The sequence below is a fragment of the Phocoena sinus genome, chromosome 8 (genome assembly GCF_008692025.1).
Source record: "Phocoena sinus isolate mPhoSin1 chromosome 8, mPhoSin1.pri, whole genome shotgun sequence".
In the NCBI taxonomy this organism is placed as follows: domain Eukaryota; kingdom Metazoa; phylum Chordata; class Mammalia; order Artiodactyla; family Phocoenidae; genus Phocoena; species Phocoena sinus.
Window position 1 is genome coordinate 98232527 of NC_045770.1, and position 136912 is coordinate 98369438.

Sequence of the window (136912 nt, forward strand, 5' to 3'; positions counted from 1 at the left end):
GTGCAGCAGGCTGCCCAGCATGTAGAGCGTCTTCACCAGGTGGTAGGGCGTCCAGCACAGGGCAAAGGTCAACACCAGCACCACGATGATGCTCAGGAGCCGGCGCCGCTTCCGCAGGCCCTCGATGCGCTCCTTGCGGAAGTGGCCGGCGATGGTCTGGGCGATGAAGAAATAGCAGGTGAGCATGACGACGAAGGGCACCACGAAGCCCACGGCGGTGGACGAGACGCCCAGGCCCACCTCCCAGGCCCACTCGGAGCTCGGGCCGGCCACCATGGAGTAGTCCATGAAGCACTGCACCCTTGTGCTGTTCTCCACGTGGAGGATGGCGCCGGTGGAGCGGAACACCATGACCGGCACGGCCAGGAGGGCGGCCAGCGCCCACAGGACGGCCGTGGCCGCGGCCCCGCTCACCCGCAGCCTCAACCGAGCGTTGGCCACGGGCCTCACGATGGCCAGGTAGCGGTCGAAGCTGAGGCCGGTGAGACAGAAGACGCTGGCGTACATGTTGACGAAGATGAGATAGCTGCTGAGCTTGCAGGCGAACGCCCCGAAGGGCCAGTCGTAGTCCCGGTACGTGTAGGTGGCCCACAGCGGCAGGGTCACCACGAAAGTCAGGTCGGCCACCGCCAGGCTGGCGATGAAGATGTCAGCTGAGCGCCTCTTCTCGCGGCTGCTCCGAAACAGTGTCCAGAGCACCAGGCCGTTGCCCGTGGTGCCCAGCAGGAACACCAGCATGTAGATGGCAGGGATGAGGGCCCCCGAGGACTTCCAGTCCGCGTACTCACACTCAGACTGGTTGTCCACCCCGTAGTAGTTGTCGAAATCGCCACCTTCCTCCATGCTGGGGAGCCAAGTCGGGCACGGGGTCCCGGGGGTACCAGCTCCGTGGCTGTATCGCGCCAACTCAGCAAGTGCCCTCAGCTGCTGGCTGGAGCCTCGGAGGGCAGGCGGGAAGGGCTGGAGGTGTCCAGAGCCCTTCCTAGCAGCAGATGGAGCTGCCTCTGGCTCCTCTGGACCCTGAAGGATGCCTCCCTCCTGCAGGCTTCCCTCCACCCGCTGCTGCCCTGCCCCAGCCTCAGCTCAGACACTTCCTCGCGCCCTCCTGAGTCTCTGTCTCCTCCTTGGCTGTCCCTCCCTCCTCCCACCTCCAGACCAGCCCCTCACTTGTGAGTCTTAGGATCTTGAAGTTACAGCCCACTTTTTTTTTTTTTTTTTTTTCCTTCTTGTCCCTGGGCAAGTGGACCAGATTGACCCCTGCAGTGCTGGGCAGAATGTTATCTGTGGTTTGCAGCCTGCTCTCCTCCTGGCCCAGTTTCTCTCCCTCCAGTTTCCTCTGATGTTTGGAGAAGCCCTCCTCAGTCCTCTGCACCCTCCTGTTCTCACCCCCTCCCAGGCCCTCTAAATGGGGCAAATTATGCAGATTGAAACCCAGCCTGAGCTGGAGCCAGGGAGGGTAGGGGGCGAGGAGGGTGTGAGATTTCGCAGGATGGTCTCAGCCTCTGGCATGCCCTCCTGGTAGGCCGGTCTGTCTCCTCCGTCCTCCACCCTCCCCTCCCCTCCCGCCCTCCCAGCCCCACCCCGAGCAGAGAGCAGACTTCCCTCGATCCTTCCTCTCACACCCTCCTCCTTTACACCTCGGCTTTGACCCTCTCTCTGTGGGGATGTTTGTGGTCTACAGACCCAGTTATAGAGGGATTTGATTACAATTCATAAGCTGTTAGCAGACTGCAGTTTTCAGATGGCACAGGAAGTTTTAGAGGGTCAAGGAGAGAGTCACAGAAGAAAGAAACCTCAGACTAAAGTATCTCTAATCAAGCCATTAAATCTATGGCTTGAAACTGAGGGGGGAAACTGAGGCTGAACAAGGTAAATGTCTTTCCCGAGTTCACAGGATAAATTTTGTTTTGCTTTTGTTGTTTGCTTTTCTTCTTCTCCAAGCACCTAATTCAGTGCCTGGCAGGTAGTAGGTGGTCACTAAATGGTTGTTGAATGAATAAGTAAGTGGATGGATGAATTAGGGAGTGAGTGAAAAGAGGAGTCCATATATAGAAGAATGGGTGTTTGAATTACTATGCAGTGAAAACACGGATACATTTCGGTCCCTGAGTTCTTACTGCCGTACACAGACCAGGCAGGGCATGTGGGGGTCAGGAAGTCATAATTGAAGAAAGAGGCAGAAAAAGGGGTAGCCATTTAGTAGATGCTGTGGGCACAATCCCATAGAAACTGGCTTTGCCCTGTCCGTTGGCCTCTCCAGGACCTCTGGGCAGGAAAGAGAGAATGAGGCACAAGATAAGATTAAAAATATGGAGAAGGCCATCTAAAGTTGGGCAAGAGTGAGATGAAGCAAAATCCGGAGATGAGTCTCGGCCACATTCAAAGCAAAAGGCTTACAGAATTAGAATCTGTTATCTCAAGAAGAGTTAGTCAGAAAAATCTTCTCCAGAGGTCTTATGACAGGGACCCCAAACTCAAATACTCACAAGGACCAGGCTAAGAATGTATCTGGGTAAAACAAGCAGTCTGAGACAACAGGGAGTGGTGGAGGCTGGCAAGAGGGGCAAGCACACTCTATCAGGAGGAAGACTCCTGGACTCCAATATCCGCCTGCCACACAGAAATGTGGAAGCTACCATGACCATGCCTTCTGATTTTTCTACATAATTTCAAATTCTAGATTTTATGAGAAATTTCCAGATTTGTAAATTTGGGGAATTCATTCCATTTTTTAAAAATAAGAGGGCAGGACAAGTAGAACATGTCCCCAGGCCCCCAGTTGGTGCTCTTTGAACGGGAGCTTACCCAGAACAGAAGGAGGCGGAAAAACAGGAAGGATAGGCCAGGAGGAAGAAACATAAAATGCAAAGCTAGGGAAATGAAAACAAGCACGGCCAAAGCCTCAGAGGGTAATGGGGAGATGCAAGAAAGGAGAGGCAGAGAAGGATAAGGAAGGTCCTGAGGATCTCGGATGACCTTTCCCGAAAGGCAACGTGCAGATGTGAACTGTTGGTGTTTCTCATGAGGATTAATTATTGAGTGCTTACTACATGCTAGACATTCTTCTAAACATTTTCTATTTTATATGTCTTCATGATCTCTTTTAATCAGCAGAAACACTTTAGAAAGTAGGTACCCTCATTCAAATCAATTTACAGATAAGGAAACTGAGGTACAGGGAGGTGAAGTGACGTGGCCAAGGTCAGATCAGAATTTGAACCAAGGCTGTCTTGAGTCTATGAACTAAACCACTACGTTCCCAAAGAAAAAACTCCAACCCATTTTAAATTGGGGGATTTGCCATCTGTAGAGAGTATAAAAATGTAGGATGGTGCTAGGATACCTGTGGTTTACTTTGAAATAAGCTCTCTTGGGTGAAATTAAAAATAGATTGACTAAAGTATGTTCAAGATACTCCCCACTCTTGATTAAACAGAGTATAAGACACTGCCAGGCAAGAGTCAGTGCACCTTAGCCTGATCTAGAAACTGCCCTGTGACCAGCTATTCCCAAAGAGGATTTCCAGTCGCCTGAGGCCACGTAGAAAGTTAACAGGACCAGCCTCTGGAATCGTGGCAGTCTGCAACATGGTGGTCCGGGCACCCAATAGGACCCAGAGCTGGGGCTTCCTTGATCTCACAATACACAGGGTAGGAATTGCTTGGGGCCTGCTTGCTCCTGTACGTTTGTCTAACAGAAGACTGTGCAGGTGGCAGAGGGGCTGTCATTATGACCTGACAGCAGGCTTGGGTGAAAATGGTTAACCTTCCACCATGTTAGACTTCTGCAGTGATTACCTTGACCTATCAAAAGGGACCTAGGTGTCGAGCAGGAATCAGCTCAGGTCAGGTCACAAGAGATGGCCCTTCCAAGATAAAGGCCAAATGGAAGGAGGCTCAAGAGAGAGGGGATATGGGGATATATGTATACATATAGCTGATTCACTTTGTTGTACAGCAGAAACTAACACAACATTGTAAAGCAATTATACTCCAATAAAGATATTAAAAAAAGAATAAAAAGAAAATGCAAAATAAATAAAATGACCAAAAAAAAAAAAAATGCAAGACCCTCAGTGAATCCAGAGCTTCTCTGGTTTTCTCAGAAAGATGTGGGCACTTGTGCCCTTTGCAGTTAGGAACACAGAAGGAGGTGGGCAAGAGTGTCCCCCAAATCGGCCAGCTGTTCCTGGCTTCTCCCACTTGAATTCCGAGCCAGACAGGAGCCCAGAGACCCTGTTGGGAGAGGAGACGAATCCATCTCTTTAATCCTCTGGCCTCCAGGCTCTCTGACTCAGAGAAGCAGTTAATCTCACCAGAAGAACCAGAGTCACTGAGATGGGAGGGAATAGAGAGCCAGGGCTGGGAGGGGGTCATTGACTGGGGCCAGAGAGAGTGGGGTGCTGATAAGATCTGGCCCCCAGCCGAGAACCAGCTGGAACCGGACGGCCTGAGCGCCCTACCATGGCAGCCTTAACAGGGTAGGATCGGCCAGCCCTGCTCCCTCACCCTGCCTGACACCCAAGGCGCCTGGTCACCCAAAACAGAAGATGAAAGTTTACTCAGTGGGCCGAGTAGCTGAAGGCTGACCTCACGTGCCCCCAGGGCTCAGAAGTTAGCCCTCTCCAGACAGAGAGTACCTGGGCAGAGCCTGCTTTTCATTTCGGTCCCCCCTGAACTTGGCACTGGTATATATCTGCTGAGTTAGAACCAAAGGAATGCGCTCAGGGAAAGGATAGAAAAGGTTGGGTCTTCACCGCAGCGCTGCTCTCCTGCACTAACAAGGGCACCTTTTTGCTGAACTGAGCCAGAAGAACCTACCGTGAGCCATCTGGCAAAGCAGCATCAAGGCCAGACCCTTGGCCACTGTCCTCACACGCCCCACTGGGGTTGGCCGGAGCCGGAGAGGCCGAGCAGGTTTCCCCGGGGACTTGCCCCTCTCCTGGGTGATTTCTTTGGGAAACTGTGATGAGCCTGGCAGCCCAGCGCCCCAGACCTGCTGTGGGCCCTTTGAGGGGCGCCCAGACTGCTGGGGTGGGGCTGGGGGGGGGGTCCAGTGACTCCACAGCCCTCGCCCACCCCACCTCCAGGGTTGTCCCTGGCCTAGAAGGCAGAGAGTGGCTTGGCCCTGCACCCGGGCCGTGTGCGACTGCGCACACTTGCGGCTGGGGTGGAGCTGTGCGCGCCCGGGGTGCGCCTGCGCGCTGAGCGCGGCATTCGAGCACGTAGTGTGTGGTGGGGTCAGGGACCTGCATCAGCAGCCTCCTCGAGGTCAGGAAAGGCGGTTAATGGACTCTCTCTGAGGGCTTGGGATGAGGGGAAAGGCTGAACCTCGCCCAGACCTGGCCCCAAGCCTGGGTGCAGGACATCAAAGCGGAGCCTTGCTTTTCTCTGCCCCTCACTGACTTCTCACCTCCTCCCCCAGCTGCCCGCTGCAGCCCCCTCACTTCACAGGTCTGCTTTGAACTCAGCTTCGGAACTCACCCAGGGCACCAGGGCCCTGTTCTCCCCTTCCCAAGGGGCAGCAGCTGTGTCCCTCACAGCTGGTGGTGTCATCTGAGGAGAAGGGGAGGGCAGGCGAGGGAAGCAGGCGGGGTGCCCAGCCCACTCCCTTTCCTCCAGCCACACTCCCTTCCCCATCCCAGTTTATCTGACCAAAAGCAAATGGGCAGCTGCCTTCTGACCATTAAAGCAGAGCCCCCTTGGCAGCCCCTTCTCCCCTGGCCATTTGGTGCTCCTTCAGACTCCCAGGCCAGTCTCCGGAACTCCTGGATCTCCTGAGCTCTGGGGACAGCAAATGCAGGAAAACCCACCGACCTGGGAGCCAGGAAATACGAGTCCCAATTTCATCTTGATCACGAATTCATTCACTCAACAAATACTTACTGAGCAGCTACTATAGTGTGAACAATTCAGACCGTGTCTCCGATCTCCCGCACGTACATCCTAGAGGCCGGAACGAGACAAAATAGATGCGCAGTAAGGAAATACAACGAAATCTATGGATAACGACAGAGAAAATACGCGGAAAGGGGATGGTTTTTGACAGGGTAGACCACGGGAGTGCAGGGCTTGGGAGTCGCTGACATTCTAGCTGAAACCTGAATGACTAGCTTGCTGAGTGACCCTAGACAAGGCGCTTGCCCTCCCTGAGCCTCAGTTTCCCTGTTGGTACATGAGCACATGGAACCAGCCAGAGCGAGCTTTCTGTGACTCTGGAAATTGTGGTAGTGGCTCCCAGAGGTGTTTGAAGAAGTGGATTTCCTGCTAAAAAGGCCAAAAGAGAGAGGCAGACTGAGTCGGTGGAAGTCAGTGATGGGCAGGGTCAGATCAGAATCCGTTCTCCCCGTCATGGCACCAAAACCCATCTAATGTTTTTTTTTTTGTTGTTAGACTGTGAGTAAGAGGCGTCTGGAAACCTTTCCTTATCTCCTCATCCACCCCTCTCACGCCTTCACCCACCATTACCCACACCACCACCCCCTACGTAGCATGGCACCCTGTACACAGTGGGCATCTAATAAATACACAGGGACCATTTGGCTGCAGCCAGAAGGACCAGCATTTCTATAACTTCAGAAGCCCTATGAAGTCAGGGCTTTCTCTAAGACCACCCGGATGGAGGGCTAGTTTCCCATGACTTGGAAGAGAAAGGACTCCCTAGATTGCATTGAGGCCGTTGATTCCCAAGCTGAGGTGATGGGCCTTAAGAGGAGAGTAATGGGGGAGAGGAAGTAGCACAGGGCCAGCATCAGCATTTCATAAAACCTTTTGGAAATGACACCTTCCCCGCCTCCCCCTTAGGGAGATAACCCTCTCTACATGTCACGCTTGGATTTTCACACCTCGAAGTGGTGATTCTGGTGCCTACGTGCTGGTCAGGATGCTTTGATGAATAAAAGCTAGAAAGATGAATCCATCGTTATTTAATAAACGGAGTGCGCTAGGTAGACAGAATCCTCCCAAATGCTAACTCACTTGTGGGCGAAGGACAGGAAAGCAGGTAAAGTGGCCTTTGCCGGTGAAAAAGCTTTGCAGTCACTCATCTGTTCCATATACTTGACTTTGCCGGTGAGACCCGTGGAGGGAAAGGGAATTCCTCCAGGTGTCCCCACGGGATCAAGCACGCTGTCCCCTGTGCCACTCTGTCTTCCCCTCGCAGCCCTAAAGGTTGCATCCAGAGGAAGGCTTTCTTCCTTGGAGGCTGAGAAGAGGGCTGGCAGGAGGCAGGAGGACAGGAAACAGCGCAGAGGCCGGAAAGAGGTCAGGAAGAGGCGGACGGGACCCGACCCCCCACTCACACCCAGCTCTATCAGCCTTCAGGAGAGCAACAGGGTGTTTCCAAAAATATTTACAGTGCGTCTAAATTAACGAAGTACTGTATCAGTGCTGACAATGGGAGGATGTGGGGCGGAGCCCTCCAGGGGAGAAGACCAACGCAATCAGCCCAGAGGCTGCACAGGGGCCACTGAGCTTCGGGAAGACCAGCCTGGCACCAATAACCGAGGAAGTCGAGCCCCTCACCCTGGGGCCAGAGCAGGAGACAGCGCTGCCCATCCAGGCTGCCTGGAGTCCACGCTGCCCAGGCACAGGGAGACATCCTAGATTCTCAGGATTGCAAAGAGCATCATTAGCCTGCCCCCCTGCCCCAATCCAGTGCAGAAATCGCCTCGACAGCACCCCGGTCCGAGGGCCATCATTCAGGGGCCTCTCGAATACCTCTGTTAACCAGACACCCACTCCTGCCGCCGGCAGCCCATTCCCAGTCCAATCTGGGGCATCACTGCTCATTCAACAATGTTACCTTCAGTAGAGCAGAGTGGTTCCGAGCATAGCACAGCCGCTCACCAGTCACATTGCCACGGGTGAGCAGCCCAATCATTTCAAGGCTTGGTTTTCCCATCTGTACAATGGGAGTCACTATAGTATCTACCTTACGGGGTTGATACGAGGTTCAACAGGAGAGTAGAGGTAAAATACCCAACTTGGAGGGAATGCCACGGAGGCAGAAAGACACGGGCAAAAGTGCAGAGATGCGAGAGAAAGAGCTTCAAATGTCATGGGGCTAAAGTTAAATAAGGCTTGGAAAGCCAACCACCATTTTGTTGCCATTAAAGTGTCACCAGAGAGCTGGACCTGCACCGTCTGGTACATTACCCACTCACCACAGTAGCTATCAAGCACTTGAAAAGTGACCAGGGTGAATGGAGATGAGCTGCAGGTATAAAATATACGATGGGCTTCGACGTACGAAGAAAAGAATATAAGAGATCACGTTAGTAAGTTTTTATATTGATTACATATCAAATTATAATATTTTGGATATATGGAGGTAAATAAAATATTAAAAAGGAATTTTAATAATTTTATTTAAAGGCATTTTGTTTCCTTTTTTAATGTGACTACTAAAAAAATTAAAAGTACACGTGTATTTTGTGCAGAACTTTTTGCGAATATCTCTGATTTTCTTCAGAGGAAAATTCTTTTGCATGATATCACCATGTTAAGAGAATGAACATTTGTAAGTTCTGTAACGCGCCTCCAGGAGTCTGGGTCAGTTTACACTCCTAACACTAGTATTTGAAAGTGCTTACTCCACTGCACCCAGAGTAACATAAGATCTGACCATTAGTCTCCCAATTTAATAGCAAACAATCTCATCTCATCATTAATTTTTGTCTATTTGATTAATGATGCTTTGATTAAGGTTGAACTTCCGTGCACATGTTCATTAGCATCTATATTTCTTTTGTGATTAGCTTGTTCATGTCCTTTGTCCACTTTTATTTTAGAATGTTTACACTTTACATGGTGACATATGAAAGCATCTATATGTAAAGGATAAAAACTCTTGTCATGTGTATTTCAAATATTCTTCCCAATTTTAAAAAAAAATAGGTTTTTTCAATTATAAAAGCAATAATGTTCATGATGCAAAGTTTAGAAACTATGAAAAGTAGAGAGACATAAGTAAAAGTCATAATAATAAAAAAAAAAACTATACTTCAATTAAAGAAAAAGTACACGTGTAGTTCCCAATATATTCCTATGGGGCAGCGCTGAGCTAAAGGATCAGATCTAAGCTTTAAGACCTTCACTCCGGAGCCATCTTGGAATGGGCAGGCTCATTAGGAAACAGCTGTCTAAACCAAACAGCTGTCTAAACTAAGGAGAGAGCTCAGATTTTTTTGGTCCCAAGGTAGAATCAGGAGGGATGTGATTTCTCTTGTCCTTACATGAGAGCTCCACGTAAATACAGTAATAAATAAATACAGTATACAAATAAAGTAATAAGTAAAGCTTATCACATCCTGAGAGGTAAAGTTTATCAGGCATTTTCCCAATGTAATTCCACAAAAAATTTTAATTCATAAAAATTTTATAAGGTATTAGAAAAAAAAACTTATGGTTACCAAAGGGGAAAGGTGGGGGTGAGGGATGAATTAGGAGGTTGGGATTAATACATACACATTACTATATATAAAATAGATAATCAACAAGGACCTACTGTATAGCAAGGAACGCTACTCAATACTCTGTGGTGACTTATATGGGAGAAGCATCTGAAAAAGAATAGATACACGTATATGTATAACAGATTCATTTGCTGTATACCTGAAACTAACAGAACATTAAAAATCAACTATACTCCAATATAAAATAAAAATGTTTTAAATAACATAAAATATATAGTTCTAGTAATTAGATTAGACTAATTAGACTCTGATTAGAATAAATCAGAGTCATGAAACAAAAATATTACAGGTGGAAGAAATAAAAGGAGATTAAAAAGTAAAAACAAAGAAATGTATAAGATAATTTACATTATGATTCCCATTTTACAGATTAGTAAAGCAAGGTTCAGAGAGCCACATCACTAGCTGAGGAGAACGCAGCTTCTGTGGAACAGAGGGAGGATTTGAACTCTCAGCTTAGACTCCAGAAGCCTGAACGCTCTATAGCCAGGATATACTCTCTCGATGCAGGACTCTGCTTCTGCACCCAAATAGTGCCTGCTTGTCATTCACTGAAGGGGGATGCCAGAGGAATCTCCTACACGGAGCCAGCTTTCTCCTGCACTGCAGCGTTAGCTCAATTGCAAGCAGCCTGTCTGCACCGTGAGGTTGAATTAAAAAAAAAAATTCACCTAGGGCTGTCATCCAGGGCTCACAAGAATTCACAGGACTATAATAGCAAAATGATCATTTGCAAGACCAACATGCTTTGCGATGATTTAAAAAGTAAACTCTGAAGGCAAAAAGCCCGGTTTCAAGTCCTGGCTCTGCTACTGTACCTCTCCAAGCCTGGATTTCATGAACTATAAAAGGCAGGTAATAACAGACAACAGCGGTCAGAATTCTGAGATACAAGAGATAAAAAGACTCAGGTCTGTGCCAGGCACAGAGCAATTGCTCAGTAAACATTGCCTTTACAATGATCTCACTTAATCCTCACAATAACCTTATGGGATAGGGAGGGTCCTTTATGTGAAATAGGAATGATAACATTCCCAGTTGGCAGATGCAGAAATTGAGGCACACACTGAGCTCTCAGGAGGACTTGGTGGCCTTGGGTCAGAGGTGGGAGCCCAGAGGCATCACAGGCAAATGTAAAGAAAACTGCATTTCAGGGCCTAAGACTACAGTTTCACTTGGTGATGGTCCGAATTGTGTTCTGGTGACTCAGGAAGAAAAAGAGAAAGAAATTGAGGCACAAAGAAATTTGTCCACTTTCCTAAATTTCCAAGTATAGGAAGTAGGATTCAAACCTTGGATGGCTGTTTCCAGGGTCTGCAGTCTTTTCTGGGGGGGCAGGGGTGGTTGCAGTCTTAATCACCATGGTATACAGGTTGTGAAGTCATATTTTTTGAACAATTTGTGAAGTCATTTTTTTTTCTTGCCCTTTTTTAATGACATTTCCTTAGTTTCTTGAGCTAGGAAAGCTGCCTGATCTACCTGCCCAATGCTTGGATAGCATCCAGTGGGATAGTCAACCACTTGCTGTGAGCACAGAGGGGTGGCTGTCTCTGGATGCCACAGGGATCGGCTGATGTCACCCATCAGCTCCAGGGCTCCAATGGTACCACAGGTATGCAATGGCAACTACCTCTGCCAAGAAGGCACGAGGCAGGTGCTACAGCATCTCCCACCTTTGTGACAACTGAGGCCCAGGAGTGGTTGGGGAGATGGAAATAAGCACCGGACACGGGTGTCCCTGCCAGACAGGAGCGCAGAGCGGCCTCCTGAGGTCTATCCTGGGCCTGGCTGTTAGTTGCAATGCTTCTAACTGCTGGGCGATGCTGCCCTCTGGTGGTCATGATCTGGTACTCCGCCTTGACCTTCCTCTGAGCCCGATTCCCAGCACTGGCTTTCCGGCCTTGCCTTGGTTTCAGAGACGCCACAAGCTGAGCCCCTGGGTTGCGGGGGCTCAGGTAAGGCAGACCTCTCCTTCCCCTAGGCTCCCACGGCATCTGGAATTGCCATCCCCAGAATCTTCCAGTTCTGGGGCTGTGCTAGGAATCCTTAGCAAAGAGGACTTACAGTCAAATCGGCTGAAGATTCTGGGGCTGAGCAAGTCTTAGAAACCAGCTCTGGCCCCCGGTACCCTGGAGAATCAAGCACTAGGCCCCTACACCCAGCTCAGTGTTTTAAGCTATGTATTCTCTCCTGAAATGTGATTACATTGCACTGCAATTATCCAGTATCATATTATGACACTGATATAGGAAAAGAAATGTTCTTGTCATTTTCTCTTTGGATGGTACAGGAGTGAAACACAGAGACATTGAATCATCCTCAATATTATTCATGACTCTCCATCAAGCATGTCACTCTGTAAAGATACACATGAAAGGGGAAAATGTAACTCTGTTTTATTAAAGAAAATTATGGACTAGAAAGAGACTAAGGAATCTGTTAGAATAAATAAACTGACAATTGATTAGAGAAAGGGTGACAGTCAAATCCCTGGAGGCAAGACTCGCATTGCTGAGCACCTAGCGCCACCTTGTGGTTGCTTTCAGGATAGCAATCCCAGCCTCCACTCTGCCTGCTTCGTCCACCGTTTAAGACATACTGAGAATTTCTTATCAGAACAGTTTATCTCCATCAAATTTGTACTGAAACCTCTCCTATTACACCCACTTATCGTAGCATGAAAAAAAGTGGGAATACAGTTGAATGGGCCCAAACAATAAGTGCGAGTCTAGAAATATTCTTCATTCAACCCCTCTTAGCTATTCCAGTCTTAGCCACATAGAAATTTAACTAATCACATCTCTTAAAATATGTGCATGCCTTTTTTCCTCTTTCTCTCTCTGGAAATATACCCTATTTCTCAGGCACCAGCCACTCAGATAAGAAGTGATCTTCAGCACAGACAGGTGTAGGGACAGAGCCAGTAAGTGGCTGAGCCAGGCTGGAGCTCCAGGCGCCTGTGACTCTCACCTTAACGAAGGTTTACTGCATTTTTCCTCTGTATGTGCTAAGCTCACTGGTGAGTCAGAACACTGCCTAGGCCTCTACCTTCAAAAGACTGAGAGCCTTGTGGGGAAGACAAACATCTACTAACGACGTAAACAAGCAAAGCTGCAACTGTAGAAAGTCTTACAAGGAGAGTTCCTTTCCCACAGCCAGAGTTTTAGAGGCTGGCTCTTAGAGGCTTTAAGTACTGAAAAGATTATGACCTCTTCCATAATCAATTTAGAATAAAAACAAGCAGAATCAAAAGATAAGTGTAGGGGAATTCCCTGGTGGTCCAGTGGTTAGGACTCCACATTTTCACTGCCGAGGGCGCAGGTTCAATCCCTGGTTGGGGAGCTAAGATCCCACAAACCCGTGGCACAGCCAAAAAAAAAATGTAAGTGTAGTGAAATTTCAAAAAGTCTTGTCTTTCCCATGATGACTTCTTTGAAATTAGCATCTTACGAAAAATTAAGAGTGACCGTGTTTCACTAACGCCTGAAATACAAAATACATACTTAGTCTGCTTCTTGGGGAATCCAGGACTGGATACATATACAATAGGAGTTTGTCCCAGTCAGGAAAATCAAGAAAGACTTTCCTGAGAAAAGGTAACTGCTCTGAGAGCTTCAAGGTGAGAAGGCGGATAAGAGAAAAGGATGGCAAGCACTGGGCAGAGCATGTGCAAAGGTCCTGTGGCAGCCCGGAGCTTCAGAAAGCCGAGGCCAAAAGTAGGCAGGTGAGGCTGGAACAGAGGACAATGAAGGGCCAGGCCACACTGGCTTTGTGGGCCACCTTGAGGTGTTTCATCTTCATCCTCCAAGCAATGGAAAGCTGTCGAAGGGTTTACATTAGCAGGGCATGGTGACAAGATCCAGTTGGTGTTACAGAAAAGCCACTCAGGCTGTATGTGGGAAATGGATATGAAGGAGGACAAGAGTTCAATTAGGAGACGTTTGTCCCCACGGAAGATGATAGAGGCTCTGATTAAGAGCGTGGTGGTCCAAATGGAGAGAAGCGAATAGATTACGGAGATATTGGGGATCAGATGCAGGTCTAAGGACAAGGGAGCTGTCAGGGTGCCTCTTAGGTTTCTCACTTGCTGGAACTAAATGAATAGGGGTGTCATTCACGGAAACAGGGTGTGGCAGAAAGTGGTAAGAGAACCCCAGTGTCTATTTTCTCCTTCCTTTAGTGATTGCATCGAGTCCTCGAATGGGCCAGTTCAGATCTCCTCGGGCTCCACTCCCTTTTGCTCCAGCTCTACCAAGGGCTCCAATGGACCCGCAGGCACAGCCGGATGGAGGGTTCCTCACCACTGGCCCGACCACACCTCCTCGCCTCCCACGCTGGGGCTTCCTGTTGATACGGCTGGTGCCCGTGTCCTTGCAGGCAGTCAGAAAAACAAAAGGGTTAGCACCCCAGGGGACCAAATTTGACCACTGGGAGACAGAAGCCAGTGGAAAAATTCTTCCTGCCTTCTCTCCCAGAGGGCTGGTCCTCAGGGGAAGTTTACATAACTTGGAGTAGTTGTCCTACAGATGGACCAATTCATAATATGCATCCTCCTTCCTGCCTCACGCCTCTTGTGACTTACTCCTATTCCCTGGCACTTTATTCCATAATAAAATAAGAGCACATAGGTCCCCTGCCTCAGACCCTTCTCCTGGGAGGACCCAGTCTAGGCAGTAGTATAACCTCCCATATTTTAACTGGGAACACAGCTGCACTAGACACGGGGTGCCCAGCCCTCCCACTACAGCTCACTCCCTACCCGCAACTTCATGATGAGTCCACAGGATGTGAGTAGAAGTGACGTGTTTTTTCTGGGTCAGATCTTTTAAAAAAGGAATTGCTTACTCTTCACTTTCTTTCTTTCCCCCCCCCGCTTCCCTTGGGCTGGAACATGGCATCAGGCAGGTGAGCCAGCTTTGACCATGTGGCTGAAGACAACATCTGCAGAAGGGACAGAGCGACTGGACACTGTGTGGAGGGGGGGCTGGACCACCCATCTGCCTCTCTGTCTCACATCTTAGCCTGTCCCATAACCCACATATAGGGAAGAGTGGAACAAGAATGGGTTTGGGCAAAACCCATGAGTCCAGCTTTAGACATTCTGTATTTGAGTAGCCTTCAAGAAATCCAAATGAAATGGCAATCAATCAGTTGGACATGAGTCTGGAATGGAGAGGGAAGGTCTGGACTGCAAATGTAAGTTTGTAAATCATCTCCCTCTCATGGGTGGCTGGTAATTAAAGTCTAAATGTGTCCAAGGTATAGTGAGAAGAGAAGGGAACCTGTGGCAGGCAGCTTCCAAGATGGCCAGTATAATCCCCACTTCCCGGTATTTATACCCTGGGCAACGCCTCTTGAATGTGAGCTGGACCTACTGACTTGCTTCTAAAACCTAAAACAAAACTGGCTTCCATGTTGGGTGCCCTTTCTCTCAATCGCTTGCTCTGTGGGACGTCCACCAAGCTGCCCTATGGATAGACCCAGGTGGCAAGGACCCAAGGAGGCCACTGACCAACAGCCAATGAGAGACTGAAGCCCTCAGTCCAACATCCTGTGAGGAAAGAATCCTTCCGATAACCACGTGGCAGAGATTGAGAGCAGATTCTACAGTCTTGGTCGAGTTTTCAGGTGATGATTCAGCCCCAGCCAACATCTTAACTGCGGCTTTATGAGACTCTAACCCAGAGACACCTAGCTATGCGAGAGCCAGATTCCTGGCCCAGAGAAACAGATAATAAAGGCTTGTTGTTCTAAGCTGCTAAGTCTGAGGGTCATTTGTTTCTCAGCGATGGATAACTAAGGTGGGGCCCATGCCAGAGCCTTGAGGATCCCTCTCTTTTAATGGCTGGCAGAGGGGAACAAGCCTGCAAGAGGCAGTCCAGGTGGGTGTCCGGTCACAGCATCCAGGAGCAGAGAGGGAACAGCCAGCAACAGTGGGATGCTGCTGACAGGTCAAATAAAGGAGAGAGGAATACCTGAAGGACATTGAGATGTGGAAATCACTGCTGACCTTAGACTATAAGCTGCTCTTTCAGGACAGCTGGGCCTGGAACACCTGTTTAAGGTCATTGAGGAGAACGTCGGAAAGGAGGAAATACAGAACTTTCACTAGAACTTTGACAGTGAAAGCAAAAGAAATAGAGCAGCAGTTGGAGCAGGATAGAATTTTTTTCTTTAGTGGCAAAGACTCGAGCTTGTTTAAAACCAGTGGGCACTTCCCTGATGGCAGGATGAGGAATTCCACCTGCTCCCCAGGAAACAAGTATAACTAATGAAAATTATTAAACCCAACCATTTAAAGTCTCTGGAAATTGCCCTAAGGGAGGACAGCAAATGAAGAAACAATTATGCAAGAACTAAATCTCAGTAAGGACAGCAAGAGTCTATGGAACTTGAACCGTAACACACTCCTTCCCTCCACATCTCAACAAGACAATGAAAGCTGTAATCTGAGAAGGTGTGGTTGAGAAAACGGACCTTCCTATCCCCTAAGTTCCCAGTAAAGGGGTAAAGTATTTCACTGGGAAAAGGCAAACCACAGTCATTTCTCACTCCCCCGAACTCCAAGTTGCAGAGGCTAAACTCCTGGCAAAGGTGACCAAAATATCAGGGGCTCACTTGCTCCACCTGGTCCACACTTATAGATCAGAGGCTCAATCCCAGGCACTGCAGGCCAAGAATATGGGGGTCCTGATTGCCCTCATCCAAGTTCATGTCAAGAGAGGCAAGCTGGGGGCTTCCCTGGTGGTGCAATGGTTGGGAGGTCCGTCTGCCGATGCAGGGGATGCGGGTTTGTGCCCCGGTTTCGGGAAGATCCCACATGCCGCGGAGCTGCTGGGCCCGTGAGCCATGGGCCGCTGAGTCTGTGCGTCCGGAGCCTGTGCTCCGCAGCAGGAGAGGCCACAGACAGTGAGAGGCCCACGTACCACAAAAAAAAAAAAAAAAAAAAAAGAGAGAGAGGCAAGCTGAGAAGACTTGAGGCCACCCTCTTCATTCAGTGCCCTGCTCATAAATCAGGGGTGTCCACTCTGAAAAAGTGGACCACTGTCCCTGCCCCCAGCTCTGGAGAAGCGGTTCAGAGATTTCACCCAGGAGGAAAGGCAGTTAGGAAGAATGGAGAGCTCCATAAAGACAGACAGGACTGACATATATATCAATGGATTAGAGTACACAGCCTCCACAAATAAACCCTCACATTAATGGTGAACTGATTTTTGGCAAGCATGACAAGGACAATTCATGGGGAAAGAAAAATCGTTTCAACAAATGGTGCTAAGACAACTGGATAGCTACATGCGAAAGAATGATGTTGAATCCCTATCGTATGCCATATAGAAAAATCAACTCACAATGGACCAACACCTGAATCTAAGAGCTAAAACTCTAACACTGTTCATAGAGAACATAGGTGTGGATCTCATGACCTTGATTAGGCAACAGTTTCTTATATGACACCAAAAGCACAAGCTATAACAGCAACAAAAAAAATGGATAAATTGAACTCCATCAAAATTAAAAACTTCCGTGCTGCAAAAAAAAAACACCATCAAGAAAGTGAACCCATAGAGGAGGGTGCTTCAAGATGGTGAAGGAGTAAGCTGTGGAGATCACCTTCCTACCACAAAAACATCAGAAAATACATCTACATGTGGAACAACTCCTACAGAGCACATACTGAACACTGGCAGAAGACCTCAGACTTCCCAAAAGGCAAGAAACTCCCCACATACCTGGGTAGGGCAAAAGAAAAAAGAAAAAACAGAGACAAAAGAATAGGGATGGGACCTGCCCCTCTGGGAGGGAGGTGTGAAGGAGGAAAGGTTTCCACACACTAGGAAACCCCTTCATGGGCGGAGACTTCGGGTGGCGGAGGGGGGAGCTTCAAAGCCGCGGAGGGGAGCACAGCCACAGGGGTGCGGAGGTCAAGGCGGAGATTTCCCGCACAGAGGTTCAGGGCCGAACGGCACTCACCAGTCTGAGAGGCTTGTCTGCTCACCCACTGGGGCGGGCAGGGCTGGGGGCTGAGGCTCGGGCTTCGGGCTTCGGTCGGACCCCAGGGAGAGGACTGGGGTTGGCCTGCAGGGGGCTAGTGCACCACGGCTAGCCAGGAGGGAGTCCAGGGAAAAGTCTGGACCTGCCGAAGAGGCAAGAGACCATCGTTTCCTGGTGCGCGAGGAGAGGGGATTCAGAGCACTGCTTAAAGGAGCTCCAAAGACGGGCGCGAGCCGCGGCTAAAAGCGCGGACCCCAGAGACGGGCATGAGACGCTAAGGCTGCTGCTGCCGCCACCAAGAAGCCTGTGTGTGAGCACAGGTCACTCTCCACACCTCCCCTCCCGGGAGCCTGTGCAGCCCGCCACTGCCAGGGTCCCGGGATCCAGGGACAACTTCCCCGGGAGCACGCTCGGCGCGCCTCAGGGTGGTGCAACGTCATGCCGGCCTCTGCCGCTGCAGGCCCGCCCCGAACTCCGTGCCCCTCCCTCCTCCCCGGCCTGAGTGAGGCAGAGCCCCCGAATCACCGGCTCCTTTAACCCCGTCCTGTCTGAGCAAAGAACAGACGCCCTCCGGTGACCTACATGCAGAGGCGGGGCCAAATCCAAAGCTGAGCCCCGGGAGCTGTGAGAACAAAGAAGAGAAAGGGAAATTTCTCCCAGCAGCCTCGGGAGCAGCGGATTAAAGCGCCGCAATCAACTTGATGTACCTGCATCTGTGGAATACCTGAACAGACAACGAATCCTCCCAAATTGAGGAGGTGGACTTTGGGAGCAACTGTAGACTTAGGATTTGCTGTATATGACTGACTTGTTTCTAATTTTTATGTTTACCTTACTATAGTTTTTAGCACTTGATGTCATTGTTTATTGTGATATCATAGATTTGTTTATTGGTTTGGTTTCTCTCTTCGTTTCATTACTTTTTTTTACTTTTTTAATTTTAATAATTTTTAAATTTTAATTATTCTTTTTCTTTCTTTCTTTTTTTCTCCCTCTTCTTCTGAGCTGTGTGGCTGACAGTGCTCCGGCCGGGTGTCAGGCCTGAGCCTCTGAGGTCAGAGAGCCAAATTCAGGACATTGGACCACCAGAGACCTCCAGCCCCACGTAATATCAATCAGCAAGAGCTCACCCAGAGATCTCCGTCTCAGTGCTAAGACCCAGCTCCACTAAGTGGCCAGCAAGCTCCATTGCTGGACACCCCATGCCAAACAAATAGCAAGACAGGAACACAACCCCACCCATTAGCACAGAGGCTGCCTAAAATCATAATAAGGCCACAGACACTCCAAAACACACCACCAGACGTGGTCCTGCCCACCAGAAAGACAAGATCCAGCCCCACCCACTAGAACACAAGCACCACTCCCCTCTACCAAGAAGCCTACACAAGCCCCTGAACCAACATTACCCACTGGGGGCCGACACCAAAAACAACGGGAACTACGAACCTGTAGCCTGCGAAAAAGAGACCCCAAACACAGGAAGTTAAACAAAATGAGAAGACAGAGAAATACACAGCAGATGAAGGAGCAAGGTAAAAACCCACCAGACCAAACAAATGAAGAGGAAATAGGCAGTCTACCTGAAAAAGAATCACAGTAATGATAGTAAAGGTGATCCAAGATCTTGAAATAGAAAGGAGAAAATACAAGAAACGTTTAACAACGACCTAGAAGAACTAAAGAGCAAACAAACAATGATGAACAACACAATAAATGACATTAAAAATTCTCTACAAGGAATTAATAGCAGACTAAATGAGGCAAAAGAACGGATAAGTAACCTGGAAGATAAAACAGTGGAAATAACTACCACAGAGAGGAATAAAGAAAAAGGAATGAAAAGAATTGAGAACAGTCTCAGAGACCTCTGGGACAACATTAAACGTGCCAACATTTGAATTATAGGGGTCCCAGAAGAAGAAAAAAAAAGAAAGGGTCTGAGAAAATATTTGAAGAGATTATAGTTGAAAACTTCCCTAACATGGGAAAGGAAATAGTCAATCAAGTCCAGGAAGTTCAGAGAGTCCCATACAGGATAAATCCAAGGAGAAACATGCCAAGACACATATTAATCAAACTATCAAAAAATAAACACAAAGAAAAATTATTAAAAGCAGAAAGGGAAAAGCAACACATAACATACAAGGGAATCCCCATAAGGTTAACAGCTGGTCTTTCAGCAGAAACTCTACAAGCCAGAAGGGAGTGGCAGGACATGTTTAAAGTGATGAAAGTGAAAAACCTACAACCAAGATTACTCTACCCAGCAAGGATCTCATTCAGATTTGATGGAGAAATTAAAACCTTTACAGACAAGCAAAAGCTAAGGGAATCCAGCACCACCAAACCAGCTTTACAACAAATGCTAAAGGAACTTCTCTAGGCAGGAAACACAAAAGAAGCGAAAGACCTACAATAACAAACCCAAAACAATTAACAAAATGGTAATGGGAACATACATATCGATAATTACCTTAAATGTAATTAAATGCTCCAACCAAAAACATAGACTGGCTGAATGGATTCAAAAATAAGACCCGTATATATGCTGTCTACAAGAGACCCACTTCAGACCTAGGGACACATAAAGACTGAAAGTGAGGGGATGGAAAAAGATATTCCATGCAAAAGGAAATCAAAAGAAAACTAGAGTAGCAATTCTCATATCAAACGAAATAAACTTTAAAATAAAGACTATTACAAGAGACAAAGAATGACACTACATAATGATCAAGGGATCAATCCAAGAAGAAGATATAACAATTGAAAATATTTGTGCACCCAACATAGGAGCACCTCAATACATAAGGCAAATGCTAACAGCCATTAAAGGGGAAATTGACAGTAACACAATCATAGTAGGGGACTTTAACACCCCATTTTCACCAATGGACAGATCATCCAAGATGAAATTCAATAAGGAAACACAAGCTTTAAATAACACATCAAACAAGATGGACTTAATTGATATTTATAGGACATTCCATTCAAAAACAAAAGAATACACTTTCTTCTCGAGTGCTCATGGAACATTCTCCAGGATAGATCATCTCTTGGGACACAAATCAAGCCTTGGTAAATTTAAGAAAATTGAAATCATATCAAGTATCTTTTCCAACCACAACTCTATGAGACTAGATATCAATTACAGGAAAAAAAACTGTAAAAAATACAAACACATGGAGGCTAAACAATGTGCTACTAAATAACCGAGAGATCACTGAAGAAATCAAAGAGGAAATCAAAAAATACCTAAAAACATGGGCTTCCCTGGTGGCACAGTGGTTGCGAATCCACCTGCCAGTGCAGGGGACAAGTGTTCAGCCCTGGTCCAGGAAGAGCCCACAAACCGCAGAGCAGATATGCCCATGTGCCACAACTACTGAGCCTGAGCTCTAGAGCCCATGAGCCACAACTACTGAGCCCACGTGCCACAACTACTGAAGCCCACGTGCCTAGAGCCTGTGCTCTGCAACAAGAAAAGCCACCACAATGAGAAGCCTGTGAACTACAGTGAAGAGTAGCCCCCACTTGCCACAACCAGAAAAAAGCCCATGCACAGCAACAAAGACCCAACACAGCCAGAAACAATAAACTAATAAAATAAATAAATTTATTTTTAAAAAAGTACCTAGAAACATATGACAGTGAAAACACAATGACCCAAAACCTGTGGGATGCAGCAAAAGCAGTTCTAAGAAGGAAGTTTATAGCAATACAATCCTACCTCAAGAAACAAGAAAAATCTCAAAAAACAGCCTGACCTTATACCTAAAGCAATTAGAGAAAGAAGAATGAAAAAAACCCCAAAGTTAGTAGAAGGAAAGAAATCATAAAGATCAGATCAGAAATAAATTTAAAAGAAATGAAGGAGACAATAGCAATGAGCAATAAAACTAAAAGCTGGTTCTTTGAGAAGATAAACAAAATTGATAAACCATTAGCCAGACTCATCAAGAAAAAAAGGCAGAAGACTGCAATCAACAGAATTAGAAATGAAAAAGGAGAAGTAACAACTGACACTACTGAAATACGAAATATCATGAGAGATTTCTACAAGCAACTATATGCCAATAAAATGGACAACCTGAAAGAAATGGACAACTTCTTAGAAAAGCACAGCCTTCCGAGACTGAACCAGGAGGAAATAGAAAATGTAAATAGACCAATCACAAGTACTTAAATTGAAACTGTGATTAAAAATCTTCCAACAAACAAAAGCCCAGGACCAGATGGCTTCACAGGCGAATTCTATCAAACACTTAGAGAAGAGCTAACGCCTATCCTTCTCAAACTGTTCCAAAATATAGCAGAGGGAGGAATACTCCCAAACTCAGGCCACCATCACCCTGATACCGAAACCAGACAAAGAGGTCACAAAAAAAACTACAGGCCAATATCACTGATGAACATAGATGCAAAAATCCTCAACAAAATACTAGCAAACAGAATCCAACAGCACATTAAAAGGATCATACACCATGGAAGTGTGGTTTTTCCCAGGAATGCAAGGATTCTTCAATATACGCAAATCAATCAATGTGATACACCATATTAACAAATTGAAGGATAAAAACAATATAATAGGGACTTCCCTGGTGGTACAGTGGTTACAAGCCCGCCTGCCAATGCAGGGGACAAGGGTTCGAGCCCTGGTCTGCGAGGATCCCACATGCTGCAGAGCAACTAAGCCCAAATGCCACAACTACTGAAGCCTGCACGCCTACAGCCTGTGCTCCACGATGAGAGAGACCACCACAGTGAGAAGCCCGCACACCACAACAAAGAGTAGCTCCCGCTCGCCGCAACTAGAGAAAGCCTGTGCACAGCAACAAAGACGCAATGCAGACAAAAATAAAATAAATAAATGAATACATTTATTTTTTAAAAATATGATAATCTTAGTAGATGCAGAAAAGCTTTTGACAAAATTCAACACCCATTTATAATAAAAACCCTCCAGAAAGTAGGCATAAAGGGAACTTACCACAACATAATAAAGGCCATATATGACAAATCCACAGCCAACATCATTCTCAGTGTTGAAAAACTGAAACCATTTCCTCTAAGATCAGGAACAGGACAAGGTTACCCACTCTCACCACTATTATTCAACATAGTTTTGGAAGTTTTAGCCACATCAATCAGAAAAGAAAAGGAAATAAAATGAATCCAAATCGGAAAAGAAGAAGTAAGGCTGTCACTGTTTGCAGATGACATGATACTATACGTAGAGAATCCTAAAGATGCTACCAGAAAACTATTAGAGCTAATCAATGAATTTGGTAAAGTAGCAGGATACAAAATCAATGCACAGAAATCTCTTGCATTCCTATACACTAATGATGAAAAATCTGAAAGAGAAATTAAGGAAACACTCCCATTTACCACTGTAACAAAAAGAATAAATTACCTAGGAATAAACCTACCTAAGGAGACAAAAGACCCGTATGCAGAAAACTATAAGACACTGATGAAAGAAATTAAAGATGATACAAACAGATGGAGAGATATACCATGTTCTTGGATTGGAAGAATCAATATTGTGAAAATGACTATACTACCCAAAGCAATCTACAGATTCAATGCAATCCCTATCAAACTACCAATGGCATTCTTCACAGAATTAGAACAAAAAATTGCACAATTTGTATGGAAATACAAAAGACCCTGAATAGCCAAAGCAATCTTGAGAAAGAAAAACAGAGCTGGAGGAATCAGGCTCCCTGACTTCAGACTATACTACAAAGCTACAGTAATCAAGACAATATGATACTGGTACAAAAACAGAAATATAGATCAATGGAACAGGATAGAAAGACCAGAGATAAACCCATGCACCTATGGTCACCTTATTTTTGATAAAGGAGGCAAGAATATACAATGGAGAAAAGGCAGCCTCTTCAATACGTGGTGCTGGGAAAAGCTACATGTAAAAAAAAAATGAAATTAGAACACTTCTTAACACCATACACAAAAATAAGCTCAAAATGAAATAAAGACCTAAATGTAAGACCGGACACTATAAAACTCTTAGAGGAAAACATAGGAAGAACACTCTTTGACATAAATCACAGCAAGATCCTTTTTGATCCACCTCCTAGAGAAATGGAAATAAAAACAAAAATAAACAAATGGGACTTAATGAAACTTAAAAGCTTTTGCACTGCAAAGGAAACCATAAACAAGATGAAAAGACAACCCTCAGAATGGGAGAAAGTATTTGCAAACGAAACAACTGACAAAGGATTAATCTCCAAAATATACAAGCAGCTCATGCAGCTCAGTATCAAAGAAACAAAAAACTCAATCCAAAAGTGGGCGGAAGACCTAAATAGACATTTCTCCAAAGATATACAGATTGCCAACAAACACATGAAAGGATGCTCAACATCACTAATCATTAGAAAAACGCAAATCGAAACTACAATGAAGTATCACCTCACACTGGTCAGAATGGCCATCATCAAAAAATCTACAAACAGGGCTTCCCTGGTGGCGCAGTGGTTGAGAGTCTGCCTGCTGATGCAGGGGACGCGGGTTCGTGCCCCGGTCTGGGAAAATCCCACATGCTGCGAAGCGGCTGGGCCCGTGAGCCATGGCCGCTGAGCCTGCGCGTCCGGAGCCTGTGCTCCGCAATGGGAGAGGCCACAACAGTGAGAGGCCCGTGTACCACAAAAAAAAAAAAAAAAAAATCTACAAACAATAAATGCTGGAGAGGGTGTGGAGAAAAGGGAATCCTTTCGCCCTGTTGGTGGGAATGTAAACTGATTCCCACCAACACAGCCACTATGGAGAACAGTATGGAGGTTCCTTAAAAAACTAAAAATAGAACTACCATGTGACCCAGCAATCCCACTACTGGGCATATACCCTGAGAAAACTATAATTCAAAAAGAGACATGTACCACAGTGTTTATTGCAGCACTATTTACAATAGCCAGGACATGGAAGCCACCTAAATGTCCATCAGCAGATGAATGGATAAAGAAGATGTGGCACATATATACAATGGAATATTACTCAGCCATAAAAAGAAACGAAATTGAGTTAATTGTAGTGAGGTGGATGGACCTAGAGTCTGTCATACAGAGTGAAGTAAGTCAGAAAGAGAAAAACAAATACCGTATGCTAAGACATATATATGGAATCTTAAAAAAAAATGGTTTTGAAGAACCTAGGGGCAGGACAGGAATAAAGATGCAGATGTAGAAAATGGACTTGAGGACGTGGTGGGGAGAAGTGTAAGATGGGACGAAGTGAGAGAGTGGCATGGACATATATACACTGGCTAGTGGGAGGCAGCCGCATAGCACAGGGAGATCAACTCGGTGCTTTGTGACCACCTAGAGGGGTGGGATAGGGGTGGTGGGAGGGAGACACAAGAGGGAGGGGATATGGGAATATAAGTATACGTACAGCTGATTCACTTTGTTATACAGCAGAAACTAATACAACATTGTAAAACAATTGTACTCCAATAAAGATGTTAAAAAAAAAAAAAAGACAACCCATAGAACAGGAGAAAATGTTTGCAATCACATATCTGATAGGGGACCTGTATCCAGAATATAATAAAGAACTATTACAACTCAATAATAAAAAGATAAATAACCCAGTTAAAAATTGACAAAGAAGGGACTTCCCTGGAGGTCCAATGGTCAAGACTCCGCGCTCCCAATGCAGGGTGTGCAGATTCAATCCCTGGTTGCAGAACTAAGATCCCGCATGCTGCACGGCACAGCCAAAAAAAATTAAAATGGCAAAGGATCTTTACAGGCATTTTTCTAAAGAAGATATACAAATGGCCAATAATCATGTGAAAAGATGATCAACATCACTATCCGTCAAGGAAATGCAAAGCAAAACCATGCTGAGATTCTATTTCACACCAACATGGAGGGCTGCAATCAAAAAGGCAAATGATAACAAGTATTGGCAAGGATGTGGAGAAAATGGAAACCTCACACACTGCTGGTGGGAATGTAAAATAATTGGAAAACAATCTGGCAGTTCCTCAAAAGGTTAAACAGAGTTACCATATGACCCAGCAATTCCACTCCTCAGTCTATACCTGACAGAAATGAAAATATATGTCCACACAAAAACATGTACACAAATGTTCGTACAAGCATTATTCATAATGGTCAAAAATAATAATGGCATAGCCATACAATGGAATATTATTTGGCAATAAAAAAAGAATGAGGGGGCTTCCCTGGTGGCGCAGTGGTTGAGAGTCAGCCTGCCGATGCAGGGAACACGGGTTCGTGCCCCGGTCCAGGAAGATCCCACATGCCGCGGAGTGGCTGGGCCCGTGAGCCATGGCCGCTGAGCCTGCGCATCTGGAGGCTGTGCTCCGCAGCGGGAGAGGCCACAGCAGTGAGAAGCCCACGAACCGCAAAAAAAAAAAAAAAAGAATGAGGTACTGATACATGGTACAACATGGCTGATTCTTTAAAGCATTAAGAATGAAAGCTGAGTGAAAGAAGTCAGTTACAAAGAATCACAAGGTGTATGAGTCCATTTACTTAAGATGTCCAGAATAGGCAGATCTATAGAGACAAAGTACATTAGTGGTTGCCTAGGGCTGTCGGGAAGGGGAGGTTAAAAGGGGAATAATTGCTAATGGGTATGAGTGTTTTTTCAGGGTGACGAAGTGTTCTAAAATTGATTGTAGTGTTATTTTTCTGGATTTTTTGAGTTTATAGCATTTGTCATCTTTTTAAAATTTATAATTTGCTGTGATTTGTTCTCCTTCTAAATAAATAGTGTCTTCTGTAAAAATAAATAAATAAATTTTGTCCACAAAATCAGAAAAAATAAAATAAAATAAAATCGATTGTAGTGATGATTGCATAACTCTGAATACAATTAAGAACCACTGAATTGTACTCTTAAACAGGCGAATTGTATAGTATGTGAATTATATCTCAAAAAATGGTGTTATGTGAAAAGTAAAAGTCAACAGAAAGGATCCTGTTGAAAGAACGTAAAACAGATGAAGGAGAAAAGGGGTAAAAGATAGGGGAGGGAGGGGTCCACGGCAGAGGTGGAAGGTTAGAACCTGCTTCCTCCCGGGGTTAGGATGGTTGCAGATGTTGGGAGGTCAGAAGATTTGGGTTTGAGAAGATGGCTGTTCTCATCTGACAGAAGAGCCGGAAGACAGAAGTCTGAAGAGAACCGAGAGGATATGAAGGAGCTGCTGTGGACCTTAAGATGAGGACGGCTGGGCAGGTGCAGCCTGAAGTTGCCCTCTGACTCGCCTCTTTCCTGCCTCCTCCTGTGGTCCTCACTCAAATCCTGAAAGGCTTCTCAAGCATAAGCATTTATTAGGGGGTGGAGGGGAATGGTTTCCTGACCAATGAGAAGTGGACAAGCTTATTCAGATCTGGGAAGCAATGAGGGGGGAGGAGCTCAAAGGAGAGGAGAAAGTCACAGTGAAAAGCAGAGGAGAGGGAAGCGCTAGCCAGCCTGGACTTTTCTGAACCAGGGGTCACCCACACACAGGACCAGCCTCCTGGGTGCGCCGCACCTTGAACAGTTGCACAGCACCCACACTGAAAGAAGCTCCATGCTTGGTTTACTGCTTTACTGTCCCTATCTTGAAATTCTTAACGATTTGGGGGGGTTTTGTTGGGGTTTTTTTTCCATTTTTATTGGAGTATAGTTGATTTACAGTGTCGTGTTAGTTTCTGCTGTACAGCAAAGTGAATCTGTTATACATATACATATATCCACTCTTCTTTAGATTCTTTTCCCATATAGGCCATTACAGAGTATTTGAAATTCCTAATAATTTTTGAACAAGAGGCTCCACATTTTCATTTTGCAATGGGCCCCACAAATCATTCTACCCCATAAAGAAAACTCTTCCATCCAGACTATGGCCAAGAATGGCTACACAAGGAAAAAATGACTTCTATACAGCTGGAAAAAAAAAATTACAAAGCTCAGACTTAGATTAACCCAAGAATGAATCCCCAGATAAGATCATCCATCTCCCTACCATCTATCCATATCTCTATCTCCCTAGCCTACTTACTCTTACTTTACCCAAAATTTCAGTGAGGAGCTGTGGTACTTTTGCTGTTCAAAAACATTTACTGCCACTCCCTGGGAAGGGAGGATTAGTTTCACTCCACTGACAGCTGGCTTGGTCATAGTATTGCTTTAGTCAAGGAAATGTGTCACTTCTAAGCAGAATCTGTAAGACCCAGCATGTGGTTTACCGTGTCTTACTTTTCTTCTGCTACAAGAGCAGTAATGTCCCAGATATACGGCTGCCCCCATCAGCTGATCCTGGAGTGAAAATACCTCGGGATAATGCTACAGTGGCTGGAACTGTGAAGTGACCAAGAGATAAATCTTTGTTCTTTAAGCCACTGAAATTCTAATGCTATTTGTTACTGCAACATAATCTAACTTACCCAGACTAATACAGAATAGCCTCTGTTTTCCAGGACCACATCGACTTAAAATCAACAAATTATGAGATCCTAGAGGTCTTTTCTCTAACCTCTAGAGCCTGACCTGACACGTATGTATTGAATACTTGCTGAATTCATAGTTGGGGATTTCTGTTTCCTTGGAGTAATATCCAAGCTCCTTTGGCTGTTTCAGAACCCTCCACAATCAATCGTTGCAGCTTTGTCTTCCACTACCCCCCAAAACAACTGATTTGCTCACTCATCTCCACACACTTTTCATTTTTTCATTCATTCATTCATTCTTTTACCCAATATATACTGGTACCTACTCTTTCCCGAGGATTGTGCTGGACGCAGAAATGTTCACCAGACATGATCTCCCTGCCCTGGTGATTCTCAGGATTCCCCAGACCTTTGGTCATGCCATTTCCCTCTGCCAAGAGCATCGTTTCCACCCCTCTCTGCTTATTTAAGCTGCTAACCATTCTTCCAGACACAACTTAAACCTCACCCCCTTCTGCTAACCTGCGCATCACCCCACTTACTCTGGAGCACTCTGCCCCTCCTCTCAACTCCTACACCAGTCACGTTCTCACAAATTTCTTGGCAATTAGTTATATCCTGCCTGACGGCCTCTCTCCTGTTGTGTTCCAAAGGGCTATTTAAAACTCATTATTAAAAGATTTATGCTTTTTGTGTTACATCCTTAAATTGGCACATAGAAACAGCACGTTACATGATGCAGACTCAAAGCCAAGCCTCAGTTATCTTGCAAGACTTAAGTTCAACCAACTTTAGACCTAGAAAAATGGCAATTTCCTATGGTTTGATCCAATAGTTCTACCATGAAAAGTGATCTGTTGGCTCTGGAGGTCTCTGGGGGAGAACACTCACCACCTGTCCTCACAAGGTCCCACCCGCTGTCCTTTCTGCTCTGGTCTGAAACTCCCAGCACGCAGTGACATAGACCTCCCTCAGAGAGTGTTGGTAGGTGTTAGGGGAGAGGATCGTTTCTGGAACATCAGCTTCTTTCAACCTCCTGACCAAGTCCTTCCCTCTTATCCTGCACTAGGAATATTTCTAAAGATCCAGCAGAAAGACAAGAGAAAAACAAAAAGGAGAGAAAGTAGTATTTGCTGAGCATCTGGTGTGTGCCAGCGTTGCGTGTACACATGGGCATTTCCTCCTCCACGAGGACTTTCAAAAGTGAGTGTCCTCGGTTTTCCAGAGAGGGAAACAGGCTCAGAGACCGGAAGAGCCAAGCTCAAGGTCACTCAGCAACAAGCGCTAGTGTCCCCTTGTCGGTGACATCCATGCAGCCCGTGTAACGGGCGTTCTCCGGGAGTATTTTCTGGGTTGCAGACATCTCGCCGACATCTCACTACCATCCTGCCATGTGGATATGGTCTCTGTCTCGCCGATGCAGAGCCAGGGCCCCCAAGCCCTTGAGCCTCGCCTCTCCCATCACGCAGGCAAGGGCGGGCAAGGCAGAGAGCTTCCTCCACAGCACACAACAGTCAGCCTGGCGGACTTGGCACGACTGAGCTGGCAATGTGATGCTCCTGCCGGGCGGCTGAATGATCAGAAGCAGCGTGGCCTGAGCTTTAACCACTATCATTTTAAAGATTATTATTCACAGTTATTTCAGCTAATTAAGCCTTGAGCACCAGCCAGCTCGGCTTCCAGCCCAGAGAGGGAATGCAGGAGCTTCATGTCGGCTTCCGCTCCAGCTTTGGTCTTGCAGGGGGTGGGGGCAGGACACAGAAGCAGAGCTCATAGCTGGTGGCTTGTAAGGACCAGGGGGTCTGGGGATCAGGGAGGGGCGCTCAACCTCCACCGGCACCTGCCATCAGGGAAATGAGGTCTGGTCCCTGCCGCCAAAAATCCCCTGACCTTTGTCATCTCTCAGGAGTGGACAGTCTGTCCTCTGCAGGTCCAGCAGGGAAGAGTCAGGACTGGCTTGAAGTCTGGGGTGAGAGCTAGGTGCAGTGAGCAGTGAGTTGGAGTCCCAGCAACCTGACTTAGTAGCTTTGAGAATTTGGAGAATCCCCTTTTTCTCATTTGCATGCTGTCTGATATTTAGCTTTAGGGCATAAATCAGGAGACAGTATAGCCTAGTGCTGTGCCCATGCAGTACAGTAGCCATGAGCCACATGTAGCTATTTTAATTTTAATTTTAGTTAACTAAAATTAAATTAGATTTAAATTTTAGTCCCTCCGTCACACTAGCTACACTTAAGGGCTCAGTGGGGCTACTGTGGTGGACAGGGCAGCTCTAGGACATCTCCATCATCACAGAAAGTTCTATTGGACAGCAATGCCCTCTGATTAAAAGTATAAGCACCCACGTTTGACTCACGGATACAAACCCCAGCACCATCGCTTACTGGTAATCTTGGGCAAGTTACTTAATCTTCTTTATGTTCAGTTTTCTCGCCTATAAAACGGGGACTTATAGGGCCCAGCTCATAGAGCTGTTCTAAAGACTAAATGAGAAATATATGTGAGACACTTAGAAGAATGTCAAATAATAGTACGCACTTAAATATTAGCTCTTATTATGTCTGTGGGAGCGTATGTTCCCACTGATATGAGGCTTTCATTTTACAAAGCTACTTTACAATTGCCCCCTGATTTGCATTTCACAATAGCTCTATGAGGCCAGCAGGAGTGTGAGGAGCCAGCTGAGCCATTTTACAGACAGGCAAACCGAGACCCCCGTGATTACCCAAGCTCTCGAATGGCTGGCAGAACTAGGACTTGCACTAAGTTAATAATTCAACAACTAACCTCTGTGGATTCTTGCATGTCCGATGTTCTGAAACATCATGAAATGTCCTATTTCAGCCTTAGCCTAACCTCGTGAGGTTAAGAACATTCCTCCCATTTTAAGAGCAAGGCTGTAAGAGGGGAGCAGTCCTAATGTTCTCTGGCACACACACAGCATTTACTCTGTGCCAGGCACTGTCCTAAACACAAATCTAACCTCCACGACAACCCAGTGGAGTAGGGACACTGAGTATTCTCATTTTAGTAATGAGGAAGGTGAAGCACAGAGAGGGTGATTAACTTTCACAAAGTCACACAGCCAGGAAGTGGTGGAGTCAGGACATGAACACTCAAGCAGTCTGATTCCACCCTGGTTAGAGATCTTACACTTCACTCACCCGCATCCTAGCACAGGTGAAGGCAGCAGGAGAAGGACAAAGCCCCTTTGTTCCCAGGGCCTCTTTTTCTCTCCTGCTCTTTCTCTATCATCTGTGTCCAAGGAGAGGAGAGTGAAGGTGCCTCTTCCGGCCTCAGGGGGCTGCCTGTGGGACGTGGTAGGTGAAGCAACTAGGAGTCCTCTCTCAGGCGTGTAGCAATGACCCGTGGCCTGTGTGCCTTTCTGTGCCTGTCACTGTCACCCTGTATTAGTCTGCTCAAGTGGCCATAACCAGTTCCACAGACTGGGTGGCTTAAACTACAGAAATGTATTTTCTCAGTTTGGGAAGCTAAAAGTCCAAGATCAAGGTGTCCACAAGGTTAGTTCCGTCTTAGCGCTGTGAGAGAAGGATCTATTTCAGGCCTCTCTCCCTGGCATGTAGCTGCCCATCTTCTTCCTGTGTCTTCACATGGCCTTCCCTCTGCACATATAGCACCCTAATTTCCTCTTCTTGTTAAGACATCAGCCATATTGGATTAGGGTCCACCCTAATGACCTCATTTTAACTTGATTACTTCCTTAAAGACTCTATCTCCAAATACCATCACATTCTGAGGTCCTGAAGGGTTAGGACTTTAACATAGGAATTCAGGAGTGAGGGGACACAATTCAGCCCAGAACATGCCCTATCTCTGTCCACACTGCCCGACCCAGGTCTTGGCCACCTGGAGGAGCCAATGAGATCAGGGTTCTCAGGACAGAGCTGTGGGGAGCAGGTGAATAAGGAGGAGGGTTCCCAGAAGGAAAGTGAACATTCTGAGAGCCAAATGACAGCCCAAATCACACTTCAGCTGGAATGATCGGGATGGGACCTGAGGGGGAGGAAAACGTTATTTACTGACTACCTTCTCTCTGCCAGGCCCTTTAACACATCATGTCCTTCTATCTCCTCAACAAACCTGCAAAGTGGGTATTGTTATCCCATTTTATAGATGAGGAAAACAATATTCAAGGTGATTCGAAAAACATGGTGGGTGAGAAAGCCATGGAGTTAAGCATCATGGATCCTAACTTCTCAGTACGACAGCCAAACAATTTGTTCTGTTTTTTTGGTTGCCTTTGCACCTTCCCACTGCACAGATGTGTTCCCTTCAGCCAAGGATGCTTCCCCGTGTTCTCTGTTCACTTGTCCTCGTTAATTCCTGCTCCCCCTTCAACTATTAGCTCAAGCATTTCCTCTTTGGAGAGGCCTCCCCTAAATCCCAAAGTTCTTTGAAGGTTATTCATTCTTATAGCACCACGACGCTTCTGCCCTTATGGGTTATTCTGAGAAGTCTGGTCCCCCTGTTTCCACTAGACTACCAGCTCCTTGAGGCCAGGGACCATACCTGTTTGTAAATATCTGTTTGTATATTCCCAGCACCTAGCGCAGTACATGACACATAGCAGATGCTCAATCAATACCTACTGAAATGAGTGAATATTACCTCCTCTAAACAGCCTTAATTGACACTCCTGTCCCTCTGAGATCCAGGCTTCCTTTCTCCAATTAGTTCCTGTGACAGTTAGTTTTTACTTTATCTCAGCACATCTTACACTGAGGTATTCTCTCTCTAGACCATGACTCTTTGAAGGTAAGGTCCAGGTCCTGTTCTTTTTTGATGCCAGGAGCCCAGCTCATAAGCTGCTGTAGGGTAAGTAATCCATTGTGAATTGAGAGGAGAGGGGGAGAGTGGAAATGCATCCTGGTGGTGAGATTTCCCCCGTCTATCAGAGGGGGAAATCAGATCCCCCATCAATCTGTCAGAGAGACAGATACGGTTTTCGGAGAACCGCTGTATCAATCAAGACTCTCAAATCACCGAAAAATTCAGCCGTCCTGCAGATATGGTTGGATCCAGGGGCTCACACACAATGACATCAGATGCGGCCTCTGTCCTTCTCTCAACACTATGTTTTTCTGGGTTAGCCTTAGGGACACTTTCTCCCTGTACTTACTAGCTTCTAAAAGTTCCAGGCCCATATCCTCCCAGCTGTGATTCCAGTGAAAAGAGAGATTCTATTCCCCAGAAGTTCAAACAAAAGTGCAGAAATCAAATCCCATTTGACCATTTGGGTCACATATCTACCCCTGAACCAACCACAGTGGCCTGGAAGAACTGATGCTGTGAATGGTCAGGCCCAGGTCACTTGCCCAGCTCTGGAGCTAGAGTTGGAATCAGCGTTGCTGAACCTATGGGTTTAGAGCTGACTGAGTAACCAGGAGACAGGGCAATAGATGCTGGGCAAAAAAGACTCACCATGTTCACTCTGACCAGTGTTTACAACTCAGTTCACCCGTGCTCCTAACACTTCTATGAGGCTGCCGGCAATGCTGCTGCCAACGGTGGTCCTTCCCACCCTCCTTGGTTCTGAGATGTAACTTCAGGGAAGCACCACCCGGCTTCCCACCATCCTGCTCTCCTCACACCAGCCCAGAAAGCTGGTGGACTGCAAGCCAGAGACCCCTGCACCATAGTGCCCTGGGATGCAGGGTCCCCCCACCCCTCCCCACTGAGCTCTTCACACGGGGGAGGACTCGCCCCAAGGAGAGGCACTTAACCTTGATGCCGGCTTCCTGTTGCCGCCCTTCCTACCAAGACGTCATTGGCCTTGGCTCCCTTCCTGACATTTCTATTTTTTTTCTAGCTCCTGTTAAGGAGGCAGCAGAAAAGTAAAAAGTTTTTTCCAGTAACCCCAGTATTCCAGGCTTTATCTGTCTATTGGTTAGAGACATCCTTGCAAGATCCAGAGAATGATTTTGGGGGGTTTTGTTTAGATTGTTGCAAGGATGGATGGATGGATGGATGGATGGGTGGATGGAATGCAGGCTGGGTGAATCCGTTTTAGGTGCCTTCAGAACACCCTATCTCCATGTCTTGTCCTATTTACCATCTTAGGCTCCAGATTCCTGGAAGCATAGAGCACACTTTTCTTTGTCCTGAAATCAGTTCACATTCCTCCCTTGTCATAACAATGATTGAGATTTACCATGGCTGATTTTTATCAGGCACTGAGTAAAGCACTCATTCAATCTTCACCACATCTCCACGGGCTGGTCTAGGTGCTGTTATTGTCTGAAATTTACGGTTAAGGAAACCAAGACTTAGTAGTAATTTGTCCAAGGCACACAGCCAATCAGTGGCAGAGCCGAGACTCAACACGTGTGACTGTAGCTATGCTGTAGGGCCCTGTGTACAAGGAAACTCAGCTCCATCCACACCAGCTTTTTCATTCTCCCTTTAACACGGGAGAATCTTATTCATGCTGCTCTGACTGGAGTAGGGTCTTCCCTCCTCCCCTCTATGTACACTGATAGCAGGAAATATATTTGTTGGGGCCATGCTAGGCTACATCGCTGAACAAATGAGTCCCAGTCTCAGTAGTTTATCATGACAAAGATTTGTTTCTTATAGATGGCTTCCAACAGGGAGAAAAGAGATGGAAGGGGAACATGGGCTCTTAACTGCCTCAGCCTGGAAAGAACACGTGTCATTTCTGCTTACATTTCATTAGCCACAACCAAGGAATATGTGGACATTTGTCGAACACATCCTGTCTCTGCCACAAAGAACCACACAGCTCCTGCCAAGGGGCAAGCAAAAAAAAAAAAAAAAAGGTAAAGACTCAGCCAGCTCAGCCTACCAGTGCAGATGGGAGTAGGGGAATGAAGGCAAAAAGACCGAGATTCTGGCTGGTGGTTGGGAAGCGGGGAGTGATGGGTAGGATTCAGGGATTAACTGAGTACCACAGGCTCCACACTCCAATGCTTGGGCGGGGCCCCGTTTCTATTGTCCCGAATATTGCTCCAAAGAAGTGAGCCAACACTGAACTTCTTGGCTAACACTTGGAACTCTTTGTTATCTAGGTTTGGGGCTGCTAATTACAGGATCTGACCTGAGTTAAGGGAACAATGTAATAAGAATAACAATTCCTGACTTTTCAAACTTTAGAGTTTACAAATCATTCTCACAGCCATAATCTCATTTGACCCTCCCGATAACCCCATGGTGTAGGCATGTTATCTCCATTGTATGGTAAGGAAGTTTAGAGAAAGGTGATATAATGGACCAAAATCACGCAAAACCTGAGTATACTAGAGTAGTTCTCAGTGCCAGTTTTCTGAACCCATGCTCAGAGATTCTTCTACAGCTCGGATGCCTCCCATGCAAATTTCTATGGAAATTGACAACGTGAAAATGAACAGTCAGCAGGATTTGATTTCAAGAAACTGGGCACTCTGGGTATTTGAGAAGGAGGAATTTAAACGTGCAGGTATTGAAGGCAGGCAGCCTGGGTTTGAATCCCCGCTCTGCCACCTGTGATTTGGGTGAGGGTTGGCAAGTTCATCTATCTGGGCTCACTTCCCTCATTTGGAAAACAAGAATGAACTGTGCCTAGGCCATAAGGTTATGATGGAGACTTAATGAGACAACGAATAGAAAATGCTTAGCACAAGGCATGGCTCAACGTGAGAGCTTAATAAATACTCGATGATGCTGTTGAGATCCTTCTTAGAAACAAGATGATGCCCTTATCCCTCCCTTCCTCCCTAGAGCATGAAGGTGTCTCACTGCATCACCCTCTTGGCTTCAGCCACAGAACAGTCTGACCCCTAACCAGCCTTAGAGGCAGCAGTCTGCAAGAAGGGAATGTTCTTCCTTTTTTTATTATTTTGTTTCTGTCTACACCACTTTTTTTGAGGTATAACTGGTGCACAAAATATTGTACATATTTAGTGTGTAAATATGAGTTTGGAGGTAAGTCTATACCCATGAGACCATCACCATAATCAATGCTATGCCATCAATATATATCCATCACCTCCAAAATTTTCCTCCTGTCCTCATTATTGTGTGTGTGTGTCCGAGATAAGCACGTTTAACACAAGATCTACCCTCTTTGCCAATGTTTAAGTAGACAATACGGTATTATTAACTATAGGCACAATACCATACAGTAGTCCTTAGCATTTATCAATCTTGTATAAGCTAAATTTTCTACCTCTTGATGAATACCTCCTCATTTCTCCCTCCCCAGAAGCTCCTGTCAACCACCATTCTACTCTCTGCTACTATGAGTTTGACTGTTTTAGAGTCTTTATAGAAGTGATACCATGTACTATTGCCCTTCTGTGGCCAGCTTGTTTCACTGAGCATTCTGTCCTCCAGGTTCATCCATGTTGTTGTAAATGGCAGGGCTTCCTTCTTTTTCACAGCTGAATAATATTCCATTGTATGTGTATACCACATTTTCTTTAACCATTCACCCATCGATGGACATTTAAGTTGCTTCCGTGTCTTGGCCATTGTGAACGAGGCTGCAGCGAACGAGGGAATGCAGATATCTCTTCAAGATCCTGATTTCAATTCCTGTGGCTATATACCCAGAAGTGGGATTGCTGAATCAAAGAGTAGTTCTATTTTCAATTTTTGGAGGAAGCTCCATACTGTTTGTCTCAGGATCAGCAGTGGCCACTGCCACCAATCCCTGGGTCTTCATCTCAGTTTTGCTGCCACCCAGGGGCCATATCATGCCATGCCAGGGTTACTCTCAAAGCCTTCCTTTTAGGACAGTGATTCTCAAAAAGAAGGTGAGCGATGGAGGAAAGACGAAAGCACATCGGACTCTGGGGAGAAGGTGAGGACTGTGAGGGTTGAAAGGGTCTCACAGGTACTTCTGACACGTACCTCTACTCTACTCCACTTGAGACCCACTGATTTAGGTGGAGCTCAAGGAAAGAGAAATGAGGGGAAAGGAGAACCAGGACGACACTGTCTGTTTTTGCCAGCACCAGGAAAGTATGTTGCTTCCAAGAAGTGTCAGCTCTGCCTCCAGAATGAGGCAATGTTTTGTTTCTAACGCAGTTCTCCAGCCAGTAAACACTCGATCGGGGAAGTTACGAAATGGCCTTTCCTAAAGAGTCTTAAAAATCAACCAGGATAAGGGACTTGTATAGAGAACTCTTACAACTCAATAAAAAAAGACAAGTCAGAAAAGGGTCCGTATAGACATTTCTCCAAAGAAAATATACAAAAGACCAATACACAAATGAAAAGGTGATCAGCAGCATTAGCCATCAAGGAAATGCAAAGCAAAACCACAAAGATACACCACTTCACACCCATGAGGATGGCTAGAATCAGATGCTGGGCTTCCCTGGTAGCGCAGTGGTTAAGAATCCTCCTGCCAATGCAGGGGACACGGGTTCGATCCCTGGTCCGGGAAGATCCCACATGCCGCAGAGCAACTAAGCCCGTGCGCCACAACTACTGAGCCCAAGTGCTGCAGCTACTGAAGCCTGCATGCCTAGAGCCCGTGCTCCACAACAAGAGAAGCCACCGCAGCGAGAAGCCCGCGCGCCGCAACGAAGACCCAACACAGCCATAAATAAATAAATAAAAATTAAAAAAAAAAAGACAGATGTTGGTGAGATGTTGGTGGAGAAATCAGACCCTTCCTACACTGCTGGTCGAATGTAAAACGGTGCAACTGCTTGGAAAACAGTCTGGCAGTTTCCCAAAAGGTTAACCCTAGAGTTACCGCAGAGTCAGCCACTCCACTCCTTGGTAGGTACCCAACAGAAATGAAAACATATGTCCACACAGAAACATGTACACAAATGTTTACAAAATCATTATTCAGAACAACAATTAAAAAGGGAAAACAACCCAAGCCTATCAAATAAAATGGAGTATAGCCACACAAGGAATATTATTTGGCAATAAAAAGGAAAGGTACCTGCTACAACATGGATGAACCTTGAAAACATGCGAAGGAAAAGAAGCCAGACACAGAAGACCGCGTGTCTTATGATTCCGTTTATATGCAATGTCTAGAATAGGAACATCTATAGAGGCAGAAAGTAGATTAGTGGTCGCCTAGCGCTGAGGGCCAGGGGAGGGTAGAAGGTTATGGCTAAGGGGTGCAATGTGTCTTTATAGGGTGACAAAAATGTTCTAAAATTGCTTAACGGTTACACAACTCTGTGAATATCATAAATGCCACTGAATTGTACACTTTAAATGGGTGATTTGTATGATACTTGAATTATATCTCAATTAAGTTGTTAAAAATATATATGAATCTTGAGGTAAGGGCAGTTCCCAAGCACCTGCATTCAGTCTAGATCACAGGAAAAACAGAAAAAAACGGGGCCTTCTGGGAGGCAGGGCAGTGGTACTGCAGTGCAACCTTCAGCACCCTTCAGTGAACACTTCAGTGGCTGCAGCCTGGCATGGCCAGGCTCACTGGGGCTGGAGTGGGCACTGCAGTGGGCAGCCACCGTGCCTCAGGACAGCAACCCGGTTCTACCAGCCTTGGATGCAGCCGTGAGCCTGGGCGGGGCATGAAGCTCTGCAAGGTCACGCATGGGCTCCAGACCTACAGGCACTTGCTCTGAAGACAAAGAGACAGAGTGAAAGGAGCATACGCTTTGGCTGCAGCCAGACCCGACCCGGCACCACGTCTCTTCCACCTATTAGCTCCATGACCTCAGGCCTTTTCTTCACCTGAAAAAATTCAGTAATAATGCCTATCACATCAGCTCCCCTCCCCCCATTCCATTTTGTTTTGTTTCGTGTGTCTAACACTTACGGAAAGCTTACTATGTACCAAGCAAAAACTGTCCATGCACTATTATTTCTTTCCGTCTTCACTGCAGCCCTGGACAAAGCAAGGACTCTTTATTATTACGCCCTTTGTACAAAATTGGGGGCTGCAGCTCAGAGAGGTCAACTTCTCCATTGTCACACAGCTAGTAAGTAGCAGAGCAACTGTGCCAAATCTATCGCTTTAAGTGCCATACTCTACTCCATCCCCACAGCCAGGATGACATTTCATAATGTACGTAAACAGCTTGACCCAGAGCTGCACCCTCAGAAAAGGGTTCCAAGAGCCAGGGTGCCTAAGTCCTGCTCCCCGAGCACCGTCTCCATCCAGGGGCCACAGAGAGGATCCCTGGCCGTAGAAGAGGAATGATGATGCTTTGAATATACACACCTCTCGAGCACTGTGGGCCTGGGACTTGTCATGTGATTTCCTTGCAGCGGCCAGAGATTGCCTATAGCCCCAAATATTCCATGCACTCCCCTCTGTGGGAGAGTCTGACAGGAAGGCAAAGATGTGTGGGAGGAATCACACCCTCACCAGGAGAAGCCTTTGGTTTCTGGGGTTGGGGAGGCAGAGAATTAATTGACAACTGGCCTAAGACCCAGATGAGCAGGTCTGAAGAATGGACCAGACGATGAGGCCAAGGCAGGACTGCGAAGCAACCGGTAGGCTCAGGAAAGCAGATTTTCTTGCCATTTCCCACCCAACGAGAAAGCTATACTCAGCCTTCCTGAATCTACTTCTCACCATGTGTTCCAGTTATTATTGGGGTAATAAATTACCAAAACTTGGCTGCTTTTAAAACAGCCAATTTATCATGTGCCGGTATTCCGTGGGTCAGGGATTTGGTAAATGGGTCCATCGAGGTGGGGGGGGAGCTAAGGCAGGGAATGATTGACACCTGGGGGCTGGAACCCTCTGGGGCCTATTCACTCACACACCGGGCGCCTGGGCTGGGTAGACTCAGAGATAGACAGAGCACCTGCCACGGCCTCTGCGTGAGGCTAGGCTTCCTCACAACATGGTGGCCTTAGGTAGTGAGACTTCTTACGTGGCTACCCAGCACTCCAACCACCAGTGTTCCAGCAAATAAGGCAGAAGCTGCACCACCTTTTATGCCTCGGCCTAGGAATTGCACCATGATTCTTCACACTCTGCTGGTCAAAGCGGTCACAACCCCACCCAGATTCAAAGGCAGCGACATCTTGCCACGAGAAATGTCAAGGAATTTGGGGGCCAAGCTCAGGGGCGTAAGTGGAAGAGACTATCTGAGGAGGGTCTGCCCTGTTTCCTGCAGAACTCAGAGGGAGAATATCTCAGGTATAATAATGGGGGTCGAAAGAAGCCAGACGCGAAAGAGTGCATCCTGTGTGATTCCATTTATGTGACGTTCAAGGACAAAACTAATCTATGGTCAGAATAGTGGTTCCTGGGGGGTGGGGTGCAAGAGATACAAAGGAGGGAGTTTTCTGGCCTCTGTACGTTCTATATCTTGATCTGAGTGGTGGTGACACACACGTATTCATATGTAAAAATCCATCAAAGCTCTATGCTTAAAATTCATGAACTGGACACGCCAGGTCAGTAAACTGTTTTTTGGTTTTTTTTTAATTATCCAGCAGAAGTACCCCATCCTCCATCCCTGCCCCTGACTCCTCATCCTGGTTGGTGGATGGAGCAGAAAGGCTCTCCCCAGAGGTGGGGGCCTGTTCCATGCCCTCAGCTGGCCCTTCTGCCCCCATTTCCTTCTCAGTTTCAGGATCCTAAAGTCAGTGGCAGAAGGGCCAGGCCCTCTTTTTAACGGAAGAGGAAGCAGGAAGCAGCGAGACGGAGGGATTTGAATGTGACAGCACGGGACCTCATACCTCCTCCGTCGACCACGCCCCCAGGATGGTGAAAGCCCTAAAGGCAGAACTCCACCCCTCTGCCTCTCTGTTGAGAGCATGACCTGAACTCTGGTTGCCCATCAGACTCTGCCTAGTGAGGTCTTTGTACAACCATGCCCATTCAGACGGGATTTTCTGGAAAGCGGGAAGGTTTCCTCCTTGACAAGTTTCTGCGACCCACCCAGCTGGGCGGGGCTCCCACAGAGCCCGGGCAGACGGACAATGCTGGCCCCTCCTTGGGGCGTGGCCCCAATGACCAGCCCTGAGGGCTGTAGGCCTGAGAGCTCTCACCCCTCCCAGAATCTCCAGAGCGTTGGGAACAAGATGAGATGCTTTCACTTTCCAACTACAGAACAGGCGCCAGCACCTATAAGTCCTATAACATGAAGCTTAACTCTGACAGTCAAGGCCTCTCCTGACCCCGCTCTGTCCACCCTCACCCCCATCAGCCTCATTTCTCCCGTGTTCCATGGGCAACTCCTGTTCTTACAACCTGAATTGTGCCCCCTCCAGCCCCCAAAGTCACATGTTGAAGACCTTCAACACCTCAGACTGTGACTGCATTTGGAGATAGGGTCTTTAAAGAGGTCATTAAGTGAAAATGAGGTCATGTGGATGGGCCCTAATCCAATATGACCGGTGTCTTTATAAGGAAGAGGAGATTAGGACACAGACACACACAGAGGGAAGCCCATGTGAAGACACAGGGAGATGGCTGTTGCCTTCAAGCCAAGGAGAGAGACCTCCGAGGACACCACGCCTGCCAGCACCTTGGACTTCCAGCTTCCAGAACAGTGAAAAAATAAGTTCCTGTTGTTTAAGCTGCCCAGCCTGTGGTATTTTGTTACAGCAGCCAGAGCAGACTAAGACAGCTCCCATCCAAATTGCTCTGCACTGTCTCACACTGTACATGTCACCATTATTATCTCTATGACACCATATTTTGGTTTGTCTCCTGTAGTTGTCTTCCTTGCCAGACTTTTTGACCCTGAGATGATGGCTGTACCTGACTCATCTCCACTTCCCCAGCATGAGTAACAGATGGCTCGATAAAATGTCTGTTGGATTGCATTGCATGGAGGAGTTTGCTGAGTGTCTCAGCATAGCCCCGCGGCAGGGTCCCGGGCCCTCAGACACCACGGCTTCCCCTTCCGTGCCTGTGCCCTGCTCCCTGCACAAACACTAACAAAGGCTTTAAGGTCGGAAGAATTAGCACTGCCTTAGAGATTGTATATTCTAAACTAAAGCCCCAGGGAGGGCAATGCTTAACCCAAAGATATGGGTTGCTAGTGATGAAAATGCTGGCTTCCAGGGGCTGAAAACTAGCAGACTTGGGGGCAGGGAGGGCCTTTCCCATCTTCCCAGCACCCCAAAGCTTCAGTCAATGGCTCCTTCTCATGCTGGGTGAAACCAACCCCGATCTGTCTGTGGATCTGAGAAAGTGTATGTGGGGTGTGTGTGTGTGTGTGTGTGTGTGTGTGTGTGTGTGTGGTGGGAAGGGGGGTGGGGGTGGTTATGTGTGTATCTTGGGGTGGAAAAGACCCCAAACTCACCTGTGTGGTGAAGAAAGTATAGAAGCTTCCGGAGCCCCGGAGAGAGCACAGCGTTTGAAGTTCAGACAGACCTGGGGTTTGAAGTCTAGCTCCTGTTCTGCCAGCAGATTAAATGAGCCAAGCACTTAGATGAGAGGGCCCAGCATAGCTCCTGGCCTTTGGCGGGCGCCCTTCATCCCAGATGTTAACCTTCTCCTGACGTCTGTCTTGCCCCGGTGCTGAGCCCGGAGCACAGAAAGCATCCTGGTTGGGGCCAGGCCGGCAGGGGTTAACAAGAGAAAGGCCGGTTGCTTCTCGAAAACAAAGGGCTCCGGTCAATAGATGTGCAGCAGCAGCCATTCATCAGTGAGGGCAAAGTCTCCATGGGGAGCTGCCAGCCAGTTTCTCTGAAACATCTAGAACAGAGCAATCCGGGAAAGCCAGGTTGAGGCTTGAAAGGCCCCAAGGTATGTCTGTCTGTCCTGTGGCCAATATCCTGGGAACACAGGGCTCCTCTCTCTCCACCCCCTGGAACCCCTCGGGATCAGACTCGAATCACACATTGTAAGAGCTGGAAGGGACCCCGGGCATCCACCAGCTCCCTTCTTAACCTGGGGTCCATGTTAAGAATTCAGCCATCTGTGAACCTGGAGTGAGGGGATAAATGTTCGCTAAGTGTTCAGCAATGCTAACGGAAATGGAGTGTTTCTCTCTATTATGAACACAGGCACCAAGCCCCAGCAGAATTAGGAGGACCTAAGACTTTGTCACTAAGAATAATGACAAGTTATCTTCATAGCTCATTACAGTCATGGCAGAATTCTCAAAACATTATTCATATGACCACCTCAAAATTGTAGTAGGAACCGGACCTACCACTAGATCTTGTTTAATGCATTAATAAATAAATGTATGTATTACTATGGCACAAATTCATTTTTCAATATTTTGATAACTGTTTGTTCATATAATTAGCTTCCTTTGTCATCCTATGTCTTTAACTTTACCAGACCACCTAAAGTGTCCAGTGGCACAAAAAAGGTTCAAAACATCCACTCTTGTTTAACGCCCACTGTAGATGGGGAAACCAAGGCCCAGAGCAAGCAATGCTTTTCGTGGATGGATGGATGGATGAATGAAGGATGGATAGTTGGATGGATGGATGGATGTGAAAATGAGAAAACAGCATAGTAATAACAATAGTAACCCTTGTTGATTTCCTACCCTGAGCCAAGCACTGTTTAAGTAATTTAACCCTCTGAGGAAGATAATGTTACTCTCCCAATGAACAGTTAAGAAAACTGAGGCTTAGAGACGTGAAGTGACTTACCCAAGGCCACACAGCTAGTAAATGGAAGAACTATGATCCAAACCCCTGAGCCTGTACTCTGACCGCCCTTCCCTACGATTGCTCTTCACCAGTCCAGTTAAGCATGGTTTAGGGCTGAGCTCTGGCGTCACAGACCAAGGTTTGAATTCCAACTCTGTCACTTGCCCGCTGTGTGACTCTGGGCGACTTACTTCACTCCCACGTATCGCAGTTTTCTCACCCACAACATGAAGAGAACAAAAGGATCTCTACCACCAGGTGGTACGCGGACTAACAAGGCATGAAAGACACTTAGCACAGCGCCTGGCACATCGTAAATGCTCGAAAACTACGTTTTAATCGATGAAACCAAAGCACAGACTCATTTAAATTGGTCATATGTGCTTACATGCTAAGATCTCCAGAAAATAAGAAAATAAAAACTGTCTAGGCTAGAACCCAGACCCCAGCTCCTGGTTAAGACCAACGGGTCAGGAATTAACAAGCGCCCACGGGAATTTTGCTTTCATTTTAGGAAGTGAGGGGGAAACGTTTGAGATTGGAAACAAATATATCAAAACACCAGAGTTAGTACTTCCCTCCAAAGAGTACGGTATGGAAAGTGGGGAAAGAGTAACTTCACAGTGGAGAAATCTGACAAACACTGCCTTGGCCAGCTGATCAAGGTTAAAATTAAGAGTAATAAGTCGTTTGGGTATCAGGTACCTTTGATATGGTCTCATGAGAATAATGCTTTACTTCCACCTCCCCAAAACCTATAATCACCGTCTAATCAGGAGAAAAACATCGGAGAAACTCAAATTAAAGGACATTCTACAAGTACTCCTGAAAACTGTCAGGGTCATCAAAACTAAGGCAAGTCAGGCTTCCCTGGTGGCGCAGTGGTTGAGAGTCCGCCTGCTGATGCGGGGGACACGGGTTCGTGCCCCCGTCCGGGAAGATCCCACATGCCGCGTAGCGGCTGGGCCTGTGAGCCATGGCCGCTGAGCCTGCGCATCCGGAGCCTGTGCTCCGCAACGGGAGAGGCCACAACGGTGAGGGACCTGCAAAAAAAAAAAGAAAATAAGGCAAGTCTCAGAAACTGTCACAGCCAAACAGAGCCTAAAGAAACGTGACAACTACATGTAATGTGGGATCCTGGGTGGGATCCTGGAACAGAAAAGGGCTATTAGGTAAAAACTAAGGAATGTGAATAAAGTCTGGACTTTAATAAAAATGTATCAATACCATTTCGTTTGTTGTAACCGAAGTACCATACCGATGTAAGATATTAACATTAAGGAAAACTGGGTGTGGGTTGAGGGGAACTCTCTGTACTATTTTTGCAATTTTTCTATTAATCTAAATCTATTCTAAAATAGAAAGTAGACTTTTTAAAAACTGGTATATCTGGGTGGTGAAGTTACAGGGAATTTCTTTTCTTAATTGTACTTCTCTGTATTTTCTAAGTGGTCTACAATGAATATGCTTTGCTTTTGTCATCAGAAAAAAAATTCAACAAGCTTTGTCTCTAAAAGTATGAATGAATGGGTGTCCGGCCCTTTGGAGACAGAGTGCTATATAAATGAAAGTATAATTAGAGTTGCTCCTTGGGCAGCAATTAAAACCTACTTGATCATTCTGCACCCAGGAGGCTCCAGCCACGAGGGCCTGGCACTCTCCCCAGGGTAGAGCCGTGTGCCTCTGGAACCTGCCAGCATGTGTCTGTGACGGGCTGTCTCTGGCAGGGGAGGGGCGGGGAGTCAGGGCAGTGGCTCAGTGGCCAAAGGCTTATCCCAGGTGAACCTACACTTCAGGCTCAGAGAGACCCCAGAGGCAAATCATCCCCGAGAAAATCCCGTCCACCAGCTTCCAGGCCAAGTGTCAGCCTCCTCTGAGTCTAGGAGTCAAGAGATCCAAAAAAGGTCCTCTGTTCCCACCATATAAACAAACAAAGGAAGGAACTAGCCAGGACCACTTGCCCTGTCCCAGGTATGTTCATTTGCCACCATTTAGACCTCAAAACAGTTCTGTAGAGGCGATCCTCTATTTTATACCTCTTTTAAAGCTGAGGCTCAGAGAGCGTCCCTGAGGGTCAGAAGCCACAGAGAAACTCTGACCTGCTCACCCCTCCACCAGAACCGCCTGTCTCTAGCCCTCTCGGGGATGGGCTGTGCCCATGGCAGATGGCTGGACTACATTTGGGGTACAGGATGCTGGAGGGAGGACAATGGGCAGGAACAGTGGGTAGAAGACTTCCCACAACACCCACCACTACCACCCAAAGAGCAAAAGGCTTCCGTGGGCAACGGCCAGCTCGTTCACAGGCTCAACCCCAACCCCAACCCCAATTCCAGCCTCAGATTGCAGGGAATGTGGGACAGCCCCGTGGACTCCACTCCTGTTCAGTTCCCCAAAGCTTCCTCTGTTATCTGGTATCAAATTCACACGTGGACAGGCTCTGGGTGAGGGCCTCGGAAGCAAGGAATCAGGGAGAGACCGTGTTGAGACGTTTCTAATCATGACAGGATTGGGACCAGATCCTCTGAGAGTTATCAACAAAAATCCCGGGAAGGGACAGTTCAGCTTTCTGACATGTAGGAAAGGGGTTGATTCGTTTATAAACACATGGACTTGTCTTTAAAGTGGTGCCCTCAAGGGCTGTACACTTATTCTAGAGCTCATTCAACTCTTCAGAAGCCGCCTTCAGAGCCACCTTGGACCAAAATTGATCAGCCCGCTTGACTGCCCAAAGAATTCCCCAAATACAGACATCCAAGTGACTTTCAGCCATTTCCAGAATCCAAAGCCGTGTTCCAAAGACCCAAGACCTGCCCCCTCTGAGGCCACTCCCAAGAACCCCAGGCACAGTCTGAGAAATGACTACATGCTAAGAAGATAACACTTTCCCAGTTGTCAAACACTTTACAGGCGGTTCAAAGCTCATGTATGTTGCCCTCTTCTCTCCCTGACTCCCAGCAAGGCCCCCGAACGGGTCCTCACACAGAGGGAGAGTGTGCTGTCCCCAACCACCAGACCTGGCTCTGGCCTCCTCTGGAAGCAGGGCCCCATCTCTTCCCCCTCCCAGCAGAGCCCGGGCACTGGGACCAGCCCAGGCTCCATTTTCCCCACTAATGAGTCTTAAATGTTTGGCTTGGCCTCCTGCCTGTCCTACCCCTATGGGTAGGAGGGCGGTGCAGTGAGAAAGGAACCGGACGAAGCTTATGCCAGCTCGGCTCCGCTGGCTCCCAGGAGGGCCGGCGCAGGGGCTGTGTGGCACAGACCCACCCAGGGGCACAGCCAGGCACCCACTTGAGGGCCCCTGTCTTTCCCCTCCACTTCAGGGGGCCTCCCAAAATGCAGGTTCCTAGGCACACCGTCTAGATTGGAGTCCGGGGTGGGCCTAGGAACGTGCATTTTTAGTAAGCACCCCCAGGAGATCGTGATGCTGGGTGAAGGCTAACAACCGCTGCTCTAGTCAATGATGGGAATTCCAGCCTCATTTGCACATTTTTCTAAAGAGTCCACAGCTTTGGTCAAATTTTCAAATTAGGTCAATAGCCCCTATACTCCCTAAAAAAAAAATAAAATAAAATAAAAAAACCCCAAAAGGCTAAGAAGCTCTGGTGAACGGGATGATTTCTAAATTCAGCTATAGCTACAATTTAAGTGACCCTGTTTGGCCCCCACTAAGGTGAGTCCACAGGAGACTCTCCTTTCCCCAAACCTCAGGGAAAGATGATGCCAGCCCTGAAAGAGGTTGGCCAGTCTGGGGAACCCAGGATGACAGAGGACTAGGCTGAGGGCCAGAAGGATGCCAGTGGTCAGGGGTTTAGGTGAGAAAGGCCAGAGCTCGTGGGACATTCTAGACCGCATGGGTTCAAAGGACCCTTAGGGATCACAGAAACCAACACAACGCCCCCCCGCCCCCTCTATAAGAAGGGTGAATTTTTACCAATATCTGGTCCTCTCTCTCTCTCTCCCTCCGGCCACACATCTAAACTACATTTCTCAGTTTCCCTTGCAGTTAGCAGGGAGCATGAGTTGAATTTTGGACAGTGGACTATGGGTCTCCCATAGGATTCTGCCCTCTCTCCACTGGATGCTGCAGAGACTCCAGGGCCCCTGCAGATGGCTGAGCCACAACAGGGAAGGAGCCTGGGTTCTGAATGACTGTGAGGTGCAGAGGGTCCCTACCACTAATCCACCCAGAAGGGGCCATGAATGGAAATAAACCTTTGTGTGTTAAGCTACGGAGATTTGGGGGTTGTGTGAATCGGCAATCAGCCTACCGTAACCAATACACCCTCCTCAGTGGGTGCCCAGCGAGTGCCAGGGAAGTGACGGGTTCAAGGTCAGAGCAAGCTCCTGGTCGGCCAGGGCTAGAACCAGCATCTCCCCAGGTACAGCCTCGGACAGGGGATGAGTGCCACGACCACACACCACAACCTGGGCGAGCACCATTCCCAAAAAACTTTATTGTTTCAAGTGGCAAAATGGTATCAGTTTCTGTGGGGCACCTGGCATGGCGGAGGGAGACCGGGGGTGGGGCTGGGATCCGCCCGTTACAAAAAATCAAAGGCTTTTATAAAAAATGCTATAAACTGGTATCAAAAGAAAACCCACGGGAGGCTGGAGGAGGAAGCAGAGAGGGAGGCGGGAAGACAGCGAAGGAGGGAGGGACCTAAACCTTCGACCGCTAACAACTGGTTGGGAGGGAGGTGTGAGGGGAGTTGGGACGGTGATACAAAGTGCATAACTGTGCCTCCCCAGACGGCCCCCGGAGGTGGAGGGGGCAGAGGCTGCAGCCTGGGGCGTAGGGGGCTCAGCAGTTCTCCTTGCCGGGGGACCCCACAGGGACAGGCACTGCCTGAGACTGCCAGATGGGAAGGACCTGCAACAGGAGGAAAAGAGAAGAGGTCAGGCAGAGACGTGGGAGTAGAGGAGGCGCTTCGGCTGTCTCTCCCTCCGCTTCCCCCACCCCGTCCACTGCACACCCGCCTCCCCCACACCGCAGCCTGGCTCCCCCAGCGGAGCCCGGCGCGATGGAGACCCTGCTGGGCACCACCAGGGTCTAGTGAAGCCTAGTGAAGGCACCCCAGGGTCCCAGATTGGAAGGGCGGGCGGACCACGCTCAGGCCACCTACAGGGCACAGGGGACCCTCCTTGAGCCCAAGAAGGAAGGTGGGGATGGACGTCCCCAAGCCAAGGGACCCGCCAGGTCTCTGGAACTTGGCCTCAGCTGCCTGCTTCCAGCCTCGCAGAGAAAGAGGGATGGAGACCTCGGGTCTAGAAGAGGCTCTGGGGCCTCCTGAGTCCTCCAGGGCAGGCCCTCCTCAGCCCTGAACTCACTCCCAACCCCAGACAGGCCCAAGCCCAGCTCCTGCCCTCACCTCAGTGACTTCTCAGACCTTCTTCTTCTTCAACTTCAGGGCTTGCAGCCAGTTGGGCGATGACCCTTCTGACCTTGAAGGCAGAGGGCGAAGGTCAGAAGGGAGTGGTAGGGACAGAAAGGCCGCTCCCACCGGGAGAGGTGACCTCGGGCCTGGTTAGAGACCAGCACTCGGGCACCGACCGAACAGAGCAGACTGGGCTCACGCCAACCGTCTCAAGGCCTCAGTTCTCCTCTCTTGTAAAGCAGGGTCTTCCTGGGAAGGCCAACGCAGTGAGGCCAGTGAATGCCCGGCGCTTAGGTCACCTACCCTGAGGATTTCTCTGGCTTGGGAGGTAACGTGAGGGGCTTCCCCAGCCCCGGGACCTTGCAGGACTTGGAGCGATGGATCACGGGCTCCTTCTGACTCGACTTGCCCTCTGTCGGTTCCCCCTCATCAGCCGAGCGGTTCCGGGAGCGCAGCTTGGCCTGAGAGACGAGCCAGGCGCAGACAGATGTCAGAGGTGCAGGAAGGAGCAGCCACAGGAGGCTAGGCCTTCTCCCCAGAGTATGCCGTCCCCAGAGTCAGGCTCAGACCCCCTTTACCTTTCACCCCAGTGGATGCGAAGTCGCTTAGAGATGAGCTTCCCCCGAGAGCTGAGCCATGCCTGGTACACAGCAGGCCCTCAGAGAGACACTGCCGAAATGAATCCAGACTGACTGGGCTGGACGAAGCCAGCCGTGACTTCCCGTCCCTGTGCCTCCGCTCCTCCCATTCCCTCTGTCTCCAACGTCTCCCCCCCTCACACCTGTGCACCTCAAAGCTCCAGTCATCACATGAGGCCTTCCCCAATCTACCCTCCCACCCTGCACCCACTGTGTCTCCCTCTCTCTGAGCAGGCCCGCCTCTTACCTCTACCCCCCCAGTGACCCCTAAACTTCCCCCTTCACCAGGGCTAATGACGGCATGGCTCATGTCCCCCACTACCCTGGGAAGTTGTGGGACACAAACACGCCTTGTTCTTCCTTCCATCCCACTTAGCGCCCAGCACAGGGAGAGCAGAGTGAGAGGAGGAACACGAGGAAGGGGATAGGGAATGAGTAGATGGATGGAGGGAAGGCAGGCTGGATGCAAGGTGGTCAGATGGCCCCGTTATCAGATGGTACCTTCAGGGCTGATGGGCTCAGGCCGGGAAAGAGGTTGACTTTCAGCCCCTTGGTCACCCGTGTCCGGCGGTTCTGAGGCTCCTCCGCCACCTCCTCGTCTGAAGACGGTACCTGCGAAGCCCGCGGCTCTGCAAGGGCCCAGAGAAGGGCTCAGCACAGGCGGCAACCCCAGACCTCCCCGCCCCTGCACCACCCTCAGACATGCACACGGATGTCATCACACGACACCCCGGCCCCACCTGTAGAGTCCTGGAACAGCCTTGCGTCCGACTCTGCCACCTTCGATAGGCCCAGCGTCCCCCCAGGCCGGATGGCCGGGGCCCGGTGCCCACGCTTGCGCCCCAGGTTGGCACGGCTCCGATACATGGCACTGTCAAGGATCTCGGTGTCCTGCTTGGGACAAGGGCAACACCACTGCCATCCTCTTCGTGGTCCTGCCCCAGCCCAGGGGAGCCCCTAACAGCCTCGGGCTGGAGCTTCCTGCTTTCTGCCTCCTGGACTGAGACTGCTCAGGGCCCACACAGATGAGGGAGGCCCAAGGGACGAGCACCCCCCATACCCCCAACAACATCCCACCCACTGCCCTGGGCTCCCCTCCACTGACCTCGATGAAGGAGAAATCCTGACTGGTGGAGCTGGCGGGAGGGCCCTGGGGGGGCCACTGGGGGGGTCGGCATCCGGTCCTGCTTGCTCTGTCCGGTCCCTGCAGGGCCCCAGGTGCCGTCCACCTCTTCTGTCTGTCTGGCTTCACCATCAGGCTGAGGCCTCCAGGAGGGCAGACGGTCCCAGCCAGACTCCAGGGGCTCCCCTTGGTCAGCGCCTGCTGCGGCCCCTTCCTCCTCTGACAGCTCCCTGAGGCCCGAGGCTGCCGACTCCCTCCGGGCCGCTGCCTTGGAGCAGATGGCAGCCGGCGTCTCCTCCAGCGGGCCCTGGGAGCCGGAGGGCGGGGAGCGGGCCAGGCATCTGCCAGGGCTGCAGAGGACCAGAGGCCAGGGTCACGTGGGACCACATCTCCCTCCCCGAAGGGCGCTTTCCCCAACCTCTCGCTCTCCCTCTTGTCCACGCTTCTCCCGACAGGGGCCTCATACAACACAGCACAGAGGGCAGGACCTGGGCCAGCCTGACGGGTTCAAATCCCAGGTCCACCACTTACTGAGACTTTGGATGAGTGCCTTCACCTATACAGCCTCGGGGTCTCCTAACTACAGAATCACTGGCGGACCGCAGTGAGACTCTCAAGCCCCCAGCACGGTGCAGAGCACGCGGTGTGAGCCCTATAAATAAGTTACCGTTACCACGACCGTCGCTGTTGTTGATGCTGTCAGTTGTGTCCCTCCCAAGGGCACCAGCTTAGGTGGTCACTCTCCTTGGGATAAGCCAGGCACCGGTCCATCTGCCCATCCTGCCTCTTCGGCCCCCACCCTCCAGGTCATCCGTCCCCACACCCCAGTCTCACTGAACACCCGGCCCTCACAGATGGCTATGTATCCAACTGTGTATCTGGACAAGCTGTTCCCGCCTGGAAGGCTCTCCCACTGCCTCTCTGCTCACTTCCCCATGCAGTTCAACTCGTCTTCTGAAGCCGGCTGGCTCCCCTCCCCCAGCCAGCAGCTCCCCTCCCCCAGCCAGCGCTCTCCCCAGCCCTGCAAGCCCTGGGTTCTACCTGGCCCAGCCCCTGCCTCAGAGTCCGTGGGTCTTTGTCCGCACTGCCCAACTGTGAGCAACTCAAGGGCAAAGACGGGCCCCCTGCCACCTTTGTGCTCCCAGCCCTTGGCCCAGGGCCTGGCCAGGAGCAGGACTGAGCAAATATTTGCCGAGGGAATGAGAGGCTGGGTCACCTTGCACCTCGACACAGCATCTGCTCCCTCAAAGCATGACAAGAACACACCAGGCACAGCATACCACACTCTCACTAGCTCACGTTCCTCACACGAGGAGCCTGTGTTGCCCAGCTGCCCCCCTGAAACACACAGACACACCTGCACTCTCATGGCACATCTGCAGGGAAGCGTGCACTATTCACCGGTCACTCCTTCCACGCACACCTCGTACCCACCACACCACAAGCACAGCAGAGCCACACCCGACACACACACACCGTGCACACAGCCATGGGAAAGGCGGGCAGGACAGTACCCCGAAGCCAGGCCACGAGTCCCAGATTGGAGGGGAAGAGTGTGAGGTAGGTGAGGCAGTACCAGGCCAGAAGGGATAGGGCAGGAGAGAGCGTGTGTCAGTCTGTCCTTCCACAAGCTGCTGACAGATGGAAATTAAAGCCGTCTCGGGAGGGAGGGAGGGAGGGAGGGAGGGAGGGAGGGAGGGAAGGAGGGAGGGAGGGAGGGAGGGAGGGAAGGAGGGAAGGAGGGAGGGAGGGAGGGAGGGAGGGAAGGAGGGAGGGAGGGAGGGAGGGAGGCGGAGGTAGCAGCAGCAGAAGTGCAGCAAGGCAGCGGAGTCAGGAGCAGCCCTGGAGGGGGGCCAAAGCCAGCTTACCCCCCTGCATGAAATCAGGGAGGCCAGGGAGGGAGGGGGCAGTGGCAGCACCCCACCCACCCTGAGGAGACCCTGCCCAAAGCCTCTCCCGGGGTGAGGCAGGGAGGAGGCTGAGGGCAGGCCCTGAGAGCTAAGGGGACGAGGATGGGTGGATGGGAAGATCCACCTCCAGAGCGAGCCCTGGCCCAGAGCCACGTGGGCAGAGGGCAGCTGAGGGGCTCGGTGGGCTCTGGGGGTGACCATGGGGTGGGGGAGGGAAGCATTCATCCCTGCTGACTTGTCTAAACCCCACTCACCCGTCACCCCACCCCGGGAGAAGCTTTCCTTCTCCTTGTTGTGGGAGCACCCAGAACACCTATAACCTGAGTCACTCCCCGGCAGGGAAGCAGGTCAGGAACCTGTCCCGAGCACTGCCCACTCCAGCACACATATGGACTGCGCCCCTTGCCTTGGCCTTGGCCAAGTTACTTATCCACTCTGAGCCTCAGTGTCTTCACCTGTAAAATGGGGATAACATAAGTACCTATACTTTGCCGGGTCTGTTGGCAGAAATGTACACCAAGCACACAGTCAGCCCTTGATGAATTTTAGGATATCCTCGTGCTCAACACAGGTTCCCGGCCTGAGGACTCGTCTCACACCACCTCCACCCCTCGCCCGCCTGGTCCTAGAGGCTGCTGAGGCCCGGGACTCTATCCAAGCCCACCCCACAGCCACTCCAGGTGTAGACTCGTCTCACACCACCTCTACCCCTCGCCCGCCTGGTCCTAGAGGCTGCTGAGGCCCGGGACTCTATCCAAGCCCACCCCACAGCCACTCCAGGTGTAGACTCATCTCACACCACCTCTACCCCTCGCCCGCCTGGTCCTAGAGGCTGCTGAGGCCCGGGACTCTATCCAAGCCCACCCCACAGCCACTCCAGGTGTAAACACGGGGATCGGCATGTAGTAGATGCACAAAAAATCAGTTTCCTCGTGTTCAAGGCTCCAAGACCGAAAATGAGAGAGGTGAGGACTGAAGCTGGAATGATGTGTCTAAAGGGGCAGCAGCTGACCTTGACCCCAGGGAGACAGGAAGAGCACCCAGAGAGATGGTTACAGGGCTGGGGCCCAAGGGAACGTGAAGGAGCCCACATTCACAAGCTGTGGGGCCTTGAGAAAGTCACACTGCCTCTCTGGGCCTGCTTCCCCACCCACGGAATGAAGGAGCTGGCCTCAGTATCTCTGAGGGTCCTCTCACATTCTGTGAAGACCCCCCACCCCCGCCAATGGCTGGGAGGCTTCTGCCTCGCTGCGGCCTGGGGGCAGGGGCAGGAGATGACCAGGAGGCCAGAGAGAGGAGAGGGCCGTGCAACAGCTCTCAGGAGACCCAGGAGCGCCACTCCCACCAGGACAAGGTGACCTAGACACAGAGGGGAGGGGCCTGAGCTCTCCCCAGCGCCGCTCTTGTCCCAGTTATATGGACAGTGGTACAGCCAATGACCACCAGCTGGGGAACCTTTGTCCCACACAGAATGATGACCAAAATGTCTTCCAAGGCCTCACTTTCGGGACAGTTCCTCACGTCCATCCACACTCGCAAAACAGATACAAATACTGGTGGTGAGCATTCGGTCAGTGACGACCACGTGCCAGGCAGGTTTCTATCACTTCCTGTGTATGAACTCCTAGCCCAACTCCAGAAGGAGACATTGCTGACTCAGTGACCTTAGGCGGGTCACACCACTCCCCGACCTGCTAAGCGGAGATGATAAAATCCCTTTCCCGCTCCACAGGGTAAGTGTGAAGATCAATGCTGCGGGTGTCGGGGGTCGATTACTCCCAATGACAGACAAGACACAGGAGGCCTGAGCAGAGACGGGACTTGCCCAAGGTCACAGGGGCGATGGCAGAATCAGGACCCAAACCTGGCAGCCGGCTCTGAACTGTCCTCGAGGACTTCTCGTTACCAGGAGAACCTCCAAAATTTCCTCTAAAGAGCAACTTTCCAGAGGGTAGAATTTCCCTAAGTCAGATGCTCAGAACACCAGCCCCTTGGATACTAGTCAAATAAGCTTGAGAAACATCACATTAGAGAAAGATATACAGGTTTCCTTACTCCTGTGCTTTCAGTGCTAATATCCATACTCCCTAAGTCTCCTGTACGCCCACTGAGTACACAGTGGCGTTTTCCAAACACACAACATGGTCGGAAAAACCCAAGCGTTTTCTAGGTGTGATGGAGACCGGAGCTCAGAGAGCTGAACACTGAGGACTCCCAGCTTCTCCGCCGATCCCCTTCCCCGTTCCCCAACCCAGTCCCCCAGCCAGCCTCTCCCTCCATCCTAACAAGGGAGATATTCTGGCTTTCCCCCTCCCAAGGCCCACCCCAATCTTCGGGAAAGGTGGAGGGCTGTGGGTCCACTGCGTTGGTTAGTCTAAGAGCCTTGAACGCAGTAAAGACGCAGAAGTCAGAAAGAGACATTGCTGACTCGGTGACCTAAAGCGGGTCAACACCACTCCCCGACCTGCTAACCGGAGATGATAAAATCCCTTTCCCCGCTTTGGGAAGAGGAATCCGGGGCAACCGCGGGAGCCTACGCTCTCCTCCCCGCCGGAATGTTACAGCTCAGAGAGGTCCAGCAACTTGTGCAGGATCCCAGGAGCCTGTGGGCTCCTAGTCCGGGACACTCAAGCCCTTCCTGCAGGCCTCACCTCTGCCCACACTCCGCCTCCCCCTCAGCAGCCTGAGCCCCCAGAATACTCCCCGGGGCATGGTCCTGGCCCCAGGCTCTGTCCACCTTCCCCTCTCCCTTCTCCTCAACCCCAAACGCCTCTCCTGAGCCCCCGAGACCCCACCGATCCCCTCTATAGACACTTGCTGCTCCCTCCTGCCCCCCTCCCACTACCATCAGCCCCTTCCACTTCTAACACAGATCCCATCCAACACCCCCTCCCTTCTTCCCTTCACGCCAGGTGAGAAGCTCCAGGGTTGGAAAAGGTCGAACCTGCTACTCAGTCAAGAGAATTAAACCCAACCTCAGTGGATGGAAATGTTAAGGAAATAGAAACAATTCCTTTTTAGCACCTTTACCAGGTGCAACATCACCTCAGTTGGTTTTAGAACAGAAAAATCTCAGGGACAGACTGTGGTTGGCTCGGAAAACTTATCGGTTTGGTTTTTTTTTGCAAAGTTCTTTTTCAGAAACTCTGTGCATGGAGGCCAAGGTCTTGGGGCCAGGAGCCAGGTCCCAATGCCCTTCAGGTTTTGCTTGTTTTTTTTTAAACCAGGGTTTATTCTCTGTTGTTGTTTTTATTTTATTTACTTATTTATTCATTGGCCGTGCCACGAGGCTTGTAGGATCTTAGTTCCCTGACCAGGGATTGAACCCGGGCCCGCAGCAGTGAAAGTACAGAGCCCTAACCACTGGACCGCCAGGGGTTCCTGCCTTTCAGGTTCTTAAAACTGATGCTCTTCTGGGCCTTAAGACAAGGCAGGCAAGAAGCACAGGGATCCTACCCATTGCAAGAAGCAAGGAGTGCCACTGCCCGCTCCACCCTGACCTGGAGTGCTCAGGCCAAGACGACGCGGAGTCCTCCTCCCCCAAGCCTATGAAAGCATCCGTGTTCCCTGGTCCTGGAGAACCTGCAGCTTCAGGACCGAGAGGCCTGGGGAACAACCACCAGAAACTAACCAAAGACAGAACGTACCTTCCAGCATACTCACAATCACCAAGGGAGCCTAAAGCACGAGTTGCAAAAGTCACACCTCAACCATCACATTCATCGTTCAAAAAAGGAACTCACCTGTGTGTGTGTCAGAGTTCAGCTTAAAAAATAAAGTAAAAATTCACAGTCCAAACCATCTCAATTTTCCAAACACTAGAAGTTCTTGGGGTAAGGCGGTTTCTATCCCCCTTAGAAAGGGTGCACTTTTCAGACAGCCATCACACCTTCCCTCCCCACCCTGGGATGGCGCTCCCTTACCTGGCTCCAAAGCCGGGGTATTCCCCTGCCTCTGATCCAGGTTCCTCGGGGCAGATGGCCACGGAAGGCAGGGGATCGTCTCCGCCCTGGGTCTCTGGCCCACTTGTCTTGCCAACTCCCAGCTCCCTGGCCTCCGAGGGGTCTCTGGCCTCCAGGCCAGGGGACAAGACGCCGTCGTTCCTCAGGCCTGGTTCAGGAGACTGGCTGACCTCCCCTACCCCATGCTCCCTGGCTTCACTCAGGGCCCCCAAGAGCTCCACATTCCGGAGCCCCGAGTCCTGGGTCCAGTCCGTCTGCCCCACTCCACACCCCCGCGGCCCCCGGGAACTCTCAGACTCCAGGTCGCAGGGCATCTCCAAATTCCGCAGGCCCAGATTGTCGCCCCAGTCCACCTGGCCCGCCCCGAGCTCCCTGTTTCTCAGCCCTGGGTCAGGTGTCCAGTCTGCCTGACCCACTCCACGCTCCCTTGATTTCAGGAACTCTCCTGCCTCCACAACTGACCAGTCGGTCTGCCCCACGCCACTCTCTCTGGCCTGGCTGTGGTCTCCTACCTCCCCCACTGCCGCCAAATCTCTGCCCCTCAACCCGACCTCAGCCGTCCAGTCCTTCTCCCCGACTCCGATCCCCCTGGGCTCCACAGACCCTCCAGTCTCCAGACGGCTGGCCAGCTCCACGTCTCTCAAGCCCAGGTTGTCTGCCCAGCCCACCTGTCCCATGGCACCCTCCCTGGCTTCACTCAAGCCCCCAGAACGCACACAGCTGGACACTTCCAAGTTCCTAAGGCCCAGCTGGTCTCTCCAGTCCATGGTCCCGGCCAAGGTCTCCCCGGGAGCCACAGAGTGGCCGCCTCCTATCTTGCCAGAAGGGCTCAGGCCAGCGCCGCTCGCTCTGTCGTTGCCAATGATGCCAAACTGATGGCTCCTCTCGGCAGCCTCCACGCAGAAGTCGCCGCTCCAGTCCCGCTGCCCTGGGCTGAAGGCCGCCTCTGGCTGGGGGACAACGCTGAGGCTGAAGTCACCGGCCCAGCCTCGCTGCCCCACCTCCCTGTCTTCCCGGTCGGCATCACTGGGGCTCTGGCCCCCTGCCTGCCGTCTTCCCTGCAGCCCTCCAACCTCCTGGCTGGCACTACCGCCTTGCCAGCTGCTCTGGTCTCTCTGTCCCAGTGCCCCATCCTGTGACTGGGGGCTGCTGGGGCTGAACAAGCCCCCAGACTCAGCCTCTTCAGGCCAGCTTACATCCCTGCTGGCCTCGCCCAGGCTCTCTCTGCCACTCAGAATCTTCTTCTCAAACTCCTCGTCCTGTTGTTGGGCTTCCTCGGGGCTGAACCCGGCACTCAGGGCTCTCATTCCGAAGCCTCTGTCCTGGGAGCCGAGGGCCGTGGAGCTGCCACCGCGGCTGTAGTCTCTCATCCAGGCGCTCTTCCCGAAATCCTGGTCCGGCTGCTCTGCGCCCCGGCTGCTGTAGGTGCTCAGTGAAGAATTGCTCTTCCCAAACTCCTGGTCCGGCTCACCTGCGCCCTGGCTGCCGTACCTGCCAAGCTGGTCCTTCTTCCCCAGTTCCTGGCTCTGCTCATCTTCATGCTGGCTGGCAGAAGCACCCAGAGAATCCCTCTTCCCAAATTCCCAGTCATGAAAGCTTGCATCCTGACTGCTGGAAGTACCCAGAGAATCTCTCTTCCCAAATTCCTGGCCCTGGATTTCGACACCCTGGCTGGAGTAAGAGCCCTGGGAATCCCTCTCTCTGAACTCCCAGTCGCGAACATCTACCTCTTGGCCCTGCGGAGTGCCAGGCTGGGCTGCCTTTCCAATCACTTGGTCCTGGGCCGTGAGCCCCCCCGGGGCCGACACTCCACTCCCATCTTGGCTGCCGACCTCCATCCCCTCCTGGCCGATGCCACACCTGCTGGCCCACTCCCTGGAGCTCCCCTCCCCCACTCCGTGCCCGCACTTGTTGGTCCAGTCCCTCTCTCCAAGGCCTGGGCCCCCTCTAGGGCTCGCACTCCTAAGGCCATAGTCCTGAGAAGTGTCTTGGGACCAGCTGCAAGGACTAAAACTGCTGGGATGTGTGTCTGCTACAATCCCGAATTCACTCTGCAGATCTTTCTGGGCCCAGCCAAGGAGTCCCTGAGCATCAGGAAAAAGAGAGAAACAAAGAAACTATGCTTAGAATCAGGGTGAGAATCAGTCCAGAATGAGAGAGTCAGCACCGCCTAGTGCCCAAGAGCCCCACTTTGGCTACAGAAAGCCTGGGTTTGGATCCCAGCTGTGTGACCTTGGACAAATCACTTAACCACTCTGGGCCTCAGGGTCCTCATCCCTAAATGAGGTAATTCCTACTCTGGGGTGGTACAAGAGGATTAGACAAAATCATTTAAGCCAAGTACTCAGCACAGTGCCTGGCGCACCATGGACACTCAATCGATGATCCCATGGTCGTGTTTACAGCCCTTGGGCAACACTTGGCAAACCGCCAGGAGAGAGGCTGCCTGGCAGAATGGTCTTCACATGGGTACGGGGCTATACTTTCAGCAGGGAGAGATCAAGAACTCGTTAAGCCCCTCCACGATCTCCTTGCCAAGGCAAAATCCCAACGCCACCCAACACCCTTCTAGCCCTCGTGAGTTCCCAGCCACTTCCTCCCTAAGGAAAGCACCCTCCTGCCTAGGCCTCCCCGGGAAGACCTCTCAGTCCTCGCCCGCCTGCCCGCCTGCCCGCCTGCCCGCCTGGGAGGCAGAAGGGACAGCCTCCTCCTGCACCGGGGAAAAGACCCAGCCGGCTCCGGCACCCCACCCCACCCCACACTCCCTGACTCACTCCTGCGGGTGGGGGAGCCCTGGGCTCAGGGCTGCGAAGCCAGCCAGCCTCATCCCGCAGCGCTGCGTTGGCCAGCAGCCTCTCCAAGACAGACAGGCTGGGCTCCCTGTCCCCAGGTCGGGCCATGGCCCCTGCCTCCTGCCCCCTGCCCGTCCCGGGCTACTGGGCGCGGCGGGTGCCAGGACAGGGCTGGGCCGCTCCCCTCGCCCGGACCTGTCCGATGGCTCCGGCTCTGGCTCTCGCTGGCCCTGGCCCCGCTCCCTCCAGAGCAGCTGCAGCTCCGGCAGCCCCGCCCAGAAGCCAGTTGAGTCACCCACATCCTGGGACAGACACACCTACTTCAGGAGCCAGCCTGGTCTTAACTCCTTCCTGCTGGTCCTCCTGCCCCCACCTCTGCCCCCAGAGGCCCCCAGGCTCCTCCCTCCTTCCAGCCCCACCCCTACTAGCCCAGGCTGGGCTTGAAAAATACATTTCAAAAGCCACTTGGACCCCAGCCCTGAGATTCTGGGGCAGCCTGGTAGGAGAAAGGGCACTGGCCCTGGAACTGGCGCTCTGGCCCTGGCCCAGCCACCAACTTGCTGGGTAACCTTTGCACAAGGCTCTGCCTCCTCTGGGCCTCAGCTGCCTGTCTACAGAGGCAAGTCTGAGCTTAATAGTAATAACGTTCATAAAAGGCAACACTCACCAAGCACTCGTGATGAGCCAAGCACTATTCTTAGTACTTTACAGGTACTGTAACCGTCACACTACAAGGTAGAGCTCATCACTGTTCTCCCCATTTTACAGATGCAGAAACCAAGACACAGGCAGAAAAGTCACTTGCTCAAGGTCACACGTGGGCAAAGAGCAGGACCAGGACACGAACCCAGGCAGTCTGCGTCCAGAGCCCATAGCTCTAACTGGCTATGCTGGTGCCCTTCATAATGCCACCCGTAATAACGTACTGAACACTCAGTGTTTGCCAAGCATTGCACCCAGCGCTTTCCACGTCTATCTTACCCACAATACAAGCCTAAGAGGCAAACGTTATCATTGTGAAAGGACTCTGAAGCTTAGAGGTTGGGGTATATTCCCAAGACCAGTCAGCCGGTGGATGCTGGAGTCCGATAAGAACTCACACTAAAGCCTAAGCACCGTCCCACACCCTCTGCTCTGCCAGCTCTGCCTGATGGCACAGCTCTGAGGGGCACGTCCTAGGTGCCCTTGATCATGGCTGGATCCCAAGCTCTGATCACATAAAATCCACGTTGAAAGAACAAAACCCTCCGAAGGCCTGGCTTTCATCCCAAGCCCTGCCCCGTGCCCTGTCCTCACCTCAGAGCAAGCACTTGGGGTCTGTGTGTCCTTCAGCTCAGATCCAGCTCCCCGCCTTGCACCTCCAGCACTGGGTGATGGTGAAGCCAGGAGGTCATCCAGCCAGTGGGAGCTGCTCTCAGGGCCTGCAGGCTCAGGGGACGCCCTACGTGGGTCTTGAACCTCTGTTCTGGGTTCGGTGGTCTCAGCCTGGGCAAGGGTCACGGCCTCCTCCTTGGCAGGCAGTGCCTGCCCGGGGTCGGGGATGGCGGCAAAGAGGACACAGGGCTGGTCAGGGGGTGCTGGCTGCTGCTGCCCCAGGACCGGCTCCAGGATGGGCAGGGCGGCCTCCCTGGTGGGCAGAGGAAGCAGGGATCCCTGTCCAGGCAGGGGCTCCCGTTCCTCGTACCTCTCCTCTGCCTGCAGCAAGACTGGTCCAGGCTGGTCCCCTGCTGTTGGCAGGGGCTCGAGGGGGACAGCTGGGGGCTGAGGATGGCTCTCCCCATCGCCCTTTTGCGTTGGGGAGGTGCCCAGATCATCCGCCTGCATCCAGGAACCAGGCCTTCCTGGGCCCTCTGGAGCTGGCGGGGCCCCTCGCGCCTGCTGGGACACTCCTTCCTCCCTGCTGGATGCAGCCCAGTCTCCAGCCTCTGCAGCCTCCACGGCCTCAGTGGCTTCAGTGATGGGGGAGGGGGGCGGGGAGTCCAGCCGCCACACCCCTAGACCCGAAGGGCGCGTGGGGAAGGTCCATTCAAAGGACTGTGACAAGCTCCAGCTGGACTGTGTCCCACTCCCAAAGGGATGATCCAGGGCCGACTGGCTCCCCTGGGTTTGGGGCAGGGCAGCCAGCGAGCCCCCCAGCTTCTCCTCGTCTTGGCCGGGCGGCTGGAGCACACCTTCAGAAAATCGGCGCTGAGCCAGGCTGACGGGACGGAGGTCCTCACCCCCTGTGGCCGCCATGTCCCCAGATGGCAACGTCCAAGGGAGGTCTAGCAACTCGCCCCCGTCTGTTAGGGGCTGGGGCAAGGCGGCTGGGGGCTGCTCCGGGCTGCGGCGCCCCGAGAGCTCCTGGAGGGGAGGGCTGCCGGGTCTGGAGGCCTCCAGGGCTCCCAGAGAGGGGAGCCCCGGACTAGGGGGGTGGCAGGAGCCCTCATCAGGAGGGGCCGCCGATGGGGATGCCAGGGTCTTGGGGAGGCAGGGAGAGGCTCCGGAAGCTGCAGGGCTCTGGGCTTCTGGAAGCTGTGAGTGGCGGGGAGAGCTCTCAGCGGGTGAGGAAAGACGGGGAGACTCGGGGGCTGAGCCCGAGGCTTCAACGGGGAGGCCTGGGCTGGCTGAGCCTCCATTCTCCAAGGTGAAGCCTGGACTGGAGGGGACCCAGGCCTTGGAAACCTGCAAGAGAAAGGTCAAGAGCCATCACTCACCACTCCGCTGGGTGGGGGGCCCCCTGCCAACCCTGCAGAGACCTCAGGTCAGCGGTTGCCTCACACGCTCACACTCCACAGAGGAAACCCGGGCGCAGAGGGGCAGCCACCCAAGATGGCCGCAAGAGGCTCCGAGATGACTTCGAGTGTCTTAAACTTCTCAGGGTCCACAGACCCCTCCTTTTGGCCCTCTCCCCACAAAATGCACGTCGCCTTATTCACACAGTATCACTCACACCACTTCAGGTGGTTCAAACCCTCCCCCGCACACCCACCCACCCACCCCAAAGCTCACCTAAGGATCTTCTAAAGGGTCCACGGTTCATGGGTCAAGAACACTGGCTTTACAAAGGGAAAAGGAGAACTGGGACTCCAGCTGTCTGGGGGTAGTGGAGGTCCGGCCTCAGAGCAGGACTCCAGGCCCCATGCAGCTCCAGACCGGCTCCCAGGAGCAGCTCCCACCTCCCAGGGGTGGCGTGGAGCTCTCCACCCGGCTCTATGCATCACAGTACCGACTCAAGGAGGCAGGCAGGCCGGCCTCAGTGTTCAGGTGGAAGGCCCAGGGGACGGGAACGCACCCGGCCCAGAGCTACCCCTGCCCCGGCCCTTGTAAGCTGTACGCCCTCCTGCACAGAAGTCACTCTGAGCCTCAGCTTCTCCATCTGTACCCTGGGGCTGGTGGCAACAACGTCCATCTCACAGTTAGGTGAGGATTAAGTAAGATTTGTGCACATGGCCTTTCAGGATAGGACTCAGAGAAAGAATGCATACTGTGGGACACTGGGGCCACCAAACACCTGGCACTCCTTTACCCCTCCACTCAGCCTGTCCCCAGACGGCAAAGCGAGTCTCGCCTACCTGAGCTCTGCCCACCCCCAGAGATCACGATTCCCCTGCCGCCCTCTCGCCAATGGGGCTGTTGCTGCACATCACCACCTGCCGGGTCTGGGCAGGGGGAGGCATCCTGCTTCCTGCTCAAGGCCAACCTCCATTCCCTCCACCCGCTGTCCCCTCTACAAATCTCTGGTTAATTTAAAGCTCATGCCCTTAAACTACACCATCCAGAACCCCTCCTGTTAGAGGCCCCTACACACCCCTCCTTCCCTCAGAAGCAGAGCTCCTGGACCACTGCCACCCTCCCCAGCGCTACCCCTGTTATAACGCAGTCAACCCATCCAGCATCCTGGCTCCGGTCCTTGCCCGCCTCTCCCCTATTCCTTTGTGACCCACCTGTCCCCAGGATCCTACCCTCGACCTTGTCCTTACCTGTAAGGACTGCTCCTCCATAACCTCGTTTTCAGGTGTCCCGCTCACCCACTCCCACCCCCATCTGTCCACCACCCTCTTTCCATCCCCCACCCGGCTTAATCCCTCAGCCCCTCTGAGAAGCACAGCCACTAACCCTCCTTCCTTCTGCCCGTCAGACTCCCTCCCTTCTCTCTCTATCGCCACTGATGTCACTTCTTTACACAGCTCCCTCCCTCACCCTACTGCTTAACCTGTTTAAATACACAGCTCTCCCCACCTCAAGGCTGCACCCGGGCAGCCATTCTGGACGTGGCTGGAGAAAAGCACGCAACCAGGATGGCTGGGCCCCCTGCGGCTCACCCCCCTGCCCTCAGAGGGCCCCCCTGCGGGCCCAGCAATTCCACTACACACACACCCCACCCCCCAGGCAACGCTTTCCCATCTGGTCTCCTCAAAAGTCCACAGCTCCTCCCGGGCTCTCTCAGCTGACAGCCTTGCCCCCCTTCCCTGAGAACGCAGAGGCCACGGGCGGAGGACACCCACACCAGCACCCACAGCCCCGCCGCCCGCACAGGAGCCCAAGCACTCTGCTCCCTGCCGTGGCCATGAACTGTCCTTGCTCAGAGCTAAGGCCAACTCCTCCTCTCTCTCTCCTGCACCACTGATTTTTCCCACTCTACTGGATCATTTCCAGCAGCACACAAACTGCTCTCGTTTCTTCTGCCTTAAAAAAAAAACGATAACACAGTGTTGTTCACTCCTTCTCTCCCTCTGGCTACCACCCCTTTTTCTTAAACACAGGGCTCTCCATTCAGTATCCATCCCCACAGCTGCTCTCGCCCATCCTCTGCTGAACCCCCTCCAAATGGGCTTCTCTCCTCACCCGCCGTCCCACCGCTCTGGCCAAGGTCACCCATGACGCCCTGCAGCTAACTCCCATTTCTCAGTGCTCATCTTCCTTGCCCCGTGGGTAGCGTCTGACCACGAATCCGCCCTCCTCCGGTCCCCCACCAGCCCCCCGAGTCCTGCAAGCTACTAGCTTCACGTGGCTTCCGGAGCACTCCACACTGCCTGGATTTTCTACCTCACCGCTGCTCCTTCCGGCTTCTCCCGCGCTCCTCCGCTAGGCCTCACCCACTCCCTTGGTGATCTCAGCTGTCTTTACTACCATCTCTACACTGACGAGGCCCTGCAGCTCCAGACTCAAATATCCCACTGCCCCCTCGACGTTTCCACCTGCATGCCTACAAGGCATCTCCCACTCAACAAATCCAGAGGCAAGCTCCTCTGATCTCCCCCTATCCTGCTTCACCCTAAAAAGTCCCCTTTTCCGTAAAGAGTAACCTTCTGATCGCTCACATCAGAAGCCCTGGAGTCATCCTCGATTCTGCTCTCTCCTCACATCAGTCTATCTGCAAGTCCCGTCCACGCCACCTTCAGATCCTAGACAGAGGCCACCACTGCTCGCCATCTCCACCACGGGCTGTACCTCCAGAGTCCATGACACCATCATTTCTCACCTGGGTTACCCCAACAGCCCCCTAACTAGTCCCTGCTGCTGCCCTGGGCTCCCTGCAACCAAGAGGGCAGGGTGACTCTTTACAACTAAAACAGCAGAGGTCACTCCTCTCCTCTAGCCCCTCAATGGCATAATACCCTCACGCAAGCAAAGGTCCTCCTAGGGTCCTGCAAGACTATCACCTCTGGGTCCTCCCTATGGCCCAACTCCTCCTCTCTCACTGCGATCCAGACATCCAGGCTTCCTTGCCAGGAAGGTACCAAGTCCTTCAAACTTGCAGTTCCCTCTGCCAAAAATGCTATTCCCCAACATCCACATAGCTCACTCCATCCCCCTCTTCGTAGCAAGGCCTTCCCCTGTTACCCTCACCCCAGAACCCTTCCAGGTGTCCCCAGCACCTGTGTGACACACTACACATCTGCTGGTTCACAGGGATGTCTGTGCTGGCATCTGCCTCCCCGCATTGGAAGGTGAGCTCCCTGAGAGCAGGGGCGGTCTTTGTTTTGTTCTCTGCTGTTTCCCCAGTACCCAGGTCACAGTAGTTGCTCAATAAATACTTTTTGGACAGACAAATGAATGGAGTCAGGTCTCCCTCATGGGGCAGATAGGACAGCCTCTGGCTAGCAAGGGCTCTATGAGTAAGAAGGACCACCCTTTACATCACTTACTCAGAAATTCAGGCCGTTCTGCCCTCTGAGCACACTGTCGGGAGAGGGGATGTAACAGGAAACCCCCAAGAAAGGACTCTTCCTCTCTTCTGAACCCTGAGAAAGCAATCCGGCCAGGGAGAGCCGTGGACTCAGACCCTTCAGATCCTGCCTCAGCTCCTGGGTAAGTTACTTAACCTTTCAAGCCCGGGTGTCCTCACCTCTCATATGGGACCAAAGGGGCCTGCTAGCTAGAGTTACCACAAGGATTAAGTTAGTCAACATTCCTGGGATGTGCCCAGCACACAGTAGATAATCAAGGACAGTTGTTCTGGACACTGTAAGAGCCTCAGGGCCTGAGCCACACTTAGCCAGGGTGGCCTGGAAGTTGAGAAATCTGAGTCCCAGGGCCGGCTCTTGGGCCAGTCACCTCCTCCACGGCCTCTGCTTCCCCATCTAAACTACAAGGAGGTCAAAGAGCTGATCTTAGATCTTCAAGAGATCTTCAAGAGAAGATCTTAGACTCTTCCAGCTCTAAAATACCACGGTTCTGATTTGTAACTGGAGGATAACTCACGTCGGTAGGTGGCTCAGAGCTGGCCAGCTGAGCCAGGTCCCCATTGAAGGCCAGGTCCAAAAGGGGGTTCCTGTGAGGGAGAAAGAGGGGAAATGGAGGCCTAGAATGGAAAAGCCTGTCACAGGGTAGATAAGGGAGAGCTGATCACGGGTCTGCCTAAGTGACTGCAACAGCATCCAATGTTAACTGCCTCCCACCTCCCACAGGCATTTCCTACTGGGGGACAGAGACGCTATGCAGTTTCCACAAAGTGCCCCAGACACAGTGCCTGTTCCCCACCTGCACACCAAGGGTTAAGTTCCACCAACTCCTTTGGGAAGAGGATGCAGCTTGCCCAGACCCCTCCGTGGCTCCCAAAAAGTTACCCGCCCCCCTTCCCTTAAGGGGTTAATGTCCTGCTGCCACCAGGGAGAATGCAGCTGGTCCTGCTGCCTTGCCAATACTTCTTGAGGAACTGCAGGGGGAGGGAAAGGGGGAAGAGGGAAGAGTGATTTTCCAAGGTTGAAGTTGTTCATTTTAAGCCTGGCTTGGAGCAAAGGAGGGGAAGATGAAGGGTGGAACCCAGCCAGGACAGGGTGTGACCTCCTGGGAGCCCAGGCCTGGGACAAGAGTTGATAGGAGGCCCTGCCTTCCAGGCACTTTAAGGTGAGAGAGGGGAAAGGCTGGAGGGCAGAGCAGCGCAGGGTAGGGCAAGAGTCTTACCTTCCAGCTCCGCTCAGACAACAGCAGCCCTGCCCTCCACAGCAGCAGGAGTGGGAAGGGGCCTGTGGGCCCAGCAGAGCTGCCAGGGGCCCAGCTGCCAAGCGCCTCAAGCAGCTCTCCCTGCCCTGAGGATGGCCTCCATGCAGCTGACAGCCCTCAGCCTCTTCCAGTGCCCAGGGGCACCTCCTGGTCAGCCTTCTTTTATATACTGGCACCAACTCTAGGCAAGTATACCATACGCAACAGTCTCCAACCTAGCTGTACTTCCTGTGCGTTGACACTAGCTGGCCTGGCATCAAGGTGTATTCATGTCTTTCCTCTCCCATCAAACTCCTCCTCACAGCCAGACTGTGCCCTCCTCAAACTGACACACTCACACACACACACACACACACACACACACACACACAGCACCTGGCACACGGCTGCACCCACAGCACGAGCTAGCAGTTAAAGTTAAAAGCACACACTGGAAGAAAACAGACCCGAATTAAAACCCCAGCTCTGTCTCTCTCACTTGCTAAGGGAGCAGGGGAAGTCACTCTTGAGCCTCAGTTTCCTCATCTCTAAAATGGGTCTAATATTCCCTTCACTAAACAGCATGGCTGTGGATTAAGTGAGGCAAAGATTGGCTCTCAGTGTAAAAAAAAAAACCTGAAAATAAACTTCCCTATAGTACATTTGAACTCTACTAAAAACATACATCAACTCTGTATAGAGAACTATCATTGTAAAAAGAACATAGTAGCACTGTCTGCTGGGGGAATGTTTTGTGACTCAGACCTAACCTAAAAGCGAAGATCACAATCCCAGATGCAACTACCACTTTGTCCTCCAGGCTGCAACCAAACATACCGCCTCCCACCCCCTCACCTCTCCTCAGGGGTCTTGCTGGGCTCTTCAGGGCACTCTGTGGGAGACTTTGCCGGCCCCTCCTGGGCCCATTCCCTGGAGAGGGTCCCACCATCCTCATCCCTGGGACCTGTGGCCACACCATAGGTCCTGGGGCCATATCTTGAGCTGCCATCATGGTTAAAGGTGAGGCGGGAGCCCCAGAGGCGGTCAGGGCTGGCCAGGACCTCCTTCCTTGGATGTTCCATCTTGGCCAGGATCTCTTCCACTGTGGTGGCTGCAAAGCGCTCCGAGGCTGGACGGAAGGGGGCGGGCGCCTTCCGCACACCCATCGGGGCGGCACATCGAGCTGGAGGTGTCAAGGGGGATACCTCTTCTTTCCCACGCTCCTCTTTCACAGTCTCTCGGGTGGCTTCTCCTCCAGTAGGGGCCTCAGCCATAGGCCTTGGTGCAAACGGAAGGGGACGCTTGCTGCCACCATAGGGCTGAGGTCCTGCCAGCATGTTCATCTTCCGGGCAGAAGGCAGCTCGGCCAGAGGACCCCGGGGAGGCCGAGGTCCAATAGGCACCAGCAGGCTGGGCTTGGCAGGCAGGGCTGGCTTGGCGGGCAGGGCTCGGGGTTTGGGCTTGACAGGGGGTTTGGCCCGAGCGTCACCTACCAAAAGGAAAGGGTTGGTTGGGGGGGATGTCAGAAGAACAGCAATCAGAACTTCATCTCCCACCGTGCAAACTCAAAATGTTCACATCCTTCTAGGTACAAGTCAAATGTCACCTCTTCCATGAAGTCTTCCTTGATTTTCCATACACGTGCCAGAAACAACTCCCATCTCCAAATTCCCAAAATGTCTAGTCAGTCCCCCTTATAAGCTAAAGCTATTTAAGGGTCCAGCTGGCAGCTATCTCTCCCTGTACCCACTTTGCACCTAGTACACGTTCTTAACAAATGAATGAATAAATGAGCAAGTGAGCTAATAAATGAGTACCTGCCTACCCACATCAATTAGTCAGCCCACCATCTCCCCAAGGTAGTCCTTTCCTCTTACATGATACTCTGCTATACCACCATCCACAGTAAACCTGTTATCCCAGCTCAGCGTCCCTACTCTGCCACCCTGCTGCCCCCTCCCCCAGTGCACACTCAGGCCACACTGTCATCTGGTGTGTGATCAGGAATGCAAACTTACTACTGACCTAAGCCAAACAGAAGTAAACCTGGTACAGGCGGAAAAAAAAAAAAAGACCAGAAACCTACCTTCTACATAAGGCATTTCAATACCAAATAAAAGACCTTGAATTACTCATGGTCACAGCCCTTTTAATAGAATCCTTCATCGCCCACTCATTTGGCTCAGGGCAAGAAAGGCGTCTAGACAGGGAGCCAGGAGGCCTGGGTTCAAATCCAGAGGTGCATGCCATTTCCCCCCTAGGCCTCAGTTTCCTCCTCTGTCAAACATGTGGTTTGATCCACACCATCTCAAAGGTTAGTCTGCTCTCCTCTGCTGGAGAGCTATGATCTCAAACAGTTCTGAAGGGTCTCAATGGAAGCTAAGAACCTTTCAGACATCCTGCCCGTCCTGAGAACTCCTCCCTCCCTCCCTCTCACTGCACAGAGTCACCGTTCGCCCGACCGCTCCAAGACAGAATGGGGGTTCAAGCCTCCGCCCCTCCCACCCTCCTCCCAGCCACCCCACTGCTCCACCCTGCACCCATAGGTACCTGGCTCAGAGCCAGCAGATACCAGCTCCTCCTCTGGCTCCCGGGGCGGTAGGGAAGCCATGGCTGTGCCTTCCCTGAGAGTAGATACTTCCATCACATGCGGCGGACCTGCGTGAGAAGTGGGAAGCAGAGGGGTGTGAGCTGCGTGAGAAGTGGGAAGCAGAGGGGTGTAAGCTGGGGTGGCTGAAGACCCAGGAAAAGAAAGTAAAAGGGTTGGGCGCTGGCAGTAGGCTCGGTGGAGAGGGACGTCTCCGACTTCTGGCAGAGGCAGAGTGCGGGACAGGAAGAGGGAACTTCAGGAGGGGGGCTGGGGGAGGTCAAGGGAGGTCCCCAGCCGCCACGCCCTCCACACTTCCCAGATCACTCTCCAACTCTTGTCTCGTCTCCTAACCCTAAAGTCCTGGAGCTTCAGGGAGCCGCGCACTGCTGCCTCCTGTTGCCAGCTCTCCGTGGCACCCCACTTACCTCTCCCAAGGTAACCCCCGGGGTCCGGTGGCCCCACTCGAGGTATCTACTCGGGGCAGAGTAAGAGGTCCACAAAGTCTGAAGTCTCTCTGTGAATCACCTCATGGGAGACGGGAAAAACCCGCTCCTCCCCAACCTGGGGCTCCGCCCACTGCCTGCCTGCCTGCTTCCCCCTTCCTGCTCCCCCTCCTTCTCTCCCTCCCTCCTGCAGCTGGGAGTGGTTCCCTCTCCCCCCACATCCCCCCTCCTCCTTCCACATCCCTGCCCCACTCCCGCCTCCTTCAGAGCTGTCTCATCCAAACACGGAAAAATAAGGAATAAAAAGTAAACATCTGGAATACATTTTTTTCTTTAATTTCTCAATCGCTTTGGCTTCAGCTTGGAATTTGATGAGGTAAAGTCAGGGCCTAGTCCTGTTGCCATAGCAATGGCCTCCCACTGGATTTCCAGAGCCTCGCCAAGAGGAAGGAGGAGCCGGCCCAGGCCTGGGCTGGGAGAATGGGACAGGGCTTGAGAACACCCGGGGGGCGGGGTGGCTTGGGGGAAAACTACCTAGGGTTCCCTTTCTTGGACAGTCACAGTGGGACAGCCACAGCCTAGGAATGTATGTGGGCATCACTCACCAGCCTAGACTTGACCTGAGGGGTTTTGAGGGGGGCTGAAGTAGAAATTTTAAACCTAATGACACAACCCTATGGTAGAAGCCAAACGGGTGCCCCTCCTCTAAGCTTGTAACAGAAGCTTCAGATCTGCTACACCAAATGGATTCAAATGCTGGGTGGATCTACCACTTTCTAGCTCTGTGACCTTAGGCACATTGCTGATTTCTCTAAGCCTCAGTTTCCCTATGTGGAAAACACAGTTACTGAGACTGTTAAGAGGCCTACATGAGGGACTTCCCTGGCAGTCCAGTGGTTAAGACTCAGCGCTTTCACTGCACACTGCAGGGGGCACAGGTTCGATCCCTGGTCAGGGAACTAAGATCCCACATGCCATGCAGCGCAGCAAAAAAAAAAAAAGAGAGAGGCTTACATGAGAGGATACACACAACGGCTGAGCACCATGCCTAGCACCTAATAAGCGTCCAGCAAATGTTGGCCATTATTAGCATGATTCCATTTAGTGTCACTGACGAGCTAACACATTGGTGACCACCTCCTCCTTTCCCCAAACCACAGGCTTCCGTTGTTCCAGACCATTCCTTCTCTCCTGCAGGCCCCAGTCATGTCACCTGCTCTTCAGACACTTCACCACCTCCTCAGCTCCCATCCTGGCTCCTGAAGCACCATCCCACCCTCAAGACCCCCACCCAGGTTGACAGAGCCCTGCCCCCCTTGTTCCAAAGGAAGAGGGGTATTTCCTATCACCTAGTGTGCCCACAGTCGGTGAGGACGACCCAACCTTCTCCAACCTGCAAGGGGCACTGCCTTCCTCAAAGTCACCCACTCCGGCTGGTCTGGCAAGACAGCACCAAATCCGAAGGGACCTCAGGTGCCCAACCCTTGCAAAACCCACCCACCTCTCACTTTTACCCTGCCCCATCTTGTTTCAAAGATGGGAGGGGATATGAAGGAGGTAGAGAGATACCCATGATTGTCAATCCCTTGGTCAGCCAGCTACCACACAGGACGCTCCCTGTGGGTGGGTGGGTGAGTAACTGTGCACAGCCGGTCCAAGTGTGCATGGAGGAGGGGCACATGATGGGAAAAAAATAAAATTAAAAAAACACAAGACTGTTTCCTTGTCCCTGAACATTATTACCAGGGACATGCTGTGGGTGGTTAGAAATGGAGAGGAACTGGTCCAGAACCGAAAAACCCTTCAGCTGGGGGCCTCGTGGACACCTCAGCAGTGTGAGGAGCTGCAGCAAAGAAGCTGCAGCTCGCCTTCCCCAAGAGGAGGGGGTCGCAGCAGTTCAGAGGCCCCAGCCAGGAAAGCCAGGTGACCAAGGCCAGAGCCAAAAGCTGTAAAGTCTCAGAGGCTCTGAGCATTCCCAATCCGCAAGAGTCAGGAGACTAGCTGACCCCTGGGAGCACAGGCCGCCAGAAGGGCAGGGGAGAGGCCAGGCAGCTCCAGCCCCGGGGGCAGAGGCCCAGAGAAGCATCGCCGCAGGCGGGGTCGGCCCTATGGACCTGGGATCTCCGGCCGGATCTGGGGCCAGAGAGGTCGGAAGGGACAGCCTGTAAACTGCTGGAGGAGGGAGGGCCAACGGGAAGACGGAACAGCCCGGGGCGAGGGGCTGTCTGGAGGGGCCCAGTGGGGAGCTCTGGACACAGAGGGACGGCAGCAGCCTGAGAGAACAGGGTAGAAGAGGCGGAGGAGGGGGCGGCGGCGGCAGAAGCAGAGAACCTGTGCGCGGGATGTGGAGCAGCCGGCGAACAGACGAGGGACTGGGGACAAGGACCGGGTGGGGGCGGACTGGGGCGCTTGGGGGCGTGCCGAGAGAGCCGGGGGAGGGGGCTAGCGCAGGCCCGGGGGTAGGGAAAGGCGGGGGACCCTCCAGCAGCTCCGCCCGCCCCCGGCTCCTCCTCAAGCCCTCGCCCCCTCCCCCCTTTCTTCTGGCTCGGTCAGCACGAGCTCCAGACCGTTCACCCACCGCCCCCGCGCACACGCGGCAGCTCCCCTGTGTCCCCCGCCTACCCCGTGCCCCCGGCCCCTGCAAACTTTCCTGGTGACCCCCCCCAATCTCAACCGAGGTCCCGACTGAAAACCGCCCACTCCTTCCATGCCTCTCCCCCGCCCCCAATGCCGGACCCCGCCCCCGCCTTCGCCCTCCCGCCCGCCCCCGCACACTCACGCGCTCCCCCAGGATCCGGCTCCGCTCTGCTCGGGCTCGGCAGCCCGATGCCAGTCTCCGCCGCCGCTACCGCCGCCGCCGCCACCGTCACCGCGGGACCAAGCCAGTACGAGCTGTGGCAGGGCCCCGCCCCTAGCTCCGCCCAGGTCCACGCCCCCAAAGCGCCTCATGAATATCCATGAACCGGTGAAAACCGGGAGTGGATAGACCGTGCAGAATCCGCCGGGTCGTACGCGAACAGGCGCAGCCCAGGTACTCAATTATTAATGAGACTTGCAAATGAGGGGCCGGCCACAGGCTCAGACCCCGGCGAAACTGACGCAACTTAGCTGCTAAAGAGCGGTTGGGCAAAATGGCCACCGAGACGACTGCCTAGAGAGGAGACTGCCTTAGGACGGCCCAATTCTCAGGCCCAGCCGCCTGTACTGATTGCAGCACCAGAGTCACGGCTAGAGAAAAGGTAACCATTGGCCAACTAGAGAGGCTTCCTGTGCAAACACCTAAGGGCCTACGCAACGTGGCCACTCCACGTGTATAAATTCGGGTTTAGGGCCACCGCGGGGATGACTGGAAGTTCTATTTTCCTCGCTAATCCTCATTTATCTCCTGTTATGCTCCCTTCCCATATATAAACTCCTCCCAACCTAAAAATGCGGCATACTCATTTCCTCCCATAAGAAAAGCTTCACACATACTCCACACCTTTCCTGCATCTCCATCAGACTTACACCCCCCCACACACACACACACACACCACTCATCCTCCCCAATTCCCCGGGCTCAGGTTTCCATTACCCCTGCTACAGGGAAGCTGGTCAATCCCGATTCCATTATCTAAAGACTTGGAAAACCCTTGACTCATAGGTGATTAAGGATGGAGCCGTAGCTGCCCCCTCAGCTTGGCTAATGGAGTGCAACTATGAGAGAGACTTCCTAATCAGATCAGCTCTCATTTCTAGACTCTCAGGTGGCCCATCCCAGCAGAAGAGAGTGAAAAACGATGCTTGTCCAGCCGGGAACAGGACAGGATGTACCTGGAGACTTGCTTCCCAGATGAAGGGTCAGAAGAGTGCAGTAAACACAAAAGTGGCAGCAATACAACAGGGCTAGAGAGAAGGCATAAGGACATGGTTTCCAAAGTCAGTTCCCTTTATTAAATGTTGATTTTTCACAGACCAGAAATACAAAATAAAAGTAGAAATAGGCTCCGGTTAGGAGCTACAGACCTGACCTCACATGACCCCTGCTTGCAGCAACTTGACCAGGACAAGCAGCAGCTATATCCCAAAGGTAGGGAAAGCAAGACAAGGATTTGGATCCTGCACTGCCCTGCCTCCCACCCAATCTCTCCCCTAATTATAAAGAGCCATCCTTGTGAAGCAGCAGAGTAAGACACCTCCCCTGCTGCCCCAGGGAAGTGCATACTAGCAGGAGAGCTTGTTCAGATGGCATGGAATCCAAGGACTACATTTCACACGAGGAGAAACTGGTACCAAAACATGGGGCGCGGAGACTGGGGGTGTGACAGGGTAAAGCCCAAGAAGAGAGAATCTTCCTCCTCTCTACTCATCGGATCCTGACGCCGAGTCTTCGGAGCTGGGGGGAGTACTGGCTAGCTCCTCTTCTTCAGAGTCCTGAAAACCAAAGGTCTCTTAAAGGGAAAGGTGTAGAGTCCAGGTGTGCCCCCCAGCCACTTTTCAGTGAAGAGTCCCCAATTCCCAAGCCCATCCCTAGACTCTAGCACTAGCCTGCAGAACCACAGAATTCCACCTCTCATTTCTGTCAAGGGCCAACCACAACCCTTGGTCCAGAAACACCTGCCCCACCAACTCAGACACCCCTCACCCTCCCAGGCTCCAGAGCCCCCGACTCCTGCTGCACCTCACTCCGCCTCCTCTTCTTTTTGCTCTTATTCTCTCCTGAAGAGCTCTCATCGCTAGACACAAACTCTTTGCTCTTGAAGCTCTCACTCAGCTGCCTTGACGAAGACTTGGATGACGAGCCCCTAGAGGGTGTTGATTTCTTCTCCATCTTTACCTTTACTTTCTTCTTCTTCTTTGACTTATCCCTAGATTAGCAAGAGGGGAAAGGGGATGGGCCCTCAAGTTCCCACCCATGGTCAAGGCCAAATCTCTCCTGGCTTTAACAGGGCCTTTCCCAATGCCAGCCACACTGCCCAGCTCACTCAAAATGTGCACAGCCAGCCACCTCAGCCCCAAGTGCCCCAAGGGAGCACATCATAAACGAATAACCAGAAGAATCAAGAGCTACAGCCTGAAGCAGCCCTATATGCAAAATGTACTTAAAACCTCTTACTTTATCTTTAAAATTCCATGTGAGTTATGCTCCATAATAATGAGTATTTTTAATTTCCCCATACCTTCAAATAAAATTGACCCTCTTAGGAAAATGAGCGATATTTATCCAAGTGACTTCGGAAATTCTCTAGCACATTACCCATACTTGGGCAACTGCCTACCCAGATCTGAGAAGCACTGCCCACCACAGTCAGAAGCATATCTATTATCTTTAACACCCCAATCCTCAACCTGGAATTGCAAAAATATCTGCCAAGAAAGCGGTTACTGGGCCATTTTGTTCCCAAGACTCACCTTTTGGAAGACTCACCCCGGCCCCCTTCATATTCTTTCATGGCTTTTTCATATTCCCTCCTGGCATCCTCAGCCTTGCGATCCCACTCCTGTCTCACACAGACACACACACACACACAGACACACACACACACACAGGAAAAACACAGGGAAAAATGAGGCCTCTTGCCTGACACAGGCTAAACCAGTACAACAAAGTCCCACCAACCCCTCATGTCTGCTGCTACCTACCTCTTTCTTCTCTTTGGACATTCCCTTCCAGATCTCTCCTGCCTTCTTGGAAAGATCCGTGATACTGATGCCAGGATGGTCTGACTTGATCTTCTCTCGGCTGGCGTTGAGCCACAGCATGTAGGCAGACATGGGCCTTTTGGGGGCGTTAGGGTCTTTGCCTTTCTTTACCTACGTAAGAACCCAAATGCCTTCGGCCGTCTATTTCCACAAACCGCCCCCCCCCCCGCCATTTTCCCAAAGAACTTATGTGGACAATTTCTTAGGGGGATAAAATGGAGAGAAGACTAAGTGGCGTCAGGCCAGACTGAGAGCTCCCCAAGGGCAAAGACAATGTCTTCCTCCCCTCTGCACCCCAGGGTCAAGCTCACTAGGGGCCCCTTTCTTTGGGCTCCTGGCACAGAAGAAGCCTGCCCCCAATTCAAATCTCCCAGAAGCTGATTATCTCAAGGGCCAGAGTGAAAAATTTCCAAGACATTCATTCCTCAAGGCCATCATCACTGACTATAAAAATCAGCCCCGGAGGACCGGTCAGCAGGCCATACTGGTGGAGGACAGGAGGAGGTAAAGAGAACAGCTTCCCCAGCGCCCTCCCACTTAGCAGAGTCTCTACCTCCACGGGCTTCTTGCGACTCTTGCGATCCTTGGCCATCTTGGCCTTTTTAAGCTGCTTCCGTTTCTTCTCTTCCCGGTCACTGTCACCCTCATTACTGGAGGAGCTGGCAGAGGCGTTGCTGTCAAACCTGTCAAGGAGAGTGGGGCTTAGACTCGGGGAGAGAGGACAGCACCCTGCAAGCTCAGGACAGGAGGAAAATGAGCCCAAAGATACCTGCCCAGAAAGGAGAGAGGGAGGAGGACCACGGCCTCCCCCCACCAGGCCCCAACCCTGCCTCCTCCCCTGTGCTGAGGTGGCTTCAACCACATCCTCTCCAGACCCAGCCATGGCAATGGGTTACTTGCTAAATCAATCAGTGAGAAACAAATGAACCAATGCGCTCCAGGGGCTCTCCTTGGTCATGCCCTACCTAACCCAGGTCCTACACCGTCCCCACATTCCTGGGGACAAAACCACTGTCTGGCCTTGCCCAGAACATGCCCCAAGTCCATTTCACCACTTCCTTTGATCTAATCGTTTTAATCTGCCCTATAGTCTTTTCCGATGAAGAGATAATTAGTTACTATATAAAAAGTGGGGAAAACCAACTTCAGTCCAACCCAGTACCTACCTGAACAACAAACACTCCTACCTGTTACACTTGGAACTCCTCAAAAGGTAGAGCTGCTTTACACCTCAAAGGTGCTGAGCCGTTTTCAAGGCATTTTCACAAGCATTTGCTCACTGACCTCATAAGTATGCGGCAAGCACAACTAGTGAACTCCAGCAGATTTTTTTTTTTTTTTTCTTTTTGCCGCCCAACATTCATTCCCAATTCTTCTGAATTAAGAGAGTTCCAATTTCCTGCTGGGAACCACCTTGCCCCATTCAGGAAGGGCCTACCCCAACCACAGGCTCTAAGGGCGGGTAAATGGCTTAGTTCTGGCCCATCAGAGCACATCCTAGTAACTCAGACTCAGGAAGGGGCAGTAACCACACTGTTTACCACTGCTCTGAGCAAACTGGCACTTCTGGGTGTTAAACCAGTAGGATTACACCTGTCCAAAGCTTCTCAGGGTCATTTAACACCGCATGGGGCAAACCTATCTAAAAATAAGGAAATCAGAAGAAATAAAAAGATTCCGCACAGCTTATAAGCAGCTGGGTCCAAGTGCCTGAAGCCAATTCTATCACCAGACTCTCCAGTTACATGAGCTTGTAAAATTCCCTCCTACGCTAAAGTCAGCCTGAGTCTTTACTGACATCAGCGATCAAGAGTCTTGATGGATACGGCACGGGGAGAACACTGCCATCTCACAGGTGAGGACACCACGATGCAACGCCTAACCCAATGACCCCCAGCTGGGAAGCTGGCAAGCACTGATCCTTACTCCCATTCTCTCTCCACTGTCATTTTCTGGCTCCACAATGTGCCTTGTACTTACAAAGCATCTTGACAACCTCCAAAACACTTCCACGTATCACTTCACGGGAGGTCCCTTCTCCACCCTCGGTCCGTAGGTAACGCTGACACATGGGAACGTCCAGAAATATTCTGGTCCCCTAAGTTTATAGGCTGCCACCTCACCCCCACGAGGGGGACCCAAAACTCACTCCTCTGCCACATCCTCCTCCTCTTCACCTGGGTTGAATGACTCATCTAAAAAAGAGCACAGGATACATCAACTCTGCCCCCATGGAAATCCCAGACGCCCAGCCCCCGCCCCACGGAAGAGCCGACCCGCCCCCATGCACAGCACTGCCAAGGTGAGCCCACCGGTTTCTTCTCCTGAGTCATCACTGCTGTCATTCGCATTCTCCTCCCGGATCTTGCCCTCCTCCTTCATCCGTTCCAAGTAGGCATCGTGCTGGTCTTCGTCGGAGTCGGCGTATTCATCATAGCTGGGGTTCATGCCCTAGTCAGGGCAGAGGTGAGAGTGAGGGCCAAACCACCCTGGTGCCTGTAGACTCAAAAAAGCGCTCCCCATGCCTGTGAGTAGATCAGAGCAGCGCCCAGAAGACCCTGGGGCTGGATTGTCCACACGCAGCCAACGTGCAGGGCCTTTGCCCCAGACTTCCTGCTGGCGGGGTTAGTCCAAGCCCCTCCCTCTCCCAGCCCCACTGGGGGCTCCTGAGGGGCTGCAGAGACTGCTCTAAGGTCATGCTGAGGAAACCTGCACCAGGAGGGGGAAGGGGTCACACGCACCTCTTTTTTCTATAAGAGTAAGAAGAGAAAAGAGAGTGAAAAAGAAGCCAGACGAACCCCTGCCCCTTCGCCCCGCAGAAAGAACAGGAGAGAGGCTCATCCTTTCCACACACACAGGTACCTCTTTCAATCCTCGGTTTTTGATGTTGAGTTTCTTTGCATTGACAAAATCAAACAGTTTTCCATACTCCTCCCTGTGAGGAGAGATGCACCACATTACTAGACAGGCAGGGCCAACACAGGGGTGGACCCCATGCTGTCCTGACACCCATGGGCCAGGACAGACTGTGGGGCTTGGAGCTCTTGACCGCACTATTCCAACCCAACAGCTCAGAGACTCCCGGAAGACGGCAGGAAGAAAGAGTCAGGCACTAGCCTTGAAGGAAACCTACATGGTCTCAAGAGTTCTGGGAAATAAAAGGTGGGGAGGGAGGTGCACCTATTTACCAATATGCACAGAGCAAAGGGAGGATGCAGGGGGAGGGGATGTGTTCATCTTTTTACTGGTCTGTGTCTCATACTTCTCAGGGTTGTTATGAGGATTAAGTGTGAAGATGTTTGTAAAACGTTTAGCCCACGGCGAGCACTCAATAAACATTAGCTGCCGTGTTCTCGGGCACAAAGCTCATTCCAGGAAAGAGGGAGATAGCATTTCCATCACGGGGGGAGTGGAGGAGAAGAAGGGCTAGTACCAAACACATAGAGCTTTCGTAATACGGACAACGACTTTTTTTTTAATTACAGAAAGAAAGCAATGGAGAGGCTGCCAAGGCCTGAGCACTCCAAGGAGGACCAAATTCCAGGAAGCAAAAGAAAAATTCTGCTCAAGGCTTGAAGTCAGGGAAGAGTCCCAACCCTGGAGAGTACCCCAGGCCATGCCAGCCTTCCCGGTCGAGGCTGGGTCAGGACCAGGATGCCCAGGAAGTGACTGGCAGAGACTCTCACCTCTCAATGCTACTGAAGGTATACTGAGTGCCCTGCTTGGTCTCAATTTCAAAGTCAAAGGAACGAGTGGTGGTGGTACCACGGGCAAAGTTGACAAAGGAGATCTCATCGAAGCGGATGTGCACAGGTGGCTTGTGGACGTAGATGAAGCCCCGCTCCAGTGGGTACAGCAGTCCCGAGCTGGCCTTGTAGGAGCAGGTGATGCACTGGGCCCCCGAGTGCCTGGTGGAAGGTGCAGGGAGCTCAGTCAGCGCCGCCTCGGTAGCAGGAGGCAGTGTGTGCTCAGGCCCTCAAGTGAGTAAACGTCACTAAGCTGCTATGATGGAGGCAACTGACACCGTCAAGCTACAACCCAACCAGGCCTCCAAAGAGCTGCATTCCCATCCCAGGACAGGTTTACCACGGAGACACGGCACAGCCCATCCCCAGCAGGCCATGGGCCCAGGCCTATACTCTCACCCTTGGAAGTTGCCTGGGACTGTGATCTTACGGTTCACCAGGGCTTTCATGACCCGGCTGACCATCTCATAGAGGGACCCTGACATGTTCTTGGTGAGCCGCCCCTCGAAGCGCTTCTCCACCTCTTCCCTGCAAACAGGAAGACGTGGTCACGAGCACTGCTGCCTTCTGCTGGCACACCTGCCTCCTGCCTGGGCCAGGGACACACTCACTCGTTCATGTTGAGAGTCAAGGAGATGTCCTCGTCCTTCGAGAAGAGGAGGATGAGGAAGTGGTAGCGGGTTTGGCCCTGCTTGATGGGGGGATCCAGGCTGATCTGGGAAGGAAGAGCCGACCAAGTTCAGCACCAGTCAGTGCTCCACGGGAACGTGCTGGTGAACTGAACACTAGTGAGATACGTCTACTAAAGACACGGGCAAAACCCAGGGCAATGCACCCCCAGCGGCTTCTGCTTTTACCACAAAAAACATCTGGCGCTGGTCCTTGTGGGGCAGCAGAAAAAGACGCAGCACTGTGGTGTAGGGGATCTTGTAGTCAAAGGTCTTGCCGTGCAGGTGCAGAAAGGTGGGGTAGATACGGATGTCATAACGGCCTCGGGGAGTCAGACACTGCAGCTCCCGGAAGATGCAGATGGCGTCTCCGGTGGCCTGGATCACATCCGCCTTCGACAGCACATTCTGGGCAAAGGCCTGCAAAAGCACACACTGGTAATCAAGCAGCAGAGACCCCACCCCTGGGCTGTCTGGGGCCTGCTCCACACCACCTGCTCCCAAGGCAACCGGGGAAGGCCTCACCTCAACGGGGTCCACGCCATCCTCCTGGGTGGGAGGCACATAGAAGCGCACCTCCATGAGAGAGACCTCTGCATCGTCATTCTGGTGGAATTCCAGGGTCACCTCATTCTTGCCTGTGGTGCACTGGGACACGTTGCTAAGAGGTATCTCGAAGACCGGCTGGTCGCCAATGTCAAAGGAAAGCAGCTGCCCTGGGGGGAAAGGCGTATGGAGCCACAAGCTCTCCCCTTGGCTCTGCATAAACTATGTCCCGCCAGACTATAGGTTCCCTAAGGACAGGGCACTTAGGCTATTCTGTTAATACTGTACCCCAGGGACTAGGCACAGTGCACCGTTGGTCCTCGATTCAAGTACATGATAAATTACAAACTGACAGGAAATCAGAAACAGTGGCAGTAAGAGAGCAAAATAAGCTAAAGGCTGAAACCCTTCATCCTTCCTTCTCCTCCCAGACCTCAATCTTCCGCAAGACTCACCACCAAACTTCACTGTTCCCCAGTTCCAACCCTTCACACAGAGGTCCTTCTCCATGAGCTCCAGGCGATAGTGAGTTTTGAAGAAATCAGAGAGTTTCTCAAACTCCTGTGAGTAGAAGGGAGAGAACAAGCCCGGTAAACCCCAGTGGCCTTAACACAAACTTGAACGTTCTGGGATTATCTATTTCTGAGAAACTGCCCAATACACCTTTTATCAGAAATCCACACTGACTTAGAGTCTCAGCTATAAAGCTATTTAAAAGGCTTTTGAGGGCTTCCCTGGTGGCGCAGTGGTTGAGAGTCCGCCTGCCGATGCAGGGGACACGGGTTCGTGCCCCGGTCCGGGAAGATCCCACATGCCGCAGAGCGGCTGGGCCCGTGAGCCATGGCCGCTGAGCCTGCGCGTCCGGAGCCTGTGCTCCACAACGGGAGAGGCCATGACAGTGAGAGGCCCGCGTACCGCAAAAAAAAAAAAAAAGGCTTCTGGAAAAGGTTGTTTCCAGAGACCGGCTCTCAGGCTGGGAGAGGAGTAAAGGACTGACATTCCTGGCTATGCACCTCACAATGGTTTTCTGACTTTGTACAGGTATTGCTTTAGTGAAAGTGGAAATGAAGATGAAGTGAAGTCTTTAACTCAAGCAGTTCAAAATGAAAAAACAAAACCCAAACTAAAGCATCAGGTAAGACCCTGAACCTGGAGGGAGGCAACAGGCAGAAACCACCAAAACATCAAAACAGCAGAAACACTTCCGGAGTCAAGGCACAAAGAAACTCCCAAGACTGACACCCAAAGCTGAACACTGATTGCTTAATAGCTTCAATGGTCCTGCACTAAGGAGCCCAAACTAGCATTTACATGGTTATCAGAAAAAGGAGCCCCACTTCTCTCTAGAAGGTTAAAAATCAAGAAGACGGCACAGTAAAAAGAGGGCTATGGCAACAGGACACCTCACCGACTCCCGGAAGCCGTCGTACTTGTAGACATGTCCGTTCTTCGTGAGCAGTTTAAGTCCATGGCCCAGAGCTACTCGGCGCCAGATACCTTCCGTCAACTCCCCAGCCTGGATGTTGTCCACTTTGCCGGTCTTACTATTCTTGAAGATGATGCCCTGGCGGCTCAATCTCAGCCGACCATCATTCTGTTGGAAAAACAGGTCCAAATGCACGGGAACAGCACACAATGCAGACCAGGGTCAGTCCCACCCAGCACTCCTTCTGGGCTGGCCAGATAGCAACGCAGGAACAACAGCTAAAAGGGTGAGGGCCAATAAGAGACAAGCAGCCAGAAAATGTGGATTCTAATCCTGGCCCTGATCCAGAACCCTTGCAGGTCCTCAGTTTCGGGATTCAGGGCTGAGCGGCAGGTGTGGTCCCTTCAGATTCTAACACTGTATAATTTTTATACTCTCTCAGGATTGCTTCTTGTTGAGGAAACACTCTGACTCCTTTTCCAAAGTCGCTACACTGATGATACTGCTACCTCATCAAGACAAGCTCTTGTTAGTAAACAAAACGTCTACCCCACCTCCCTCCCTCCACCTGTATTAAAAACCCAAACCCTTCTTACCATGGAGCCTTTCACCTCCTGATACACGTCGTTGAACTCCAGCGTTTCTGCCATGCTGACCTGCCGCTGTTAGGTATGCAGATACACGGCAGACCGGGAATCTGAATTCGAGAGAGGAAGATAAATAAGTACAAAAGACAACACCTCATTCTGCCTACGGATGGAGCCAAGTGGCAACCCTTGCTGTGCCTGGGATGTCTCAAGCTCTCCTCTGCCTGGGAACCTACAGGCCGACTCTGCCGAACTCCAGGGGCCAGGCCCAGCCCGGGCAGAAAAACCAGGCCTGCCTGAAGTAGCGCTTACATCCCAACCAGACACCCGCTCTGGGCACTCCACCGGGCGCCATGGCAACAAGCAGCGGAGCCCCAGGACCTGCCCGGGAGGCAGCACCTCGCCCGCGCCCCAACCCAGCTCAGAGTGCAGGGTTTCCCTCCCAGAGCCCCCGCCGCGACGCGGTCCCGGACCCACAGTTCTCCCCTCCCCCTAAAATGGATTCGCCCGCCGCCCGCGGATTCCAACGCGGAATGGTCCATCACGCGCATCCCGCGGGGGGAGCAGGGCCCGCGCCCTCCTAGGGAACGGGGACGGCGACCACCCACCTTCTCAAGCTGTCGCCTCGCGACGGCCCGGGTACGGGCAGTGGGCGCGCTGGGGGACGCGGAGCGGGGGTGGGGACGCGGGGGATGGGGGGGACGCTGGGGAGGCTTTTCCCGCGTGCGCGGCCCAGCGTCCCGCCACCGGAAGCCCGGCGCAGACCATAGAGCAGACGAGCTGGCTAGAGAGATGCGAGCCCGGCCCGCCTTAGCGGCGGTCACATAGAGCGTCGTCGGCGCTGGAGGACCTGAGGCAAGAGGGGTCAGCTGAAGTCTCACCCGCTTGGCATCCGACTAGAAAGTGGGAGCGCGTCGGGCTCTTTAAAAATTACAGACACTTCAGGGGGATGACTAGGTTTTAAAGAGAAATTGTGTAGTTGTATTTTATCAGACTTTCCACAAATGCGTGTGTACGTGTTGGAATGATGTGTGTCCTCTCTCTCCTGCACAATAGTGGTTTCGTGGAGTAGAGAGGAGTCTGTGGGACCAAAAGGAAAATATTTCATGAGTTGTGGAGAGGAATGACCCCTCCCACTGCCTCCTCTGAGAATGCGGGTGTTGGTGTGTCTGTGACTGTACGGCCTTCCCCTGTCACATGGGACTGGATCCTTTTTGAAATGAGTTCACTGCGTCCAAAAACTTCACATCAGTACCTGCGAGTTGTGAGTCGCCTGGAAGGGGCTGGCCAGCGGCAGTATCAAGTTGAAGTGTTGGTGTCAGATTCACCATGGAGCCGGAACTGATCTGAAATCACATCAGCCTGGGATTGCAGAAACCAGGCCCCGCCTTATATAGTGCTAGGGTGCGACTTGCCAAATCAGAGCAGGCCAGACCTGGAAGACATGTTTGGGTTCGTCTGCTCCAACCTCCTTTTGCAGATGGGATAGCTGAGGCCCTAGGAGGAGCGGCCCAGGGTCTCAGTTGGCAACAAAGCTGAAGACTAAGAATCCAGATCTACTTACCCCAGTCTAGTTCTCCTCTGTCATCCTCACCGTGACCCTACATTCAGAATGACTGATAATGTGTGTCGTGTATGAAGACATCAGGACAGAATATTTGAACTCAAGATTTCTCTGACAATCTGACCTACTGTTAACACCAGCTTGCTAACTCGATCCTGGGACAAGAGACAACGTGAATGCCCTGTTGCTCCCCGAACTTATAACTTTAACCTCTGGGTAATGGCTGTTACCGCACTATCTAGCAACATAAATTCAACTAGATTCAATAAATATGTATTGAGCTCTGATGCAGTGATAAGATTTGAGGAAACTAATAAACAAGATGGAAACAGCACCAGCCTTCCAGGACCATGTAATCTAACAAATGATTCAGATAAGTAAACTGACAGTAAAACAAAACGCCCAAAAAAACCCAGTATGATAACGCTGTGTTAGAGGTAGAGCTTCAGCCACTGCCAACATGAGCAGGAAATGGGAACTATAGGACTCTTTAATCACCCCTTCCCAGGAGACCAAGAGACCCCCTCCCCATGACCCATGCTATTAGTGGCAACTCGAGAAAGGAGGGGATGGCTGTAGAATCGAGCAGCTTTAGGAAGACCCTCAGGAATGCAGGGGATACTCAGCTCAAGCAGGCTGTTAGGTGGCTGGGGGGTGGGATATTGCAAGGGGCTTTCAGGAGAGCATGAAGCAGCTGGTGAGCCAGGCTGAAGATGCAGCATAAGAGAATGGAACAGAAACGGTACACGGAGTGCAGATAAAACATGAGTCCCAGAGGGCCCTAGCCAGATGCATCCTGGGCAATCAGGAGCCTGGGATTGGAGACCCCACCCCTGCCATGACATCACAGGGGAGTGGGGTGGAGACGAACAAAAAGGGGGTCCCCCACCCTGGCCCTGGACTCTTGGCAGCCCAGAGTGTCAAGAGCAGAGGAAGGCTGAGCACTGGGCTAGGGTTGCCCGACTTAAAGGAACAGGCTCCCCATTCCTCAAGACCCTCTAAGCTGCCCCCTCCAGGCCTCCATCTCTTGTCTCCCCATCCCTGTGACCTCTCCTTCTTGAGGCCACCATCGGGTCTCTTCTGAGGGGTCATTGTCTCAGCATGAACTGCATCTCAGATTTCTTCACCTACGAGACCACCAAGTCGGTGGTTGTGAAGAGCTGGACCATTGGGATCATCAACCGAGCCGTTCAGCTTCTGATCATCTCCTACTTTGTGGGGTGAGTCTGTGGCCCTCAGGTCCAAGAAGAAGGACTTCCCGGCATCCTGTCCTCCCCGTCCTGCCCCTGGTGTTGCCACCTAGCTGCCTGAGCTTCTCCCCTCTCGGGACCCACTGTCTCTTCCATGGGGCCACATCCCAGAAACTGGCTTCTGCTGCCGCCATCGGGGATCTGGTCCCCAGATGCGTTGGTTTTCCCAGTAAATCCTCCGGAGTTGGGCAGTGGCCTCTATGCACACACCCCGAGGAGGGGAGCCCTTGCCCCTGCACCACCCTCCACAGGAGAGGTCCCAAGTGACCAGCTCCCCTCCCCTCTCTCGTCTCCCCCCGCCCCAAGCAAGCCAGAGGACAGACAGACCTCACACACACACATCTTCCCATTCCCCTCAGTCAACTCTTCGGGGGTCTCGGAAAGACAGGGGAGCCAGGGAAGGGGAAGGGAAGGCGCTGAGACAAGGGAGATGGTGACGCGTTGACCAGGAGGATGGCAGAGGGGGAAGGAGACAACGGACCCGCTGTGGAGTGAGGAACTCCTGTCTGACAGGGGGAGATGCTGAGAGAAGGTGGAAGGGGAGAAGCCCTCGCTCTTGGAGGGCAGGACAAAGCGGGGCATTGGGTGAGGGCCTCTGTCCCTGGGGAGGGGTGGGGAGAAACACAGGTGCAAATGCCACTCAAGGGGAGAGCTTCTGTGGAGAGAAGTGGCTTTTCTGAACATGATGTAAGGACTCCCCTCAAGAGTCCAGAAAAGCTCCCCTTTGTCAGAAGGCATAAATTCCCTACATCTACCTGACTTTGTACCCTAGAACCCATCCTGGGAGTTGCTTAAGAGCCGTCAAGGTCCGAACACCCCCTCTCGGCCCCCACCTCTTGGAGGCAACCCGCTGCACACACCCACACACACAGAGCTATATATGCACAGAGGTTCCTGGAGCAGATGATGGCCGGGGGGGGGGGGGGGCGGCAAACACAGGTTCTGACCTTCTTGTGGTCATTTGCATTAGGAAAACTGGGCAGAAACCTCGGGGGTTTTCTTTCCTGGCACGCGGGTCTCTAGGCTCCTGCCGTTCCCTGAGACAACAGTTCTGCGCGTGTGAGACAGGAAGCCACTGATGCGTGCCAGGAGTTAAGGCAAGGAGATCAAAGGAGGCCTGTGTGCGCGTGGGCGGGGCTGTGAGAGTGAGCCTGCTGGTCTGCGAGGTGGCCGGCGTAGCATGCGGGTGTGTGCCTGGAAAGGTGGGCAGGCGTGGATTAAGGGATTTGTTTTGCTCCACACGCTTGCTGAGAGGCAGTGGGCTCCGTTCACGTGGATGTTGGAGGCAAGACTGCGCAGCCAGTGCACCTCTCGGAGATATTAGAGGAGGGATTCAAGCTTTGGGGTAGGATTAAATGGCGTTAAATGAAGTTCCCTTCCAACTCGTGGTTTCACAAGATGTGATGTTTGCAAATGCTCCCCAGCTGCATGTCCAGCGCCTGGGGCAAAGTTGGTTCTTAAAGGCTCCATGTTCCCGTGTATATGTGAGGTTGTGGTTGTTTATAGCCGCAAAATGGTACCTCGCTGGTCCAGGTGAGCGCAAAAGCTGCCTCAGCACGTTCCGGCCTGGCCTGGCTCCGTGGGCTCCAGGCAGGAGACTGATGGAGGGTAGACACAGCAGGCTCCAGCCCCCCCACTGCCTTTGTCTCTCCCTCATGCTGATCGAGTCTGACGCTCCATCCTCAGTGCTGGAGCCCAGCCTGCTGGGGCGGGTGTGAGAGGCTCTTTGGCGTCTCGATATCCAACCCCATCGATCTCCCAGCCTGACAGCTCCCCGCAGAGCAGTGCCTGGCAGTTACATCAGTGCGCTCTTTGGCCCAGCCCCTGGCCTGAGCCCCATCTTTGTGCACATGAGCCCGTGCACTGTTAGGACTGCACGAATCCATTGTCATGAGTGAAGCAAAAAATGTATCAAGCATCTCTTCATGACAGGCGTTAGGCACCGAGGAGAGAGCAGTCAGCAAAAGCAGGAAGGGTCATCACCCGTACGGAGCTGACAGTGCTAGAGATGGACATTAATCAAGTCATCTCCACAAACAAATGTAAAATTCCAGCTGTGGCTTAGGGTTGAAGAAGGGCCGCACAGAGCTAGGAGGGCCACCAGTGCAGAGGTGTTTGAATTTGACCGGGTCGGGGAAGTAAGGGAAGGCTTTCTGGAGACGTAACATTGAAGCCGAGCACTGAAGGATGAGTAGAAGCAGCCCAGGTGAAGGAAGGGAAGGAAGGGGGTTCAAGGCAGGGAAGCCCAGCTCCGCAAAGAGAAAGAGGCTGGCAAACGCGGGGAAGACAAGGTCTTTGTGGCTGGAGCAGAGAGAGCAAAGGCGAGGATGGTGTAAGATGGGGGTGCCGTCACAGGCAGAGGCCCTCAGAGCAGACACCCTCAGATCTTTTGTTTTTACAGAAGAGTAATGGATGTGGATGGGAAGCTACTGATGCGTTTTAACCTGTGTGTGTGTGTGTGTGTGTGTGTGTGTGTGTGTGTGTGTGTGTGTGTGTGTGTGAGAGAGAGAGAGAGAGAGAGAGATGGGAAGATTGCCCTGGCTGATACACCAAGGATTGCAGTGGGTAGAAGTGGATACAGGAAAACCTGTTAAGGGTCCATGCAGTCATGAGAAGAGGGATGATCACAGCTTAGACTCAAGAGAATCTGAAAAGATTTTTAGTGCTTTGATGTTAATGCTTAACTTGAATCTCTTCTGTATGAGCCCAGCCAGGTAGACCAGATGCACAGCTTTACCTAGGACGTATGTGACATGAGCCAACCATTTCACACAGCAATACACCACCTACTCGACCACACACACACACACACACACACACACACACACACACACACACACACGAGAGGCCAGGACTTACAGGTGTTTCTCACGTTCTCTTTTCAGGCCCATGGTAATGCCCAGTCTCCTCTGGGGGTGGGACTTCCTAAGAGGCAACGCCCTTCCTGTATCCTGTGGGCCCCTGAGGTGGAGGAAGAAGATCCCTGGGGCCTGAGTCCCCAGCAGCAGCGGGCAGCGCTTGGCCTGAGGTTGGTTTCCAGGGAAGCCACCTTCCTGGAAACCAGCAGGGAGGGCATTCCCGGCCCTTTGATGCTCCATCCACGGGAAGGGCCTGTGGAGGTTGGTGGCGCCCCTGACCCACCCCAGCCCTGCTCTTCCTGCCCTGTTCCTCCCCCTACGAGGCCCATCTGCACGGCCACCCGCTTTGATCATGTAACATCTTACGGAGCTCAACGTGCAAGGCAGTTAAAGGGGGAGCCTCTCTAGTTTAAAGAGGGGGACGTGGAATCCCGCCTTCTCGGCCCAAGGTAGCCCCTGAGCCACCTGGACGGCACACCAGGTGCCTTATGGTGGGAAGAAGTGTTGAAGCCCCTCCTGCAGGTCAGGAGAGAGGAGTGGTTTTCATTCTTGTGTCCCCTGCACCCTCACCGCAGCCCCGTGAGGGGGAGACCTGGTTAGAAGCCTGGCTCCGACACCAACAGGAGTGGAGCTTAGACAGGTCGCTTTACGTCTCTATGTCTCAGTTCCCCATATGTGGAAAATGGGTGTAGGAACGCCCCCTCCGAGAGTTCTGGGAAGGGGAGGTGACATAAGCCCGTACCTGCCTGGGACGGGTGACTCAGGAAGATGGTGACAGTTGTTATTTCTCAGATTTCCCTGCATGTCCCCCTTTCGCTCGGCCCAGCTCACACCTTCCTAAGAGACCCCTCTGCTCCCCACACACATGCACGCACGCGCGCGCGCGCACACACACACACACACACACACACACACACACACACCATCCCCAGTCTCCTCCCTGACTCCCGGGGCGGGGTGGACAGGAGGGTGCTGGAACACTGCTCTGGCCTCCTTCCTGCACATCCCACCTGCCAAGGAGTTGCCACCCGCCTTCCGCTCTATAAATAATGAACCAGGAACACGAGAAAAAAACAAGTCAGAGCAGCAGAGTAAATGCCAAGAACTGAAGGCTCAGTCCTGCCCCATCTCCTCAGCCCTGGCCTCTGGAGACAGACTCAGTCCCTCTCTTCTGGAAATGAAGCATCCCCTTATCTTGAGCTGCCCTGATGATGTCTTTGGGCCCCACGGGGCCCTGAAACTCTTCCGCTTGTTATTTAACTCGGAGAGAGAATTCTGACGTGGCCTCACCTCCCGACTGGGCACAAGAGGAGCCATGAGGGTGGAGGACGAGAAGGAAAGAGGCTGGTTAATTGTCCCTCGAGCCCTGGACTCTTCCTCCTGAGACTCTCCTGAGCTAGGAGGTGCTGTCCCTGGTGATGGGGCAGGGCCAGCAGGACAAGGACCAGGGGGCCAGCTGTGGCCAGGCCCCGAGTGGAACACACCTGGGGACCCCCCGGGGCGGCTGCCAGCGCTCTGGCTCTGCAGCCATCTGCCGGGGTTGGAACCCGCACGCCAGCTTGGCGAGTTAGCACACTGCTCTGTGCCTCGGTTCCTTCGTTTGTAACGTGAGGATAATAACACAGGTGTCTCGTTGGGTTGTGAGTAAGGATTCAGTGAACCCTCAGCGCGTCGGCACTCCGTGTGCCGTGTTGATTGTACGGTGATAAACAATCATCTGAACTCCACTCCTCAGAGTTCTGAATGTGACCAGACTTTAAGGACAGGGCAGGGGCTCCAGGAGACCATTTCACTGATCAACACTCAGAGGAGTGTCCGCTCCGTGGCCAGACACACGGAGGTTCCAGAAGGGTGTGTGGCATCTGTGGCTCCCACCCGGGTGAGGGCACAGCAGCGGCAAAGGTGTTCCAGCTGCAACCTCCCTCCCTTCACTCCAAGGTCCCCAGCCCGGGAGCTGGTGGCGCTCTTTTCGATGACTTCACCATTTTCCGTAATAGCGATGCTCCCTTCCCTTCTGCCAGGACATTAGACGGCAGGTGGGATGTTTATGGGGGCCACACTCCCATCGGAGACCTTGATGAAACCCCTCCCAGTTTAAAAACAGAAGAAAAGTGCTAGGGAAGTAAAGCACGGAGGACTTCCACGGAGGCGTGACGTTCCCGGGAGCGTTTTACAAGCAGGCGAATAACTCTTAGTGGTGCATCACTCAGAATGCTGCCTGGGATAAGGCAGCAACCGTAAAACAGGTGACAGGTTAGGAGCCCTCTGCCAGGCTGGCTGTGACAAGCCTTTCTCTCCCACTCGAGGCAGCATTCAGAATTCAGGGGCCTGCGGGAAGCCCCAATGGGGGGATGACTCCGAACCCTCTCTCTGAAAACGGAACAAGGAGCCACTTGCAAACGTCAGCAGCCTGTGTTACCATAAACAGGACCCCACAAGTGACCGTGACCCCGGCACAACCCGGGAGCTGCTCCCCTCTGCATCTCCCAACATCAGGGGGCCCCAGGGGTCAGAAAACTCCTGGGCTTGATGTCCTAACCCCTCCTCATAAACTCCTTGGGTCAGCCTGCGAGCTGCCCTCACCGCTTCCCAGCCTGGGAGTCCCCCAGCTTTGTCTCCTCTGTGCCACAGTCTCCGTTTCTGCCACTCAACTTCATCTGATAGAGTTCTGCAGCCGGATACCACCCTGGTTAGCATCAGAAGATGACCCTAACCCCCCCATTTCCAAAAGTGCGCTCCTAGATTCCCTGAGACGTCACCAGTGTTCTCCAAAGCTGAGCACACGCAGCACTTTCCAAACATATTCGAAGAGGTTTTCTGGTCTGCACAGCGGGGACGGTGAACGTGCCTCCCCACGTGCTGTCAGGAGCAAGTATTGAGGCCCCGCGTGGTATTGAGGCCGAGAGTGGCTTGAGCCTCGAGGGCTGGGATGGGTGATTTCGCGTGGAAAGGTGGGCACCTCGCGGAAACGCAGAGGGAAAAAAGTGATGTGTCGGCAGGCCCCTTCTTGCTGCTGGGGGAGGCTTGGAGGGAAGAAGGGAAGGGGCCCCTCCCTGATCCACATGGTCCCGCACTGGCTTGAAGCTGCAGGGAGGAGCCAGTACAGGTAAATGCCCACTGGGTGGCAGCAGAATCCAACGAATAAGATTACAGGCCCCTCCTCCCTTCCCACCCGACTCCCTTTACCTGCCAGGTGAGGGCTCGGCAAGGCCCCTCCTTTCCTCCTCTGCCCCTTCTCACCGGACCCTTGCACAGCCGGAGCCTCTGCGAAGCGCCCAGCTCCCAGGGCCTTCACTGACTTGTTTGCTGAACACCTACTATGTGTCGGCACCTAGGATACAGCCGTGAACAAAGCCCGGGATGCACAGAGTGAGAGGCCTATGATCCTCTCCCTTCTCTGTCCAGATGCCAGCCAGAGAGGGAAAGACCGTGTGTTCTCAACAGGGGTGAAAATTGGTTCTTGGAGAATAAAAATAAAACCTCACTCTTCTAATGTATAAAGCACAAAAACACCAACAGGACATAAATGATATCTATGGTATTAAAATTTCCAGGCGGGTACAATTAGGGTAAAAGGGCTCTTTAAGGAGGAAGTGAGGGGAAAGGTAGCGAAACATGAGTTTAAGCCAACCCAGGGCTCACTCGCAGGGCCCATGCCTCCAGCACCCCCTGCCAGGCACCCCATGTCCTCTTGATGTTGACAGGAAGGGGACCTCTCCCAGCCTCTGTCTGAAGGGTCTAGCCCCTCCTCTGTTGCTCTCCGCCCCTGCTCTCCTGCCCAGGTGGGTTTTCTTGCACGAGAAGGCGTACCAGGTGCGGGACACAGCCATTGAGTCCTCGGTGGTGACCAAGGTGAAGGGCTTTGGACACTATGCCAACCGAGTCATGGACGTGTCTGATTATGTGACCCCACCCCAGGTAGGGTCCCCCTACCTACCCCAGGGTGCTTGGGTGCCCAGACACTGGGCAGGTTGAAGGGGAGAGGGCAAGACAAGGAGAGTGCCAATGGGATTCCCAAACCAGATTCTGTGGCATCGGTGATCCAGAGAACCCCTTCCCCGGCATCTGGGAGGTGTTGGGGGCTTGGGCCTGCCTTTCCACTAGGCAGCGCTAGGTATGGGGGAAGCTGGGTTTCTCTGTAGTCCTGGCACAACTTGTCCTGAAATCAAGGACAACACGCGGAGCAAGAAGGGCCAGGTGGGTGGAAAGAGCCTGGCTTGGACCCCACCTCTGCCTTTTATTAGCCCTGTGACCTTGGCCAGATCTCTTAGTCCAAGCCTCGGTTTCCTCGTCTGTACAGTGGGGATAACAGAATTAGCACCGTTGCATTTTTCCTCTCCCTTCTCCTCCTCCCAAGGGCACCTCCGTGTTTGTCATAATCACAAAGATGATTGTAACTGAAAACCAGATGCAAGGATTCTGCCCAGAGGTGAGGGGAGGACAGCATGGTCAGGGGGTGGGGTGAGGGTGTGAGCAGAGGCCCAGGGCCCAGCCTTGGAGCTGTGTCCGGGGACCTCCACCCTCCAGAGGCCGCCGATGGGCAGGCCCCGCCCCCGCAGGGGCCAGTGCGGGTCCTGCACGCACCTGTCTCCCTGCAGAGCGAGGAGAAGTTCCGCTGTGTGTCAGACAGCCAGTGCCAGCCCGAGCGCTTCCCAGGGGTGGGTGAGTGCAGCTTCTTCCCCACCTCTCACTGCCCCGCACTGTCAGTGGGGCCCTGGGGGCAGCACGTCCCCCCCAGGAGAGAAGCCACCCTAAGGGAGGGGGCGGGAATGGGCCTGTTCCATGTCACTGCTGCCAGCACTGCTGGATGCTGGCTGTGGGCCAGCCCAGCGGGGCTGCCCCCAGAGTCCCCAGGCCAGGGATGGTGCTGCAGACAGGTGTGCCATGAGGTGGCAAGTGCTGTCACGGAGGTACCGTGGGACCCCGGGGTGGGGGGTGGGGGGCGGGGAGGGAGAGAGATTGGTTCCTGGCGGGTGATTCCAAATGGCTTCCTAGAGATGGGCCCTAAAGGATGGGTAGGATTTGGCAGGAGAGAGAAGCATTCCAGGCAGAAGCAACAGAAGTAGCAAAGGCTCAGAGGCGAGAAAGAGCGAGCCGTGAAGGGGTCTTCAGGGAGCCTGGGGCTTGGCACGTGTGAGGGGAGGGCTGTCACCTCCCTCTGGCTTGTCTAGGGCTCAGGAAGTGAGGAGGGGAGAGCCCTGCAGGGCTAACGGACCCCCAGTCCCTGGCCCTGCCTGTCCTCTACCTCCACCTGCAGGGTCCCTGTGTGCGTTGTGGGGGGTGCGTCCCTGATGGAGGGGTGGGGGGAGGAAGGGGTGAAGGGCCAGGGGTGCACCTAGCAGTTCTGGCTCCACCCTCGCAGGGATCCTCACGGGCCGCTGCGTGAACTACAGCTCTGAGCTCCGGACCTGTGAAATCCAGGGCTGGTGCCCCGCCGAGGTGGACACGGTGGAGATGTAAGGACCCGAGGAGGGCAGGCGGGAAGAGGACCCACCCCAGCTCTGCTCTGCCAGCAGGGGGAGCTCTGCATCTCTGGGCACCCCCAGTACTGTCCACTCCCAGGGCGGGCCATGCCCACTGGGAGATGCTCCCAGGAAGGTGGTCCCTGGGGGTGAAAGCTGCGCCTGTTTCCCCTCTTCTTCCCAAGGCGCTAAGACCTCCTGCTCTCGCCCACAGGCCTGTCATGATGGAAGCTGAGAACTTCACTATTTTCATCAAGAACAGCATCCGCTTCCCCCTCTTCAACTTTGAGAAGTGAGTTCAAGCTCCCTCCCTAAAACCTACAAGCAGTGCTGCCACCCCACCCTCCCCCCCATCCCCCAGCTTCCCGGGGCTCCTATTCCCAACCTCCCCAGGGTGGACCCTGGGGCCAGTTTCTCTGCCAGCCTCCTGCCCTGGGGCTCGGGACCCACGGGGGCTTTTGCTCAGAGCAGGGGAGGGACAAGCTGAACCTGGGCCTGGAACTCGGATGCCTCCAAAGGTGGGGCCCGAGGCGCTCCTCCCATCTCTCTTCTCCCCACCTCAAGCCCAGTGTGCGTGTCCCCTTTCTCTTAGTTCAGCCCCTCTTCAGTGACTTCCCCATTTGGCGACTCCTGGGTGGGTGTCGGCCACATGCAAAGCACAAGGCGGGCACAACAGAGGAGCCATGGGTAAAGACTCCTGCCCTCTGGGAGCCCCAGCACACAGAACCTTCCACGGGAGGGAGGGGTAATCACCAGAAAGATGTAGGGACAGAGGTAAGGGAGAAGGCGAGTGGCCAAGAGAGCGGGGGCCCTGAGGCTCCGGACGGCTAGAGGAAAATCCGAGCGTGACTGTCCTCGCGTTAACCCTGGACCTTGCCCTCTCCTCCCCAGGGGAAACCTCCTTCCCAGCCTGACTGCCGCCGATCTGAAGACATGCCGCTTCCACCCCGACAAGGCCCCCTTCTGCCCCATCTTGCGGGTGGGAGATGTGGTCAAGTTCGCGGGGCAGAATTTTGCCAAATTGGCCAGCACGGTGAGGAACGAGCCACTCTTCCCTTCCCTGGCCTGGGGGCCCTCGGGCAGGGGGAGCGGCTACTGGGGAAGAGGAGCTGCCTGCGGCGCAGCGCCACCTGGTGGGGGCATCCCAGGCCTGCGACCGGCTTTGTGCCTGTCCTTCCCACCCCTGCCCTGAGTGGTCTTGCCTCCCGCCCAGCCTCAGTTTCCCATTGCTGTCTTCATGCTTCACCTGCAGGCAGAAGCCTCAGGTCTCCAAGAAGATCTACACTGTGGGAAAGTGGATCTGTGGCCACTTTCCTGGGCTGTAGCTAAGGGACTAAAGACACCAAAAACAGGATTTAGAGGCTCAAGGGCGGTCACCCTTAACTACAGAACTTCTTTACTAAGCAACGTGTGACAAACCACTCTCTTTCTCCCGACCTCTGTCCTCCACCTGGAGAATGAAAAGAAATCACTTGTCCATTTGTCATGACATGCACCCCCCACACCGGGACCCACTCCACTCCGACCGCGGACCGGGAGTCGGGGGCTGTGGGAGGGCTCACATCTGCCCCCTTTCTCCATCCAGGGGGGAGTTCTGGGCATTAAGATTGGCTGGGTGTGCGACCTGGACAAGGCTTGGGACCAGTGCATCCCCAAATATTCCTTCACCCGGCTCGACAGCGTTTCTGAGAAGAGCAGCGTCTCCCCAGGCTACAACTTCAGGTAACCCCCGTCCCCCTGGGACTTCGGGAGAAGGAGGCAGGGCTGTCCTAGAGAAGGACACTTCAGGCAGCAACGCTTCCTGGGCAGAGACGGTCCCACTTCCTCCCCCTCAGATTTCAGCTCAAAATTAGGAAGGACTTTCCAGCAGTCGGCCACTCGGAGACGGACAGGCCATCCTGTGAGTTCCCCGTCACAGGGAGGGACCGTGTGGAGGATTCATGCTCCCAGCCAGCAGTTAGAGTACAAGACCAGGTCTCCTGAAATGCTGGGTTCTGTGATTCTGAGCCCATTCTTAGCTCCGGCTCTGAAGCTGTAGGTAGTCCCACTCGTCTCCTGTCCCTGAATTTTCTGAGGTTTCTCACTTCACAAAGCAAGGGCGATAGTTGGTATCATTTTACAAGGTAGAAATTTTGCATTTCTCTCCATAACCAGGTGATTTCATCTGAGTCACAAATAACAATTACAATGGCCATTAGTTTTTCAGTGCCTTTCCAAACAAGAACTCATGCCAATCTTTAAGTATCATCTCAGTTATATTCCCAATGGCCTTGAGACATAAGGGATCCCTCTCCCCATTTTGAAGAAAGGGAAAGAGAAGAACTTGGGGTAAACTACTGGGAAACAGCTGAAAGCCCTTCAAAAGCCCTTGACCTTCTCCCATCCTCATTTCCTTATCTATGAAATGGTGATGATATCCTTATTATCTTGAGCCTATCAGCCAGTGTGCAAAAAGCTTCAGCTCTTGGGGAGGTTTTTTCCCTTAATTTTTTAAGATCCTGAAGTTTCTGGCAGGGCCCTGATTAAGGACACAGTGTTATATACACTAAACAGGCTAAATTAGGTAAATAGGTAGGTATCAGGAAAAAATATGTACAAGAATATATTTCAGTTATATATTCAAATTTCCTTTGTTATAGTGGTATTATCTAATATAATAGTAAACATAAGCAAAAAAAAATCATTTCACCTTTTTCCCACCTTTATTTGTAGTTTAAAAGAATAATTATCTGCCCCATTAAGCTTTATATTTAATAGTTTAAAATATATGTGTATTCTCTGGAAAGAAGAATTTTTTAAAATTGAAAGTGCCATCATAATCAACTCTAAACTTAAAAAAAAAAAAACCCATAGGAAACAACACATATTTTAAAGTAGGTTAAAAATACTGTTCGGCTCCCTGGCAGAAACTGGCATATTTATTCAGTCAGTACCTCACACTGAAATCAATACAAAGGATATTTGTATGGTGGCTTAAAATAGTAACAAATTAATAAAATCCTCGTGATCTAAAATGCAAGTTTTCATCTTCATAACTTCTCTCTGGCCATTGGGAATTCTTCAACCTTCCAAATAACTCATTTGGCAGGAGAGCTTATGAAGAATATAGCTAGTTTGAAGACCCCGACTCTTGGTCTCATACAGCTTTAGAACAAAGTCTTTCATTTAAAGAAGAATTGGTTTGGACTTCCTTATTTCCAATTTGTAGTGGCTTGGCTGACACACACACACACACACACACACACACTCGCACACGCACACACACACACACTGCCCCCACCCTCTACCCTCTATCACCCCTAGGCACAGCAGGAGAGCAGGAGATGGATTTGGTCCTAAATAAGCTTGGGTTAAATTTGGAGAGACAGGGACTTCCCTGGCGGTCCAGTGGTTAAGACTCTGTGCTTCCACTGCAGGGGGCACAGGTTCGATCCCTGGTCGGGGAACTAAGATCCCACATGCCGCGCTGTGCGGCCAAAAAAAAAAAAAAAGAGAGAGAGAAAATTTGGGGAGACAGGGCAGAGGGTCCCTAAGGACCCTGCAAGCTCAATTCCCGGGGGCCTAAAGGAAACCATCTGAGAGGTGTGGGCCCTGGATGACTGACCCCCTCACCAAAAACCTCCAGGCCGGAGTATGAAGAGGCAAAGCTGCTGCGTTTGACCCTATGGTTTAAGAGTGTCCAGAGGGCCCGAGGAGTAGCCTGGGCATGGGGCAATCTCTGTGGCCATGGCAAGCAGGGGGCTGTACCCAAGCTTCCTCATATCCCTCCCCTGGGTGACCACCCACTACCTCATGTTGCCTTCAAGCTGCTGGCACCACACGGACACCCAAGACTAAGTTAAGATCCCCTGCTGGGGAGGCTCCAGGCCACCCATCTGAATCCTCTGTTAAGAGAAAAAGGGTCACGGCCAGGTTCAGCACAGCCGCGGTGCGGTTCCTATGACGCGGTAGAATGTGTCTGCTCTGTAGAATCCCGCAAGGCTCCTTGCTAGAGGCCCAATACTGGCCGCCCCACGTACAAAGTGTCCCGTGTGCTTTGGCTCAAGGTTCCTCACCCCCTGCCAAGGAGGAGCTTCCGTCCCCCCACTTCACAGATGAGAAAATGGAGGCTTGCGAGTTAAGTAATTCTCTCAAGGTCACAGAGCCAGCAAGCATGGGTGCCTGAACGCAAACCCATTTTCTTGGCTGTTTTCCACCCCATAGGAAGGCTACGGTCATTCGCTTTTGTTTATCCTCAGAAAAACACAGGCAGTGGGGTTGATACTTTCATCCCCAGTTAAAGACGAAGAATCTGAGGTCCCGGGAGGCTAAAAGACTAGCAGCTGCTGGAGGCACCATTCCTTGCCGGGCCTTTTGTCTCCCAAACAAATTCATCTGCCTCTCCCTCTCCAACCGAGGCCAGATTTTTTTTTTCAACGTTCTGCTGTTGCCATTTGCTCTGGAGGGAATGGAATCATTCAGCCAAGATTCAGCCTTGTTTTAATCTGAAAACTCTGACATCCAGAGGCAGCTAGAGACTCGCATTTCCATCACTAATTACGTCTGCAGCTCCTTTCCAAATGCCGCCCCCACCCCTGAGGATCTTTGCCTGCAGACTCAGAGACTCAGATAATTTAGAGCTGTTAAAGACCCCTTGAAGAGACCTAGACTAAGGCGGTCATTTAGCAGATAAGGAAGCAGACCCTCCAAAGGGGGAAATGATGAGCCCAAGGTCACGGGTGCACCTTAGAGTCTCCTTAGACGTCATTTGCTCCCAAGTCCTACATCATTCTTGGCGGTGCAGCCCCAGAAAAGGTCCGTCCATCGTTGACGACTCTGATTATTGGAGAGGTGACCTCGTATTGAACTAAAACGTGTCTCCTTTCAACTCCCACCCAAAGCACCTGGTGCTGTCCATCTAAATTAACCTTTCCAAGTACCTTGAGGGTGTGCAGTTGGTGGGTTCGTCCACATTAGTCCCAGACAAAGTGCAGCATTTCTAAAAATAAGAACTGGCAAGAATCGCGAATTCCATGGTGTGCAGGGTGACGGGCCCCAGAGGCAGGGTTCCTGCATGGCTGGTGCACCCTTAGCTCACCAGAGCAGGACTTTAACCAGAGCACTGCATTCCCCAAAGTGCTGGGAACAGGCAGTGTTGCTGAGGGAGTACTGAGTGTGCATTTGCCCAGGAGTGGGTGTGTGTGTGTTTGTGAATGAGTATATGTGAGTGAGTGTGGACATGTGGGTGTGTGTGCATCAGTTGTGTGAGTTGGTGAGTGGGTGTGAGTGTGTCAGTGAATACATGTGCGTCTGTGTGAGCGTCTATTAAAATACTGTATCGGGGGACTTCCCTGGCAGTCCAGTGGTTAAGGCTCTGCGCTTCCAATGCAGGGGACGCAGGTTCGATTCCTCTTCGGGGAACTAAGATCCCACGTGCCTCGTGGCCAAAAATAAATAAATAAATACTGTATCAGTCAGGGTCCCAGCAGGGAACAGATGGCACATGCAAACTGGGTAATTTGAAGAGCGTTGAATACAGAGACTGTTTCGAAGGATATAGGGAAACCACAAAGGATAGTGTGGTGTCTGGGGGCAGTAACAGGACGTTGGTGACTGTCCAAGTGTGGGGTAGAGGGGAGCATGGTCAGAGGAGATACCCAGCACAAGTCTTTTTTTTTTTTTTTTTTTTTACATCTTTATTGGAGTATAACTGCTTTACAATGGTGTGTTCGTTTCTGCTTTATAACAAAGTGAATCGGTTATACCTATACATATGTTCCCATATCTCTTCCCTCTTGCGTCTCCCTCCCTCCCTCCCACCCTCCCTATCCCACCCCTCTAGGTGGTCACAAAACACCGAGCTGGTCTCCCTGTGCTATGTGCCCAGCACAGGTCTTGACAACTTTCCTTTGTGATATCACAGCCCTGCCCTAACTATTTGAGGTCTCTGAGCCTTTCATGCCCCCTGGTGAAAGCACTGATTGCCCAAGAAAAATGCACATATTCTTACACGTGAGCAATTTTTCCAGGCAATTTCTTTTTCATGAAGGATACTTTATTTCTACAAATAAGATTAAATCCATTCTCTGAATAATACATCCAAGCCAAACAGAGTAATGACATGAAAACTCTCCTCCCTCCCCCAGTCCTACTCCTTTTGCAGGAAATTAACCACTTGGGCGGTTTGTCCATCTTTTTTCTCTGCACTTATATTCATGCAACATAAAATTCCAGGACTCTGAAGGCCTTTAAAAGCTTATCCCTGGACCTCAGATTAAGAGCCCCTAGGGTTAAGTTTGCAAAGCCCTTTCACACGTATTTTCGACAGGATTTATAGCTCATTGTCTACCCCTCACCCCCAAGGTAGGCTCAGAAAGATTTTGAGACTTGCCCAAGGTTACACGGCCTCATGAAGAGGAACGCTGGTCCTCAAAGCCAGGGACCTGATCTACCCATTGATTCTAGCACACCTTCCACCGACACATTGCTTGCAAAAAAGAAAACAAGAAAAGAAAAGCAGCTATAAGGGATATACCACCCCCCTCCCCTCCCCTCCCCGCCCCCATCCTGATTGCTGGAATGATGGGAGAGAAGAAAAATGGTGCGTTTAGCAATGTCTGATTTCTTGTTCCTCCCCTGAGAGTTCCTAAGACAGCCTTGCTACTAAAAGGCAACGCAGTTTTGGATTTCCTCTCTCGGTGTCTGGGACAAAAAACACTCGTTCAGCTGCTAGATGTTCCTCGTGCTGTAGGTGTTTCTAGTGATCGTTTCGTGTTGGAAATGTACCCACAGCGGCTTTCGTGAAGCTCTGAAATTTGGCGTGTGTTCTGCTTCCATGTTGTAACATGCAGATTAGCAAGATCTCAGGCCAACTGACAGAGACAGAATCGAACTGCACCCTCGGCTTTGATCATCTTTCTCCAATCTGGATTTTTCTCCTTTCAAAAGCCATAGAATATGTGTTAAGTGCAGCCATTTCCATCATTTCCACAGAGACATGTGAAGGCCCTCTTGGATGGGACATACTTGCTTGAATTCTCCCTGATCCATTTTCCCCTTCACTTTCTTTAGCTTACGGTGAGAGGCAAGGCAATTAGAGCAATCCTGAATTTATTCAGCCCTTGCTAACTTCCGTGTCTACCCTATCTTCACAACCACCAACCTTATGGGTAGAAGATATTGGCTAACACTCACTGAGCACTTACCTGTGAGCCTGGGACTTAGCAAGTGCTCTTTGTGGATTATCCCATTGACTCTAAAGAGGGAGAATTTTAGAGCTGGAAATCTGAGGCTCAGAGGTTGCATTTATCTGCCCAAAACCACACAGCAAATGGTGCTGGAGCTGGAATGCAAACCCTGGCAGGCTAGCTCCAGAGCATGTGCTCAGAGCCACAGGTATCCTGGCAGGACCGGTAGGTTCCTCCATTTTACAGATGAAGAAACTGAGGCCAAAAAAAAGATTGCTGCCAAGGATAAGACAGCTAGTAAACCAGGCTCTCAGGTGTATCTTCTAGCTCTTTGTCCATTGAACCTTCCCTGCCTCATTAAAGATAAATAGTAATATGTTCAATTTTTAAAAAAAGATCAAACAAGCCGTATTTTAAATGTCTTCCTTTGAGGTGGATTAGATTCCTAGAACATGAGTAAATCACTATAGCTTGGGACCCTTCTCCAAGGGGAAGAGTCCCGCCTGCTGGAAGGATGTTGCCTCAACCCCATGCAGTGAGCCTGCCAGGAGATATTTTCCCATCAGCATAAAATCAACTGTAAAAAGTATATTTCAGCTGGCAAAATTACTTGCTACCAGGCAAAAGCTTTGCTGAGAACACCACCTCCCTCACTTAGACGCCCGGATTCCAGGCCCAAGTTTTCCCTTGCAGGCCCAGCCCAGATCCCGCAAGTTTGTTGCTGTTGTAACAGTTACGTGTCGCCGCTTTGGGAAGGAATTTCCACCACTTCTTGGGAGATGGATCGTTTCTAAACAGATGTCTGAGAGCTTCCAAGGGATTTGAATGTGGTGATAAAAACCCTTCTCCATTCAGCTTATTGACTGCCGAGGATTACAAATGTCAGCTCAGCGTGAGGGAGCGCTGCTAAGGGTTGGAGCTGTCCATAGCTGAATTGGGCTGCGCCCACAGGTAATGGCTCCCTCTCACTGGAGGTGTGCGGGCAGCGGCAGGGAACCTCTCCTGGCTAAAGTGGGGGAGGGCTTTGAGGATTTCTTTTAATATCTAATTATATCGTGTGCTGGGCTTCGCGGCTGACCCGGAGATGAACGGGACCAGTTCCTGCGATCAAGGAATTTTTAATCTAGTGGAGATGGTAAACCTGAAACCAAATAACAAAAATGTTTATACAAAAAAACATTTGATGCTGGGGCGAGCCAAGAATAATTAAGATGAGGTAGAGGTGAAACAGCAGTGTCCAGGCTGTGGGTCAGGAGACACAGGCTATGGTTCAGGTCTTGCCACAAAAACTCAGTGTGATTTTTTTGACAAGTCTCATTCCCTCCGTGGGCCTTAGTTTCCTCCTCTGTAAAATGGGTTGGTTAAAGGTGATCATCTCTAAGCTCTAAAAGTCTGAATCAGTGCATGTGGGCATCTGGGGAAGGGCTCTGGAAACTTGGGCCGCTGAAGCATGCACTCTTATTTCTAGACCTGGGACATATATCACAGTGGAATGTAGCTTCCACACCACCCTGCAGCGATACCTCTGACAAGTGACTTATTATGGTAGTTGACTCTGTAACTTACTCATTCTTTATCTGTTGCTGCTTGAGGCAAGAGATAGCACGTGTGCGCGCGCGCGCACACACACACACACACACACACACACACACACACACACACACAAGCTTCTCGGTACTGTCAGGCCTCAGAAGTGTTCGATTCAGTCCTGTGCTGGGGGCTTCCTGTCTGGTCACAGAACAGGTATCTCGGTGAGGGGCCTGGTGGGAAAGCAGGCTCAGCTGGGGTTTGTGAAGAAACTCACACACAGGGCCTAACAGCGTGGGAGCTCTTTCCACCCCTAGTCCCCCAGCCGGTGGAAAGGATGGGAGCCTGGCCGAGAGCTGGGGTCCCTGGCAGGAGCAGCCACAGAGCAATACAGCCTCAGGCAAAACCGCAGGGAAGCAGCAGGTGGAATAAATACCCCACCTCTCTCCTTCCCACCCTCTGATCCCCGGCCAGTGCCGGCCAGTGCTTCCCAGTAACCAACGCACCCCCCCCAGAAACCCGAGGCAAAGAGGGGCAGGAACGTGGCCTGCAGAGGTCAGCCTTCAGGGGCCCACGATCAGAGACTGGGTGTCGGGATCGTGGAGGGTAGTCAGCGCACCAGATGACTGTCCCCACTTCACTCAAACACCCGGGCTCAGGGGGCCTCCCAACCCCAATGGCCATCCCTGCCAGTGCCGCCCCGCCCCCAGGCTTCCTTCCCTTTCCCGGCTCAGCACTTCTTCCGTCAGCCACATAGCACTTTTTATCGCAGCTATTCTTATCCAGACTCCTTGAAGTTACATAGGAGCCACCGCTTTAATAATTGCCCAGGTGTCTGGGCGGTGTCTGGGCTCTGATCTCTCCCCGGATAGTTCTGGCATCGTCACAGTCAGGGCCACACTCTGCTTTCCTCCACAGCTGAGGTGTTTTCTCAGGCACCAGCTGAACAAGCTCCCTGCCTGCCGCTGAGGCTGCAGTGAACTCTCTTTTCTGGATCTTCTCTCAGGGAAGCAGCAGTGGGTGAGCAGTGGGTGAGCAGGATTCAAGAGGCCTGAGTTCAGATCCCAGCTGTGCCCCTGCAGGCCCAGTAGCCTGAGGAGAGCTGTGATGCTTCCCTCCAGCCTGGAGAGTCTGGACAGCGTCGCCTCATGGTGATAGATAATATTCACAGAAAGCTGCGAGCCGGGGCCCTGCTCAGCCTTCACCTCCAGCAGTTCATGGAATCCTCTCTAATAAGCCTGCAGCTGTGGCTATATTTCCATTTCACACCTGGGGAAACTGAGATTCAGAGAAATAAAGCACTGTGCCCCAGGTTATGTAGCTCATTCAAGTGGCAAAGCCAGGATTCCAGCCCAGGACTGTCTCGTTTCAGAGCCCCTAAGCCAGCAACTATGCCATGGAGCTGTTGTTACGAGGCCTCAGAAATAATGGGTGTGGAAGTCTCCAGCCTAGCGCTTAGCTGGAGTAAGCACTGCACGTGTATTACCTCCCTACCCTTTCCCCCATTTCCCCTCCACAGGGGCTGTTCCCACCAAGAGCGCCTACTTTCCCACCCAGCCAGCTGCCAGACCTAAATGTTTCTGCTGAGGAGAGAAACAGCCTTTGTTACCACCTTGTACTAGCTCTACCTGAAGAACAGCGAGGAATGCAGAAGCCCGAGTCACTAGGAGGAAACCTGGAGGCTGACATCGCTAAGCTCCATCTGCGAGATGTCGAGAATCTCCGAAATCCGTTTATCCCTCCAGCAAGCATTTACCCCACTCCTTGCTGCGCTGGGTAGGCCCCTGGGCAAAGAGAGACAGTGAGATCTAGCTTGTAGTCAATAGTCCCAATTATTAACTACAGTCTGGTGTGGCAGGTACTGGAGTAGAGGCCTGGATCCCAGCAGAGACAGGAAAGGTAGCCGAGGGGGACTTCACAGCCTCAGTGCTACACTGGTAAGCCGGCTCTCCGGAGAAAAAGAAAACGGCGCTGATCTGTAGGGCCTGCCGATTTCCGTAGTGGAAATGCTCCACCATGGTCAATTTCAAGCTAAAGCATGAAGTCCCTGAACGTGGAAGTGGGAAGAGAGACGCACACTGGCTGTGGCAGCCAGGGCCAGGTGTACCAGCCACGGCCACTTCCAACTGGCTCTGTCCTCCACCCGCCAGGGCTCTCTCTGAGCTTCTTCAAAACACCACGTCCTTTCCCTTGACAGGGCTTGCAGATCCCTCAGCCGGGAAAGCTGCCCCCGCTCTGTCCTTCTTACCTTTCAGCTCTCCATCCTTCAAGTCTCAGCTTTCACGGCACTTCCCCCAAAGCCTACCTTGACCCTCCAGCCTCCATCCAGCGTCTTGACTACCTGTGCTCTAGAATGGCGCTCTTCTCCTTCCTAGCCCTTATGTCCGATTTTACGTATTTATGGGATTGCATGGTTCATTCGTATTTCTCTTCCTCGCATGAGAGCAGAGCTTGCCAATGGATCAGCAGTGCCTAGCACCATGCCTGGCATAGGGTAGGGTGCTCCAAAGATCTGCTGAATGTAGAAATAAATGAGAGGCCACGGAGCTGGGCCCTAATGGATGAATAGGAGTTTGCACGGTGGAAGAGGGGAGGAGAGGGGAACAGAATGGGCAAAGGCACAGAAGTCTGTCTATGGAGTGTGTTCGGGGAGTACAGGAAGCAGATAGCGTGGTGTGTGTGCAGTGAGAGGGGTTCTGCAGATGAGGCTGGGAAGGTGGACCCAGCCAGGTTGAGGGGAGGGTGGTATTCCAGGCCAAGGTGTTGAATGGAGGTATCATTCTCACCAACTCTACTTCCCAGACGAGAAGACCAAAGCCGGAGAGGTAGAAATCGGAGGATTTGGGAGAAATCAGGGCCCAGGCATGGGGTAGCTCAGCCCTTTTATTTATTTATTTATTTGGCCACGCTGTGTGGCTTATGGGATCTTAGTTCCCCAACGAGGGATCGAACCCAGGCCCACGGCAGTGAAAGCACCGAGTCTTAACCACTGGACCACCAGGGAATTCCAAGCCCTTCCCCCCACACCCCTTTTTTTTCCCCTGTTGCAAGAGAGTTCATTGACGATAATGAGAGAACAGAGGGAACACGTCAAAAGAGAGGTGAGCCGGGCCAAGGAAGGCCCCTTCCCCTTTTTAGATGAGGAGGTTGGGGTCCTTCTTCGTACACATCATGGCTCTCCTATGCTTTCTGTTCTACTCCCACCTGATGACTCTGGGTCATTCTGTAAATACAAAAGGGGCTCCCAGCTGGGGAACTTGAAAGAAATTAGCCAGGGCCTAACAGAAACCAGGCAACAACAACAACAACAAAAAAAAAACCCAGTCTGGGATACTGGCTAAGAGTGTGGGCTCTAGAACTGGACCGCCCTGCTTTGAATCCCATCTGCACGCACTGACTATTGGTGGTGTGACCTTAGACAAGTGGCATAACGTCTCCGATCCCGATTCTTCATCTGTGAAATGGGAATTGCAGCAGTACTGGATTTCATGGGGTGGCTGTGTGTATTAGATGAGTTAGTAGGTGTAGAGCACTTAGCACAGTGCCTTGCACACAGTAAGGACTTAATGTATGTTGGCCATTATTGTTACTAATGTTATTATCTCCAGGAGGCCGGAGAGCGTAATGGTTCAGACAAGTCTAGATACTATTATTTCACTTTACCTTGATCTCAGGATAAGAAGGGAAAGGGACATGACTTGAGCACGTACTATATCTGGGCACGTACTATATCTCATCTCATCCTTCCTGTAGCTCTTTTTACTCTCATTTATCAGTTGAGGTAAAAAGCTCAGAGAGGTTGAGTGACTTGCCAGGGGTCAAAAAGTTAGTTAAAGACAGCCATAGAACCACACATAGATCTCCTGGACTCTCTTAGAAGGTTTATTCCTAGGAATGTGGTATCCTTACCCTCTCTCTGTCTAATGTTGAATTACTCCCAGTTTTAACTCATTCTTTGTCCTTTAGCAAATACTTCTTCTCCCTGAGCCTCAGTCTTCTCAGCAATAACATTATAAGAGTTTGTAATGGTCAGCGTAAATATTGCTAACTGCTGTAACAAACAGCCCCCCCATCTCAGTGGCTCAGCACAAAGGTTTGTGTCTTGCTCATGGCACAGTGCCCTGTGAGTCAGGGTGGGTGGGGAGCTCCGTACAGTCATTCAGGGATCTGAGCTCCTGCCACCTATGGATCAGTCTCCTCTAGGGCCTCAGTTCTCCCCTGGCTCTACAGCACCTGGCCACGAGGAAAGGGAGGATGAGGAAGGCACACAACTCTAACACACGTCAGCCCAGACGTAACAGACCTCACTTCCATTCACAGTCTATTGACAAGAACTAGTCACAGGGCCCAGGTTAGATGCGAGGCGGCTGGGAAATGTGGTCCAGCCGGGTGCCAGGAGAGAAGATAACCCAGACCCTGGTGAATGCCAAGCCCATCTCTGCCACAGGGTTGGGCCAGATTCTGTGATCTCCACTGGCCACACTGAGTGCAGAAGTCAGGATGTCTGGGTCCTTCCCCTGTCTGCAGCGGGGGCCTCCCCCCACCCACCAAGAGCTGTCCCTCCTCCTGCCCTCCTGGGTAGAGAACCAGTCCCTGCCAAACCCCCTCCAATGGTGTGTGGGTGGTGAGATATGATCTTATCATGCTTATTGCCTCTTGGAAGGCAGGTGCTGGAGGAAAACCAAGTCTGCTTTGGGTTTTCTCCCTGTTCCCTTCACATTCCTTCCCAAGATAAATTTAGCCAGCCCTGCTTTGAACGGCAGTGCCCAGGATGCTGACTTTTTGTTCGGGTCCATGTCAGAGCATTTTCCATGGCTGCAGCCGTAGGCTGGGGATGTAGCCCTCAGGACCACAGTCCCAGGCTCTGCCCGGCCCTTAGCATCTGTGACCCACCTCTCACCCTTGCCTGGTCTCCATCTCTCAGTTGCCACACGTCTCAGACAAGGGCCGTGAATTCTCCCGTGATGTGAGACAGAACACAGACTGCAGAAGGGCTTTGAGATCCAGCACGAGGGCTGCCTGTGTCCTTAATGGCCACTTAGAGCTCAGAGGCAGGACAGTTCTGGGTTAAGAGCACAGATTTTGGAGTTGTAAAGGTGGATCAAAATTCCAATTCAGGCAGTCGTCCCTTTTGAGACCACTGACTGTTTCCTCCCAGGACACTGACCCTTACCATCCCCATTTTACAGAACAGGAAGCTCAGGCCTGGAGAGGTTTAGCTGGGTCAGGAAGGAGTGCAGGGGGAGGGCGGCCCATCTTCTGTCTTGCCTGTGCCTGGGCAGGGCTGTAGCCGTGTGCCCAAGTAAAGCACCCGTTACCTGACTAAGGCCTTAAAAAGGCTGTAAGGGCTTCCCTGGTGGCGCAGTGGATGAGAGTCCGCCTGCCGATGCAGGGGACGCGGCTTCGTGCCCCGGTCTGGGAGGATCCCACATGCCGCGGAGTGTCTGGGCCCGTGAGCCATGGCCGCTGAGCCTGTGAGTCCAGAGCCTGTGCTCCGCAACGAGAGAGGCCACAACAGTGAGAGGCCTGCGTACCGGGGGACAAAAAAAAAAAAAAGGACGACTGTGTGCAAAGATGCAGGCAGTTTAAAGGAAGCTAGGAGCCTGGGGAAGGACCAGAGAGGCCACCACAGGAAGGCTGCTACCAGCTAAGCCGGCAGGGCAAGGAGAGGGAGCAGTCACAGGACTGGAGAGGGGTTGCACCCGACAGGCTCTGGGCCTCAGGAGGGAAGTCAGCAGAGGAACTGGGAGAGGAAAAGCCCTCGTCCTTCTTCCCTCCCACCGTCTGGTTTCCTGAACCCAGCTGGAACCAGAGGGCAGGAAGGAAGCAGTCTTTGCAGACCAGGCTCCCAGGCCCCACAGAGAAGGGCAGAGACTGGGTGTGGAGGGGTGGGCAAAATGTCCAACATGGGAATCAGGAGAGCACCTGCCTCGAAGGGCTGGTCTCAGGGGTCACCCTTCTCGCTAACAGACCTGCAAAGGGGGCCTGAGCAGCCCCATTTTATAGGCGTGGGAAGTCAAACCCTGAGGGCTAAGTCCCCTAAAAGGCCCCACACAGCCGGCAAGTGGTGCAGCCAGGATTTTAACTCATTTCTGCCTGAGCCCGAAGTTCCCTGGCAGCCAGAGCAGACAGTGGCCGATACTTACAGCGTAAGGAGGCTCTTCCCCACCGCAGATGACCTTCCTCCCCTGCCCGTGAGCTCTCCATTATGTATCCCCTTGGGCTCAGCACTTCATTCTCCCTGCTGGACAGTTTGGAAGACAAACATCCCTGGGAGGGGCGTCACGTCAATCACGGAACACTTCCAGGGAAGGAGTTTCTCAGACTCCCTCTTTGTGCTGGGAGAGGCCTGGGACTGGCCTGGGAATCTCTGGGGAGTGGAAACACTGAAAGGGAGGCACCGAATGAGACCGATGTCGATGCCACACAGTTACAGAGGTTTCTGAGTTCGTTGTCGACCATCCTCTCACTTAATCCTCACCATTTTCCTGGGATGCTGGCATCAGTAGCCTGTGTTACAGCTTTGGGACAGTAGCCCAAAGAGATTGCACTTTGCTAACGTTAGAGTTTCGCCCGTGGTGGGCAGAGCCGTGTAAGGGGAAACGCACTGGCTTTAGAAGCCAAAAGCCAAATGCAATTCGAATCCTTACTGACTGTGAGACTACAGGAGGGTCCCTTCACCCCACAGGCATCTTCCAAATGGGGGTGTGAACACCCACCTCACTGTGTTTGGTGAGAATTAAATGCGATCATTCTTACCAGTCTCCAGCACGGTTCCTGGCAGCCAGCAGCCCAGGCAGAGAAGGTACAGAGGACCAATTCTTGAACTGGAGGAAATCCAGCACCAGGTCTCAGCCAGCTGGGTAACCCTGGACCAGTCACTTAACCCCTGGAGCCTCATGTGAAAAACAGACAGTCACATCCCTCTCCCACAAGTTTGTGAGATGAGGTGTCTAAAGACACTTTCTAAAACTGCTCTAGAAATCAATGTATTTTTTCAGCAGTATCAACACCAGTGAGCATTTCCGGAGTGCTTACTTTGTTCCAGACACTATTCTAAACCTCTGACACACGTGGTTTCATTCAATTTTCATGGCAACCCTTCGAAGCGGGACTTCTGTATTATTCCCACTCACAAATGAGGAAATTGAGTGTCAGAGAGGTTAAGCAACTGGCCCAAGTTGCACAGCTGACAAGTGGCAGAACCAGGCTTTGAACCCAAGTAGGCTGAGAAGCCTGTGGAGAGGGGAGCCCCTGCTGGACCCTGGGATACCCAAACAAAGAGAACTGAAGAAGCTTGGAGTCCAGCTGGGCTCCAACTTTCATACACCTCAGAATCATTTAGGGACGTTATTTAAAAGACAGAGTCCTGGGCTCCACCCACAGAGATGCTGATTCCGCGGGTTCAGGGTGGGGCCTGGAAATCTGCCTTATTAACAAACCCCCAAGGTGACGCCTGTGCAGGGAGGGGTTCAGCTCACCACACAGGGAGGACCACGGCAGGTGTCCCACCAAACCATCAGTAAGGGTTGCTCGGTAGGTGAGGGTCATAGGGCTCTAGAGGCCCCTGAATTTTCAGGCAAGAGAGACGGGAGCCCACAGTGGGAGCCACCTTCCCCTCTGGCCTCCAGGTTTGCCAAGTACTACAAGACGGAGAACGGCAGTGAGTACCGCACGCTTCTGAAGGCTTTCGGCATCCGCTTCGACGTGCTGGTGTATGGAAATGTGAGTCCTTGGGCCAGGCAGACATGGGGGATAGGGGAGGAAACCTGGACCCATCCTGGGCCCTAAAGAGGCTCCTCTGGGGGCAGGGTCCTGCCACTGACCAGCTCTGAGACCCTCGCTGGTCACATGTCCACAGCAGGTGAGGCCTGCTGATGCACCAAGAGCCCTGCAGGCTTCAGGGTCTTCCCGGCAGGGGGTCCAAGCTCCACATCAGGCCTCGCCCCGGACCTGTTGGGGCTGTGCCCACTCACCTGGGTCTTTGCGCACACAGGCTGGCAAGTTTGACATCATTCCCACGATCATCAGCTCTGTGGCAGCCTTCACCTCTGTGGGAGTGGTGAGTGCAGCCCCTCTGGGTTCAGTCCGGAGGCCACTCAGGGTGCGGCCCAGGCTGGCAGGGTTTGGGCAAGCGGTGACCCTCTCCTTCCCAGACGGTGAGCCCAACCTCTCGCCCTCACCTCCCTGCTGGGCCAGCCCTTGCGTGAACATCTCCAGTCCTGGAGAGCTCACTCACTCCACGGCAGCCCCCCACCCGCTACAGAGTCCCCGTTCGCCACTGTGTAGGGGGGCAAGGAGACTCCAGGGTTCCCAGACCTGAGAGCCCGGTCAAGGAACAGAGCCCAGCTGGCAAGGTGGGGACAGAGTCCCTTCCCCAGGGACTTGGACCCCCGCGGTCCCTCTGCTTCTCCCACCAAGTCCTCCCTCTGCAGTCTGGTCTGGGCTCACCCCAGGAGCTGGGGAGGTGGGTTCTGGAGATATTCTGCAAGGCCCCTCGATGTTTTCCTAAGAGGAACCATCAGTCAGGTGTCTCTGGAGGACTTACCCCGACCCCAAGGGCAGTCCCGCCTGCCGCCCGTGCTTCCCGCTGCGCTGCCCCCCGCCCTGCAGCCCCGCTGAGCCGCCCTGCTCTCCACCTCCAGGGGACTGTCCTCTGCGACATCATCCTGCTAAACTTCCTCAAGGGGGCCGACCAGTACAAAGCCAAGAAGTTTGAGGAGGTGAGTCGGGGAGGGTGGGGTGCGCCCACGAGAGGCAGAGGAACAGGGCAGGGAGGGGAGCCGGAGCCCAGACTCTCAGAGGCCCACCTCTTGGGGGGCTCTGAAGGGGAGTTCATTGGGCCTCAGTGCGTACTGGGGATCCCGACAAGAGGGGCTCTGGCCAAGAGTGGGCTCTGTGGTCATCGTCTGCATCCACTCACTGTCCCCTCTTTGCTTCGGGGAGGGACAAATCCTGCTACTGGTTGGCTCAGGTCTGTTTGCCCTTGAGGTGCATGGGAAGAGTCTTGGGGTCACAGACTTGCTCTAGCTCCCCTATGACCGGGCTGCGAGCCCCAAAGGCTGAGTCTGTCCCACGGGGGCCCATAGGAGGACCCTGCCCACAGTCAGAGCGCAATCATGCCAGCCCTTCTGCCTGCAGGTGAATGAGACCACGCTGAAGGTCATGGCCTCGGCCAACCCCGTGTACCCCAGCGACCAGACCACAGAGGAGAAGCAGTCCACGGACTCAGGCGCCTACTCCATTGGCCACTAGGGCCTCTTCTGTGGGCCCCACTCTCACCCTTGGGCTCCAGGCCTCCCAACAGAGGGTCCCACCTGGGCAACGGGGATGGGAGAGGGGAGAGGCTCTCATTTTTGCTGCTCACCCCTTGAGGCCACAGCCGGGACCAGGTGTCTGGCCCTCCCACTGCTCTACAGACACGTCCTGTTCCCACTAAGACCTCAGTCTCACCTTCACCCCTCGCCTCACCCCTCTGCGCTTCCCAGAACCCCCAGGGCAGTGGTATGAGTCATCCCCTTCTGAAGAGTAGAGCTAATGATAGGAATAACTAGTGGCCACAAGGGCCTCCCAAATGCCAGACACTTTCACACACATTATCTCATTTAATCCTTAGAATAATCCTACGAGGTAGATATTAGCTTCCCTATTTTGAAGACACACTGAGACTCAGAGAGACTGAGTCGTTTGCCCCAGGCCACACAGCCAGGAAGCGAGAGAGCTGGGATTTGGACCCACGTCTGCCTAACTCCACTGCCCACACCCCACAAGGAGAGAATGAACCCCCGGGGAGCGTCTGCCCTGCTGCTTCAGCCTCCTCCACCTTGACCGTGATTAGTTTCAGCTTAGTCAAGAGTAAGCCCCATGCTGTCCCCAGGAACGCAGGCAGGCCCCGTTTTAGGGGAGACCAGTAGGACTGGGGTGCAGGGTCTCTCTCTGACTTGGGTGGGTCCCAAATTCAGAAGGAAATAGGAGGCGTAACTCTCAGTGAATTCTTCCTTCCGTCTCCCCAAGCGAGAGAAGAGGCCATTCTCATTTTCTCTGGGACCTCCACGAGCTCATACATATTCCAGGCCCCTCACTCCGGGAGCCCAATTAGGCTCCCCCAGGGCGGGACGGGATTCCCCAACCTGGTGCCCTGTTCCAGGAGATCAGCTGGTCTCTTCCAACACGTCGACGGAAAGGTCCGGTGAGACCCAACGCCCGGCGAGCAGCCGGTCAGCAGGCCAGTCCCCACGGGGCCCTAATGAGGTGGTCGGTCCTCTAATGGCAGAAACTAAAGGGGCTTTAGGAACCATCTTGTCTGATTCTCTTGTTTACAGATGAGCAAACTGAGGCCAGGGAGGGAAAATGACTCGTCCAGTGCCACGCAGTTAGTGGCCCAAAGAGAACCAGGTGTCCCACCACTCAGGGAAGGAGGAAGGAACAGGCAGCTGGGAAGGCTGCCGAGAGCACGCCAAGCCCACCCCGTCTTCCTTTGCCCCGACGCCCCCTCCCCTTCTGGGCTCTTCCACAGTGGAGGCCCAGAAATCTCACCAGGGCAGAGATCAGGAGCAGATCCAGGTTTTATGAAGCCTGAAGCATATGCAACGTGGGTCAGCTTTTAGGATTAGAAGAGGCTCAGGCAGGTGAGTGGCCCTGGAGTGTAAGTCTCACTAGCTTCACGGTAAATGCCTTGGAAAGGTTGGCTTGCAGGCCTTAGCAGAGACGAGCTTAACTGTACACGGAGGGCTGGCCCCTCTACAGAAGGTGCAGGGCAGCTCGGGGGGTAGTTCAGGAAGGCCCAACCCCTCTGATCCCCCACCCCAGGGAGAGAAGCGGTGAGATTACGCCACATGAGGCCCATCACCCCTTTCTCCACTCTGCCTTCACCCCCAGCCCCATCCTCAAGAGGATGGGGTAACACCTCCCCATGGGTGGCCTAGGGAATCAGGCAGCATCCAGAGATCTGACCAGCAGAGACATCAGTGAAGGCAGTGCTGAGCTCTCCCACCAGGAGCCCCAGTGAATCCAGCTCTCCGGAGGATAGGCTGAGGCTGGGGTCACAGGGATGCTCTCTGAGGAGGAGACAGAGGCAGCTCTGTCCTGCAGGGACCCTTTCCTCCAGACTGGGGTGGTCCTCCTACGGGCGCATCAGCCCGTCCTGAGACTGCCAGCCCATCCCCAGCCTGAGCTCCTGTACGTGTGAGCCCGATGTTGTCTTCCCCGTGGCTGAACTAGGTTATGGCTCCCTGTGCAAGACTTAGGGCTGATCTCAGTAGTAATACCAGTAACTAACTGCATCGCGTGTGCTCAGCACAGGCACCAACACAATCACGTGACCCCTCACACCAACCCTGGTAAGCTTGCTGTGGTTTGTCGTTAATCCTAGAAATAGAAAAAGAAATTTGCGACGCACGGACATTTGACCTGAAACCACGCTCATTCCTAACAGCCCGGCATCAAAGCTAACGTTTAGTGATAACTCACCATCGCCAAGCAGAGTTAAATGTGTGACAGGCATTGTTTCATTCAACCCTCATTTTATAGAAGAAACTGAGGCTGAGTAAGGTTTTAAAACGGAAGTGGTAGAGCTGGGACTTGAACCCAGACCGTCATGACTCCAGAGTCTGGGATCTTGACTGCTGGGTCATATCTGCCTGGGAAAAACTAAGAAATCTGTTGGCACCTTCTTTTCTACATGCGTTAGGCCAAAGCAGATTTTGGTGCAGTAACAAGTTAATTGTGAAACCTCAGGATTTAATACAACAGCGTAGGTCGGCCAGCCCCTTCCACCTGGCAGCTATGCCATCTGAGATACATGGACCCCCAGATCACTGTGGCAAGGAAAGTGAGAACTGGAGGATCATGGATGATCATAGGGGATCATATAAAGGCCAGGTCTGGGAATACTGGGGAATATAGTCTTCCTAGGTCCCCAGGATGAGAAAACTGTGAGCACAGCACTCTCTGTTTCATTAGCTCCTTTCTAATAGCTTTTCTTCTCCACAGCCCCCCGCCCATACACACTAACAGTTACACACATTTTTCCCTTCTGTGTTCCTCCTCACAAAACCTTGTTCTCGGCAAGTTACCAATCAATCTTCCAGAGGTATTAATAGACAACACACTCAGGAGTTTCTTGTCCTAAGAATATTTGCTTTTTAATCAAGGGCTTCAAGTCTGAAAGGCCTTAAACAGCCAAAGGAAAGAATATATAATGGTTGAAACTGAGGCCCACTAACAGACAGCACTGGACATTTGAAGGACATCTTTTCTACCCTGGCCTGCCTCAAGCAAGCTTCAGTCTGGAAGGGTCTGAGCACCACCCTACCCCACCCCTTTCTCCTCCCTCCCTCTACCTCTGGCCTTGGCTGGCAGTATATTTGGTTACTGGGATTAGCTAGAGCCCATTCCCCACCAAGGAGGTAAGTGGAGGCTGATAAGAGGGGGCTTGCCATTCAGCAATTCCCAGAAATACCAGTCCCAGAGCTACCTGTGCAGAGCTCATCCTTCCCACCCCCCACTGCTTCTGCTTCTTTTAGAAGCACAGCATCAAGATTAGCTTGTTGCAGTACACAGTGCAAGGACTTGGGTAGGGGCCTGACCTCAAGGCAGCTCCCCTTCCATGCCCTTGGGGAGACTGACATGCTGGGATTAGGAGCTTCCTGACCCAATCTCTATCCAAGGCAGATGGATAGAGTCTACTGAGGACAGGCCTCACCTAGAGGCAGTTCCCAGGGCCCAGCACTGGTGAGGTTCATAGCAATGTCAAGGCCCCTTCTCCTGTTGCCAGAGCCCTGCTCGTGTTCAAGGGGCTCAACCCTGCTGCTTGCTTCATCACCAGCCACTTCCCCTGGGGCTCTCCGATCCTGTCCTGCTCAATCAACTCCAGCATCTTTAGAAACAAAGCACGTCTGGCAAAACTGGATTTTCTGTTCCAAAAACTCCACATCTGGTGGGAACGTAAATTGCTACAACCACTATGGAAAACAGTATGGAGGTTCCTTAAAAAACTAAAAATAGAACTACCATATGATCCAGCAATCCCACTACTGGGCATATACCCTGAGAAAACCATAATTCAAAAAGACTCATGTACCACAGTGTTCACTGCGGCACTATTTACAATAGCCAGGACATGGAAGCAACCTAAGTGTCCATTGACACATGAATGGATAAAGAAGATGTGGCACATATATACCATGGGATATTACTCGGCCATGAAAAGAAACGAAATTGAGTTATTTGTAGTGAGGTGGATGGACCTAGAGTCTGTCATACAGAGTGAAGTAAGTCAGAAAGAGAAAAACAAATACCGTATGCTAACACATATATATGGAATCAAAAAAAAAAAAAGATGTAGACATAGAGAATGGACTTGATGACATGGGGTGGGAGGGGGAAGCTGGGGCTAAGTGAGAGTAGTAGCGACATATATACACTACCGAATGTAAAATAGTTAGCTAGTGGGAAGCAGCCGCATAGCACAGGGAGATCAGCTCGGTGGCTTTACGATGACCTAGAGGGGTGGGATAGGGCGGGTAGGAGGGAGGCTCATGAGGAAGGGGATATGGGGACATATGTACGCATATGGATGATTCACTTTGTTGTACAACAGAACCTAACGCAGTACTGTGAAGCAAGTAAACTCCAATAAAGATCTATTAAAAAAAAAACTCCACATTTCATCAGATAGCTGTACAGATACACACACACATACATGCACAAAGGTAGACCTGTACACAGGTATGCTCAGACACACTGACATGTACACATACTCCCAAAGACACTGGCCAAAGACACAGCGGTACACACATATGTATGCATGTGCAGATTCAGGAGTATAAGGTACAAAGCTACACAGATACACACACTCAAAGATGGACACAGACATACAGGCATATCCATAAATAGAGATGTATAAAACGTACGCACAACACATAAACACATGCTGACTCACACACAGATTTATGCATATTTACAAATATAGATTCACATATACACAGGTATCCAAAGACTGACTCTTGTACACACCAAGATACATATACACACGTGTATGTGTGCGCCCCCAGAAATACTTGTACGTTCTCCCTGTGCCCCATGTAGAACTACACCCCCAAGAAGTCTCTCTTTCTATCCCTCTCTCTCTCTCACAACCCGGGGCTCTCTGTCCTCTGAATACCCAGTTTCCAGTCTGAGTTTCTCGCTTCATCAAGCCCAGATCCTTCCTGGAGCCCAGCCTGGAACAAAGTTAAGAGCAGCAACAGTGTTCTCTCTCAATGTCCCCAGGATCCGAGAAAATGAGAGAAGCAGAGGAGACCTGGGACTGTAGAACCAGCATTGGAGCCACACAGCTACAGATGCCCTGACTTTGGCCCCAAGGCCCTGGGATGATGGGCTTCCCTGTTGGCGCAGTGGTTAAGAACCCGCCGGCCAATGCAGGGCACACGGGTTCGAGCCCTGGCCTGGGAAGATCCCACATGCCGCAGGGCAACTAAGCCCGTGCGCCACGACTACTGAGCCTGCGTTCTAGAGCTCCTGTGCCACAACTACTGAGCCCACGCGCCTAGAGCCTGAGAAGCCCGCGCACCGCAATGAAGAGTAGCCCCTGCTCGCTGCAACCAGAGAAAGGCCTCACGCAGCAACGAAGACCCAACTCAGCCAAAAATAAAAGTTAAAAAAAAATAATTTTTTTTAAAATGGCCCTGGGATGAGAGGCAGCTCCCTCCTGAGAATGCGGCCCCTCTAGGGAGGGGAGGTAGGCTGGGGACCAGGGAGGTGATGAAGGATTCGGGGCACAGTGAGGAGGACAGCCACCCTCCTGGGAATGGAGTGGGGAACCATCTCAGAAGAAGTTGGGGCCTCTGAACTCACACACACAGGTGGCTGGGAGAGTGGAAAATAGGGGCCATTATCATAAGTGAAAAAGACACAGGTCTCGAGAAGCCGGCCGCCCCGAGAAACTACTTTCTCTTCCCCCCTACGTGGTTACCCCAGGTGGGACCTCAACGGTCCATCCAATTCTTGAATCGGCCACAGAGCCTCCATTTTGGAAAGCCGCCACTCCCACCCCGCCCCGCACACCTTACTGAGTCCAAACAGAGCAACAGGGTCAGTTCCCCACCCCCTCACCAAAGGAGTTCTTCCTCCCTGGACCTGGGGCAGGTGGGGCGCGCGGGGATGGGGGGGGAATCCTCAGAGCCGGAACGAAAAGGACCGCCGCCCGGTACGCGCTCCGCCCCCAGGTGGCGCTGCAGACACACCCCGGCGCCCCGCACCCCCCCGCACCCCCGCCCCGATCCGGCGCCCTACTCCAACATCTTTTACTTTCCTCAAAGTCCCACCCCACTCCCCACGAAACCGGAGTGAATGCTTCCAGGATTTTCCAACCCAGAGTCCAACTCCTCTGAAGTGCTCAAAGAAGAAACAAGAGTCAGGAGATGCTGTTGGAAGGCTGACTTTAAGATCCGGAGAGGCTGGGGACAAGTGCCAAGGGTAGGACAGAGGCCACCAGGAGGGCGTGAAGGGAGGATCTCCGTGCCTCTGGCTTAGAAGGCGCAGACGAAGGGCAGACGACTTCGGCATCCAGCTCGTCGCCACCGACCCCCTAGCGGTAGAGAGCACAGCGCTGTCAGCTGCCCACCTGAGTGTGGCCTGTGCTCCCTCGTCCCCTCCTCAGGCACCTCATATGTCATCTTGGCCTGCCATAGTCATGATCCGATGGCCACAGGTTTCCCACACATCCAGACTCGCCATTGATCTCTTCCCTTGCAGAGGCGATGTGCTGAGTGCTTTATACGGACTATCGTTTAATCCTCACAATGACTCTCCAAGAGGTCGGTGCTATCATCACTCCCGTTTCACAGATGAGGAAACTGAGGCTTAGTGGGAGTGATAACTTGCCCGCGTCTCAGCCGGCGAGTGGCACAGCTGGCGTGTGACTCTCAGCCATCTTACTCTAACCCATATGGTCCAGCCACTGTAATAAGCTCCTTCACATCTGGCAGCCGTGCTGTTCAAAGCTGGCAAAGTCAGCCACCCTTAACTCCCACACCTTCACCTCATCCGTCATCCACGCCTTACAGTCACATCTGTTCCCCCCATCTGTCCCATATTCACTCCTTGTCGCCATCATATCAGAGGAAGGAAAGGAGTCCCCAGGCCCTGAGCCTAGCTTTGCCTGGGAGGATGGAGAGTCCCCATCTAGCCCCTGTACCGGAAGCCTCATCACCTGGTTTTGCTCTGAGGAATACCTACCTATCAGTCCTCCTCACAGACAGGGACATTGGTTCTCCAGTTGGAGGGAGGGTGTGGGTTTGGGGAGGTGTGTTCAGGCAGCTCAAAGGGACATGTGTGGGAGTCCACCTTACCACCCCTTCCCCTTGGCCTGGTGCCCGGGCCCCCTCACCATTGGTGCACAGGGCCACACAATGGCCTCTCCCATTCCGAGGTTGCCCTGAGGCCCAGTATCCAAAGTTCCAGTAACTGCCATCAGTCCAGTAAAACTTCTTGTACCACTTGAACGAGAGAAGAGAGAGGCTGGGTCAGAGGGTGGAGGTCCAGAGAGACAGACAGATTCTGGGTCTCCAGAAAGCCCACTGAGTATCCCTTCCTGAACACTGTATATACAATCTCCTCTCACTGCCCACCTGGCTAGGATACAGTTGAGACCCACCCCTGAGGGTTCGCAGGCAATGACAACGGAAGAGCAAGCATCATTTCCGGCTATCACACTTCTCGAACTTCGCTGTGCACACAGATCTCCTAGGGATCTAGTGAAAAGTGCAGATTCTGACTCAGGAGGTCTGGGACGGGGCCCAAGATCGTGCATGTCTAATGAGCTACCGGGTGATGTTGATGCTGCTGGTCCGTGAACCACACTTGAGTAGCAAATATAATGGCCCTTATTTGTCCACAATCCCAAGGCCACTCCGAGAGAAGGACCCCACTTTAGACATGGGGAAAATGAAATTTGGAGGCAGTCATTCAGCTAGTAAGGGACCAAACTAGATATAGAATCTATCTCCTGACGCCAGGAGTGTGCTGGTAAACGTTTAACAACCAGCTTTGGGGGAAGGTGAGAGGCTAGAGGGAAGAAAGAAACCTGATTTGTAATCATTGTCAATTTCCTTGGTGTAAATACATCCACCATGGCAGATTTCAAGCTACAAGCGTGAAGCCACTGAACATGGAGTTAGGAAGAGAGGCACTCAATCATCAGTTCTCCTAAGCCGGTATGAGCCAGCTTCAGCTGCTGGATGAGTCTTGATGCCAGCAGGTGGTCCCTTGAGGCAATCAGAAAGACCTTCGTGTACCTGGGAGTTGGCCCCTCGCTTACCCAGCCCTTGGCGTAGCCTCCAATCCAGACCTGTCCTTGGTTAATGCTGCTGACCCCGCACCGGATGCGATAGTTGAAATTGTAGTTGTGGATGGAGACGAGGTTGCCTCGGTAGCACCTGCTGCATATATTCTGCAGAGAGAAGAGGTGGGGTAGAAAATTCACTGGTTTCTCTCAAGTCCCTGAGTCTCCAGGAGAGACCCCCTCATCCCTTTCCAAGTCAGAAATCAGGGATCTATTGCCCCCCTGAATCCCGTCTCTGGTTCCTTTATCTGGTGTCAGGAACTTCTTGCAGAAAAGAATAATAATACTCAGAATAACTACAGCCACCATTCACTGAGAGTTTACAATGAGCCAGGGACTATTCTAAATACTTTCCATGTATTATTTAAATCCTCACCACAACTCTAAGAGGTGGTACCATACACCTCCATTTTACAAATGAAGATCCAGGAGCCCTGAAAGGTGAAGTGACTTGCCCAAGTAAAATGGCTGGCGACAAGCAAAGCCGGGATTTGGCACAGGCATATCTTATACCAAAGCTTTTTATCTAAACCAGTGGTTCTCAAAGTGCGGTCTCCCGACCGACAATATCACCACCTGTGAATTTGTTATAAATGCAAACTCTTAAGCCCCAGACTTGCTAAATCAGAAGTTGAGGAGATGGGGCCCAGAAATCTGTGTTTTAACGAGACTTCTAGGAGACTCTGATGCATACTCGGCCTGGAGAGCCATTAGTCCAAATGATAGGGAACAGAAGGTTGGCTCCACTCTTGTCTCCTCCACCTGGTCCCCGATAGTAGCCTCCCTGCCATTTACCTGAGCTTTCCAAAACTTCCTCGGGGTCCGCACCAACAGGAAGCGGCAGGTCTTGCACCCAGGGCTGCCTGGAAGCTGAACTGTGTCCTCTTCCTTAGGGCACTGCAAATCCTTGTCTAGGGCAGCTGGGTCTGACTCCATGGCCCCCTCATCCTCAAACGCATCTTGATAGCTGGAAGCCACAGCGTCCTCTCCCTCTGACTCAAGTGCTCCATAATTCAGGGCCAGCTCTCCCTCCTGTTCCCCCGAACCTTCCAGATCCTGGCTCAGGTCAGCCTGTGTCTCCCTGCTGCCCAGATGGGAGGCGTCATTCTCTGGAAAGAAGAGGTAACCTGCCATCAGGCCGGGCTCTCTGTTCTTCCAGGACCACGGACAGCTCTGATGGCCCCACTCAGCCTTCCTAGGGACGCCATCTGGAACCAAGACTGGAAGGACCCCTTGGGGGTTGGGCAAGCCAGGATTCTTGCATCACACACCCAAAGGCATGAGAACCTGGCTGACACCACATGTGGGGTATTTTGGGAGTGGGAGGCAGCACCTGTGAGAAGCCCTCATCTTCGCAGGTGGGTGTTTTTCCTTGCAAAGGAGCCCTGACGGAAAGTTCAGGTCACAGTTCTGAGTCCAGGAGAAATCTAACTAGAGGTGGGCTGGGTCAACTGAAGAGGGGAGGCTGTGGCCCTGGCCCACAGGAGCAAAAACAGATGCAGGAAAGAAGAGAAAAGAGAAAAATGGATGAGGAGGGAAGGGGAGGACTTACCCAGATTAAGAGCAGAAACTGTCCCCAGCAGGAGAAGGGGCAGAAGCAGGGAGCGTTTCATATCACCTCAGTCTTGTGACAGGGACACAGCTTCACCTTCCCTCCTTGGGGACTTCTCACGAGTCTGCACGGCCCCTGGCACACAGTGGAGATGCAGTGTTTGCTTAACTGGTGGCTTACAGGGCAAACTAGAGAGCTTCCTTCTCCCCCACTGAACAGACCCTGAGCTGGAGAATCAAGAAAGGAACAAGGGGTTGTCAGCTCAAGTACAAAAGACCCTTTTTCCTGAGAGCTCCATCACTGTTCCCTGGGGCAGCACTCAGCTCAGATGCTAGCCACCGTGGGAACAGGTCTGCTCACACTGAGGGCCAATTTCACTCACACTGGGGGTGAAAGGGGAAGGATAGTGGCCATTATGGTCCTAAGGACAGGCCTCCAGGGTATTTGCCATATAGGGTCCTGCTTCCCCCAGCCCTGGACCTCTCCTTCCCGGGCAGCCGAGCGGGCACTTACGTCCTCAGAGTCCGGAGTCCACACTCTCAGTGCCTCTGGCTGCTGGGTGCCAGAGGCCACCCTTATACTGGGCTTTTGGGGAAGTGGGAAGAAGCCAGGACGATTGCCCCAGGCTTGGGCTGGGGGGTGGGACAGTGGAGTTGATAAGAGGTTTGCTCAGTCCTCCCACCCTTGGGCCCTGCTCTCTGCTGGGACTTTAGGGACCTGCCTCTTGCCATATGCAGGTGCCCAAACACCCTAGTATGCTCGAGAAGGCCCCAGATGACGACTGTCCAGGCACGATTATCAGCACCCCTAAAGGGTCCCAGTCTGAACAATACTCCTTAGCCCTAGGAGCTGCCTTCCTCCGGTCAATATTCCAGTAAATGAAGTGGAGAATCCCAGGGAGTGGGAGACCACAGGAGAGGAGGTAGGAGATGAAGGGGAGCCTCAGCCCTTCTGAGCTCTTATCTAGACCAAGTACTTTATGTGCATTGCATCCCTGAAACCTCACCTTCCTAACCTCAGTCCCATGAGAATGTATGATTAGCCCTACTGCACAGATGTGAAAAATGAGATTCAGAGAGGGGAAAGTGACTTGCCAAGGTTATGCAGGAAGTGGGGGAACTGAGATTTCTAAGCCTTTGGGGCTCCCAACATGCTCTACTCACCCCATCTCTCTCTCTCTCTCTCTCTCTCTCTCTCTCTCGCCCTCCCTCCTTCACTCTCTCCCTCTCTCTCACTCTCCTTCTCCCTCTCCATCTCTTTCTTATCTTTAAGATGTGAAAAACTTTTGCTCCTTCCTTTATGCTGTGGCTCTAGATCAAGTTTCTCAACCCTTGCACTATTACTATTTGCAGTCAAATCATTCTTTGTTGAAGGTTGGGGGAGGGGCAGTCCTGTGTCTTGTAGAAAGTTTAGCAGCATCTCTGGGTCTCTACCCACTAGATGTCAACCGTGCCTCCCCAGATCATGTCACTCAGAAATGCCTCCACACATTTTCAGATGTCCTCTGGAAAGAAAAAGTACCCCTGTTGAGGATCACTGATCTAGAACATGCTATTTTGTCCAACCTTGAGGCATATCTTTCTGGCGGGGAGGCAGCAGCTGGAATGGAAACCTTCATGCAGAGTCATTCAGATGCTCTGTGGGCCAGCCTCCCCGCACCACCCCGACTCCCCATCTCCCACCAGCCCTCTGTCACGACCAAGGTCAGGACTAAGGGGAAGGCGCTTGCCTCAGTTGCAAAATTTAAGGGGACAGTGAAGAACTCAGTGGTCAAGATAAATAAATATTTAATGCCATCTTTCTTAAAAATCAGAATCTATGTAAAGCTACCATGATGAACAAAACGTCAAAATATTAATCAATCAAGTTCCAGCCACATTCGCTGCAATCCAAGGACAGGCCAGCAAGTGCTGAGCTTTGATTTTGCCAGACATCACTGCCAAGAACTTGTGGCCCTGTCAGGGTGGGTGACTCCACTCTGTGATATCCTAGCATATTTGTTCCTTGGATTCCAGCCCAGCCCTCCAGTGCTCAGGGCATCAGGGACAGGTCACCCAGAGGGTGAAAAGGCCTGGATTCCTTCTACTCCTCTGCTCTCTCAGGGGACCTACAAATGGAGAAGTATCTGAGAGCTCACTTCTGGGCCCTGAATGCAGAGTAACGGTCTCGGCCATTATCTCCCTGGCCCAACGGACGCAGCCCTCAGCTTATCTACTTGACTTGGGGGTTGATTGACTAATTCCAGGGCCCAAAAACCTGGTCTCCAGAGTTCAAGCAGGAGACTTCCCAGCTGGGGAGGGGTGGAAAGCTAGCCCCCCTCCCCCTTATTCTCCCCAGTCCTGGGGTCCAGGCCAGGGGCCTCATTTCACTCAGTGGTTGGGATGACCGAGAAGGTCGGCTACTCCCGTTAGCCAGCACCACGATAAGCTTTACAAGCGCTGTTTCATTTAAACGTCCCCGCATTACACATCAGGAAACGGCATCTCAGCTTAAATAAGTTACCCGAGATTACACAGCAAGTCAGAGGCAGACCTGAACCAAGACGTTTCGGCTCCTTAGTCACCCCACACCTGCATTCCCTCTACTTCCTCTCTCTGGCCTGCCCCTCCCTGGGGTTGACCTGTGGCAAAGACATCCCAGGGCCCTGCTCAGTCACCACGGTGATGTCTGATGTAAAACTGGAAATAACTCTTTTTTTTTTTTTTTTTTTGGCCGCGCCGTGCAGCCTACAGGATTTTAGTTCCCCGATCAGGGATTGAACCCACGCCCCTCACAGTGGAAGCACGGAGTCTTAACCACTGGGCCGCCAGGGAAGTCCGGAAATGACATTCTTGAAGGTCCACCATATTCCAAACGCTATGCTTCATTAAGGCTTTCACATCCATTATCCTACTTACTGAATCTTTACAAGCATCCTGCCAGTTAGACACTGCCATCCCAGTGCGCAGACCTACCACACAAGCTCAGAGAGGTGAAATAGCCTGGCCAAGCTCACACAACTAGTTAGAAGTGGCATGTCTGACCCTAGTCTGTTTGACTCCTACATCCTTGCTTTCTTTGATTCACCCAAATGCGTTACGCCCAGACTAGCCCATGGTGCCCACCTTTTCAGCATCCATGAAACGCCAACTCTCTGGCTTACTGTTTGCATCTATGTTCATACGGGTTTCAAACTCCGCCTCTCGTCTCAAATTTCCATCCAGCCCCACGTTATGCAGAGGACAGTATAGTGTGATGTCTTGATAGAATGGAATCACCATTCCAGAGTCAGCCCCTCTGGGTCTCAGTTTTCCCCTCCATAAACCGACGCTAATGACAGGACCCACCTCAAATGAGATCAGCTCCAGTAAAGACCTCAGAACAGTACCTGGCAGGTGGAGCTGGGGGTAGCCCTTGTCAGGAAACTGAGACTGAACTGTGACCCTAATCAACAAGTAGGCACCGAGAGCTGCTTGAGCTCCTGCTCTGTGTCCTGCGTGATGATGCAAGGAACGCTAGGGCCACCATTGTAAAGACACGAGCTGAGTTTCCCAGAGCCTACTTAGCATCATTTTGGACAGGAAAAATACCACACAAGCCCTTACCTGGGGACATAAGGCCAGTCCTCTTATTTCATTTAAAGCTTTTCTTGAGGGTATGCCTCTTTAACATGCATCCTGTAATGTGCCCTGTAGCGTGGACTGCTTGAGGCGTTGTCACGGAGGGAATGCACCCACGTAACCCAGGCCAGGTCAAGATACAGAATGTTACCAGGAGCCCAAATGCCTCCTTCATGCCCCCTTCTTTTTATTTTTTTTTTTAAATATTTATTTATTAATTCATTATTTATTTATTTATTTTGGCCACACCAGGTCTTAGTTGTGGTGTGCGGGCTTCTTAGTTGTGACGTGCAGACTCTTGGTTGCGGCCCGCATGTGGGATCTAGTTCCCCAACCAGGGATCGAACTCGGGCCCCCTGCATTGGGAGCGCAGAGTCTTACCCACTGGACAACCAGGGAAGTCCCCATGCCCCCTTCTTGACATTAATCCCCCAAAGGAGACCTTTGTGGACTGGAAGTCACACTTGTGTCACAGACCACCGCCAACAGGAGAGATTTGTGAGGAATAAAACAAGGTCCCACCTTAGCACAAAGTCTCTTGATACAGACCCTAACACCTATTTAGTGCTTAATACATGAGGGGTTTTAAAAAAGAGAGGATGGGGCTTCCTTGGTGGCGCAGTGGTTGGGAGTCCACCTGCCGATGCAGGGGACACAGGTTCGTGCCCCGGTCCGGGAAGATCCCACGTGCCGCGGAGCGGCTGGGCCCGTGAGCCATGGCCGCTGAGCCTGCGCGTCCGGAGCCTGTGCTCCGCAACGGGAGAGACCACAGCAGTGAGAGGCCGGCATGCCGCACAAAAAAAAAAAAAAAAAAAAAAAAAGAGGGGATGTGTGTACACGTGTAACCGATTCACTTTGCTGTACAGCAGAAACTCACACACTGTTGTAAAGCAGCTATGCTCCAATAAAGACCAATAAACAATTAAAGGAGGGATTTTGTTACTCTTTATTAGTAGTACTGGAATAAAGAGAAGCAACGCCTCCCCACACCAGAATACAAAGTCCATGAGGGCAAGGAGGGAAAGTTCTCCCAGTGCATCCTCCACGGCACCCAGCACAGGGCTGAACTTGTAAGAGTGTCAGAATTCCACCGTCACGGATACCAAGAGAACAGCAGTTACAAAGGACCTCAGCGTGATTTCTATCTTTTTCAACTTCCTGTGCAACCTTGAGTAAGTAGCCTTTTCTATCTGGACCACCAGATAGAATGGAATCCCTGGGGCCATCTGTACTTCTAAGAATTTGAGGAGTCCTGGAGGAAAAGGGCTTCGGAGCATTGATGTCTTACTTTCTGCTCACCTCCCCATTGAAAGGAGGGTTCAGAGTGTCTTCCTTCTTCACCTCTGATTGGGACCCCCTCGTCTCCAGCTGGGTTGGAGTCCAATGTCCCAAGATGAACTCAAGGGTAGATGAGTCTCTCATGCCTCCCCTCTGTGCTCTGTCCCCATATGATCACGTCCTGGAAACAGCCAACACTTCCAGACGTGAAATCCTAATGGTTGAAAGAACAGGCTCTGGAGATACTTGAATCACAGCACGGGGCACATTTAGATGTTCAGCCTTGGGTAAAAAAACAGGTCCTAAGTTCTCTGAGCCTGGTTCTGTACAATGGGATAATAATTACTGCCCAAACAAGGTCATCTTTGTAAGATGCCTGGCGCAGCAGGGGGTACTTTGTGGGTACACAATAAGTGGTAACAATTAGTAGATGCTGGTGTGCTTGTATTACAAACATCCGTACGTTCCCGAATGGCAGGGAGCTGTGTCTTGTCGTATTCCCAAACCTTACGTAGAGTTGGACATATAGCAGTTTGTCTTATATTGAGATTCCCCGGAAACAGACCCTGAGGCAAGCATTTGAGTGCAAGTAGTTTCTATGGGAGGACAGTAGTAGGGAAGAGGAGAGTTCATATGGGGAAGAGAAGACAGCCAATAAAATGTGTGTTATAAAGCCAGCTACCTCAGTGGATAACTGGAAGTTAATCCCACTGAGAAACCCTGGGAAGCAGTGCCCGATACCTGCCCCAGAATTATTCCACCTGAGGGGGCAAAGGACTGGGGTACTCATACACCCACTCCTGAGAGTTGTGGGCTGTTCCCAGGGACATGTTAATATCCTGGCACATTAAGGCAACCACAGTTTGTGGGCAAGGAAGGAAAGGCCCTCAGATGTGGAGATGCAAATACAGTACACTGAGAGTTCACCTTGAAAGTTTGGAGAGAGATGCGTGGTGTCCTGGCAGCACCTGCAATGCACGAGCCCGGTAATTGGGTGTGCTATGAAAAGGTCCACCTGAGCCCATTCCTCTGTCTCCAAGAGGGCCACACAGACCCCACCCCATGCTCCATCCTCCTTGAGAGTGACAGCTTCTGTCCCTTTTCATGAAAGACAGTAGGGTGGGGAGGTGTGGTCCTTGTACTGGCAGAAAGCTCGTGGGTAGGGCTAAGCAGAGTAGATCAATGGTGGGAAGAAAAAGAAATCAGTTTCAGGAAAACAATTTTATTGCTGGGGGCTGGAGGGGAGGGGATGGGAGGAGGCTGCCCAGGAAGATCCAGCTCAGTAGGAACAGATGAACGGGAGACCCACGCCACAGGGAGCTCGACGCCAGTGGCCTCCTGTGAAGATGCAACAGGAAGGGGTCTCAGCCTCTTGTTCTCCCTGACTCAGCCCCAGTAGGGCCTCCCCCTCTCCCTACCCCACACCTCAGTGGAGATGAGTCTGAAGAGCCAGGAGGCCTCTCCTTTGCAGGGTCTGCCTCTTCCTGGAGCCTCCTCCCTCCCAGGCCTTGCCGTTATTCATCGCCACTCCCATCACTTTGGGTGCACAGGGTCACACATCTACCAGCACTGCCCCAGGGCTGGCCAGCAGCCCCGTATGCAAAATTCCAGGGAGTGCCCGTCGAGCCAGCAAAAGTGTGTGCAGCGACCCTAGGGGAGGCAAGAGGGAAAGAGGTGGGCTGGGACGCTGGCAAAGGGAAAGCAGGTGGGCAGAGCTGGGACTATCCCTGCCTGACCCTCCCACTGCCCTCCAGGCATTGGCCCTTAAAGGACTGCTGGATCACAATGGACACAGTCCTGGTCAACCGAAATGTAGAGCCACAGTGATTGTCACCATCACATTCTATGCATTCCAGTGACACCCCCATCCCTTGGGCTCTAACAAGAGGTAGGGCAGGAGTTCCAACCCCATCCTACAGATGCGGAACGAGGCTCACGGTCTTGCCCAGGCCCTATAGACAGTCAGAGACTGAGCAGAACTCGCACCTAAACATCCTGATTCTAAATGCTCGGCTGTTCCCGATGCCTAGGCAGCCCCCTTGTTGCCTCACCCAGGTGTCCATCTATCCCCAGTTCTTCAGGGGATTGTGGAGGAGAAGCACAGACAAATCTGCAGCAGGTTGAACATGGGCTGGGGTCAGGAGGTGCTCCCCACTGAGAGCTGGGGCCCCTCTTACCCAGCCGGTGACCTGGCATCCGCTCCAGATTTGGCCCTGGTTGATCTGTCGGACGAAGCACTGGATCTGGTAATTAAGGCTGAAGTTGTGGATGGAGATGAGTCTGCCCCGGTAGCACCTCTGGCAAGTTAACTGCAGGGCAGAACGAAAGAGGAAGAACGGTGTGCCCGTCCCCCAGGAATTCACATCACCTTAGTCCCGGGTGTCTAAGTCTCCAAAACTCACCCTCCACACCCCCAGCCCCACAGACATTTGAAGGCTGGAGATTAAGACGTAACTTCTGTTTCTGCATGACCCTCACCTCTTACCTCCAACACCTCTGCGGGTCTCAGCCTCTGCTAACACCCCCAGGGTCCTCAGTGCGGAAAATGACCAGCGACACAGAGGCTGGAGACACCAGCTCCCTATCGCCACCCTAGGCCTCAGCCACAGCCACTGGCCACTCACCTGAGCATGAATAAGATTCAGGGGATCCTCACCAGGAGGAAGCGGCAGGTCTTGCATCCAGGGATGCCCTCCAGTTTTACTGTGTCCTCATCCTTAGGACACTGAAGGTCCCTGTCTACCTCATCCAAGGCTGAGATGGACTCAACAGCCCCCTCTTCCCTGGGGGCATCTGCACTTCCAGAGCCGCGGTCTTCCTCTTCCTCTAGCAGCATCCCTCCACAGGGATCTCCTTTGCCTCACTTTCTGGCACCTCCCCAACCTGAGGCAGGGTGTCATCTCCCAAGGGGCTCTCAATGTTGGACATTTCAGTTCCTGGCAAGAAGAAAGGTCAAGTGCCCCTCCTTCACATCTTCCCCTGTTCCTCCCCAGAACCACGGACAGCTCCCTCCCGGCCCCAGGCATTTGCAAGCTGAGTCCTGGAAAGAGAGGAACCTGGAACAGAGCCCACCCCACCCCAGGAGAAGCCAACCTCCCACATGAGGTCCTTGTTGTTAAGGACACGAACTTAGAGTCAGGCAGTTGTGGGTTTTGTTCTGGTTCCGTCATCTACTAGCTTTAGTTCTTCGTTTGTGATATGGGTATGCCACACCACATACCTCGTGGGGATGCTGTGAGGATTAAAGGAGATGATGCATAGAAAACGCTTAGCAGTGTACACTCGGTGAGCTCAAAGTAAAAGAAGGGATCATTTGATCATCGTTTGCATCTTGCAGAAAGGACAACATTGAGAACGTCACAGTAGAACCAAGACTGCAGACATGCAGATGCCCTGAGGAATCCCTTCAACTCCAGCTCTAGAGTCCCCGCTCCTTTCTGTGCAGAGATCCTGAAATAGGGGATGGCCGGAGAGGAAGGTGGCTATGTGACTCTGACCCTATAAACTATAGTAAGGAGTCAAGTAGAGAAAGAAAGGCTGAAGGCCAAGGAGACTTTCTCAGATGAAAAGCTGAAACTGTCCCAAGTAGAAGAGCCAGAAGTAGGTAGAGTTTCATTTTGGCTTTATCCTGCAATGGAGAACAGAGTTGGACACACACACACACACATACATTCATTCATTCAGTAAATACTCCCTCCCATGACCAGCACAGAGCAGCTTGAAGGTAGAAAGCTCTGCAGCTCCAAATACCCAACTCACACCGCTCAACCCTCATCTCCACTTGCACCCTCCCCACACCCTGCCCCAGGGTTTATCAACCTAGAAACGATGAATGGATTCAAGGGGCCATGAACTCTGCAAACATAGAGAACACATGGTGTGACGTTTCTAGGGTGAGTGTTCAAACCACCCATGAGATTGCTCTACGTCCTCCCAAAAGGCAAAGGAACTTCTCACTTTACCGGATGATTTGTTCTCAAATTGCCAGGAATGACCTCCAACCTTCTCCACCAAAAACGTCCTCCTTGGCTCTCGTAATCAGCAGAATTCTAAGACGTCCCCGAAGATCCTTCTCCCACTCCCGTGCACACATGGTGCATAATCCCAGGGACTGTACATAGGGACATAGGATGGCGTTTACTCCTGTGGTTGTGTTATATTATACGGCACGGTTGACCTTATGAGAGGGAGAATATCCCGGATGAGTCTGATCTAATCAGGCAAAAGCCCTTTAAAGTGACCGGGCTCTTTCGGAAGTCAGAGATTACAAACATGAGCAGGGGGCTTTCCTGGTGGCGCAGTGATTGGGAGTCCGCCTGCCGATGCAGGGGACACGGGTTCGTGCCCCGGTCCGGGAGGATCCCACGTACCGCGGAGCGGCTGGGCCCGTGAGCCATGGCCGCTGAGCCTGCGCGTCCGGAGCCCGCGCTCCGCAACGGGAGAGGCCACGGCAGTGAGAGGCCCGCGTACTGCAAAAAAAACCATGAGCAGGATTCCACCCAAGGGAGGCTCTCTGTTGCTGGCTTTGAGGACGGAGGGCAAGGAATGTGGAGCAGCCCCCATGTGACAGCCAGCCAGGAACAGCAGAAGGAACAGAATTTTACCACAACCATGTGAGCTTGGAAGAGGACCCTGAACTCTAGGTGAGAACACAGCGCAGCCAACACCTTGAATTTAGCCTTGAGAGACTCTGAGCAGAAAATCCAGCCATGCCATGCCCGGACTTCTGACCTACAGAACTGTGAGCTAATAAATGTCTGCTGTTTGAAGTCACTAAATCTGTGGCCTAGAAGACACATACAACCCTCGAGGCCCATTTCCTTCCCAGGATGAAATTTACAGTAGGTGCAGTTGATGGTGGGGGATTGATTGGCACAGGGGAGTGTCCCAAAGGAATGGGCTGGAGGACCTTCTAAAGAACCCAGGGACAGAAGGTCAGGAAATATGGACGGGGAGAAAGAGAGGTTTGATTCCAGCCAGAGGTCCCACCACCCTTCCTCTCAGACCATAAGAGGCCGGTTAGCCTCTTCTAGCTCCAAGTTCTGCCCTCAGAGAAGCAATGAACTGCAGGAGACAGAACTTCAGAGCTGATCAACCGCCTGATGCCTGGGCTTAGCCAACATCTCCCTAGGGGCAGATAGGAGGTGGAGAAAGGACCAACATCTTCCCCGGGGTAAGCAGCCCAGGAGATAGAGACCTGGGCCATTGCTCTGTGAAATCAACCTTGATTTACAGCTCCTTTGACACTTCCCCCTTTGGATGCCCCAACAATTGACATAGACCAAGGGCTGGGCTGCTAGGGCTGGAAGGGCCTTTAGAGGTGACCCAGTCCAGTTTCCATGCCCAAGATATGGAGGACTCAGACGTCCTCATTCCCAGTTCAGTGCTCTTCCTTTGCCCTTGGTGAGAGAACCCCCCTTGGCCTCCAGGCATCTCCTCTCCCAGGGGCTGTGTACACACAACAAGGTTAGAAGGAATATGTCTTTGCAGTCAGTGCCCATCCTCCACCCCACCTTCCACCTTCAATACTTCCCCAGACCATCTACTTCTCTCCATCTCTGCTGCCACCTCCCTAGCCCAAGCTACCAATGTTTGATAACGTACACCCGAGCCCATCATCCCCATGCTTGCCATTCAGTGTCTTCCCTCTGTGCCAGCAATTCATCCAAACTCATTACCATTGCCTTCAAGGGCCTCCATGGTCTGGCTCTTGTCTACTTGTCCAGCCTCACTGGTGTGTGTGACCCTTGTCATACTGGTTTCTGCTCCACTGGCCAAGCTAAAGTTTGGTACTGGCTCCGTCTCACTTAGTGGGTCTCGGCTCCAAGGTCGCCTCCTCAGAGAAGTCTTCTCTGAGAACTCTTTCTAAAGAAGCCCACTCCGGGGACTTCCCTGGTGGCACAGTGGTTAAGAATTCACCTGCCAGTGCAGGGGATACGGGTTCAAGCCCTGGTCAGGAGAGATCCTACGTGCCGCAGAGCAACTAAGCCCCTGTGCTGCAACTACTGAGCCTGTGCTCTAGAGCCCACAAGCCACAACTACTGAAGCCCGTGCGCCTAGAGCCCGTGCTCCACAACTAGAGAAGCCACCACGATGAGAAGCCCGTGCACCTCAATGAAGAGTAGCCCCTGCTCACTGCAACTAGAGAAAGCCCGCGCGCAGCAACGAAGACCCAATGCAGCCAAAAGTAAAATTAATTAATTAAATTTTTTTTAAAAAGCCCACCCAACCCATTCGCATATCTAGTTACTCTGGTGCACGTCATTCATTTACTTCCATCAGAACATTTGCCAGAGTGATACGACCTTGCTCCTTCACTGGTTTCTTGTCTACTGTCTGTCTCTCCCAGTAGGAAGTAAGTTCTAAGAAAACAGGGACCTGGTCTTTCTTGCTCACTGCCTAGAACTCTACCCAGATCATAGAAGGAGTTTTTCAATTCGTTTGAAATTAATCAACTTGAAATTTACTTCCTGGAGAAAGTCCAGCTGAGTTAAATTCAAAGTCCATTAATTTCAATTCTACAGGTGTCTTTCTGAGCCCCACCTGCCAGGGGCCAGGCTCTGTGCACTGGGTCATACATTCATTCATTCAGTAAATACTCAGAGGCGGTCTCTAATCTCAGGGAGGCTTCATGTAGCTGAGAAAGCAAGACAAACAAAATGAACCTCTTAGTAAAACAAGGCACTGTATTGAGTGGACACTTAGAAGGATAAAACTTTCACTTGCTAGAAGATACCAATTTTCTGTGCTACCAGAGTCACATTAAGGGCAAGGGCAGGCAGAGAGGGCTTCCTTGTAAAGGTGTTCCTTGGACTTGGCTCTGAAGGATTGACAGACAGGAGAGGAGAGGCAGAAGAGAAGTAGGAGGCATTCTAGGAGCCAAGCCATGGCCCTGAACTGCTGGAATTTGAGCCAGGATACAGATGATTGGTGTTCCCCGGAGGTTAAGTCAAAGAATGAGGTGGGTTCGTCTCTCGGCACCAAAGCCAAGCTCCTCCAATGAGCAGTGTAGACTTGCTGGCCAGTTCTTCAACCCCCTCGACTCCTTACACCATAGTAATCTGGTTTCTGCCCACCCCGCATTGCTCCATGGAAACTACTCTTGCCAACGTCCCCACTGACCACCTAATTGCCAAACCCAACAGACATTCTTCAGTTCTTGTCTTATTTGACCTCTGTAGTGCCTGATACCTCTTTACTTCCTCCTTCTTAAAAACAGCCTCTTTTCTTAATGACTTCTCTAGCCATTCCTTCCCAGTTTCTGCTGGTGGGCTCCGCTTCCTCTTCTGGAATTTTAAATGTTGGCCATCACCTGGTTTCTTGGTGCCCTTCTTTCCTAACTCTGCACACGCTCCATGGGTTATCTCATCCACCCCCACGTCTCAAGCTATGAAATATATGCAGATCACTCCCAAATCTTCATCTCCAGCCCCAGACCTGCTCCTCACCAGGTTTGGTCCACAACTGCAGACTCACATATACAGCCACCAAATAAGCTTCCCAACTTGGATGTCCCATGTGCATTATGAATTCAACACGTCAGACTGACTCATCACACACACGCGTGCACACACACACACACACACACACACACACACACCCCTACACTAAACTGCTCCTCTTCTTGTGGTCCCTTTCTCAGGAGAAATCATCACCTTGCACCCAAACCCCCAAGCCAGGACTCTGGGGCCATCGTCCACAATCTTCTCATCACCACACATTCACAGTCATAGTGCGCTTTCTTCGCCATCTCATCTACCCACCCACCTCCACTCCCCTGCTGCTCTCCTACCAGCTGCTGACTGTCTTTCACCTGGATCACTTCAGTGGCTCTCAAATCACTTTCCCTTCCTCCTCTTACCATAACCTCCCCACTTCTTTTATTTTTTTAATTTATCTATTTATTTATTTGTTTGTTTTAATTTTTGGCTGCATTGGGTCTTCGTTGCTGTGCGCGGGCTTTCTCTAGTTGCAGCAAACAGGGGTGGGAGGTGCTACCCTTCGTCGCGGTGTGCAGCCTTCTCATTGCGGTGGCTTCTCTTGTTGCAGAGCATGGGCTCTAGGCACGCAGGCTTCAGTACTTGTGGCACATGGGCTTAGTAGTTGTGGCTCGCGGGCTCTAGAGCGCAGGCTCAGTAGTTGTGGCACACGGGCTTAGTTGCTCCGCAGCATGTGGGATCTTCCCGGACTAGGGCTCGAACCCGTGTCCCCTGCATTGGCAAGCAGGTTCTTAACCACTGCGCCACCAGGAAAGTCCACCCCTCACACCCTCGTCTCTGATACATTGTCTGTCTGCTGCCAAAATGAGCTCCTAAAATCCCGAGCTCATCACACAAACACTTTTCAATTATTTCTTCTTGCTCTTGGGCAAATACTTTCTTCCTGATCTGGCCCCTCCTTACCTCAACTTCAGCACTATTGACATTTGGAACTGGATACTTCTATGTTGCAGGGGGATGTCCTGCGCAGTGTTGGGTGTTTAGCAGCAACGTCCTCACCCTCTAGATGCCAGTAGTACCTTCCCCCCAAGTTGCAACAATCAAAAATGTCTCCAGATATTGCAAAATGTCCCCTTGGGGGCAGACTTGCCCCCTAGTTGAGAGCCACTGGTCTACCACCTCAACTCTCCAAACACACACACACACACAAACACAAACACACACACACACACACACACTCCACTCTGCTCCAATCATACTGAACACCCTGCTATTTCCCTAATATTCTGTGAGCTCTCAGATACCATTTCATCTGCCCAGAATGCCCCTTCCTCTCTAACCACTGTGCTAGCCCTCCTCTTCTACTAAGTCTCAGCCAAAGATCAACTCTTCCAGGAAGCCTGCCCTGATTCTCCCAGAGAGAAGTAGAAAGGAACCTCATGGGGCTTAACTCTAGCCCCGCCCCTATCCCATCTCACGGCAGCTGTCTTCTTGCTGTCTCCCCGGAAGACTGGCAGCGTTGCCTTTCTCACCTGTGTATCTCTGGTACCTGCAGTGTCCTGGAAACATGCCAAAGGCCCAATTCATGTTTGCTGAATAAGCGAATGAATGATGAAAAGAAATTTTTGTTTAAGATGAGTTGAGCAGATGCTCCCTGAAATGAGATCTTAAGCAGGAATTTTAATAACAATAACAACAGCAGCATCTAACATTTAAGAAGCACTTTCTTTTATTTTTTAAATATTTTTGGCCACACTGCGTGGCATGTGGGATCTTAGTTCCCTGACAAGGGATGGAACCTGCCCCCACTGCAGTGGAAGCGCAGTCTTAACCACTGGACCGCCAGGGAAGTCCCAGGAAGCACTTTCTATGTGCTAAGTGTTTTGAGTGTTCCGTATCATTTAATCTTCTAAACAACTGTATCAGACAAGTACCACTGTCATCTGTAAATTATAGACAAAAAGACTGAGGCTCAGGATGGTGAAGCTGCCTGCCAGGTAAGCATCAAAGCCAGGATTTGAATGGAGAGCCTGAGCTCTTATCCTCCACACCTCACTTCCCCGTAGTGGTGAGTAATTAGCTCAAAGCAACGTGAGTGGCACTCAAGCCACCCTGTAAGTTAGTGGGGCAGGTGATGATATAGGAAATATGAAGAATGTGCTCCTTGGGATTCAAAGGATCCTGGGGCCGTTCCTGACTCTGTCACTCGTGAGCTGGCCCACCACGTGAGCTTGGTAGGTGCCTCATCTCCCATTCTCTGTCTGCCCACCTGCAAGTTAAGGATGAGAACCTCACAGGGTTTGGGGAGGACTCACTGAGAAGTTGGTTGTACAATAATCTAATCTGATACGTGGTAGGTCCTGAACAAACAGTCCTAAATATTCTCCCCATTTTAGAAATAGAGAAAGCAAGGCTCAGAAAGGTTAAGTGATGGTCCAAATTTCATGTACTGGCAAACGACGGAACTTGAAAAAAAGAATTCTAGGGGCTTCCCTGGTGGCACAGTGGTTGAGAATCTGCCTGCCAATGCAGGGGACACGGGTTCGATCCCTGGTCTGGGAAGATCCCACATGCCGCGGAGCAACTGGGCCCGTGAGCCACAACTACTGAGCCTGCGCGTCTGGAGCCTGTGCTCCGCAACGAGAGGCCGCGACAGTGAGAGGCCCGCGCACCGCGATGAAGAGTGGCCCCTGCTCGCCGCAACTAGAGAAAGCCCTCGCACAGAAACGAAGACCCAACACAGCCAAAAATAAATTTTAAAATTTATTTTTTAAAAAAGAATTCTAACAAGCAGATATTTTCTGAGCATCTTCGATGTACTCAACACTGCGTGGGACCAGTCACAGACACCACCAAGAGCAGCCAGGTCCTGAGCACCTGGAAATATAGCTCTGCTCTCCCAGCTGGAAGCTCAGAGCCATGATGGAGGTTCAGTTGGTGGGAAGAGCCCAGAACTGGGGTCTCACAGAAACAGCAGGGGAGTTTGTGCCCATGCGGTGAGGGCCTATGGATGCAAGCTGACTCGCTGATTTGGTAATGAGTGGGAAAAGCAGTTGGTCATGGTGATTGGCGTAATGGGCTTTCACGTTTGCTGGTCTAGCGCCAGGCTGGACACACACAGCAACCCTGAAGCAGCTTCTGTCAAGCCCCAGAAAGACTCCTGGAGATGACTGAGGGGTCCTGCGGTGGGAGAGGCTTTGCGTACCTCAGGGTCTTCCCCCCAGATAGACCTCTCTCTTGACCAGCTGTGGAGGGACAGCATTCTGATGCTAAGGATGGATGCATCCTTCCATCCCCTTGTTGACAAAGAAATTAATCAATAGTCAATCTAAGAAAAAAATATAAATTTTTACTTTTTTATATTTAGTTATTTGACTGCATTGGGTCTTAGTGATGGCACGCAGGATCTTTTTAGTTGCAGCATGCGGGATCTTTTTTTTAGTTGCAGCATGCCAACTCTTAGTTGTGGCATGTGGGATCTAGTTCCCTGACCAGGGATCGAACCAGGGCCCCCTGCATTGGGAGCATGGAG

At 51.9% G+C, this 136912-nt stretch overlaps 6 protein-coding genes across 9 annotated transcripts in view; 1 reads left to right on the forward strand and 5 right to left on the reverse strand.

Moving 5' to 3' along the window:
• APLNR (apelin receptor) overlaps positions 1-1083 on the reverse strand; it is a 3662-nt gene extending 2579 nt beyond the window's left edge. The window contains exon 1 of the mRNA XM_032638776.1: positions 1-1083. This exon is cut by the window's left edge and continues 2579 nt beyond it. Within this exon, the coding sequence (XP_032494667.1) occupies positions 1-843 (843 nt within the window). The 5' untranslated portion in view covers positions 844-1083.
• Positions 1084-47884: 46801 nt separating this feature from the next.
• TNKS1BP1 (tankyrase 1 binding protein 1) lies at positions 47885-72586 on the reverse strand. Its single transcript, XM_032639672.1, is given in 13 exon segments — positions 47885-48316; positions 48816-48888; positions 49125-49282; positions 49961-50088; positions 50200-50350; positions 50565-50627; positions 50629-50932; positions 56416-58538; positions 60543-61910; positions 65934-66003; positions 67509-68142; positions 69204-69311; positions 72466-72586. Coding segments are annotated over 11 exon segments (5154 nt in total). The 5' UTR covers positions 69298-69311; positions 72466-72586; the 3' UTR covers positions 47885-48316; positions 48816-48827.
• Positions 72587-73593: 1007 nt separating this feature from the next.
• Positions 73594-83102, reverse strand: SSRP1 (structure specific recognition protein 1). 4 transcript variants are annotated; one of them, XM_032641265.1, is made up of 17 exons: positions 82950-83102; positions 82351-82451; positions 81737-81922; positions 80784-80889; positions 80308-80498; positions 79972-80202; positions 79726-79829; positions 79514-79642; positions 79055-79276; positions 78231-78303; positions 77681-77819; positions 77518-77563; positions 75922-76051; positions 75309-75479; positions 75078-75166; positions 74347-74533; positions 73594-74099 (listed from the first exon to the last, which is right to left on the reverse strand). In XM_032641265.1, the coding sequence occupies exons 2-17, from the start codon at positions 82402-82404 to the stop codon at positions 74028-74030; spliced, it is 2130 nt and encodes a 709-aa protein (XP_032497156.1). In that variant the 5' UTR covers positions 82405-82451; positions 82950-83102; the 3' UTR covers positions 73594-74027. The 4 variants fall into 4 exon arrangements, with proteins under 4 accessions (XP_032497156.1, XP_032497157.1, XP_032497158.1 ...); XM_032641266.1 differs by lacking the exon at positions 82950-83102 and adding an exon at positions 82654-82857; XM_032641267.1 differs by lacking the exon at positions 82950-83102 and adding an exon at positions 82578-82799.
• Positions 83103-85006: 1904 nt separating this feature from the next.
• Positions 85007-111439, forward strand: P2RX3 (purinergic receptor P2X 3). The gene is made up of 12 exons (XM_032640910.1): positions 85007-85125; positions 91796-91931; positions 92371-92442; positions 92612-92675; positions 93376-93469; positions 93690-93767; positions 94367-94508; positions 95061-95197; positions 109800-109893; positions 110165-110230; positions 110814-110891; positions 111310-111439. The coding sequence occupies exons 1-12, from the start codon at positions 85007-85009 to the stop codon at positions 111421-111423; spliced, it is 1194 nt and encodes a 397-aa protein (XP_032496801.1). The 3' UTR covers positions 111424-111439.
• A 6158-nt stretch (positions 111440-117597) lies between these two features.
• Positions 117598-121648, reverse strand: PRG3 (proteoglycan 3, pro eosinophil major basic protein 2). Its single transcript, XM_032640681.1, has 6 exons — positions 121578-121648; positions 121065-121199; positions 120308-120621; positions 119489-119620; positions 118559-118667; positions 117598-117757 (listed from the first exon to the last, which is right to left on the reverse strand). The coding sequence occupies exons 2-6, from the start codon at positions 121123-121125 to the stop codon at positions 117699-117701; spliced, it is 675 nt and encodes a 224-aa protein (XP_032496572.1). The 5' UTR covers positions 121126-121199; positions 121578-121648; the 3' UTR covers positions 117598-117698.
• A 5572-nt stretch (positions 121649-127220) lies between these two features.
• On the reverse strand, positions 127221-129557 carry PRG2 (proteoglycan 2, pro eosinophil major basic protein). Its single transcript, XM_032641557.1, is given in 7 exon segments — positions 127221-127279; positions 127479-127560; positions 127562-127591; positions 128119-128250; positions 128598-128771; positions 128774-128877; positions 129500-129557. Coding segments are annotated over 7 exon segments (639 nt in total).
• Positions 129558-136912: the final 7355 nt, after the last annotated feature.

Bases quoted from the DNA above. Each gene is read 5' to 3' on its own strand.
- SSRP1 (XM_032641265.1), bottom strand. From the start codon at position 82,404: ATGGCAGAAACGCTGGAGTTCAACGACGTGTATCAGGAGGTGAAAGGC. The intron at 79,830-79,971 runs GTAAAAGCAGAA...CTTCCTTCCCAG, and splicing joins AGCGCCAGATGTTTTTTGTG to ATCAGCCTGGATCCCCCCAT. The intron at 74,100-74,346 runs GTGCAGCAGGAG...TTTGGTTTTCAG, and splicing joins AGAAGAGGAGGCGGAGTGAG to GACTCTGAAGAAGAGGAGCT.
- P2RX3 (XM_032640910.1), top strand. From the start codon at position 85,007: ATGAACTGCATCTCAGATTTCTTCACCTACGAGACCACCAAGTCGGTG. The intron at 85,126-91,795 runs GTGAGTCTGTGG...TCTCCTGCCCAG, and splicing joins ATCATCTCCTACTTTGTGGG to GTGGGTTTTCTTGCACGAGA. The intron at 91,932-92,370 runs GTAGGGTCCCCC...CCTCCTCCCAAG, and splicing joins ATTATGTGACCCCACCCCAG to GGCACCTCCGTGTTTGTCAT.
- PRG3 (XM_032640681.1), bottom strand. From the start codon at position 121,125: ATGAAACGCTCCCTGCTTCTGCCCCTTCTCCTGCTGGGGACAGTTTCT. The intron at 118,668-119,488 runs GTAAGCGAGGGG...CTCTCGTTCAAG, and splicing joins GAGGCTACGCCAAGGGCTGG to TGGTACAAGAAGTTTTACTG. The intron at 117,758-118,558 runs GTGAGGGGGCCC...CTCTACCGCTAG, and splicing joins TGTGGCCCTGTGCACCAATG to GGGGTCGGTGGCGACGAGCT.